Source organism: Anguilla anguilla, chromosome 12 (genome assembly GCF_013347855.1).
Source record: "Anguilla anguilla isolate fAngAng1 chromosome 12, fAngAng1.pri, whole genome shotgun sequence".
In the NCBI taxonomy this organism is placed as follows: domain Eukaryota; kingdom Metazoa; phylum Chordata; class Actinopteri; order Anguilliformes; family Anguillidae; genus Anguilla; species Anguilla anguilla.
Window position 1 is genome coordinate 19490378 of NC_049212.1, and position 121896 is coordinate 19612273.

General features: G+C 41.2%; 10 protein-coding genes and 1 pseudogene across 11 annotated transcripts; 9 read left to right on the forward strand and 2 right to left on the reverse strand.

Moving 5' to 3' along the window:
- The first annotated feature begins 1821 nt into the window (after positions 1–1821).
- On the forward strand, positions 1822–6585 carry LOC118209449 (extracellular calcium-sensing receptor-like). Its single transcript, XM_035384763.1, has 6 exons — positions 1822–2048; positions 2750–3044; positions 3506–4303; positions 4781–5002; positions 5097–5220; positions 5504–6585. The coding sequence occupies exons 1-6, from the start codon at positions 1822–1824 to the stop codon at positions 6424–6426; spliced, it is 2589 nt and encodes an 862-aa protein (XP_035240654.1). The 3' UTR covers positions 6427–6585.
- A 5030-nt stretch (positions 6586–11615) lies between these two features.
- Positions 11616–16994, forward strand: LOC118209450 (extracellular calcium-sensing receptor-like). Its single transcript, XM_035384764.1, has 6 exons — positions 11616–12442; positions 13149–13443; positions 13900–14697; positions 15167–15388; positions 15484–15607; positions 15891–16994. Exons 1-6 carry the CDS (start codon positions 12216–12218, stop codon positions 16811–16813), a joined length of 2589 nt encoding a protein of 862 aa, XP_035240655.1. The 5' UTR covers positions 11616–12215; the 3' UTR covers positions 16814–16994.
- Positions 16995–21718: 4724 nt separating this feature from the next.
- Positions 21719–27199, forward strand: LOC118209475 (annotated as a pseudogene).
- Positions 27200–30739: 3540 nt separating this feature from the next.
- LOC118209467 (extracellular calcium-sensing receptor-like) lies at positions 30740–38060 on the forward strand. The gene is made up of 6 exons (XM_035384787.1): positions 30740–30955; positions 31642–31936; positions 34973–35770; positions 36241–36462; positions 36554–36677; positions 36961–38060. The coding sequence occupies exons 1-6, from the start codon at positions 30765–30767 to the stop codon at positions 37872–37874; spliced, it is 2544 nt and encodes an 847-aa protein (XP_035240678.1). The 5' UTR covers positions 30740–30764; the 3' UTR covers positions 37875–38060.
- A 3979-nt stretch (positions 38061–42039) lies between these two features.
- LOC118209462 (extracellular calcium-sensing receptor-like) lies at positions 42040–49717 on the forward strand. Its single transcript, XM_035384781.1, has 6 exons — positions 42040–42257; positions 42939–43233; positions 46691–47488; positions 47934–48155; positions 48250–48373; positions 48651–49717. Exons 1-6 carry the CDS (start codon positions 42067–42069, stop codon positions 49562–49564), a joined length of 2544 nt encoding a protein of 847 aa, XP_035240672.1. The 5' UTR covers positions 42040–42066; the 3' UTR covers positions 49565–49717.
- A 3248-nt stretch (positions 49718–52965) lies between these two features.
- LOC118209456 (extracellular calcium-sensing receptor-like) lies at positions 52966–57939 on the forward strand. The gene is made up of 6 exons (XM_035384773.1): positions 52966–53208; positions 53746–54040; positions 54905–55702; positions 56192–56413; positions 56508–56631; positions 56824–57939. Exons 1-6 carry the CDS (start codon positions 52982–52984, stop codon positions 57735–57737), a joined length of 2580 nt encoding a protein of 859 aa, XP_035240664.1. The 5' UTR covers positions 52966–52981; the 3' UTR covers positions 57738–57939.
- A 3208-nt stretch (positions 57940–61147) lies between these two features.
- On the forward strand, positions 61148–66156 carry LOC118209481 (extracellular calcium-sensing receptor-like). The gene is made up of 6 exons (XM_035384799.1): positions 61148–61363; positions 61905–62199; positions 63054–63851; positions 64323–64544; positions 64637–64760; positions 64983–66156. The coding sequence occupies exons 2-6, from the start codon at positions 61939–61941 to the stop codon at positions 65894–65896; spliced, it is 2319 nt and encodes a 772-aa protein (XP_035240690.1). The 5' UTR covers positions 61148–61363; positions 61905–61938; the 3' UTR covers positions 65897–66156.
- A 3165-nt stretch (positions 66157–69321) lies between these two features.
- LOC118209489 (extracellular calcium-sensing receptor-like) lies at positions 69322–81363 on the forward strand. Its single transcript, XM_035384805.1, has 6 exons — positions 69322–69538; positions 70250–70544; positions 74643–75440; positions 77892–78113; positions 78206–78329; positions 80085–81363. The coding sequence occupies exons 2-6, from the start codon at positions 70284–70286 to the stop codon at positions 80996–80998; spliced, it is 2319 nt and encodes a 772-aa protein (XP_035240696.1). The 5' UTR covers positions 69322–69538; positions 70250–70283; the 3' UTR covers positions 80999–81363.
- Positions 81364–85001: 3638 nt separating this feature from the next.
- LOC118209490 (extracellular calcium-sensing receptor) lies at positions 85002–92507 on the reverse strand. Its single transcript, XM_035384807.1, has 6 exons — positions 92259–92507; positions 91558–91852; positions 89198–90025; positions 88490–88717; positions 87305–87428; positions 85002–86173 (listed from the first exon to the last, which is right to left on the reverse strand). Exons 1-6 carry the CDS (start codon positions 92489–92491, stop codon positions 85254–85256), a joined length of 2628 nt encoding a protein of 875 aa, XP_035240698.1. The 5' UTR covers positions 92492–92507; the 3' UTR covers positions 85002–85253.
- Positions 92508–93529: 1022 nt separating this feature from the next.
- On the forward strand, positions 93530–112852 carry LOC118209538 (extracellular calcium-sensing receptor-like). Its single transcript, XM_035384911.1, has 10 exons — positions 93530–93744; positions 94188–94479; positions 95524–96327; positions 96753–96980; positions 99176–99299; positions 99629–99822; positions 107995–108798; positions 109203–109430; positions 111298–111421; positions 111756–112852. Exons 1-10 carry the CDS (start codon positions 93533–93535, stop codon positions 112664–112666), a joined length of 3921 nt encoding a protein of 1306 aa, XP_035240802.1. The 5' UTR covers positions 93530–93532; the 3' UTR covers positions 112667–112852.
- Positions 112853–115420: 2568 nt separating this feature from the next.
- LOC118209532 (extracellular calcium-sensing receptor-like) lies at positions 115421–121587 on the reverse strand. Of its 2 annotated transcripts, XM_035384895.1 has the most exons (6): positions 121326–121587; positions 120690–120957; positions 119249–120073; positions 118754–118963; positions 118137–118260; positions 115421–117318 (listed from the first exon to the last, which is right to left on the reverse strand). In XM_035384895.1, the coding sequence occupies exons 1-6, from the start codon at positions 121559–121561 to the stop codon at positions 116420–116422; spliced, it is 2562 nt and encodes an 853-aa protein (XP_035240786.1). In that variant the 5' UTR covers positions 121562–121587; the 3' UTR covers positions 115421–116419. The 2 variants fall into 2 exon arrangements, with proteins under 2 accessions (XP_035240786.1, XP_035240787.1); XM_035384896.1 differs by lacking the exons at positions 120690–120957; positions 121326–121587 and adding an exon at positions 120642–120659 and having other exon boundaries at positions 115423–117318.
- Positions 121588–121896: the final 309 nt, after the last annotated feature.

The following is a 121896-nucleotide window of genomic DNA, read 5'->3' on the forward strand; positions in this document are numbered from 1 at the left end:
ACGTTATCAAGAGGTTGATTGACGTGACTTCATTCTTGGGTTGTCAGGACCTGGAATTTAGGGGGCATGAGTACCACATTACCACACCATTCAGGGTTTCCGCCAGTGTATTGCAAGGGGCCTAAATTGACCCCCCGCCGGGCCTAAGCATCGGGGATTACTATTTTATTTTATTTTTAACGTATTTTTAAGATGTTTTTTAAACTACAGTTACAGTGGTGCGGCTTGGTTGGAAAGCTCACCAGCGACATCTGTTGGTTAAAACGTGAACGCACTATAGGAAAACAGCAGGTCTGTTCTTTACCCTCATTGTGCATAGCGTGATGTTCAACACTTGATGCTTCCAACTATCACAAGCTAACGGTACCTAAATTTGTTGTGACAGCTGCCGTCCAAAACAAACACCTGAGAGAGGCCGCCTGCGTGCGTGCCTCCTCCAAGGCGTTACGTCATCGTTTTGCAATGCGCAGCTGTCGTGTAAACATGCTGGCTTCGATAAGCGGAATCGATAAGCTCGGAGCCATACGTATCCAATGAATAGGACAACTTGGAACCGGTTCGCGATTCCCATCCCTATTTAAATGTGCCCAGCATTCCAAGGCTTGTAAGATTCAATAGCCAATCAGGATTTGAATGCAAGTTTTCTGTGGAGTGCAAAAACTTTGGTATTATTTATTTTAATTTCTTTTGTTGTTGTTGAAATGTGCCCAGCATTCTGAGGCTGTAAGAATCAGTAGCCAATCAGGACTTTTTTCAAGTTTTTTGTGGAGTGCAAAAACTTTGATATTATTTATTTTAATTTAATTTCTTTTGTTGTTGTTGAAAACACAGCATTCCAAGTCTGTACATTGTTGTCAGATTCTTTGTAAGACTATGCAATGCTGTAAATAGTTGTTGATTTTTTTAAATGTGTGTTGAATAAATGACTTATTTATAACAACATTCACATTACGTAGTTATATTTTCAAATCTCCTGTCAGCTTTTAGCACTGACTTAATGTAGGGCCCTATGGAATCTGTGTTATAGCTTTTTAAATTCTCAATTCCGCGATTCTGTCTGTGATTCTGTTATCAAAGAAACTATAGGGCCCTAGCTTAATGCTGCCATCAGTCTGTCGCAGGCCAGTGCCGGGCCCCCATCAAAAAAGACACTTGGCCGCTGGCCCCTGTCAAAAGATACTTGCCACCGGGCCTAACAAATTTTCTGGGGGAAACCCTGCCATTACTATCCTGAGAATGCAGTTTGGAGTGGCAGTTATATATGAGTGATTGTTTCTCATGAAAAACATGGCTGCGTTAGGTAAATTAATTTCTCATAATGATGAACTTTTTTATCCTGACGTTAATCATTTTGAAATGCAATATTTTGACAATATTGGGATAAATGTTTTTCCAAATTTTTCATTTAATCTTGTGAGCTGAAATGATGATTTATGTCATATTTGGCACATTAAGTTAAGTCAAGTTATGTAATGTGGTCATTTTGAGCCAGGAGAGAGGTGACACAGATAGTACTTATTGCTGCATCAATCTCATGGAACTTACTGGTTCTTGTATCAGTGAATTTACAGCATACTGCTCAGTTAAGTGTTACTACTGTGTGTGGTTTTCTGTGCCTGTGTGGTGAGAAGAGCATTCTTATGAGGATCAGAGACTAAATCTAAAAAACTGAATCATGAGAGTTGGTCATTTTGAAAATAATACATAACTACTTCTCTACATGTTTTCCCCAGGAAGGGAATGCCTCTCCCTCTCCACAAGCTAAAGGGGATGTGCTCCAGGAGGGTATTTAAACAGAGCACCACATCTTGTCCTGAAAGCATGGAGGTACTCTGGACTACGCTGGTTCTGGCACTGGTGACTGGATCTCTTGCCGTGGCAAATGGAAGGTCTGGTTTGGGGTGCACACTGCAGGGGACCCCCAGTCCTGCGTCTTTATCCCAGCCTGGGGACTTCGTGATCGGAGGTGTTTTTACCTTTCACTACTATGTGATCACCACTGAGAACAACTACACCAGCCGACCCAAAGCGCTGCAGTGTACAGGGAGGTCAGTGAAGAAAGAAAAAGCATTCTAAAATGTGGAAGCCACTGTGGACATATGCTTCAGATACCTACATAAATATAAACCAAATATATCATAACATGCACTACTCAGATGAACTGCAGGATGTAAATATATTTTGTTATACAAATATTATGATCTCCACAGGTTTTGTAATGGATTGTTTTAGATTTACTCTTCACCTTAAAAGCTTCTTAAGTTTGTTTTGTTTAATTCTGTTTATTTTATGTTTGTTGTCATTGTAGATTTCTTATTTCACAAATTATTTACAAGATGATTATTTTCATTATTTCACAAATTATTTACCATCTGTTTCACCTTCAAGGTAGGCCATTGCACATGCTTAGAAGTATTCTCTTATAATTATGTATATATATATATATATATATATATATATATATATATATATATATAGCAATTTCCAAAATATTTCAGTTCTGTAAGTATGAAAGTCAAATAAATATAAAATACACAATCTAGAACCATTCATTATAATTCCACAAGCACCTTCCGCCGTAATCTGGAGTGCCAAGGCAATGCTCCATTATTTCTTATTATCTACATATAGAATATGTCTAATTAAATTAAGATATAAGGTATATTTTTACATTCTTGTCTTTGGACAACTTATTGCATGTTCTGTTATGTTCATGTCATTGTGTGTGTCATATTGTTGTTCAAAACAGATTAAATTTCCGGGAATTGCGCTTTGCTAGAACCATGGTTTTTGCCATCAAGGAAATCAACAACAGTTCAGAGCTCCTGCCAGGTGTAACTCTGGGCTACCAGATCCATGACTCCTGTGCCTCTGTGTCAGTGGCTGTGAAGGTGGCATTCCAGTTAGCCAATGGCATTGAGCCAGTTTTCTTTCCCAACCAGTCCTGCTCAAAGTCTGCCACTGTGCGTGCTGTAGTGGGTGACTCTGACTCCACTCCTTCCATCGCCATGTCCAGAATTCTTGGACCCTTTGGCATGCCCCAGGTGAGCTCCTCCTACCCAGCCCTCCATTGCATTTTTCCAATACATTACCTGATATTATTACGATATAATAATCTTTGCATTCAAAATTGTATTTGGAATAAATATATAGATGAGCCATTAATACATAGGCTGTTGTGGTCATATTACATCTTTAAGTATCCGATTTACACAAAATATTTTGGAATAAGAAGACTGCTGCTTTTGTGGCAACTTGGCCTTACTACTGTTTTTGTGAATAGACATCTTTACCATCATTTCCAAATATAGCCACAATATTTCTTGCTACAAGATTCCACCTATGGGAAACAGTGAATTTGCTGAATGGCTACAGGAATATAGCACAGTGCTACTGTATTAGTTCTGAATAAACAAATAAGTAGTTTGGTTGGTAGATAGATGTATTGATTCACTGATATTCTTGGTTAGATTGAAGTTACATCTTTCCTTTCATGGAGCAATAGGTGAGCCATTTTGCCACCTGTTCCTGTCTTAGTGACAAGCTGCAGTACCCAACCTTCTCCAGGACCATCCCCAGTGACTATTTCCAGGCAGCAGCCCTGGCTAGACTAGTCAAGCATTTTGGCTGGACTTGGATTGGGGCGGTGAGGAGCGACTCAGACTATGGGAACAGTGGGATGGCCGCCTTCCTGCAGGCTGCACAGGCAGAGGGCATCTGCGTGGAGTACTCAGAGGCATTCTTCAGGACCAGCCCCCGTGCAAAAGTGCGACACGTGGCAGAGGTCATCAGCAGGTCCACAGCCCACGTCATTGTGGCATTCGTTGCTACAGGCGACATGCTGGTCTTGCTGTCGGAGCTGGAAGGCAGGCTGATGGCCCCGCTACAGTGGATTGGGAGTGAGACCTGGGTCACTAACCGCATAATGTTGCAGTTCCGTCTGTTTAGCGGTGCCATCGGCTTTGGCATCCCCCGCTCAGTCATTCCAGGGCTGCGAGACTTCCTGTTGGACCTGGGGCCAGCACAGGTTTCCCACTCACCACTCCTCACAGAGTTCTGGGAGACCGCTTTCGGCTGCAGCCTGGGGGGAAGTCAGACCTCAGCGGCCCAGAAAACATGCGATGGAAACCAGAATCTGCAAGATCTGCAGAACCCCTACACAGACACATCCCAGCTGCGCATCTCCAACATGGTATACAAGGCTGTGTATGCAATAGCCCATGCCATACACAGCATCATCTGCACAGACAAGACTGACGATCCAACCCATTGCAACACAAGTATAAGTGTTGAGCCACAACAGGTAAATGGTCCATTGCACAAACTTTCAACTATAATGGATATGGGTATCAACACTATAATTATTGTTATTTTGACGCTGCTGCCGTTATCCAGTGTGAATTAGTGATTATTCAATACTACAATGCAGATTACAAATTATAACTCAGCAAGCACAATTTAACCTACGTTACACAAGCTACGACCTAAAAGGTCACTACAAAATATAGCATTCAGTCACTTAAATCCCTTTCAATCAGCAGAACAGGTTATTTTCATGGTGAATTTACTGATGTGAAATATGAAAAACCAACAAAAATCTGTAAAAGGAACATACCACTGCTGGGGGGGGGGGGGGGGGGGGGGGGGGGGGGGGGGGGGGCGTGGCTGTGATGATGTGGTTATTGGGGAAAACTGGGTAAATGATTAACTAGGAGGCTGGGTGGAAATAGCTCTGGTCACTAGCTGGTGTACTATCAGCCCTCTGGCTCCCTCCCATCAGGTTATGGAGCACCTGAGAAAAGTGAACTTCTCCAGGAACGGGTACAAAGTCTCCTTTGATTCCAATGGGGATCCGATGGCCATTTATGAGTTGGTGAACTGGCAGGTGATGGGGGATGGACACATTGAGTTTGTGACTGTGGGCCACTATGATGCATCTGCTCCAGATGGACAGGTGTTGATCATGAACAAGAACATTACCTGGGCAGGTGGCCAGCCACAGGTAATTTCAAATTCTAATGTGATTTCATCAGACAGTTATGCTGGCTTGTCAGAGTTGGCTCCATTATATTGCTGCAATATTTGTTTGTTTGAAGGTGCCTGTGTCAGTGTGCAGTGAGAGCTGTCCCCCAGGCACTCGGAAGGCTGTGGAGAGAGGAAGGCCTGTCTGCTGCTATGACTGTGTGCCCTGTGCTGAGGGTGAAATCAGCAATGTTACAGGTACAGAGAAGCTGAAATAAATAGCTGTATGTACCACATTAAATATATTGCATTTAGCATAAGGAAATTCTGAATATGTATATTTCCTGATTGTACTGTGGTGGCTCTCACATGTTTTGGGACACACCAGCAACTTTATAAGCGTAGGCCAATTTTGATGGGTTTAATTTCAGTGTAATGATCTGAAGCATAATTCTAGTCACATGTTTCAATCCCTCAGCTCTGAGGACCTGTTCTGCATGCCCTGACCTCCTCTTACTGAGGTTTTCTCTCTTTTGTGCAGATTCCCTGGAGTGTATCACCTGCCCAGTCGACTACTGGACAAATGATGAGAAGGATGAATGTGTACCCAAAACTGTTGAGTTCTTGTCCTTCCATGAGGTTCTGGGGATCATTCTGACAGGCTGTTCTGTAACTGGGGCCTGCATGGCCATCATGGTGGCTGCCGTGTTTTACAGACACAGGGACACTCCCATTGTGAAAGCCAACAATTCAGAGCTGAGCTTCCTGTTGGTCTTTTCGCTGAAACTGTGTTTCCTTTGCTCTCTTACCTTCATCGGCCGGCCCTCTGAGTGGTCCTGTATGCTACGCCACACTGCATTCGGGATCACCTTTGTCCTCTGCATCTCTTGTGTTCTGGGAAAAACAATAGTGGTGTTAATGGCTTTCAGGGCTACACTTCCAGGCAGTAATGTCATGAAGTGGTTTGGGCCCACCCAGCAGAGACTGAGTGTTCTTGCTTTCACTCTCATACAGGTTCTTATTTGTGTGCTTTGGTTAACAATATCCCCTCCTTTCCCCAATGAGAACATGAAGCACTACAAAGAAAAGATCATTCTAGAATGTGATGTAGGATCAGCAGTGGGGTTCTGGGCTGTACTGGGTTATATTGGGCTCCTCTCTGTATTGTGCTTTGTTTTAGCTTTTCTGGCTCGTAAGCTGCCTGACAACTTTAATGAAGCTAAATTTATCACATTCAGCATGCTCATATTCTGTGCAGTCTGGATCACCTTTATACCAGCTTATGTCAGCTCACCTGGAAAGTTCACTGTAGCTGTGGAGATCTTTGCAATTTTAGCTTCCAGCTTTGGTCTTATCGTTTGCATTTTTGTCCCTAAATGTTTCATAATATTGTTTCGGCCCGAGAACAATACCAAAAAGCACATGATGGGGAAAATGCCGTCAGCATCTTTCGGAAGCACATGAAGAAATGTTAGTAATGTTGTCAGTAATGTTGATTGTATTTAAAAAGTGCATTATGTTATATTTTTTCTGCTCGGTATTTCTTTAAGTGAAAAAGTTAATATCTCTAAATTTCTCTGAGAACCATATTTTTCATCTGTAATATAATTTATAATGAGCCACAGACCATAGCATGGTATTTATATCATCAATAAAGGATTGATGAATCAGGTTGTTTGTTTTTTCTGGCGTTTGTGTTTTTGTGCAATTGTTCAGTCCTTACTGAAAATGCACCAAGCAAAGCAGCAAGATTGGTACTTGACTCACCTTGGCTTCGTCTTGGCCGCATCATCAACCCTGTCGTACATTATTTACCAATAAGGGGACAGCCCATTGTGGTTTATACCTAAACCGCACAATATGTTCTGCATAGTAGGCTATAATAAATGTTTGTTTCAGGGATTATAATTTAATTCACAAATTCAGTTGACTACGTGATTCAAAGGTCCCATGGAACTGCACACTGTGGGATCAGAGGCAATCAAAATAGATTTGGTTTAATATAAGTGTGTAACGAAACCCCAAGATAACAGGTTTCTATCATTTTTTGGCAAGCCGTGATTCGGAGATATACAACTCCATTCCAAACCAGCAAGGGGATATCGCATGACCCAGCGTATTAAGTATGTTTCATTATTATATGTTTATTTTAAACACATGAATGTGTTATGGATAAATATTCTAGGGTTAATTCTCTATTTCTGGACGTACAAGTTTTTTAAACAACTGCTGTATATTTCGCAGATTTGGTTGACCTCATAGAAGATTTGACGAACAGCACCGTAAATTTGATTCATTATGGTGATTTAAATTTTAATTGATGTAACAGAGAGCAGCATTTATGACACTGAGCTGCAGGCCTTGGAATTCGATCAGGACATTCTGCTTCAGTCTCTAACCGTCCGGCCCAGCCAATACCCAACGCCACCATCAGAGGTTGTACCGCCCCGAGAGGTCACAACTGAGTCTGCCCAGACCATATCCCCTACAACCATCATGACCAGTTCTACAACATCAAGCAACCAGGCTGAGGTTAAATATAAATGTTTTTAAATACTCAGAAGTTTTTTCATTGTGAGGTGGACATTTTAGAAAAAATATTTAATTGAAATGGTTCCGAAAAGCCTACGTAGTACATATTCTGAATCATAGAGAAACAAAAGACCAGCTACTGACCGCAGCATATACCTGTCAACTCTCATCAGTTACAGCTTATTGATGAGGTTAATCAAGGGTCTACTAACAAATTATACAAGACATTACTAGGTAAAACATGCATGAAAGTCAAAGTTATAAGACTATATCAGTGGTCTCCAACCCTGGTTCTGGAGAGCTACAGGGTCTGCTGGTTTTTGTTTTCACCTTAAAATCAGCACCCAATTGAGACCCAAGACACCGGGTGAGCTGAGTTAACTGTGTAATCAACTGCTCTAGTTGATTCATGAAGTAAAGAGTCACTATGAAAACCAGCAGACCCTGTAGCTCTCCAGGACCAGGGTTGGAGACCACTGCACTGCATCATACTAACACATAAGTTGTCAGTCTTTCATCCCTCACAGATTTGGTACAGCACTATGTACAGAGCAAACTGTGAGGAATAAGAGAGGATTCTCTCTAAGCAACCGCACAGTTTCTAAGAAATTCTGAGTCGTTTACAACAAAAGGGCCCTGCTCCTTCACATCATTACCATATGGCTTCTAAATCTGGGGATGAAGGTTTAGACAACTGCCTTCTAAATCCATGCAATCCACTGCCTTCATGCATCATCTCAGGACCATCAAACAGTGGTAAAAGTGTCTTTGTCAAAAAGTTGCTGGGAAATGCATCACGTTTTTGTCCTCTGTCTGGTTTTGTTCATGCTAGCAAACAATGTATGATGAATTGCTTTGTAAAATAAAGAGATAAAACAGTTTGCAAAAAGTCTCCCTGAAACTTTGACCGATGAAGAGTTGTTACCTGTACACAAATCCAATTTTTTCATCATTGATGACCTGATGGAAACAACCAGTGAGAACACAGAGTTGGAAAAGACTTTTACCAAGTATACACACCACAGAAACCTAAGTATAATATATATAGTATAGAGATTTTTCTGTTCAGAAATCCCAGAGATAAAATATAAATTAATGTTTAGCTTGGCAAATGTATCCTAGACATTCTAAGTTTCTTCCTGAAAGTTTTGAAGATGCAACCAAAAAACGGCTACCTATTAATTGAGTCAAACATCAGAGGAATATTGTCACAACTGGTCTGTGCCCTCCAGAGAGGGCGATGGTTCATCTGCTAAAGAGAAAGTGATGCCGATGGGTATTCAATGTCACTGGCCGCTTTTAGAAGCTCTAGTTGAAGGTAATGCACAGCAACGGCCTTTTTACAACCGCCTTCAAAACTCACGAACACAATTTGTGAACTCACTCTCAATGTTTTACGCAGTAATATATCCCTAACTGATACTTAGCTGAAAAAAAATAAGGACACAATGGGTGGGAATTGAACTACTTGTTAACAAAAAAAAATTAAAAAGACTCCTTTTAGGGTGGATTTCTCCTCCCACTGGTGAGTGTTGTGATACCCTTTCTAACAAGCTTGAGAGCACCACGCATTGGTTAAACCATGGAGCATGCTCAAAAGATGTTTTTGGTCCCTCAAAGCCAGCTGGATGAATTAAGGAGTCTTACTTTTTGCATTGTGTAGAAACCAGCACAAACATCAGCAGGGTATGGAGCACTGGATTTGTTGCTGTTAAGTATACATCTTGTTGAAGGCCAAGCATCCTAGGTAGTTTTCTTGCAGCCATAACTGACGTGTGGCTCAGCTATCATGAAAATTTAGATTTTTTATGTCACTGTATGAAAGTATTGCTTCCATCATGGGATCTGCATCGTTGTTCATTTTATGCATTAGACTAGTAAAACTCTCGCTTATTTTATGATGGCGTCCAATTTTTTATTATCGTACGTTAAAAAACATGCTGTCTTCATGTGTTATTGAACCCCCAAGTGTGTGGATACTGTATCTTTGCAATGCAACTTCCCATCGCCCATGCAATTCAAGGGGCCTGGCTAACTTTGTTGCATAGCATGATATTTTATTTTGGGAATATATCTAGAGAGGCGTTACTCCGGAGAGTAACATAAAAAACTGTATCATACATACTTACCAAATACGTTTGTAGGTTCATGTAAGAATTTTGCCTCTTTTTATGACCAAATAGGTCTAGCTGTCAACCACATGGCTTGCTGGTATCCAACTGTTGAACCTTTCAGGCCATCCAGCCCATTTCACTAAAACCAGCTTTTTAGCCTTCAGCTTTTTCTTCGCCACTATCTTTTCAACTTTAAACGTATTGTCTTTTCCCACTATAACCTTCTGTAATTCCCCTTCAACCTATATGCAGGAGGAATTCTGTGGACCTGTTCAGCAGCTCTGAAATATTCATCTGAATATGTTTGTTCATAGCCTTTTGCAAACCTTCTACGAGCTTTGGAAACTCCTGATGGAGTCGCACTCCTCAAACTTAAACTGTATCTTTTTAGGCCTTTTTAGAAACATACATATTTTAAACATTTTAAAAGCATAGCATCACTTACTTTGACAGGCTTCATTTTAATTGTACTATTGTAGCTGCTATTGTATGAGCAGGCCAAATTGTGTACAGCGTTTATGTACCGCCGAGTGTTATACTCAGTGAAGTAACACCACATTCTCATTTTCAAGGTTCTATTAAACCTTTCCATGACAGAAGCTTTCACATCATTACCAGTAGCAACATGTGTTATGTTGCATTGCTTCATCAGCTTTTGGAACCCCTTGTTGAAAATTTCTTTACCCTTGTTAGTTTGCAGTTTTTTGGGTACATGTCCTGGTGAGAGAATGTCTTCAAAGGCTCAAGTCACATTCACCCCACTCTTTTTCTCAAGAAGACAAACCCAAGCAAATTTAGAAAACATATCTACATGGGTCTTTATATCTATATTCAAATAAATTTCAGGTAAACTTGACGTGTGAATCTATAGCTGTCATGAAAAATCTATTTCTTTTGAAATGCACACAAAAGAGTAAGTGGTTTGAGTAAGTGGTACGCATCTTCCCAGGATAACCTGGGAAATATCACACACAACATATCTTTCCTTAATGATTCATTATCACAATTACTTTTTGTCTTGTGAAGCTCAGAAAAGTGCCTTAGTTCAAATACATGCCTGGTATCGTGCAAAACACCAACACGCTCAGAATTTTAAAATGAACTTCAATGAGGCAAAGCTTTTGCCTGCTTCACTAGACAATGCTCATCAATGAATGACTTTATAAGACATAATTGGATAGTTATGGATTAGGACATTTTTTAGCCCACCCAAGAAGCAGTGCTTTACTAGTCATCATGCTGCTCTTTTGAGAATTCTCATCCTGATGACTGAAATAATGTCTAACCATTCAGAAAAGGAAATCAACAGTCCAGCAAGATATATTCATTTTCACCACCAATTGTTCTTGTTGGGACGTACAGGCAACAGTACTAATATTACTCTTTTAGTGATCATATGGTTTTATTGAATTTTATGGTTGTGGCGTTGTTGGTGGTAATTTGTACATATAGCAAATTGTAATTTTTAATTTTTTTAGTAGTGTTTTCCAGTAAACCAAGACCTCTGTTAGCCAGCTAATAGCTAATGTTCACTATTTGCAAAAAAAAAAAAAAAAAATTAAATAGCTAATGTTAGTTATCCCACTTTTTGTTAATTTGTAAGAAAATGGAATCTGTAAACATCCTGCATCGGATTCTGCGGGGTTCTTTTCAATCCCAAAGCTATGAAAAAAGGTTGCGAGTTAAAGAGAGGAGAGTAAAGCCTCTGATCAATTGGGCTTGAGTGGGCTCACTAAGTTGGGGTTTTAAAAACTCATGGTATGACATGGTGGAGTGGCTATCAGGGAGCTTGCTAATGAATTGCATGTACTGCTAGCTATGCTTGTTTTTTTAAGTGCGCTCCTGCAGGAGATGGATGTTCAAAGTTTGCAAGAGATGTCTTTGATGATTCGTGTAATTTCAACAGGCCTGTTACAATTTGTGCAAAATCGAAGGAGCATGTCAGTGCAACCATACAATTGAGTCTTTTGGGAAATGTGAGTTTAACATTTAATTGATGAAGGTGTGCATATACAATTAGCAAAGCATAACAAAACAGCACAGAGAAACCATGACATTATCAAGAGGTTGATTGACGTGACTTGGAGTGGTCTGACAATTATATATGAGCGATTGTTTCTCATGAAAAACATTGCTGCTTTAGGTACATTAATTTATCATGATGAAATTTTTTATACTGACGTTAATTGTTTTGAAATGCAATATTTTGACCATATTGGGATAAATGTTTTTCAGAATTTTCATTTCGACTTGTGGGCTGAAATGAGGATTTATGTCATTTTAAGCCCGGAGGTGACACTGATAGTAATTATTGCTGCATCAATTTCAGGGAGCTTACTGGTTCATGTATCAGTGAATTTACAGCACACTGCTCAGTTAAGTGTTACTACTGTGTGTCGTTTTCCGTGCCTGTGTGGTGAGAAGAGGATTCTTATGAGGATCAGAGACTAAATTAAAAACTGAATCATAACAGTTGGTCATTTTGTGAATAATACATAACTACTCCTCTACCAGGAAGGGAATGCCTCTGCCTCTCCACAAGCTCAAGGGGCTGTGCTCCAGGAGGGTATTTAAACATGAGAGAACACCACATCCTGTCTTGAAAGCATGGAGGCGATGTGGACCACGCTGGTACTGGCACTGGTGGCTGGAGCTCTTGCCATGGCAAAGGGAAGGTCTGGTTTGGGATGTACACTGCAGGGGACCCCCAGGCCTGTTTCTTTTTCCCAGCCTGGGGACTTTGTGATCGGAGGCGTTTTTACCATCCACTACTATGTGACCAGCACTGAGAACAACTACACCAGCCGACCCAAAGCGCCGCAGTGTACAGGGAGGTCAGTGAAGAGAGGAAGATCATTTTACAATGTGGCCACTGTGGATGCATGTTGTAGATCTAGATCTATGAGATACATACATGAATATAAACCAAATATGTCATAAAATGCATTACTGAGATAAACTGCAGGATGTAAATATATTGTAATATATTTTGTTATACATATATTAGAATCTCCACAGGTTTTGTACTGGATATTAGAAGATTTACTCTTCACCTTAAAAGCTTTTTAAGTTTGTTTGGTTTTGTTTTATTTAGTTTATTTTATGTTTGCTGTCATTGTGGTTTTATTTCACACATTATTTACAAGATTATTATTTTCATTATTTCACATATTATTTGCCATCTGTTTAACCTTCAAGATAAGCCATTACACATGCTTAAAACTATCAAGTAATCCCTTATAATTAAAATATATAAATATTTAGCAATTTCAGAAATATTTCAGTTCTGTAAGTCTGAAAATCAAGTAAATATAAAATATACATTTAGAACCATTCATTATAACTCCAAGAGCACCTTCTGCCATAATCTGTTGATCTTTCTGGTGTCCCGAGGCAATGCTCAACTCTTTTATGTAAATATAGAATATGTCTAATTAAATTAAAATAAAAGGTATATTTTTACATTCTTGTCTTAACTTTTGTATGTTCTGTTATGATCATGTCATTGTATGTGACTCTTCATTTTGTTGTTCAAAACAGTTTAGATTTCCGGGAACTGCGCTTTGCTAGAACCATGATTTTTGCCATCAAGGAGATCAACAACAGTTCCGAGCTCCTGCCAGGTGTAATTCTGGGATACCAGATCCATGACTCCTGTGCCTCTGTGCCAGTAGCCGTGAAGGTTGCATTCCAGCTGGCCAATGGCATCGAGCCAGTCTTTTTTCCCAACCAGTCCTGCTCAAAGTCTGCCACTGTGCATGCTGTTGTGGGCGACTCTGATTCCAGTCCTTCCATCGCCATGTCCAGAATTATTGGACCCTTTGGCATCCCCCAGGTGAGTTCCTCCTGCCCAGCCCTCCATTATATTTTTCCGATAAATTACCTGATATTATTACAATATAATAATCTTTGCAGTCATATATGTATTTGAAATAAATATATAGATGGGCCATTAATGTATATGTCATTGTGTTCATATTACATCTTTAAATATCCAATAGACACAAAATATTTTGTAATAATAAGTCTGCTGCTTTTGTGGCAACTTGGCCTTACTACGGTTTCTGTGAATAGACATTGTTACCATCATTTCCAAATGTAGCCACAATATTTCTTGCTACAAGATTCCACCTATGGGAAACAGTGAATTTGCTGAATTCCTACAGGGATAAGTGCAAAATTCAATGTATTAGTTCAGAATGGACAAATAAGTAGTTGGTAGACAGATATGTTGATTCACTGATATTCTTGGTTAGAATGAAGTTGCATCTTTCCTTTCATGGAGCTACAGGTGAGCCATTTAGCCACCTGTTCCTGTCTTAGTGACAAGCTGCAGTACCCAACCTTCTCCAGGACCATCCCCAGTGACTATTTCCAAGCAGCTGCTCTGGCTAGACTAGTCAAGCATTTCGGCTGGACTTGGATTGGGGCGGTGAGGAGCGACTCAGACTATGGGAACAACGGGATGGCCGCCTTCCTGCAGGCAGCACAGGCAGAGGGCATCTGCGTGGAGTACTCAGAGGCATTCTTCAGGACCAGCCCCCGTGCAAAAGTGCGACGCGTGGCAGAGGTCATCAGCAGGTCCACAGCCCGTGTTGTTGTGGCATTCGTAGCCACAGGCGACATGCTGGTCTTGCTGTCGGAGCTGGAAGGCATGCTGATGGCCCCGCTACAGTGGATTGGGAGCGAGGCTTGGGTCACTAACCGCATAATGTTGCAGTTCCGTCTGTTTGCCGGTGCCATCGGCTTTGGCATCCCCCGCTCAGTCATTCCAGGGCTGCGAGACTTCCTGTTGGACCTGGGGCCGGCACAGGTTTCCCAATCACCACTCCTCACAGAGTTCTGGGAGAGCGCTTTCGGCTGCAGCCTGGGGGGAAGTCAGACTGCAGCGGATCGGAAAACATGTGATGGAAACCAGAATCTGCGAGATCTGCTGAATCCCTACACAGACACATCCCAGCTGCGTGTTTCCAACATGGTATACAAGGCTGTGTATGCAATAGCTCATGCCATACACAGCATCATCTGCACAGATGAATCTGACGGTCCACCCCACTGTAACACAAGTACCGGAGTTGAGCCACAACAGGTAAACGGTCCATTGCACAAACTTTCAACAATAATGGATAAGTGTATGAACACTGCTATTATTATTATTATGAGGCTGATGCCATTATCCAGTGTGAATTAGAGAGTATTCAATACTACAATGCAGATTACAAATTATAACTCTGCAAGCACAGTTTAATCTACATTACACAAGCTACGACCTAAAAGGTCACTACAAAATATAGCATTCAGTCACTTAAATCCTTTTCAAACAGCAGAACAGTTATTTTCATGGTGAATTTACTGATACGGAATGTGAAAGACTGACTAATTTTTATGCCGGCCACAGAAATCTAGGAAAGGAACATACCACTGCTGGGGAGGTTGGGGGGGTCTGTGAGGATGTGGTTATTGGGGAAAAATGACTGAATGATTAACATGGATGATGAGTGAAAATTGCTGTGGTCACTAGCAGGTGCACTATCAGCCCTCTGGCTCCCTCCCATCAGGTTATGGAGCACCTGAGAAAAGTGAACTTCTCCAGGAATGGGTACAAAGTCTCCTTTGATGCCAATGGGGATCCGGTGGCCATTTATGAGTTGGTGAACTGGCAGGTGATGAGGGATGGACACATGGAGTTTGTGACTGTGGGCCACTATGATGCATCTGCCCCAGATGGACAGGTGTTGATCATGAACAAGAACATTACCTGGGCAGGTGGCCAGCCACAGGTAATTTCAAATTCTAAAGTGATATCATTAGACAGTTATGCTGGTGTGTCAGAGTTGGCTTCATGTCTATTGCTGTGATATTTGTTTGTTTGAAGGTGCCTTTGTCAGTGTGCAGTGGGAGCTGTCCCCCAGGCACTCGGAAGGCAGTGCAGAGAGGAAGGCCTGTCTGCTGCTATGACTGTGTGCCCTGTGCTGAGGGTGAAATCAGCAATGTCACAGGTACAGAGAAGCAGGAATAAATAGCTGTATGTAGCACAATAAATATATTGCATTTAGCATAAGTAAATTTGGAATAGATATATTTTCTGAATGTACTTTGGAGGCTCTCACATGTTGGGGGACACTCCAGTAACTTTATGAGCTTAGGCCAATGTTGATGGGTTTTATATCAGTGTAAAGAGCTAAAGCATAATACTAGTCACATGTTTCAATCCCACAACTCTGAGGACTTGTTTTCCATGCCCTGACCTCTTCTTACTGAGGTTTTCTCTCTTTTGTGCAGATTCCCTGGAGTGTATCACCTGCCCAGTTGACTACTGGACAAATGCTGAGAAGGATGCATGTGTACCCAAACCTGTTGAGTTCTTGTCCTTCCATGAGGTTCTGGGGATCATTCTGACAGGCTGTTCTGTAACTGGGGCCTGCATGGCCATCACAGTGGCTGCCGTGTTTTACAGACACAGGGACACTCCCATTGTGAAAGCCAACAACTCAGAGCTGAGCTTCCTGTTGGTCTTTTCGCTGAAACTGTGTTTCCTTTGCTCTCTTACCTTCATCGGCCAGCCCTCTGAGTGGTCCTGTATGCTGCGCCACACTGCATTTGGGATCACCTTTGTCCTCTGCATCTCTTGTGTTCTGGGAAAAACAATAGTGGTGTTAATGGCTTTCAGGGCTACACTCCCAGGCAGTAATGTGATGAAGTGGTTTGGGCCTCTGCAGCAGAGACTGAGTGTTCTTGCTTTCACTCTCATACAGGTCCTTATTTGTGTGCTTTGGTTAACAATATCCCCTCCTTTCCCCAACAAGAACATGAAGCACTACAAAGAAAAGATCATTCTAGAATGTGATGTAGGATCAGCAGTGGGGTTCTGGGCTGTGCTGGGTTATATTGGTCTCCTCTCTATATTGTGCTTTGCTTTAGCTTTTCTGGCTCGTAAGCTGCCTGACAACTTCAATGAAGCCAAATTCATCACATTCAGCATGCTCATATTCTGTACAGTCTGGATCACCTTTATACCAGCCTATGTCAGTTCACCTGGAAAGTTCACTGTAGCCGTGGAGATCTTTGCGATATTAGCTTCCAGCTTTGGTCTGATCGTTTGCATTTTTGTCCCCAAATGCTTCATAATATTGTTTCGGCCTGAGAAAAATACCAAAAAGCACATGATGGGGAAAACGATGTCAACATCTTTTGGAAGCACATGATGAAATGTCAGTAATTTTTTAAGTAATATTGATTGTATTTAAGAAGTTTGTTGTGTTATTTTTTTCTGCTGTATATTCTTTTGAGGGAAAAAAGTGCTTATGTCTAAGAACAATTGTCTGAGGACCATTTTTTATCCGTATCTTATCAGGGATTTCATATCAGCAATAAAAGATTGATGAATCAGGGTGTTTGTGTTTCTGTGCAATTTTCAGTCCTTACTGACAATGCACCAAGTAAAGTAGCAAGATTGCAACTTGATTTACAAGCCAAAATGCCTGGGCAGGCAGAGTCAGTCTTACTCCTTTGGTAGCTACACAGGGGTGCTAGAGGTATTTCTGAAACTCATTGTAGCTGCCATTCTAACAATATTTGTTTTTCAGGGCTGGGAGGGCATAGCTGTTTTCAGTATTTTTGTCTGGTGATCATTTGATTGAAAACCTTGTGTTAATATGACCTTAGAAGGGACACAGATAGGCACCTGATGCCTGAAGGCAGTTACAATGATGCCCGAAGGCACCTGATACCCAAAGGCACCCACTATCTACCAAATCACGCTCCTGCGTCCCATGTGGATCATGACCCAGGCACCCTATCTCAGTGCCACTTAGTCAGTCAGTGGTTCAATCACTACACTGTCCCTTTCCACACTCTTCCTTTATTAAAGAAATAGGAGTCACTCCACTATTTGGTTCAAGGACAACCAACACCTAAATGAGGGTGGTAAGTAAAATAATACTCACCCTCAAGTTGATTATCATTGATCCAACCAGGAGATGTTTCCTATCCCATCCTCGTCGCCATGTCTGTTGGGAATCTTCTCCCGTGTGGAACCAAGTCAGGAAAGGTGCAGTAACACGCTGAGGACCACTTTCCAATTGAAAATGTTTTATTTCAATGTGCAAAGGGAGACTCGCCATGGTGCCACGACAAGCGTTCCGTACAAATCTCAACGAGACAGCCACAAGTGAGGGCCATTTGTCTCTAACAATAGGAAGCAGTTACAGAGTGTGAGTGTGGGAAATCATAGAGTGTGAGTGTGGGAATGTGTATTCAGTTGAAGTTAAAGCCGCGTTTCCACCCAAAGGACCCAGAACTTTTAGTCCCAGGAACTACTTTTTAAGGAACTAAAAGGTTCCTTCAGCCCATTGTTGTCTGCGTTTCCACTGTGGTCTAAAGACCCGTGAAGATTAGGCAAATTAGTCTACTGATGTATGAAAAAGCGACTTCATCGTCGGTCCATCTGTCATATGATTTCTTCCGTAACCCCATACTACCACCAAAGTAGCCTACATTATTTTCTAATAACCGGGACAGCCCGGAGGGGTTTATTCCACTTATACAACAGGTTACCAACAATGACTATATATGGTTACTTTAGTATTTATTGATTTTTATCGACTTAATCACCTGAAATTGAAATATTCTTCCACGGCCGTTTGGGCATATTTTACCGTTGTCAAGCAAAACTCTTGTTGGTAGTTCGACTTGGACCGTTGTTATGCAACAAATACGATATAACAGGCTAATAGTCAGATTGAAACTGTTTTATATTTCCTCTCAAACACATTCATTATGTTTTTATGCAAACATTCACTTTCATGTCTTGACATCCAAGGCGACAGAATGCATTCACATTCCACAAATAACTGGTAACAACAGCAGAAAACATGCACACGTCGTAAACAACTTGCTGTTGAATTGATTACTTCGACTCTCATCGTCAATTCCATAGAGGCTAATCGCAAAATGACAAGTATATATAGAATGAAAACTCGGATTTGCGTGAAAATTTAAATTAATATTGCATTGGTACAGCCACCATTTGCTTTCCTTCAAAGTTACTGCTAGCGGAGCAGCGAAGTGTGCCCTCCAGATGCGAACCATGCACCATAAATTAGTCCATAGTCTTCCTGGTCTTTTTGTGGAATTGAAGAATCGCAGAGTGAAATTATGGCAGAAAAAGCAAAAGGGACGATTACTAGAATTAACCTATTATTTTACCCTGACAAAAAGCGCAAAAGGTGATTTCCAGTTTGCTTTTACTGTATCACCAACTAGAACTACCGCATACCTCACATAACTGTATCAAACATTTTGAGTCAATTATAACAAAGAAAATCCAGAAGAAAATATTCAGCAACTGAATTAAACCGTTTGAATGTTTTGGTACGTAATATGCTGTCCCAGCACGAATGCTTAACATTTTATAAAACGAGTACTAAAGCAAGAAAAGAACAGAAGAGCACACATGTTGTAATCCAGAATCTTAATTTCTCATCTGTTCCAAGACGTTGGCAGGCTATAACAAAAAGTAGGCTACTGTGTCGTATATCATACAAGTTTGAATTCAAGTTATTATTATGAAAATAAATCGGTTTGCGGCTGCATATTTTTTAAAATGGCGGTTGAAATAAAACACTGCGAGTAGTTGACCAATCAGAAATATTCAGCGCTTGCACCCCACCCCGAAAGTTCTGGTACTTTTGGAATATTGTGGATACAATTTTAACAAAAATTTTCACAATAATAACACAAAAGCTTGTTGAATTACGTGAAGGAGGAAAACTGCAAATACAAAATGTATACATTCGGTACATTTCCTGGAATTAATAAACTTCTGCAAATAATAAATAAAAATATCGGCACATATAATTACGTTCATCACTGAAAAAATAACAATTCCAAAAATGTATGTGTGTGTGGCTCTATTATTAAAGGGGTACCATGGTGATTTTCACACTTTCTCGGTTTTATGTGCTATTTGCACAAGAGGCATTGAAGAAACACAATGAGTAAAGTATTAAATATGTCCGTTCTGTATTTTTGGAGAAATATGTGTTTTAAATTTATCGTCCTATTTTCAACCGGTTGAGAAAGTTGTCAACTTGGTGCGTCACGAATACAGTAACCACTCCCCTTTCCACGCCCCGTAAACCCATGGATAACTTGAGACCCATAGTTTGCGCCGCTGGCTTACAGGCAAGACAATGCAAATATTTGACTAACGTTAGGTTCACTTAAAGAGTGTTCACTTAGAGTGCCTTTTAAGGACTATTAGATTATTTATGGTTATATTAATTTAGCTAGCTAGCTAACATTAGCTAGCTAGGTAGTTTGCTTTCATAAGGCAATGTTATCGATAACGTTAGCTAGCTAGTTTGCTTTTATGAGGACGTTATAGTTGTGCTTTTATCTTAACTTGGCTAGCGAGATAGCAAAAATTATAATTTGATATAAGTCAACGTCCTTACCTTAGCTATCTATCAATACTTGATATACTACTAAGCTAGCTAGCTTTTGAAAATTCAGTCTTCCAAAAAGAGCGCGTATCATGGGGGTAGCTATGGTAACGGGGCATGGTCTGTCAATTATAGCTAACTGACAGTTCTCATTACCACGCCCAGACGGTTCGGGTGAACTTTTATAGTGGGAAATTTAGGCTTAGAAAAATACGTTTTAAAGTACGTTGAAATGACTGAATAATAAAAAAATTATGCACATTTGTTTTGTTGTTGCCTAAAGACAACTGGGAAGTGTCACGTTCAACCACTATGTTACTCCTTTAAGGAAAAAAATGAATGTGCAAAAATAAATTTGACTAGAATGACTGGTATGACTGAAATATGTCCAATTTTCCCATACTGTCTTTTGTTCAGTATTTTAATATTTATTTGTGGTAGACAGCCATGATATACACAGAATTAACAAGTCCAGTCCATGTGATTGCAGTATATACTGTGGCAGGCTCACGGGTATGGGGTTTCCACGTCACCAATTCAATAACTAAACACGCCCACGAAACACAACTAGAGTGCAATTGGGGAATATTAGGGAAATTTACACACGGAGGGAAAGGGGGACGTTCAGCAACCAATTCACAGTCCACAATCCGTTCTCGTTGTCCTTTCTCCGTATTCCAGGGGTAATCCAAAAAACCAGGTCCTCAGCCGAAACAGTCCGGTACACAGCGGGGTTAGTCAGACAGTCCAGGTCACAACAGGTAATCACACAGATTTTTCTTAGCTTTCTCTCAGTCTCCGCAACACGTGTTTCCCTCTCGGTACTTTGCGCTGTTTGTGCAACCCGCTTCCCCTTTTATCCCCATGCACTTAATGGCTTAATGAAGCCCAGGCTTGCCTCGTTGGGGCAGAAAGTCCATATAAGGCTCGGGAGTGGAGCCAGCGGGCTGCAACATATCTGCCCTCAATTAACACTCCCCTCACCTCTCCCTGCCGTCTGCCACAATACGTACGTGGCCGCCACCCGTGTCCCATGTTCCCACACCAGGTGTGCATTTCCATCCAGAGAATGCACAGTTTGGACTGAGCAATCGTTACTCAGGAAAAACATGACTGCTTTAAATAAATTCATTTCTTATATGTAGGCAATTCTTTATCTTCTAAATTTACCATCATTTTCAAATGCAATATTTTGACCACATCAGAATAAATGTTTTTCAGAATTTTCAGTTCATTTTGTACGTATTGTAAATATGATTTATGTAATATTTGCCACATTATATATGGGGTTAAATTATGTAATGTGGCAATTCTGAACCAGCAGAGAGTTGCCAGTGATAATAATTATTGCTGCATCAAATTCAGGGAGCTAATTGGTTCAGGTGTCATTGAGTTTACAGCACACTCCTCAGTTCAGTTTTACAATTGTTTGTGGTTGAGTATGCCTGTGTGGTAAGAAGAGGAATCTTATGAGGATTGGAGACAAAAAATAAATAAATAAATGGAATCATGACAGTTGGTAATTTTATAAATAATACATAGCTACTCCTCTACCTACTTTCCCCAAGAAGGGAATGCCTCTCCCTCTCCATGAGATCAGGGGGCTGTGCTTCATGAGGGTATTTAAACATGAGAGAGCACGACATCCTGACCTGAAAGCATGGAGGCGATGTGGAGCACACTGGTTCTGGCTCTGATGGCTGGAGAGCTCACCCTGGCAAAGGGAAGTTCAGGGTTGGGGTGCACACTGCAGGGGACCCCCAGGCCTTCTTCATTCTCCGAACCTGGGGACTTTGTGATCGGAGGAGTTTTTCCCATCCACTACTATGTGATCATCACTGCGAACAACTACACCAGCCGACCCAAAGCGCCGCACTGTACAGGGAGGTCAGTGAACAGAGGAAGAGCATTCTGAAATGTGGAGGCCTGTGGATATATGTGTTATATCTAGGAGATACACAATAAATATAAACAAAATCTGTCATAAAATGCATTATTTAGATGAACAGCAGGATCTAAATATATTGTAATATATATTGTTCTACATATATGATCTCCAAAGGTTTTGTAATGAATTGTATGAAGATTTACACTTCACTTTAAAAGCTTGTTAAGTTTGTGTTCTGTTTATTTTATGCATGTTTCCATCACTGTTTTATTATTTCACATATTATTTACAAGATTAGTATTTAGATTATTTCACACATTATTTACCATCTGTTTCAACTTAAAGGTAACCCGGTGGACATGCTTAGAGCAGTCAAGTATTCTCTTATAATTAAATTTATATATTTATTTAGCAATTTCAGAAATATTTATGTTCTGTTATTTTAAAAGTCACATAAAAATAAAATATATAGACAATCTGGAACCATTCATTATAACTCCAAGACCACCTTCTGCCATAATCTGTTGATCTTTCTGACATAGCAAGGCAATGCTCCACTCTTTTTTATTATCTAAATATAGAATATGTCTAATAAAATTAAAATAAAAGGTATACTTTTACTTTATTCTTGTCTTTGGACAATTTACTGCATGTTCTGTTATGTTCACGTCATATTGTTGTTCAAAACAGTTTAAATTTCCGGGAAGTGCGCTTTGCTAGAACCATGGTTTTTGCCATCAAGGAAATCAACAACAGCTCAGAGCTCCTGCCAGGTGTAACTCTGGGCTACCAGATCCATGACTCCTGTGGCTCCTTGCCAGTAGCCGTGAAGGTGGCATTCCAGCTGACCAATGGCATAGAGCCAGTCTTCTTTCCCAACCAGACCTGCTCAAAGTCTGCCACTGTGCATGCTGTAGTGGGCGAGTCTAACTCCTCTCCTACCATGGCCATGTCCAGAATTCTTGGACCTTTCGGCATCCCCCAGGTGAGCTCCTCCTGCCCAGGCCTTGTGTGCATGTTCCAATAAATTGTCATTATATAACCCTTGCACTCATAAATGTATTTGAAATAAAATCAGAGAGATTAGCTATTAATATAGAATATACAATAAGTAAATATTTTAGTAATAAGCCTGCTACTTTCATGGTAATTTGGTTTTATTACTGTTCTCTGTAAATGGACATCTCATCGTTTCCTCGTTTTCCAAATTAGCCACATTATATCTTGCATTCAAGATTCCTCCTAGAATACTTTCTGAATGGCTGCATGTATTTGTGCACAGTGCTAGTATATTAGTACTGAATAGATAAATAAATACAGTGCCGTTCGTAAGCGTTTGCACAGGGACACAATTTTTGTTGTCTTGGCTATCAACTCCAGTACAATCGATTTGAAATGAAACAATGAATATAAGTTTAAAGAGCAGAATGTCAGCTTTAATTTGTGGGTCTTTACATTCACATCAAGTTATCTGAGTACAAAAGTAAAGCCATTTCTGTTCACATTTCTTGCATTTTAGGGGACCAAAAGTATTTAGACAAATTAACATACTAATTAAGGTCAACATATTTAGTCCTTGGCTACAAATCGTTGACAGTGAAACACTGTGTCTTCCCTGATGATGTAAAATTAGTACTGACAGTCCGCACTTTAGCTGCAGTTAAAAACTTTAACTCAGAGTTTCATTTCAAATCCTATTTGCGGTACTACAGAGCTAAAAAAAATATCACTATCCAAATATTTATGAACTAAACTGTAGATAGACATGTAGAGAGATATTTTGATGTACTAATATTCATGGCTATAATAATGTTACATTTACTATTAAGATGTGCATCTTTCCTTTCATGGAGCTATAGGTGAGCCATTTTTCCAGCTGTTCCTGTCTTAGTGACAAGCTGCAGTACCCCACCTTCTCCAGGACCATACCCAGTGACTATTTCCAGGCAGCTGCTCTGGCTAGACTAGTCAAGCATTTTGGCTGGACTTGGATTGGGGCGGTGAGGAGCGACTCAGACTATGGGAACAGTGGGATGGCCGCCTTCCTGCAGGCAGCACAGGCAGAGGGCATCTGCGTGGAGTACTCAGAGGCGCTCTACAGGACCAACCCCCGTACAAAAGTGCGACGTGTGGCAGAGGTCATCAGCAGGTCCACGGCCCGCGTCGTTGTGGCGTTCGTAGCCACAGGCGACATGCTGGTCTTGCTGTCGGAGCTGGAAGGCATGCTGATGGCCCCGCTACAGTGGATTGGGAGTGAGGCCTGGGTCACTAACCACATATTGTTGCAGTTCCGTCTGTTTGCCGGTGCCATCGGCTTTGGCATCCCTCGCTCAGTCATTCCAGGGCTGCGGGACTTCCTGTTGGACCTGGGGCCGGCACAGGTTTCCCACTCACCGCTGCTCACAGAGTTCTGGGAGAGTGCTTTCGGCTGCAGCCTGGGGGGAAGTCAGACTGCAGTGGGCCAGAAAACATGTGATGGAAACCAGAATCTGCGAGATCTGCAGAACCCCTACACAGACACATCCCAACTGCGCATCTCCAACATGGTGTACAAGGCTGTGTATGCAATAGCCCATGCCATACACAGCGTCATCTGCACAGACGAACCTAACTCTCCACCCCACTGCAACACAAGTATCCGAGTTGAGCCACAACAGGTAAACGGTCCATTGCACAAACTTTCAACTATAATGGATATGGGTATCAACACGATGATTATTGTTATTATGAGTCTGATGCCCTTATCCTGTGTGATTTAGAGAGTATTCAGTACTATAATGCAGATTACAAATGAATCCTTGCAACGAAGAACTGTATATATCCATTTTTTATCAATGCCGTTTACATGCCCACTTCACTGTTTTGAAGATTGATCAGCATACCGTTAACTAGCTAGCTAATGTTAACTAAATTAGGGTAAGCTAAAGCTCCGGGTTGATAATAGCTTGGTGTCTCATGCCTGCTATTAGCGAACGCTAAAATTTTTTTACATTATCGATAACGTTAATGTCAGCTGTTATTGACTGTCTTGAACTTAGCTACTTATGTTGTCAATACGTTAGCTCACAGATCTGTTTCATTCTTTAGTTGACATGGGGAAAGTATGTGCCGGTTCATGCAATAAAGATTGCAGCAAAATCACGGAGGAGAGGACACTGCAGCTCTTCACCGAGTTTTATGCGGTTTTCCATGGAGATGTACTGTTCTTCCACATTACAGAAATTAAAACATTAATAAAAATGTTTTAAAAATGAAATCAAAAGAAATAATCAATATAATAACAAACATTAGGCAATACCTAAATATGTTTCAACTGTGGAACTCTGGGTGTTTAAACATAAACGCCAAAAAATAAATGTTTGATTTTCCAAAAATAAAACAGTTAGCATTTATATGGTTCTTCGTTACAAGGGTACAAATACTAACTCAGCAAGCACAGTTTAACCTACATTACACAAGCTACAACCTAAAAGGCCACTACAAAAAATAGCATTCAGTCACTTAAATCCTTTTCAAACAGCAGAACAGTTATTTTCATGATGAATTTACTGAGGTGGAATGTGAAAGACTGACTAATTTTTACGCCGGCCACAAAAATCTAGGAAAGGAACATACCACTGCTGGGGACGTGGAGGGGGGGGGGGGGGGGGGGGGGGGGCGTGAGGATGTGGTTATTGGGGAAAAATGACTAAATGATTAACATGGATGATGAGTGGAAATTGCTCTGGTCACTAGCAGGTGTACTATCAGCCCTCTGACTCCCTCCCATCAGGTCATGGAGCACCTGAGAAAAGTGAACTTCTCCAGGAATGGGTACAAAGTCTCCTTTGATGCCAATGGGGATCCGGTGGCCACTTATGAGCTGGTGAACTGGCAGGTGATGAGGGATGGGCACATGGAGTTTGTGACTGTGGGCCACTATGATGCATCTGCCCCAGAAGGACAGGTGTTGATCATGAACAGGAACATTACCTGGGCAGGTGGCCAGCCCCAGGTAATTTCACATTCAAATGTGATTTCATTAGACAGTTATGCTGGCTTGTCAGAGTTGGCTCATGTCTATTGCTGTGATATTTGTTTGTTTGAAGGTGCCTGTGTCAGTGTGCAGTGAAAGCTGTCCCCCAGGCACTCGGAAGGCAGTGCAGAGAGGAAGGCCTGTCTGCTGCTACGACTGTGTGCCCTGTGCTGAGGGAGAAATCAGCAATGTCACAGGTACAGAGAAGCAAGAATAATTAGCTGAATATTAGCTGAATGTAGCACAATAAATATATTGCATTTAGAATACTGTAAGTAAATTTAGGATATGTATATTTTTTGAATGTACTTTGGAGGCTCTCACATGTTGGGTGACACACCTGCAACTTTATGAGCTTAGGCCAATGTTGATGGGTTTTATATCAGTGTAAAGATCTGAAGCATAATACTAGTCACATGTTTCAATCCCACAGCTCTGAGGACTTGTTTTTCATGCCCTGACCTCTTCTTACTGAGGTTTTCTTTCTTTTGTGCAGATTCCCTGGACTGTATCACCTGCCCAGCTGACTACTGGACGAATGCAGAGAAGGATGAATGTGTACCCAAACCTGTTGAGTTCTTGTCCTTCCACGAGGTTCTGGGGATCATCCTGACTGGCTGTTCTGTGACTGGGGCCTGCATGGCCATCACAGTGGCTGCCGTGTTTTACCGACACAGGGACACTCCCATTGTGAAAGCCAACAACTCAGAGCTCAGCTTCCTGCTGGTCTTTTCATTGAAACTGTGTTTCCTTTGTTCTCTTACTTTCATCGGCCGGCCCTCTGAGTGGTCCTGCATGCTACGCCACACTGCGTTTGGGATCACCTTTGTCCTCTGCATCTCTTGTGTTCTGGGAAAAACAGTAGTAGTGTTAATGGCCTTCAGGGCTACACTTCCAGGTAGTAATGTGATGAAGTGGTTTGGGCCTCTGCAGCAGAGACTGAGTGTTCTTGCTTTCACTCTCATACAGGTCCTTATTTGTGTGCTTTGGTTAACAATATCCCCTCCTTTCCCCAACAAGAACATGAAGCACTACAAAGAAAAGATCATTCTAGAATGTGATGTAGGATCAGCAGTGGGGTTCTGGGCTGTACTGGGTTATATTGGCCTCCTCTCTATATTGTGCTTTGCTTTAGCTTTTTTGGCTCGTAAGCTGCCTGACAACTTCAATGAAGCTAGATTCATCACATTCAGCATGCTAATATTCTGTGCAGTCTGGATAACCTTTATACCAGCTTATGTCAGCTCACCAGGAAAGTTCACTGTAGCTGTGGAGATCTTTGCAATTTTAGCTTCCAGCTTTGGTTTGTTTGTTTGCATTTTTGTGCCTAAATGCTTCATAATATTGTTTCGGCCTGAGAAAAATACTAAAAAGCACATGATGGGGAAAATGCCATCAAAATCTTTCTGAAGCACAGAAGCAAATCTCAGTAATGTTGATTAATGATTGTATTTGACATTTCTTTTTGATTTCTTATGTATATTTCTTTAAGTGAAAATTGCATATATCTAAATATCTTGGAGGACCAAATATTTTTCATCTCTAATTTTAATTTAGCTGGAGCCACAGACCCTCAGGGATTTTATACCAGCAATAAAGATTGATTAATCAGGGTGCTTCTGTTTTCTGGTGTTTGTGTATAATACACAATTGTCCAGTCCTCATTGAAAATGCACCAAGCAAAGTAGCAAGATTGGAACTTGACTTATATGTAAAACAGAAAAATGCAACCACATAAAGCAGGGGTATCCAATTTTATCCAAAAAGGGTTGATGTGTGTGCATGTTTTTGCTTTTTTGATTTTTGCAGCAAGACACTTTATTCTTATTAAATTCTTGATTTAAGATGATGATTAGTTAATTATTTTATTAGACTTTTTTGCCAAGTGTTATATAACTGCTCTAATTTTTATTGTGGGCATTTCTCACTGCTTCTAACAAAACACATCATGCGTTTTTACAACACTTAAAAATACTGCAGCATGTCCACAGTAGTAAGTAATCGAGTTGAATTTATCATGTGACTGTCCTTGTAAACATCACTATTAATCATCATCTATAAAATATTAATTAATTAGTGGCAATTACTTTATAAACTTAGGTGCTCCAAATGGGATAATTGTTTCAGAAGGGGCTTAATAAAAAGGACATTGCAACCTCTAGCTGACAGAGAACTGAAGTACCATGTGAGAATACAAAAGAAGACAAATTATTGGCCCTATTTATGAACAAATTTCAGCAGTCTAAGTCACTTAAAAGCTCCTAACAAACATGCTCCGCCAAGCACTCCTCTTTCAAAGACACTGAGAGCTTTTCTACAAGACATGGCAGCCAAAATACCATATCAGTCAAGTTTCTCTGTCCAGCATTTTTGTACACAACCATGAGCAAGCTGTAATGATTATTAATTAACTCACTTAATTGTGGAACAACACCCATGTGGAAGCACCTTCTTTCAAAAAAAACGTTGTAGCCCTCATTACTTAAGTGTTTCCTTTAGTAAGCTGGCAGTTTGGGGAGAGTGGGGAACTAGCTAATGGTTTTTGTATTTGGCTCAATTGTGAAAATATTTCTAGAAATAGATTCAGCATTTTTAATACAAACAGCCTACATCCCTTGGCTATGATTACCCACAACAATTACATTTCTGGGACATACCATTCGCTAGCAATCTGACTGAAAGTACCAGGAGTGAAATGTTACATTTAACCCTGTGGGTGGGGTAAAAACACACACGGCGGGAGTACACCTAACAGTCTTAATATCTTTAAAAGTTAACACAAAGTTAGATAATTCAGTACAATTAAATGTTATATGACACAAACAGCCTGCCTATATTGGTAAATCTATCACAACACTGTACAATATTCTCTGGTTCCTGACTGATGTTTTCTCTTTTCAGCTGTTACATTTCACCACGTAGCCTGAAGTTAAAGTTGACTTAAATATATATATGAACCTCAGGTCTGAGGTGAACAAATACAATCAATTGGTTAATGAACAGCAGGCTGTTAATATTATTTTTTTAAATTTCCAACATATCAACAACCTCTGTGGGGGACCCCTGTTAGTGGTGCTCTTTCAGTATGTCATTTCCTGCAAATACAGATGACTGTTGATTGTTTGAGCTATTTATTTTGCATTGTATAGCTATGCATTTGTATGTATCGTCTTTATATTTTGTCATTGTAGGCTATTTTGTGCATTGTACAGTATGCAGATGCTTAAGAAATGTCATCATGAAGTCTATTAAAAACACTCTTAGGCCTAAATATATTCTGTCATGGTTCTGTCATTTCTCTGGCATAATTTATTTTACAATATTTTATCCGGCAGCAAATGAAAAGTTAAGTCTCAGCTATAAATAAATATATTTTCATGTCCACAAATGTTTTCTATAATTAGGTCACAAATGATTAAAATAAAGTTGTGCAAAAATATTCATGTCTAATCTAAAGACGATGTTCAACTACCTTAAAACAATTAACAAAGGTTACACACATGGGCAGTCACACAAGAAAAGAATGAAAGCAGATACCAAATCCCAGCTTTTGTCCCAGAGTAATCCAAGGATGTGCAAAGGCAAAAATTCAAAAACCAAAGGACAGCAGGATATTTCAAAAGACCAGACCTAAATGCTCTTGCCCACACACTTTGGCATTGCTCTATTAACTTAATTTTTTTTAAAAATTAATAATAAAAAACTTGATTACTTTTACATGCTGAGAAGATTGAAAGAAAAGGAATACTGAGGATACAGTTTTAACAAAAATTTTCACAATTATAACACATTATAATTGTTGAATTACATGAAGGAGGTAAACTGCAAATACAAAATGTATACATTTAGTGCATTTACTGGAATTAATAAAATTCTGCAAATATTAAATTAAAAAAATCAGCACACTTAACTATGTTCATCACTAAAATAACAATTCCAGAAATTTGTGTGGTTTTATTATTAAGGAAAAAATTAAATGTGCAAAAATAAATTTGACTGGACTGACTAGTATAACTGGAATAGATGTCCAATTTTCACGTACTATCTTTTGTTGAGTATTTTAAAATGTATTTGTGGTAGACAACCAGTCCAGTCCATGTGATTGCAGGATATACGTACGTGGCTCCCACCCGTGTCCCATATTCCCACACCAGGTGTGGATGTTCATCTAGAGGATGCACAGTTTGGACTAGTCTGGCATTTATGAGCAATCGTTACTCAGGAAAACTTGGCTGCTTTAAATTAATTAATTACTTATACGTATGCAATTTTTTAATCTTCTGACTTTAATCAATTTAAAATGCAATATCGTGACCATATCAGAATAAATGTTTTTCAGAATTTTAATTTCATTTTATGGGCAGTCAATATGATTTATGTAATATTTGGAACAAAATATTTTATGTAATTATGTAATGTGGCAATTTTGAACCAGCAGAGAGGTGCCAGTGATAGTAATTATTGTTGCATCTAATTCAGGGAGCTTATTGATTCAGGTGTCAGTGAGTTTAAAGCACACTTCTCAGATCAGTTTTACAATTGCATGTGGTTGAGCATGCCTGTGTGGTGAGAAGAGGATACTTATAAGGATTGGAGACCAAAAACATGAAAAATGGAATCATGACAGTTCGTACTTTTGTAAATAATACATAGCCACTCCTCTACATGTTTTTCCCCCAGAAGGGAATGCCTCTTCCTCTCCATGAGATCAGGGGGCTGTGCTCCAGGAGGGTATTTAAACATGTGAGAGCATCACATCCTGTTATTAAAGCATGGAGGTGATGTGGAGTACAGTGGTTCTGGCACTGATGGCTGGAGTTCTCACCCTGGCAAAGGGAGGGTCAGGGTTGGGGTGCACAATGCAGGGCACCCCCAGGCCTGCTTCATTCTCCCAACCTGGGGACTTTGTGATCGGAGGCGTTTTTCAAATCCACTACTATGTGATCACCACTGAGAACAACTACACCAGCCGACCCAAAGCGCCGCAGTGTACGGGGAGGTCAGTAAAGAGAGGAAGAGCATTCTGAAATGTGGAGGCCTGTGGATATGTTTTAGATTTAGGAGATACATACATAAATATAAACAAAATCTATCATAAAATACATTACTTAGATGAACTGCAGGATGTAAATATATTGTAATATATATTGTTCAACATATATGATCTCCAAACTTTTCGTAATGGATTGTAGTGAAGATTTACTCTTCACTTTAAAAGCTTGTTAGGTTTGTGTTGTTTTGTTTATTTTATGTATGTTGCCATCATTGTTTTATTATTTCACATATTATTTACAAGATTATTATTTAGATTATTTCACACATTATTTACCATCTGTTTTAACTTAAAGGTAAGCTGGTGCACATGCTTAGAGCAGTCAAGTATTCTCTTATAATTAAAAATATATATTTCTTTAACAATTTCAGAAATATTTATGTTCTGTAATTCTAGATGTCAAATAAATATAAAATATATAGACAATCTGGAACCATTCATTATAACTCCTAGAGCATCTTCTGCCATAATCTGTTGATATTTCTGGCGTACCAAGGCAATGCTCCACTCTTTTTTAGTATAGAATAGGTCTAATTAAATTAAAATTAAAGGTATATTTTTACATTCTTGTTTTTGGACAACAACAAATTACATGTTCTGTTATTTTCACATCATATTGTTGTTCAAAACAGTTTAGATTTCCGGGAAGTACGCTTTGCTAGAACCATGGTTTTTGCCATCATGGAAATCAACAACAGCTCAGAGCTCCTGCCAGGTGTAACTCTGGGCTACGAGATCCATGACTCCTGTGGCTCCGTGCCAGTAGCCGTGAAGGTGGCATTCCAGCTGACCAATGGCATAGAGCCAGTCTTCTTTCCCAACCAGACCTGCTCAAAGTCTGCCACTGTGCATGCTGTTGTGGGCGAGTCTAACTCCTCTCCTACCATCGCCATGTCCAGAATTCTCGCACCCTTCAGCATCCCCCAGGTGAGCTCCTCCTGCCCAGTCCTCGTGGGCATGTTCTAATAAATTATCATTATATAGCCCTTGCACTCATAAATGTATTTGAAATAAATCCAAGAGATTAGCTGTTAATATAGAATATACAATAAGTAAACATTTTTTTGTAATAAGCCTGCTACTTTCATGGTAATTTGATTACTGTTTCTGTAAATGGAGATCTTATCGTTTCCCAAATTAGCCACATTATATCTTGCATACAAGATACCTCCTGGAAAACTTTCTGAATGGCTACAGGTATTTTTGCACAGTGCTAGTATACTAGTGCTGAATAGATAAATAAATACAGTGCCATCCGTAAGTGTTTGGACAAGGACACAATTTTTGTTGTCTTGGCTATCAACTCCAGCACAATCGATTTGAAATGAAACAATGGAATGAGATTAATGTGCAGAATGTCAGCTTTAATTTGAGGGTCTTTACATTCATATAGAGTTATCCGTGTAGGAAGTACTGCCCTTTTTGTGCACATTTCATGCATTTTAAGGAACCAAAAGTATCTGGACAAATTAACATCATATTAACCCCTTAGCGCACATGCCAATCATGCAAATCTGGCCAACTCTTGCCCATTTAAGGGGTACCCTATTTAACCTCTTAAGGCACAAGCCAAATTTTGCCAATCCTTGCCCATTTAGGGGGTACCCTATTTAAAGCTTTATAACTCCAGACGTGAACACCACAGAGACTTGAAAAATGGCTTAAATGAAGCAAGACATTTGTACCATTTACAATACTAATTGTATTTCAGAAATAAAGTGCCACAAATGCAATTGTCTAGGCAAAAAATCTAAATTAATTTGTTCTTTTTTAGGTTGTAATGAAATACTGAGAGATTGTATATATACAGCAGGTTAAACTACACATGTCCTAGATCAAAAACTTCTTGACCACAAGTTCATAAAATCTAAGGGTGGATATGTAGAACTACTAAAGATCTATCAAGCAAAAACTAAGCAGTGTACCAAGCGTCTCCAAATCTATCCAAAATGTATAAATTATGCATTGCTGTAAATCACAATATATTCACGTATTTGGTAAATGGAATGCATTTATATAGTGCTTTTATCCAAAGCGCTTTACAATTGATGCCTCTCATTCGCCAGAGTAATTAGGGGTTAGGTGTCTTGCTCAAGGACATTTCAACATGCCAAGGGCAGGAGATTGAACCGGCAACCCTCCGACTGCCAGACAATTGGTCTTACCTCCTGAGCTATGTCGCCACCTCCTGTTCTGTCTTACTCAAGAAAACAATGTCAGCTACGTCTATCAGCAAACATATGGCTTAGCTATGCTCAGAAGTCCTCAATAATAATAATATTTTCCAAGAAATTACAGAAATCATTGATAAAGTTTCATCAGGTGCAGTGTCTTTTATTGTTACCACAGAGTGAATGCGTAAGTGAATGCGATTATGAGAAAACTTGCAGTTACGTTGAGCTATAAAACGTTATTCAAAAAGAAAACATGGACATGTTATACATCATTAGGTGTGTGCCTTGCCCTCTTTATGGCAGACTGAAGAAGGTATCTTACCGAAACGTTTCTTTCTTTCTTTTCTCACCCTGCACCTTTTTGGTGGCACATTTGTTTTGTACAGCACTATGGACCATTAAATATTTGAGAAGATTTTTGCATCCTTAAACCTCAGTGTGGACATTCCTTTGTTTAATATCAGTGTGCGTGCATTTTCTATATCTCATCTTATATGCATTTAGCTTACGCACCTGAGTTTTTCTGGATTGTTCGACAAGAGCGCAAACTATTTTCTATTTTTTGATACATCGTTAGAAACCATATTTTGTCACCTATTGGGTTGATTAATTGTCGATCAAGCCAGACTGTACTAAAAAAGGCGACAACATCGTAAACAACATGTGTGGTATTAAGCACAGCTATATTGGAAGGTGCCCAGGCATCACAAATGCGTGAATATTTCACAAATGGATTATCCAAGACAATATGTGACCACTCTATAAATATACAACCTTACCATTAAACCAATGGTAAGCTGTCTAGATTACATGCATTTAGCAGATATCCAGAGCGACGACACAACTTTTACAAAGCATTTTAAACTGTATCCATTTATACAGCTGGATATATACTGAAGAAATGCAGGTTAACTACCTTGCTCAAGGGTACAACGGCAGCGTCTTACCCAGGAATCGAACCTATGACCTTTTGTTTACAAGCCCAGTTCCTTACCCACTGTGCCACATTGCCATCTATTTATTCAAAATTTAGTCCCAGCTATTGACTGGAGAATGGCATGGCACAATAATTTGTTAAACTGTCTCGTTTATTTTGTTATTCAATGAGCAGTGTTTTGACTGCTGTATTGGCATATCTTAGGGCTATTGTTGGGTTTATCTTTTTTCTATGACGGAATACAATTTTTGAGTAGTGAAAGAATATTTCTGTGAATGCCCAAATAGACAATATTGTCCATTATGTCATGGGTGGGGGGTGTAGTTGCAGATGAGACTGCAGGGAGAAGGTGCTTGTTAAATGAATGGTCAGCGCGACAATGGTAGCGCTGCCAAACTCCATATTCACCATACTTGCCGTGTATAGTCTACTAATGAAACTAGAACAGAGTTTCTGTTTTCAGCTCATACTTTGGTTGCAGGAGCAATTAATTTCTGAGTTGAGCAATCTAGGAACACCGGCATGCCGACCACTAGGGGGATTATGCTAAGAGGTTAATTAAAGACAAGACATTTGATCCTTGGTTACAAATCTTTTTCAGTGAAAAACTGTATCTTCCCTGATGATGCAAAATTAAACCTGACAGTCTGCACTTTAACCGCAGTTAAAAAACATTAACTCAGTGTTTCATTTCAAATACAATTTGCGGTCGTAGAGAGCTGAAAAAAAACATCACTGTCCAAATACTTATAAACTGCCCTGTAGATAGTCACGTAGAATAATAATATTCATGGCTATAATAATGTTACATTCACTATTAAGATGTACATCTTTTCATTCATGGAGCTGTAGGTGAGTCATTTGGCCACCTGTGCCTGTCTTAGTGACAAGCTGCAGCACCCCACCTTCTCCAGGACCATCCCCAGTGACTACTACCAGGCAGAAGCCCTGGCTAGACTAGTCAAGCATTTTGGCTGGACTTGGATCGGGGCGGTGCGGAGTGACTCAGACTATGGGAACAACGGGATGGCCGCCTTCCTGCAGGCTGCACAGGCAGAGGGCATCTGCGTGGAGTACTCAGAAGCGTTCGACATGACCAGCCCTCGCGCAAAAGTGCGACACATAGCAGAAGTCATCAGCAGGTCCACAGCCCGCGTCGTTGTGGCGTTTATTGCTGTAGGCGACATGCTAGTCTTGCTGTCGGAGCTGGAAGGCATGCTGATGGCTCCACTACAGTGGATTGGGAGTGAGGCCTGGGTCACTAATCGCATAATGTTGCAGTTCCGTCTGTTTGCCGGTGCCATCGGTTTTGGCATCCCCCGCTCAGTCATTCCAGGGCTGCGAGACTTCCTGTTGGACCTGGGGCCGGCACAGGTTTCCCACTCACCACTCCTTACAGAGTTCTGGGAGAGCGCTTTCGGCTGCAGCCTGGGGGGAAGTCAGACCTCAGCGGGCCAGAAAACATGCGATGGAAACCAAAATCTGCAAGATCTGCAGAACCCCTACACAGACACATCCCAGCTGCGCATCTCTAACATGGTATACAAGGCTGTGTATGCAATAGCCCATGCCATACACAGCATCATCTGCACAGACAAACCTAACGCTCCATCACACTGCTACACAAGTATCCGAGTTGAGCCACAACAGGTAAACAGTCCATTGCACAAACTTTCAACTATAATGGATATGGGTACCAACACTATAATTATTGTTAGTATGAGTTTGATGCCCTTATCCAGTGTGATATAGAGAATTTTCAATACTACAATGCAGATTACAAATAATAACTCGGCAAGCACAGTTTAACCAACACTACACAAGCTACGATCTAAAAGGCCACTACAAAAAACAGCATTCAGTCACTTAAATCCCTTTCAATCAGCAGAACAGTTATTTTCATGATGAATTTACTGATGTGGAATGTGAAAGACCGACTAATTTTTATGCCGGCCACAAAAATCTGGGAAAGGAACATACCACTGCTGGGGGGGGGGGGGGGGGGGCGTGAGGATGTGTTTATTCAGGAAAAATAAGTGAATGGTTAACATGGAGGCTGACTGGATATTGCTCTGGTAACTAGCAGGTGTACTATCAGCCCTCTGACTCCCTCCCAACAGGTCATGGGGCACCTGAGGACAGTGAACTTCTCCAGGAATGGGTACAAAGTCTCCTTTGATGCCAATGGGGATCCGGTGGCCATTTATGAGCTGGTGAACTGGCAGATGATGAGGGATGGGCACATGGAGTTTGTGACTGTGGGCCACTATGATACATCTGCCCCAGATGGACAGGTGTTGATCATGAACAAGAACATTACCTGGGCAGGTGGCCAGCCACAGGTAATTTCAAATTCTAAAGTGATATCATTAGACAGTTATGGCTTGTCAGAGTTGGCTCATGTCTATTGCTGTGATATTTGTTTGTTTGAAGGTGCCTGTGTCAGTGTGCAGTGAGAGTTGTCCCCCAGGCACTCGGAAGGCTGTGCAGAGAGGAAGGCCTGTCTGCTGCTACGACTGTGTGCCCTGTGCTGAGGGTGAAATCAGCAATGTCACAGGTACAGAGAAGCATGAATAAATAGCTGTATGTAGCACAATAAACATATTTCATTTAGCATAAGTAAATTTGGAATATGTATATTTTCTGAATGTACTTTGGAGGCTCTCACATGTTGGGGGACACTCCAGTAACTTTATGAGCTTAGACCAATGTTGATGGGTTTTATATCAGTGTAAAGATCTGAAGCATAATACTAGTCACATGTTTCAATCCCACAACTCTGAGGACCTGTTTTTCATGCCCTGACCTCTTCTTACTGAGGTTTTCTCTCTTTTGTGCAGATTCCCTGGAGTGTATCACCTGCCCAGTGGACTACTGGACAAATATTGAGAAGGATGAATGTGTACCCAAACCTGTTGAATTCTTGTCCTTCCACGAGGTTCTGGGGATCATTCTGGCGGCTTGTTCGGTGACTGGGGCTTGCATGGCCATCACAGTGGCTGCTGTGTTTTACAGACACAGGGACACTCCCATTGTGAAAGCCAATAACTCAGAGCTGAGTTTTCTGTTGGTTTTTTCATTGAAACTGTGTTTCCTTTGCTCTCTTACCTTCATCGGTCGGCCCTCTGAGTGGTCCTGTATGCTGCGCCACACTGCATTTGGGATTACCTTTGTCCTCTGCATCTCATGTGTTCTGGGAAAAACAATAGTGGTGTTAATGGCCTTCAGGGCTACACTTCCAGGCAGTAATGTCATGAAGTGGTTTGGGCCTCTGCAGCAGAGACTGAGTGTTCTTGCTTTCACTCTCATACAGGTCCTTATTTGTGTGCTTTGGTTAACAATATCCCCTCCTTTCCCTAGTAAGAACATGATTCACTACAAAGAAAAGATCATTCTAGAATGCGATGTCGGATCAACAGTGGGGTTCTGGGCTGTGCTGGGTTATATTGGACTCCTCTCTATATTGTGTTTTTTTTTAGCTTTTCTGGCTCGTAAGCTGCCTGACAACTTCAATGAAGCCAAATTCATCACATTCAGCATGCTCATATTCTGTGCAGTTTGGATCACCTTTATACCAGCTTATGTCAGCTCACCAGGAAAGTTCACTGTAGCTGTGGAGATCTTTGCAATTTTAGCTTCTAGCTTTGGTCTGACTGTTTGCATTTTTGTCCCTAAATGCTTCATAATATTGTTTCGGCCTGAGCAAAATACCAAAAAGCACATGATGGGGAAAATGCCATCAAAATCTTTCTGAAGCTCATGAAGAAATGTCAGTAACGTTGTCAGTAACGTCCATTGTATTTTAAAAGTTCATTAGGTCATACTTCTTCTGCTGTATATTCTTTTGAGTGAAAAAGTGCATATCTCTAAAATTTTTTGAGGACCATTTTTTATCTGTATCTCATCAGAGATTTCATATCAGCAATAAAGGATTGATGAATCAGGGTGTTTGCATTTTCTGGTGTTTGTGTTTCTGTGCAATTGTTCAGTCTTTACTGAAATGCACCAAGCAAATTAGCAAGATTTGATCTTGACTTGCAAGTTTGTTTGTTTTTTTTTGCAGGTCAAAGATGAGAGCAGAGCAATCTACTGGCACCATGCCTAAAAGCTGCTGCGTCGTATTATGCACGTCAAACAATAAAAAAACCCCAGTTTACAATTTTCTTTACTTCCCCAATGAGCGAAGGACAGTAAAAGAATAGATCTGTGGCTGCAGGCCCCGGCCATTAGATCTAACGCATCTAAGTTAAATAAGCAGGCTGACAAATGTTAGCTAACTAGCTGGTTAAGAGCGAATGGTCCCCATAGCTGGCTAATTTACAGTAAACTGGGTTAGACTATATTATGCATTCAGTGAATTAACGTTATCATTCATTTGTTTGTTTTGTTACACGAATCAGTTAATTTCACTGATCGTCAAAGAAGTCGCACGGAATTGATGTAGTCTAACATAGGTAACTATTAGTCAGGCAATCCAAATGTGAGCCAATCCAAGCTAACTACTGTGATTTTCTACCGTTCATGAATTTGTTAGCTTGCTGTCTAGCTTGCAAAATCAGATCCATTCTTGTTATTTAGAAGTAGGAACAAATCTAGCTCGCTAACTAGAAATATATGAACGTACAGAAATGGAAGTGAATGAGTGTACCGTACGTCTGTGGCAAACACTTCATCACAGGTTAGTTAATGATGTTAAAGTCAGCAGTTATAATGTTACAAGTCAAAGTAGTGAATGTTGATGTTGCATTGAAAGGGCAGTACATATTGAAAAGCCAAGGAAATCCCAATTTAATGTTAGCCTGTAACAAAAGGGTTAAGTTAGCTAACAGCTAGCTCGCTGTTTCTTTAATTTTTTTCTATATAACGACGCCGATCGTTGATCGGCAATGACATAACATAATTATTTGCCTGACTGGCCATAGGATTTGGGCTCCTAATAGCTAAAAAGCAATACGGTATTCCTATTTTATGCTATTAAATTGGCAAAGACCTTGGAATTTGCATTTACCGCCAGTCAAACTAGAGGGGCCGCTTTCACCCAAAAAAGGGGCGGGGGCATGACGCAAGGGCAAAGTACCCAGATGGGCTGCTCTCATCTATTGTATCATGTGTGTCATGCGTGGGCGGTGTAGTTACAGGTGAGACTGCAGGGAGGCGGTGCTTGGTAAATGCGCGACCAGCGTGACAATGGTGGCGCTGCGAAACTCAGTATTCGGCATAGTTGTTCTGAATTGTCTACTAATGAAGCTAGAACACCGAGTTCCTGTTTTCAACTCAGAATTTGGTTGCAGGAGCAATGGAATATCTTAGTTGAACAATCTAGGCCAGCCGTGCCGACCACTAAGGGGTGGGCACTAAGTGGTTAATAAGTAATTATTAGTATAGGGCAAGGGCGTGCACAAGGCCGGGCTAAAGTTGCCCGAGCAACAGCTCATTTGCCCTCTTTGGCTGAGCTGCCCCTCTGGGAAAAAAAAAAAAAATTATTATTGTTTTGTTTTGCTGTTGTGGCTGTGTCACGCCAATTTTTATCCGGGCTGCACAATGGTCCGGGCGACGCAATGACATTCTACAGATGTTATATCCATTGTGACGTAGTTAACGTTTCGTTACAGCGTCTGTTTCTGTTGCGATAAAGATTCTAAGACAACTCAGCAATTTCTCTGGTTTAACGGGTTATTTTCCAGCCTGAAATGCAATCGTATTAGTAAACGGATACATATGTGATCTCGCTTTCAAGTAGTAAGCTACCTCCCTGGTTTTGAAGTAAATGTTTTTACCAATAAATAATAATAATAATAATAATAATAAATGCAATTTTATCCACGGAAATAGCTATACAAAAAAGGCTAAATAAATGATGTGGTCGCGATCGCCATCATAGACGTCAGAAGGAAATGTCACTGACTAAAATTTTTTTTTTAAGTTGTCTCTCTCTCTTTTCCAGTGGAATAAACACCCCGAAGTGAAGCACAACATTACCTACTGATCGTAGATATGATCACTGTGAGGTTGCGTTCCATTGAGGATTTCATCTGCATACTCCCGTATTACTGAAAATGCTGTAGAGGTGGCTAGCTGTAAGTATATGCCGGCGTATGAGTGCTGTATGGTAGCATAGCACTGGCTAGCGCTAGCTAATTGTTAAATAGTCTAGCCTACTTAGCTACACCACTCTATCAATACATATTATATGTATTGAGATAGTGGTGTAGATTTTGGGGGGTACTCAGGGGATACATCCCCCTCAATTAACACATGCATTTGTCCCCCCCAATAAAAACAAGTGTTTGATGCTCAAAATTTCCTGGGGGAGGACCCCCAGACCCCTTACTTAATATGTCCATCCCAAAGTTCAATCGAAACCTACGCCATTGTGTATACACATACACGTATGTTAATATAAACACGATTGCATGCTTCAGCCCCGGAAGCCCACCTAGCAACACAAGTTAGGTTGCCCTTTTTCAGGTTACAGCAACAGCCCCTCAAAATGTCTGTGCACGTCCCTGGTATAGGGGGTAGTGGTGAATGTGAACCGTTTTGACATGAAAATCAATATACCTGGCATGAAGAATCCATTATCTTGTGCCTGTTGTACCAGTAAACGATAACTACTGGACTGAATCGCAATGCAGATTTTGGTGCTTAATTTCGGAGGCCTCTGTGCTAACGTTATACACTCGGTCTGTCATCTCATTAGCAAGGTAGGTAACATTAAACTTTGTGAAAATTGCCAAAAGTGGAACTGTCTAACGTATGGGTTTATTTTATTTGGATTTCAGAAATATAAATGAGTTTCCCACAAAGATTTTACAGATGCAAAAGCAATCCTTTAAATGTTTTATTTTTAGTTAGCCAGCAAGCCAGCGGTTTCCTTTAGTTTGAGGGAGGATTTGAACCTGGTTCTGTCACTTGACCAAAAAGTTCCATAGGCAATTGTGCTACCCGGTGAGCTAGGGCTATGAGGGAAGTAGACGGTGGCTTTGTGAAGTTTTGTTCTTTTAAACCATAGACATGCATATTTAACTAAACAGGAAATTTTACAGAAGTTGTTTGGAATAAATGTCCAATTTTCCCACACTGCCTTTTGTTCCATATTTTAACAGAATTAACCACTCCAATCCATGTAATTGCAGGATATACAAACTTGGCTCCAACTCATGTACCACATTGCCGTACCTGTTGTGCATGTCTATCCATGCACAGTTTTGAAGGGTTTGCAAATATATGTGAGCAATTGTTTCTCATGAAAAACAAGGCTTCTTTCCGTAAATAACTGCCGCCGTGGGCTATGCCTGGCAAATTGTGGTCACTCACTCACTCACTCACGGATGACCTTTGAGGGACGTTTTCTGGGACACATACGCAGGTGGTGCCAGCTAAAATGTGTCTGCAGAAGTGAGTTGCGCCGTGGGTCTGGACGGTTACGTGCTTGTTTATCCTGACATCAGTCATTTTGAAATGTAATATTTGGACCATATTGGAATAAATGTTTTTTTCATTTTCAGAATTTTCATTTATGGGCAGTAAATATGATTTATGTAATATTTGGCACAATATATTTTATGTAATTATGTAATGTGGCAATTTTGAACCAGCAGAGAGTTGCCAGTGATTGTTGTTGCATCTAATTGTGTCAGTGAGTTTAAAGCACACTTCTCAGTTCAGTTTTACAATTGCATGTGGTTGAGCATGCCTGTGTGGTGAGAAGATAATTCTTATAAGGATTGGAGACAAAAAAACATGAAAAATTGAATCATGACAGTTTGTAATTTTGTAACTAATACATAGCCACACCTCTGCATGTTTTTCCCCAAGAAGGGAATGCCTCTTCCTCTCCATGAGCTCACAGGGCTGTGCTCCAGGAGGGTATTTAAACATGTGAGAGCACCACATCCTGTTATGAAAGCATGGAGGTGATAAGGACCACACTGGTACTGGCACTGATGGCTGGAGATCTGACCCTGGCAAAGGGAGTGTCAGGGTTGGGATGCACACTGCAGGGGACCGCCAGGCCTGCTTCATTCTCCCAGCCTGGGGACTTTGTGATCGGAGGCGTTTTTCAAATCCACTACTATGTGATCACCACTGAGAACAACTATACCAGCCGACCAAAAGCGCCGCACTGTACAGGGAGGTCAGTGAAGAGAGGAAGAGCATTCTGAAATGTGGAGGCCTGTGGATATATGTTTTATATCTCTGAGATACATACATAAATATAAACAAAATCTATCATAAAATACATTACTTAGATGAACTGCAGGATGTAAATATACTGTAATATATATTGTTCTACATATATGATCTCCAAAGTTTTCGTAATGGATTGTAGTGAAGATTTATTCTTCACTTTGAAAGCTTGTTAAGTTTATGTTGTTTTGTTTATTTTATGTATGTTGCCATCATTGTTTTATTATTTCACATATTATTTACAAGATTATTATTTAGATTATTTCAAACATTATTTACCGTCTGTTTCAACTTAAAGGTAAGCTGGTGCACATGCTTAGAGCAGTCAAGTATTCTCTTATAATTAAAAATATATATTTCTTTAACAATTTCAGAAATATTTATGTTCTGTAATTCTAGATGTCAAATAAATATAAAATATATAGACAATCTGGAACCATTCATTATAACTAGAGCATCTTCTGCCATAATCTGGTGTACCAAGGCAATGCTCCACTCTTTTTTAATATCTAAATATAGAATAGGTCTAATTAAATTAAAATAAAAGGTATATTTTTACATTCTTGTTTTTGGACAACAACAAATTGCATGTTCTGTTATTTTCACATCATATTGTTGTTCAAAACAGTTTAGATTTCCGGGAAGTGCGCTTTGCTAGAACCATGGTTTTTGCCATCATGGAAATCAACAACAGCTCAGAGCTCCTGCCAGGTGTAACTCTGGGCTACGAGATCCATGACTCCTGTGGCTCTGTGCCAGTAGCCGTGAAGGTGGCATTCCAGCTGACCAATGGCATAGAGCCAGTCTTCTTTCCCAACCAGTCCTGCTCAAAGTCTGCCACTGTGCATGCTGTTGTGGGTGAGTCTAACTCCTCTCCTACCATCGCCATGTCCAGAATTCTCGCACCCTTCAGCATCCCCCAGGTGAGCTCCTCCTGCCCAGTCCTCGTGTGCATGTTCCAATAAATTATCATTATATAACCCTTTCACTCATAAATGTTTTTGAAATAAATCCAACAGATTAGCTATTAATATAGAATATACAATAAGTAAATATATTTTAGTAACAAACATGCTGATTTCATGGTAATTTAGTCTTATTACTGTTTCTGTAAATGGAGATCTCATTGTTTCCCAAATTAGCTACAATATATATTGCATTCATTCAAGATTCTTCCTTCTGGAATACTTTCTGAATGGCTACAGGTATATTTGCACAGAGCTAGTGTATTAGTACTGAATAGATAAATAAATACAGTGCCGTTCGTAAGTGTTTGCACAGGGACACAATTTTCGTTGTCTTGGCTATCAACTCCAGCACAATCGATTTGAAATGAAACAACAAATATGAGTTTAAAGTGAAGAATGTCTGCTTTAATTTGAGGGTCTTTACATTCATATCGAGTTATCCGTTATCCGGAACCAAAAGTATCTGGGCAAATTAACAACATATTAACCGCTTAGCGCACATGCCAAATCTTGCCAATTCTTGCCCATTTAAGGGGTACCCTATTTAAAGTTTTATAACTCCAGATGTGAACACACTGAGACTTGAAAAATGGCTTAAATGAAGCAAGACATTTGTACCATTTACAATACTAACTTAGATTATTTCAGAAATAAAGTGCCACAAATGCAATTGTCTAAGCAAAAAATCTAAATTAATTTGTTCTTTTTTAGTTTGTAATGAAATACTGAGAGATTGCATATATACAGCAGGTTAAACTACGCATGTCCTAGATCAAAAACTTCTTGACCACAAGTTCATAAAATCTAAGGGTGGATATGTAGAACTACTAAAGATATATCAAGCAAAAACTAAGCAATGTACCAAGCGTCTCCAAATCTATCCAAAATGTATAAATTATGCATTGCTGTAAATCACAATATATTCACGTATTTGGTAAATGGACTGCATTCATATAGCGCTTTTATCCAAAGCGCTTTACAATTGATGCCTCGCATTCACTAGAGTAATTAGGGGTCAGGTGTCTTGCTCAGGGACACTTCAACATGCCCAGGGCGGGGGATCGAACCAGCAACCCTCCGACTGCCAGACAAGCGCTTTTACCTCCTGAGCTACGTCGCCCTGTATTTCACTAGAAGTCAACTGTTTTGACCCAAGACACTTGCTGTTGCATCATTTTCAAGTGGGAATTACAAGCTTTCCGTCAGTGGTTTAACATATCCAGAAACATATCCAAAATCTCTCCAAACATGAATAAAATGTTTTTGTCCATTATAAAGCATCTAAATGAGCCCCTTATGAAGGTTTAAGATGAAACATTGATATCAGATTTAAAAAAATGCAAAAACATTGTCACACAATGCGGTACAGTACCTAAATGTGTAATGATGTACTCTTGTATGTTTTCTTGTATGGGGATGGGACAACATGAAAACTATTTTCAACCGTCCACCACGTTTTGGCAGTGTTCCAACTCTCACGTCATCACTGTTGCATGCATCACAAAAATGACTAAACTACCAATGAATGCTTACATAACAGTGTGAAATATCCTCATTATAAAATACCACTAACCTATTTAAAGACACTCAATTACAAAAATAACATATATAACCTAAATATTTTGAGCAGTAATATATGCATAGCAATGATGAAATGTTATCTCTGTTAAGTAGATGGAGACAGTGACAGTAAATCAGTCCAGTCGTTCTCTCCTGTTCTGTCTTACTCAAGAAAACAATGTCAGCTACGTCTATCAGCAAACATATGGCTTAGCTATGCTCAGACGTCCTCAATAATAATAATATTTTCCAAGAAATTACGAATATCATTGATAAAGTTTCATCGGGTGCAGTGTCTTTTACTGTTACCACAGAGTGAATGCGTAAGTGAATGTGATTATGAGAAAACTTGCAGTTAGGTTGAGCTATAAAACGTTATTCAAAAAGAAAACATGGACATGTTATACATCATTAGGTGTGTGCCTTGCCCTCTTTATGGCAGACTGAAGAAGGTATCTTACCGAAACGTTTCTTTCTTTCTTTTCTCACCCTGCACCTTTTTGGTGGCACATTTGTTTTGTACAGCACTATGGACCATTAAATATTTGAGAAGATTTTTGCATCTTTAAACCTCAGTGTGGACATTCCTTTGTTTAATATCAGTGTGCGTGCATTTTCTATATCTCATCTTATATGCATTTAGCTTACGCACCTGAGTTTTTCTGGATTGTTCGACAAGAGCGCAAACTATTTTCTATTTTTTGATACATCGTTAGAAACCATATTTTGTCACCTATTGGGTTGATTAATTGTCGATCAAGCCAGACTGTACTAAAAAAGGCGACAACATCGTAAACAACATGTGTGGTATTAAGCACAGCTATATTGGAAGGTGCCCAGGCATCACAAATGCGTGAATATTTCACAAATTGATTATCCAAGACAATATGTGACCACTCTATAAATATACAACCTTACCATAAAACCAATGGTAAGCTGTCTAGATTACATTAAATGCATTTAGCAGATATCCAGAGCGACGACACAACTTTTACAAAGCATTTTAAACTGTATCCATTTATACAACTGGATATATACTGAAGAAATGCAGGTTAACTACCTTGCTCAAGGGTACAACAGCAGCGTCTTACCTAGGAATCAAACCTATGACCTTTTGTTTACAAGCCCAGTTCCTTACCCACTGTGCCACATTGCCATCTATTTATTCAAAATTTAGTCCCAGCTATTGACTGGAGAATGGCATGGCACAATAATTTGTTAAATTGTCTCGTTTATTTTGTTATTCAATGAGCAGCGTTTTGACTGCTGTATTGGCATATCTTAGGCATATTGTTGGGTTTATCTTTTTTCTATGACGGAATACAATTTTTGAGTGGTGAAAGAATATTTCTGTGAATGCCCAAATAGACAATATTGTCCATTATGTCATGGGTGGGGGGTGTAGTTACAGATGAGACTGCAGGGAGAAGGTGCTTGTTAAATGAATGGTCAGCGCGACAATAGTAGCGCTGCCAAACTCCATATTCACCATAGTTGCCGTGTATAGTCTACTAATGAAACTAGAACAGAGTTTCTGTTTTCAGCTCATACTTTGGTTGCAGGAGCAATTCATTTCTGAGTTGAGCAATCTAGGAACGCCGGCATGCCGACCACTAGGGGGATTATGCTAAGAGGTTAATTAAAGACAAGATATTTAGTCCTTGGTTACAAATCTTTTTTCTCAGTGTTTCATTTCAAATCCAATTTGCGGTAGTAGAGAGCTGAAAAAAAACATCACTGTCCAAATACAACTGCACTGTAGATAGTCACGTAGAATAATAATAATATTCATGGCTATAATAATGTTACATTCACAATTAAGATGTGCATCTTTCCATTCATGGAGCTGTAGGTGAGCCATTTTGCCACCTGTGCCTGTCTTAGTGACAAGCTGCAGCACCCCACCTTCACCAGGACCATCCCAAGTGACTATTACCAGGCAGAAGCCCTGGCTAGACTAGTCAAGCATTTTGGCTGGACTTGGATCGGGGCGGTGAGGAGTGACTCAGACTATGGGAACAACGGGATGGCCGCCTTCCTGCAGGCCGCACAGGCAGAGGGCATCTGCGTGGAGTACTCAGAGGCACTCTATAGGACCAGCCCTCGCGCAAAAGTGCGACACGTGGCAGAGGTCATCAGCAGGTCCACAGCCCGCGTCGTTGTGGCATTCATTGCCGTAGGCGACATGCTAGTCTTGCTGTCGGAGCTGGAAGGCATGCTGATGGCCCCGCTACAGTGGATTGGGAGTGAGGCCTGGGTCACTAACCGCATAATGTTGCAGTTCCGTCTGTTTGCCGGTGCCATCGGCTTTGGCATCCCCCGCTCAGTCATTCCAGGGCTGCGAGACTTCCTGTTGGACCTGGGACCGGCACAGGTTTCCCAATCACCACTCCTCACAGAGTTCTGGGAGAGCGCTTTCGGCTGCAGCCTGGGGGGAAGTCAGACTGCAGCGGGCCAGAAAACATGCAATGGAAACCAAAATCTGCAAGATCTGCAGAACCCCTACACAGACACTTCGCAGCTGCGCATCTCCAACATGGTGTACAAGGCTGTGTATGCAATAGCCCATGCCATACACAGGGTCATCTGCACAGACAAACCTAACGCTCCACCCCACTGCAACACAAGTTTCCGAGTTGAGCCACAACAGGTAAACGGTCCATTGCACAAACTTTCAACTATAATGGATATGGGTGTCAACACTATAATTATTGTTAGTATGAGTTTGATGCCCTTATCCAGTGTGATATAGAACATTTTCAATATTACAATGCAGATTACAAATAAAAACTCCACTCTCCAAAAAAGGCCACTACAAAAAACAGCATTCAGTCACTTAAATCCCTTTCAATCAGCAGAACAGTTATTTTCATGGTGAATTTACTGATCTGGAATGTGAAAAACCGACTAATTTTTATGCCGGCCACAAAAATCTGGGAGAGGAACATACCAATGCTGGCGGGGGGGCGAGTGGGGGGGTCTGTGAGGATGTGACTATTCGGGAAAAATGGGCGAATGGTTAACATGGAGGCTGAGTGGAAATTGCTCTGGTCACTAGCAGGTGTACTATCAGCCCTCTGACTCCCTCCCATCAGGTCATGGAGCACCTGAGGAAAGTGAACTTCTCCAGGAACGGGTACAAAGTCTCCTTTGATGCTAATGGGGATCCGGTGGCTACTTATGAGTTGGTGAACTGGCAGGTGATGAGGGATGGACACATGGAGTTTGTGACTGTGGGCCACTATGATGCATCTGCCCCACATGGACAGGTGTTGATCATGAACAGGAACATTACCTGGGCAGGTGGCCAGCCACAGGTAATTTTAAATTCTAAAGTGATATTATTAGACAGTTATGCTGGCTTGTCAGAGTTGGCTCGTGTCTACTGCTGTGATATTTGTTTGTTTGAAGGTGCCTGTGTCAGTGTGCAGTGAGAGTTGTCCCCCAGGCACTCGGAAGGCTGTGCAGAGAGGAAAGCCTGTCTGCTGCTACGACTGTGTGCCCTGTGCTGAGGGTGAAATCAGCAATGTCACAGGTACAGAGAAGCAAGAATAAATAGCTGTATGTAGCACAATAAATATATTGCATTTAGCATAAGTAAATTTGGAATATGTATATTTTCTGAATGTACTTTGGAGGCTCTAACATGTTGGGGGACACTCCTGTAACTTTATGAGCTCAGGCCAATGTTGATGGGTTTTATATCAGTGTAAAGATCTGAAGCATAATACTAGTCACATGTTTCAATCCCACAACTCTGAGGACCTGTTTTTCATGCCCTGACCTCGAGAGGTTTTCTCTCTTTTGTGCAGATTCCCTGGAGTGTATCACCTGCCCAGTGGACTACTGGACAAATGCTGAGAAGGATGAATGTGTACCCAAACCTGTTGAGTTCTTGTCCTTCCATGAGGTTCTAGGGATCATCCTGGCAGCTTGTTCTGTGACTGGGGCCTGCATGGCCATCACAGTGGCTGCTGTGTTTTACAGACACAGGGACACTCCCATTGTGAAAGCCAACAACTCAGAACTCAGCTTCCTGCTGGTCTTTTCATTGAAACTGTGTTTCCTTTGCTCTCTTACCTTCATCGGCCGGCCCTCTGAGTGGTCCTGTATGCTGCGCCACACTGCATTTGGGATCACCTTTGTTCTCTGCATCTCTTGTGTTCTGGGAAAAACAATAGTGGTGTTAATGGCCTTTAGGGCTACCCTTCCAGGCAGTAATGTGATGAAGTGGTTTGGGCCTCTGCAGCAGAGACTGAGTGTTCTTGCTTTCACTCTCATACAGGTTCTTATTTGTGTGCTTTGGTTAACAATATCCCCTCCATTCCCCAACAAGAACATGAAGCACTACAAAGAAAAGATCATTCTAGAATGTGATGTAGGATCAGCAGTGGGGTTCTGGGCTGTACTGGGTTATATTGGGCTCCTCTCTCTACTGTGCTTTGTTTTAGCTTTTCTGGCCCGAAAGCTACCTGACAACTTCAACGAAGCCAAATTCATCACATTCAGCATGCTAATATTCTGTGCAGTCTGGATCACTTTTATACCAGCTTATGTCAGCTCACCAGGAAAGTTCACTGTAGCTGTGGAGATCTTTGCAATTTTGGCTTCCAGCTTTGGTTTGTTTGTTTGCATTTTTGTGCCTAAATGCTTCATAATATTGTTTCGGCCTGAGCAAAATACCAAAAAGCACATGATGGGGAAAATGCCATCAAAATCTTTTTGAAGCACATGAAGAAATGTCAGTAATGTTGTCAGTAACGTTCATTGTATTTAAAAAGTTCATTAGGTCATACTTCTTCTGCTGTGTATTCTTTTGAGTGAAAAGGTGCATACCTCTAAATTTCTTTGAGGACCACTTTTTATCTGTACCTTTCTGAAGCACAGAAGCAAATCTCAGTAATGCTGATGAATGATTGTATTTTAAATTTTCTTTTCATTTCGTATGTATATTTCTTTAAGTGAACAGTGCATATACCTAAATATTTTGGAGGACCAATTTGTTTTTATCTCTAATTTTAACTTAGCTGGAGCCACAGACCTTCAGGGATTTTAACCAGCAATAATTATTGATTAATCAGGGTGTTTCTGTTTCCTGGCATTTGTGTATAATATGCAATTGTTCAGACCTCACTGAAAATGCACCAAGCAAAGTAGCAAGATTGGAACTTGAGTTACAAGTTTCAAGGAGAACAAAGCCTCTGCCTGCAGAGTGCTGTTGCTGGAAAGCAGGCACTCAGTCTTACTCCTTTGGGAGCTGCGGAGGGGAGCTAGAGGTATTCATGAAACTCATTGCAGCTGCCATTCTAACAATAGGTTTGTTTTTCAGGGCTGGGAGGGCATAGCTGTTTTCAGCTAATTCTTTTGGAGGGTAGAGTATTTGTTGTCTGGTGATCATTTGATTGACAACCTCGTGTTAATATCACCTTAGATGGGACTCCCACAGATATCCAGCAGACAGATCCCTGGTAACAAAAAAATACAACATGATCAGACATGATTGTTTGTCCACCAGCCAGTCTCCGTCTAACAGAAGGGGTGTACAGGGATTAATTTCTGAGCATAAAATGAACACCTGCCATATATTGAATTTTGAAGTACGTGAAACTGAGAAAAATCAAGAAATGTTATACTGTCACCTCCACAACCAACAGAGGTTCATTGAGGTTCATGAGACTGATAGAGCAGTTCACACACATCAATCTCTCCACTTCTGACACTTATCAGAATCAGAGTATTAGCCACTTATGTCAGCATGAAACACTCTTTAAAACAACTGCCCAATTATGTGATAATCTGGAAAGTAAGTGTGTACAAGCGAACAATTTTTTCTTTTTTGGAGGGGGCCGGTGTTGTGGTATGTGTTCAACAGCCATAACATTTTTTTCTTCATAAAATTGCCCACTCATGACCAAGATTGATATTTGCTTTTAGTTGATTTGCTCATCCATTTTGCCTTGAATCTTGAACCAATGGAAGGACATCTTGGTTGAGCAGTATGCGTGCTGACCATGGTTGTCCGTATTTGATGTGGTCTTTTACACAGACTTCAAAGCCAACATCATCTTAGCCACTGTTCCTCATGAATAGAGCCACCAGTTTGTTTTCACCATGTGACCTGTCGAGATTTAAACTTATGTTATCCTCCAAGGGTCCCCATAGGCACTGCAACGGCTCATTAAAGTGACTACTTGTAAAAGTGAGTTTCCAATTGAGTAATTTATAACAACAATTAGTTGATCTAATATAAGGAGATTCAGGAAGGAAAGTGAACATGGATGGAAGTTTAAATTCTACAAAAGCATGTCTTTGAGCCAGTGTTCCATCCTCCTGGCCCTGTATAGCCGCAGGGACTGCTGGCGTTTGTTGATACTCAAAACCTCAGGAGCATAGCAATTGATAAGTTAAAACAGATGATTCCAGGTCAGCATGTTTAATATAAACAGCCTACATCCTTTGGCTATGATTACACAGAACAATGACATTTCTGGGACATACCATTTACTAGCAGTCTGACTGAAAGTACCAGGAGTGAAATGTTACATTTAACCCTGCGGGTGGGGTAAAAACTAATATGGCGGGGGTACACCTAACAGTCTTAATATCTTTAAAAGTTAACACAAAGTTAGGTAATTCAGTACAATTAAATGTTATATGACACAAACAGCCTACCTATATTGGTAAATCGATCACAAGACTGCACAACATTCTCTGGTTCCTGACTAATGTTGTCTCTTTTCAGCTGTATGTCAGATTTTACCACGTAGCCTGAAGTTAAAGTTGACTTAAATATATATATATATGAACATCAGGTCTGAGGTGAACAAATACAATCAATTATTTAATGAATATTCTACTGACAGAAGGCTGTTAATATTATTTTTTAAATTTACAACAAATCAAAAACCTCTGTGGGGACCCCTGAGGCCAAAATTCAAAAACCAAAGGACAGCAGGATATTCCAAAATACCAGATGAAATGTAGAATGCCAGGCCTAAATGCTCTTGCTCACACACTTTGGCATTGCTCTATTAACTTCATTTTAAAAACCTGATTACTTTTACATACTGAGAAGTGTGAAGGGAAAGGAATATTGTGGATACAATTTTAACAAAAATGTTCACCATAAAAACACATCAATAAGCTTGTTGAATTACATGAAGGAGGTAAACTGCAAATACAAAATGTATACATTTAGTACATTTCCTGGAATTAATAAACTTCAGCAAATATTAAAGAAAAAATATTATTTTTTATTTATTATTTACTATGTTCATCACTTAAGAAATAACGATTCCAGAAATGTGTGTGTGTGTGGCTTTATTATTAAGGAAAAAATTGAATGTGCAAAAATTAATTTGACTGGAATGACTGATATGACAGGAATAGATGTCCAATTTTTTTTTGTTCAGTATTTTCATATTTATTTGTGGTAGACAGCTGTAATATACACAGAATGAACCAGTCCAGTCCATGTGATTGCAGGATATACATACGTGGCTCCCACCCGTGTCCCATGTTCCCACACCAGGTGTGCATTTCCATCCAGAGAATGCACAGTTTGGACTGAGCAGTCGTTACTCAGAAAAAATATGGCTGCTTTAAATAAATTCATTTCTTATATGTATGCAATTTTTTTAAATCTTTGGACAATAACCATTTTAAAATGCAATATTTTGACCATATCAGAATAAATGTTTTTCAGAATTTTCTGTTCATTTTGTGGGCTGTAAATATGATTTATGTAATATTTGGTACATTATATTTGGGGTTAAATTATGTAATGTGGCTATTTTGAACCAGCAGACAGTTGCCAGTGATAGTAATTATTGCTGCATCAAATTCAGGGAGCTTATTTGTTCAGGTGTCAGTGAGTTTACAGCACACTCCTCAGTTCAGTTTTACAATTGTGTGTGGTTGAGTATGCCTGTGTGGTGAGAAGAGGATTCTTCTGAGGATTGGAGACAAAAAAATAAATCTAAAATGGAATCATGACAATTGGTAATTTTGTAAATAATACACAGCCACTCCTCTACATATTTTTCCCCAAGAAGGGAATGCCTCTTCCTCTCCATGAGCTCAGGGGGCTGTGCTTCATGAGGGTATTTAAACATGAGAGAGCACGACATCCTGACCTGAAAGCATGGAGGCGATGTGGAGCACACTGGTCCTGGCACTAATGGCTGGAGAACTCACCCTGGCAAAGGGAGGGTCAGGGTTGGGGTGCACACTGCAGGGGACCCCCAGGCCTGCTTCATTCTCCGAACCTGGGGACTTTGTGATTGGAGGAGTTTTTCCCATCCACTACTATGTGATCACCACTGAGAACAACTACACCAGCCGACCAAAAGCACCGCACTGTACAGGGAGGTCAGTGAAGAGAGGAAGAGCATTCTGAAATGTGGAGGCCTGTGGATATATGTTTTAGATCTAAGAGATACATAAATAAATATAAACAAAATCTGTCATAAAATGCATTACTTAGATGAACTGCAGGATGCAGTTGTTTTTCAAAGATTATTATTTAGTTTATTACACATTATTTATCACCTGTTTCAACTTAAAGGTAAGCCGGTGTACATGCTTCGAGCAGTCAAGTATTCTCTTATAATTACAAAAATATATTTCTTTAGCAATTTCATAAATATTTACGTTCTGTAATTTTAGAAGACACATAAATATAAAATATATAGACAATGTGGAACCATTTATTATAAATCCAAGAGCTCATTCTGCCATAATCTGTTGATCTTTCTGGTGTCTCGAGGCAATGCCCCACTATTTTTGATTATCTAAATGTAGAATATGTCAAATTAAATTAAAATAAAAGGTATACTTTTACATTCTTGTCTTTGGACACTTATTGCATGTTCTGTTATGTTCACATCATGTTGTTCTTCAAAACAGTTTAAATTTCCGGGAACTGCGCTTTGCTAGAACCATGGTTTTTGCCATCAAGGAAATCAACAACAGCTCAGAGCTCCTGCCAGGTGTAACTCTGGGCTACCAGATCCATGACTCTTGTGGCTCCGTGCCAGTGGTAGCGAAGGTGGCATTCCAGCTGGCCAATGGCATTGAGCCAGTCTTCTTTCCCAACCAGTCCTGCTCAAAGTCTGCCACTGCGCATGCTGTTGTGGGCGACTCTATCTCCACTTCTTCCATCGCCATCTCCAGAATTCTAGGACCTTTCGGCATCCCCCAGGTGAGCTCCTCCTGCCCAGTCCTTGTGTGCATGTTCCAATAAATTATCATTATGTAACTCTTGCACTCATAAATGTATCTGAAATAAATCAGAGAGATTAGCTATTAATATAGAATATACATTGAGTGAATATTTTTTCGTAATAAGCCTGCTACTTTCATGGTAATTTGATTACTGTTTCTGTAAATGGAGATCTTATCATTTCCCAAATTAGCCACATTATATCTTGCATACAAGATACCTCCATTTACTCGAAAACTTTCTGAATGGCTACAGGTATTCGTGCACAGTGATATTATATTAGTACTGAATAGATAAATAAATACAGTGCCATCCGTAAGTGTTTGGACAGGGACACAATTTTAGTTGTCTTGGCTATCAACTCCAGCACAATCGATTTGAAATGAAACAATGGAATGAGTTTAATGTGCAGAATGTCAACTTTAATTTGAGGGTCTTTACATTTGCATTGAGTTATCTGTGTGGGAAGTACAGCCCTTTTTGTGCACATTTCTTGCATTTTAGGGAACCAAAAGTATTTGGACAAATTAACATCATATTAATTAAGGACAACATATTTAGTCCTTGGATACAAATCTTTTGCAGTGTATTTTCCCTGATGATGCTAAATTAAACCTGACAGTCCACACTTTAACCACAATGAAATCTTTTAACAAAGTGTTTCATTTCAAATCCAATTTGCAGTAATACCGAGCTGAAAAGAAATTATATCACTGTCCAAATACTTACAGACTGCACTATAGATAGGAATGTAAAGAGATATTTTGATTTACTAATATTCATGGCTAGAATAATGTTACATTCACTATTAAAAAGTGCATCTTTCCTTTCATGGAGCTATAGGTGAGCCATTCTGCCACCTGTGCCTGTCTTAGTGACAAGCTGCAGTACCCCACATTCTCCAGGACCATACCAAGTGACTACTACCAGGTAGCTGCCCTGGCTAAGCTCGTCAAGCATTTTGGCTGGACTTGGATCGGGGCGGTGAGGAGCGACTCAGACTATGGGAACAACGGGATGGCCGCCTTCCTGCAGGCCGCACAGGCAGAGGGCATCTGCGTGGAGTACTCAGAGGCATTCCATAGGACCAACCCCCGTGCAAAAATGCGACACGTGGCAGAGGTCATCAGCAGGTCCACAGCCCGCGTCGTTGTGGCGTTCGTTGCCACAGGCGAAATGCTGGTATTGCTGTCAGAGCTGGAAGGCAGGCTGATGGCCCCACTACAGTGGATTGGGAGTGAGGACTGGGTCACTGACCGCAAGATGTTGCAGTTCCATCTGTTTGCCGGTGCCATCGGCTTTGGCATCCCCCGCTCAGTCATTCCAGGGCTGCGAGACTTCCTGTTGGACCTGGGGCCGGCACAGGTTTCCCACTCACCACTCCTCACAGAGTTCTGGGAGAGCGCTTTCGGCTGCAGCCTGGGGGTAAGTCAGACTGCAGCGGGTCAGAAAACATGCGATGGAAACCAGAATCTGGGAGATCTGAAGAACCCCTACACAGATACATCCCAGCTGCGCATCTCCAACATGGTGTACAAGGCTGTGTATGCAATAGCTCATGCCATACAAAGCATCATCTGCACAGACAAACCTAACGCTCCACCCCACTGCAACGCAAGTTTCCGAGTTGAGCCACAACAGGTAAATGGTCCAATGCACAAACTTTAAACTATAATGAATAAGGGTATCAACACGGTTGTTAATAATAATAATAATAATAATAATATTATTTGGCTGATGCCCTAATCCTGTGTGATTTAGAGAGCATGCAGTGTTACAGTGCAAATTACAAGTAATAACTCAGCAAGCATAAGATAAGATACAAGTATAAGTATAAGATACACACACAACCTACTATCGAAAAGGTCACATGAAAATATAGCATTCAGTCACTTAAATGCCTTTCAGCAGAACAGGTTATTTTCATGGTGAACATACTGATGTGGAATGTGAAAGATCTCCTTATTTTTATGCTGGGCACAAAAATCTGGGACAGGCATATACCACTGCCAAGACTGTGAGGATGTGGTTATTGGGGAATACTGAATGGATGGCTAACATGGAGGCTGAGTGGAAATTGCACTGGTCACTAGCAGGTGTACTATCAGCCCTCTGGCTCCCTCTCATCAGGTCATGGAGCACCTGAGAAAAGTGAACTTCTCCAGGAACGGGTACAAAGTCTCCTTTGATGCCAATGGGGATCCGGTGGCCATTTATGAGCTGGTGAACTGGCAGGTGATGAGGGATGGGCACATGGAGTTTGTGACTGTGGGCCACTATGATGCATCTGCCACAGATGGACAGGTTTTCATCATTAAGAAGAATATCACCTGGGCAGGTGGCCAGCCACAGGTAATTTCACAGTCAAATGTTATTTTATTAAACATATTTGGTGGCATGTCAGAGACAGCTCCATGTCTGTTATGTGATATTTGTTTGTTTGAAGGTGCCTGTTTCAGTGTGCGGTGAGAGCTGTCCCCCAGGCACTCGGAAGGCTGTGCAGAGAGGAAGGCCTGTCTGCTGCTACGACTGTGTGCCCTGTGCTGAGGGTGAAATCAGCAATGTCACAGGTACAGAGAAGCAAGAATATATAGCTGTATGTAGCACAATAAACATATTGCATTTAGCGTAAGTAAATTTGGAATATGTATATTTTCTGAATGTACTTTGGAGGCTCTCACATGTTGGGGGACACTCCTGAAAAAACTCCTGTTTTTCATGCCCTGACCTCTTCTTACTGAGGTTTTCTCTCTTTTGTGCAGATTCCCTGGAGTGTATCACCTGCCAAGTGGACTACTGGACAAATACTGAGAAGGATGAATGTGTACCCAAACCTGTTGAGTTCTTGTCCTTCCATGAGGTTCTGGGGATCATCCTGGCGGCTTGTTCGGTGACTGGGGCTTGCATGGCCATTACAGTGGCTGCTGTGTTTTACAGACACAGGGACACACCCATTGTGAAAGCCAATAACTCAGAGCTGATTTTCCTGTTGGTTTTTTCATTGAAACTGTGTTTCCTTTGCTCTCTTACCTTCATCGGCCGGCCATCTGATTGGTCCTGTATGCTGCGCCACACTGCGTTTGGGATCACCTTTGTCCTCTGCATCTCATGTGTTCTCGGAAAAACAATAGTGGTGTTAATGGCCTTCAGGGCTACACTTCCAGGCAGTAATGTCATGAAGTGGTTTGGGCCTCTGCAGCAGAGACTGAGTGTTCTTGCTTTCACTCTCATACAGGTCCTTATTTGTGTGCTTTGGTTAACAATATCTCCTCCTTTCCCTAGTAAGAACATGATTCACTACAAAGAAAAGATCATTCTAGAATGCGATGTCGGATCAACAGTGGGGTTCTGGGCTGTGCTGGGTTATATTGGGCTCCTCTCTATATTGTGCTTTGTTTTAGCTTTTCTGGGTCGTAAGCTGCCTGACAACTTCAATGAAGCCAAATTCATCACATTCAGCATGCTCATATTCTGTGCAGTCTGGATCACCTTTATACCAGCTTATGTCAGCTCACCAGGAAAGTTCACTGTAGCTGTGGAGATCTTTGCAATTTTAGCTTCCAGCTTTGGTTTGTTTGTTTGCATTTTTGTGCCTAAATGCTTCGTAATATTGTTTCGGCCTGAGCAAAATACCAAAAAGCACATGATGGGGAAAATGTCATCAAAATCTTTCTGAAGCACAGAAGCAAATCTCAGTAATGTTGACGAATGATTCTATTTTAAATTTTCTTTTCATTTCGTATGTATATTTCTTTAAGTGAACAGTGCATTTACCTAAATATCTCGGAGGACCAATTTGTTTTCATCTCTAATTTTAACATAGCTGGAGCCACAGACCTTCAGGGATTTTAACCAGCAATAAAGATTGATTAATCAGGGGTTTCTGTTTCTGGCATTTGTGTATAATATGCAATTGTTTAGACCTCACTGAAAATGCACCAAGCAAAGTAGCAAGATTGGGACTTGACTTACAAGTCTGAAGGTGAACAAAGCCTCTGTCTGCAGAGTGCTGTTGCTGGAGAGCAGGCAGTCAGTCTTACTCCTTTGGGAGCTGCAGTGGGGAGCTGGAGGTATTCATGAAACTTGTTGCAGCTGCCATTCTAACAATAGGTTTGTTTTTCAGGGCTGGGAGGGCATAGCTGTTTTCAGCTAATTATTTTGGAGGGCAGAGTATTTTTTATCTGTTGATCATTTGATTGAAAACCTTGTGTTAATATGACTTTAGAAGGGACTCCCACAGATATCCAGCAGACAGCTCCCTGGTAACCAAAAAAATACAACAGTGATCAGACATGCTTGTTTGTCCACCAGCCATTCTCCATCGAACACAAGGGGTAAACACGGATTAATTTGTGAGCATAACATGAACACCTGCCATATATTGACTTTTGAGGTACGTGAAACTGATGTTATACTGTCACCTCCACAACCAACATTGAGGTTTATTGAGGTTCATGAGACTGATAGAGCAGTCCACACACATCAATTTCTCCACTTCTGACACTTATTAGAATCACAGTATTAGCCACTTATGTCAGCATGAAACACTCTTCAAAACAACTGCCCAATTATGTGATAATCTGGAAAGTAAGTGCGTACAAGCTAAGGATTTAGCAAACAATTTTTTTTTTTTGGAGGTAGCCGGTGTTGTGGTATGTGTTCAACAGCCATAACATATTTTTCTTCATGAAATTGCCCACTCATGACCAAGATTGATATTTGCTTTCAGTTGATTTGCTCATCCATTTTGCCTTGAATCTTGAACCAATGGAAGGACATCTTGGTTGAGCAGTATGTGTGCTGACCATGGTTACCCGTAGTTGATGTGGTCTTTTACACAGACTTCAAAGCCAACATCATCTTAGCCACTGTTCCTCATGAATAGAGCCACCAGTTTGTTTCCACCATGTGACCTGTCGAGATTTAAACATATGTTATCCTCCAAGGGTCCCCATAGGCACTGCAACGGCTCATTAAAGTGACTACTTGTACAAGTGAGTTTCCAATTGAGACATTTATAACAACAATTAGTTGATATAATATAGGGAGATAAAGGAAGGAAAGTGAACATGGATGGAAGTTCAAATTGGACAAAAGCATGTCTTTAAACCAGTGTTCCATGCTCCTAGTCTTGTACAGCCACGGGGACTGCTGGCGTTTGTTGTTACTCAAAACCTCAGGAGCACAACAATTGATAAGTTAAAACAGCTGATTCCAGGTCACCTGGTTTCTTAGGTCTGAATGCTGACCTTAAGGAAAAATCAAAAACCAGCAGACTCTGTGGCTCTCTGGAATCAGGAAAGAGTATCACTGCAGTAAAAAAGAAAAATGCGACCACATAAAGCAGGGGTATCCAATTTTATCCAAAAAGTGTTGATATGTGTGCAGGTTCTTGCTTTAGCTCAGCACAAAGACACTTGATTCTTATTAAATTGTTGATTTCAGATGATGATTAGTTAATTATTTTATTTGACTTTTTTTGTGCAAGTTAAGTGTCATCTAACTGCTCTGATTTTTATCCTGAGAATTTCCCACTGCTTCTAACAAAACATATGTAGCGGACCTCAGATTTACAACATATAACGGGTAACGTTTGCTGCCGCCACCTTTGTTTATCCGGTAAGGTCCGGAGGTGGTTGAAAACAATGACTGAAGAAAAACGTATGGCAAAGAATATATTTTATTTAGGCTATTATTAAAAAGAGCTTGTCATGGTATTGGTGGATTGGTATCTCCCCACTACGTCTGGGCACGCACACAAGTGAGATTTAGTACATTTCCTGGAATTAATAAACTTCTGCAAATAATAAATAAAAATATCGGCACATATAACTATGTTCATCACTTAAAAAATAACGATTCCAGAAATGTGTGCGCGTGTGTGGCTTTATTATTAAGGAAAAAATTGAATGTGCAAAAATTAATTTGACTGGAATGACTGATATGACAGGAATAGATGTCCAATTTTCTTTTGTTCAGTATTTTCATATTTATTTGTGGTAGACAGCTGTAATATACACAGAATGAACCAGTCCAGTCCATGTGATTGCAGGATATACATACGTGGCTCCCACCCGTGTCCCATGTTCCCACACCGGGTGTGCATTTCCATCCAGAGAATGCACAGTTTGGACTGAACAATCATTACTCAGGAAAACATGGCTGCTTTAAATAAATTCATTTCTTATATGTATGCAATTTTTTATCTTTTGACAATAACCATTTTAAAATTCTATATTTTGACCATATCAGAATAAATGTTTTTCAGAATTTTCTGTTCATTTTGTGGGCTGTAAATATGATTTATGTAATATTTGGTACATTATATTTAGGGTTAAATTATGTAATGTGGCAATTTTGAACCAGCAGACAGTTGCCAGTGATAGTAATTATTGCTGCACCAAATTCAGGGAGCTTATTGGTTCAGGTGTCAGTGAGTTTACAGCACACTCCTCAGTTCAGTTTTACAATTATGTGTGGTTGAGTATGCCTGTGTGGTGAGAAGAGGATTCTTATGAGGATTAGAGACTGTGGCAAACACGCCTGCCACAGGCCACCGAAGTGGCTTTCCTTGGGGTCCTCCAGCACAGAGACACAGGGAGATGATGTTCCAACAGTCCAGATTTATTCACGAGGGCTTGGCAAGATGGTACAGCCAAAGGAGCAGATCTTAAACACTGTCATGACAGAGAAGCTCCCCTGTGTGGGTGGGGATGGCAGATTTAACCTGTGCGCACTGATTACCTCACTACGCACAGGTGCAGCCACCCCTGTTCCTGGGCCCAATTAGCCTGGCCAATTATCTAATTAATAACCAATTATCTAACTAGCCAGGTCTAATTAGCTTGACCCAGGGCAGGTGTGGCTGCTTAAACCAGCCATCCCCACACCACAGAGACAAAAAAATAAATATAAAATGGGATCATGACAATTGGTAATTTTGTAAACAATACATAGCTACTCCTCTACATGTTTTCCCCAAGAAGGGAATGCCTCTCCCTCTCCATGAACTCAGGGGGCTGTGCTTCAGAAGGGTATTTAAACATGAGAGAGCACCACATCCTGTTATGAAAGCATGGAGGTGATGTGGAGTACACTGGTTCTGGCACTGGTGGCTGGAGATCTGACCCTGGAAAAAGGAAGTTCTGGGTCGGAGTGCACACTGCAGGGGACCCCCAGGCCAGCGTCTTTGTCCCAGCCTGGGGACTTCGTGATCGGAGGCGTGTTTCCCATCCACTACTATGTGATCACCACTGCGAACAACTATACCAGCCGACCAAAAGCGCCGCACTGTACAGGGAGGTCAGTGAAGAGAGGAAGAGCATTCTGAAATGTGGAGGCCTGTGGATATATGTTTTAGATCTAGAAGATATATAATAAATATTAACAAAACAAAATCTGTCATAAAATGCATTACTCAGATGAACTGCAAGATGCATTTGTTTATAAAAGATTATTATTTAGTTTATTACACATTATTTATCACATGTTTCAACTTAAAGGTAAGCCGGTGCACATGCTTAGAGCAGTCAAGTATTCTCTTATAATAACAAAAATATATTTCTTTAGCAATTTCATAAATATTTAAGTTCTGTAATTTTAGAAGACACATAAATATAAAATATATAGACAATCTGGAACCATTCATTATAAATCCAAGAGCACCTTCTGCCATAATCTGTTGATCTTTCTGGTGTCTCGAGGCAATGCTCCACTCTTTTTGATTATCTAAATATAGAATATGTCTAATTAAATTAAAATAAAAGGTATACTTTTACATTCTTGTCTTTGGACAATTATTGCATGTTCTGTTATGTTCACATCATGTTGTTGTTCAAAACAGTTTAAATTTCCGGGAACTACGCTTTGCTAGAACCATGGTTTTTGCCATCAAGGAAATCAACAACAGCTCAGAGCTCCTGCCAGGTGTAACTCTGGGCTACCAAATCCATGACTCTTGTGGCTCCGTGCCAGTGGCTGTGAAGGTGGTGTTCCAGCTGGCTAATGGCATAGAGCCAGTCTTCTTTCCAAACCAGTCCTGCTCAAAGTCAGCCACTGTGCATGCTGTTGTGGGCGACTCTAGCTCCACTTCTTCCATCGCCATCTCCAGAATTCTCGGACCTTTTGGCATCCCCCAGGTGAGCTCCTCCTGCCCAGTCCCCCATTGCATGTTCCAATAAATTATCATTATCTAAACCTTGCACTCATAAAAGTATTTGAAATAAATCAGAGAGATTAGCTATTAATATAGAAAATACAGTAAGTAAATATTTTTTGCGTAATAAGCCTGCTACTTTCATGGTAATTTGATTACTGTTTCTGTAAATGGAAATCTTATCGTTTCCCAAATTAGCCACATTATATCTTGCATTCAAGATTCCTCCAGGAAAACTATTTGAATGGCTACAGGCATTTTTGCACAGTGATAGTATATTAGTACTGAATAGATAAATAAATACAGTGCCGTCTGTAAGTGTTTGCACAGGGACACAGTTTTTGTTGTCTTGGCTATCAACTCCAGCACAATCGATTTGAAATGAAACAATTGAATGAGTTTAATGTGCAGAATGTCAGCCTTAATTTGAGGGTCTTTACATTCATATCGAGTTATCCGTGTAGGAAGTACAGCCCTTTTGTGCACATTTCTTGCATTTTAGGGAACCAAAAGTATTTGGACAAATTAACATCATATTAATGACAACATATTTAGTCCTTGGTTACAAATCTTTTGCAGTGTATTTTCCCTGATGATGCAAAATTAAACCTGACAGAACACACTTTAACCACAGTTAAAAATTTTAACGAAGTGTTTCATTTCAAATCCAATTTGCAGTAATACCAAGCTGAAAAGAAATTATATCACTGTCCAAATACTTATAGACTGCACTGTAGATAGGCATGTCAAGAGATATTTTGATTTACTAATATTCATGGCTAGAATAATGTTACATTCACTATTAAAATGTGCACCTTTCCTTTCATGGAGCTATAGGTGAGCCATTTTGCCACCTGTGCCTGTCTTAGTGACAAGCTGCAGTACCCCACATTCTCCAGGACCATCCCCAGTGACTACTACCAGGTAGCTGCCCTGGCTAAGCTCGTCAAGCATTTTGGCTGGACTTGGATCGGGGCGGTGAGGAGCGACTCAGACTATGGGAACAATGGGATGGCTGCCTTCCTGCAGGCCGCACAGGCAGAGGGCATCTGCGTGGAGTACTCAGAGGCATTCTATAGGACCAACCCCCGTGCAAAAGTGCGACGCGTGGCAGAGGTCATCAGCAGGTCCACAGCCCGCGTTGTTGTGGCGTTCGTTGCCACAGGCGAAATGCTGGTATTGCTGTCAGAGCTGGAAGGCAGGCTGATGGCCCCACTACAGTGGATTGGGAGTGAGGACTGGGTCACAGATCGCAAGATGTTGCAGTTCCGTCTGTTTGCCGGTGCCATCGGCTTTGGCATCCCCCGCTCAGTCATTCCAGGGCTGCGAGACTTCCTGTTGGACCTGGGGCCGGCACAGGTTTCCCACTCACCACTTCTCACAGAGTTCTGGGAGAGCGCTTTCGGCTGCAGCCTGGGGGTAAGTCAGACTGCAGCGGGTCAGAAAACATGCGATGGAAACCAGAATCTGGGAGATCTGAAGAACCCCTACACAGATACATCCCAGCTGCGCATATCCAACATGGTATACAAGGCTGTGTATGCAATAGCCCATGCTATACACAGCATCATCTGCACAGACAAACCTAACGCTCCACCCCACTGCAACGCAAGTTTCCGAGTTGAGCCACAACAGGTAAAGGGTTCACTGCACAAACTTTCATCAAATATAATGAATAAGGGTATCAACACTGTTGTTATTATTATTATTATTATTCGGCTGATGCCCTAATCCTGTGTGATTTAGAGAGCATGCAGTGTTACAGTGCAAATTACAAATAATAACTCAGCAAGCATAAGAGAAGATTAAGTATAAGATACAACACACAACCTACTTTCGAAAAGGTCACATCAAAATATAGCATTCAGTCACTTAAATGCCTTTCTGCAGAACATGTTTTCATGGTGAACATACTGATATGGAATGTGAAAGACCTCCTCATTTTTATGCTGGCCACAAAAAACTGGGAAAGGCATATACCACTGCCAAGACTGTGAGGATGTGGTTATTAGGGAATACTGAATGGATGGTTAACATGGAGGCTGAGTGGAAATTGTGCTGATCACTAGCAGGTGTACTATCACCCCTCTGGATTCCTCCCATCAGGTCATGGAGCACCTGAGAAAAGTTAACTTCTCCAGGAATGGGTACAAAGTCTCATTTGATGCCAATGGGGATCCGGTGGCCATTTATGAGCTGGTGAACTGGCAGGTGATGAGGGATGGGCACATGGAGTTTGTGACTGTGGGCCACTATGATGCATCTGCTCCAGATGGACAGGTTTTTATCATTAAGAAGAACATTACCTGGGCAGGTGGCCAGCCACAGGTAATTTCACAGTCAAATGTTATTTTATTAGACAGATGGTGGCATGTCAGAGTCAGCTCCATGTCTATTCTGTGATATTTGTTTGTTTGAAGGTGCCTGTGTCAGTGTGCAGTGAGAGCTGTCCCCCAGGCACTCGGAAGGCTGTGCAGAGAGGAAGGCCTGTCTGCTGCTATGACTGTGTGCCTTGTGCCGAGGGAGAAATCAGCAATGCCACAGGTACAGAGAAGCCAGAAAAATTACCTATATGTAGCACAATAAATATGCTGCATTTAGCATAAGTAAATGCTGAATATGTATATTTTTATCAATGCACTTCACAGGCTTTCTCATGTTGAAAACTAGAGTCACATTTTTCAATCCCACAGCCCTCAGACCTGTTTTTCATGCCCTGACCTCTTCTGCACACTCCTGAACATTGAGCTTTTCTCTTTCGTACAGATTCTCTGGACTGTATACCCTGTCCAGCCGACTACTGGTCGAATGCTGAGAAGGATGAATGTGTACCCAAACCTGTTGAGTTCTTGTCCTTTCATGAGATTCTGGGGATCATCCTTGCAGCTTGTTCGGTAACTGGGGCCTGCTTAGCCATCATGGTGGCTGCCGTGTTCTACAGACACAGGGACACTCCCATTGTGAAAGCCAACAACTCTGAGCTGAGTTTTCTGTTGGTTTTTTCATTGAAACTGTGTTTCCTTTGCTCTCTTACCTTCATCGGCCGGCCCTCTGATTGGTCCTGTATGCTGCGCCACACTGCGTTTGGGATCACCTTTGTTCTCTGCATCTCCTGTGTTCTGGGAAAAACAATAGTGGTGTTAATGGCCTTTAGGGCTACGCTTCCAGGCAGTAATGTGATGAAATGGTTTGGGCCTCTACAGCAGAGACTGAGTGTTCTTGCTTTCACTCTCATACAGGTTCTTATTTGTGTGCTTTGGTTAACAATATCCCCTCCATTCCCCAATGAGAACATGAAGCACTATAAAGAAAAGATCATTTTAGAATGTGATGTTGGGTCTGCAGTGGGATTCTGGGCTGTGTTGGGTTATATTGGGCTCCTCTCTATATTGTGCTTTGTTTTAGCGTTTCTGGCTCGTAAGCTGCCTGACAACTTCAATGAAGCCAAATTCATCACATTCAGCATGCTCATATTCTGTGCAGTCTGGATCACCTTTATACCAGCTTATGTCAGCTCACCTGGAAAGTTCACTGTAGCTGTGGAGATCTTTGCAATTTTAGCTTCCAGCTTTGGTCTGACTGTTTGCATTTTTGTCCCTAAATGCTTCATAATATTGTTTCGGCCTGAGCAAAATACCAAAAAGCAAATGATGGGGAAAATGTCGTCAAAATCTTTCTGAAGCACATGAAGAAATGTCAGTAATGTTGTCAGTAACGTTCATTGTATTTAAAAACTTCATTACGTCATATTTGTTCTGCTGTATATTCTTTTAAGTGAAAAAGTGCTCTAAATTTCTCTAAATCTCTAAATTTCTTTGAGGACCATTTTTTATCTGTATCTCATCAGAGATTTCATATCAGCATTAAAGGATTGATGAGTCAGGGTGTTTTCTGGTGTTTGTGGTTCTGTGCAATTGTTCAGTCTTTACTGAAAATGCACCAAGCAAATTAGCAAGATTGGATCTTGACTTGCAAGTTTGTTTGTTTTTTTTTGCAGGTCAAAGATGAGAGCAGTCAAAAATCTACTGGCACCATGCCTAAAAGCTGCTGCGTCGTATTATGCACGTCAAACCATAAAAAAAACCCCAGTTTACAATTTTCTTTACTTCCCCAAAGAGCGAAGGACAGTAAAAGAAGAGATCTGTGGCTGCAGGCCATCCGCACAGAGGATGAAAATGGTAAACTGCGGGCCCCGGCCATTAGATCTAACGCATCAAAGTTAAATAAGCTGGCTAACAAATGTTAGCTAACTAGCTGGTTAAGAGCGAATGATCCCCATAGCTGGCTAATTTACAGTAAACTGGGTTAGACTATATTATGCATTCAGTGAATTAACATTATCATTCAGTTGTTTATTTTGTTATACGAATCGGTTAATTTCACTAATTGTCAAAAAAGTCGCACGGAATTGATGTAGTCTAACATAGCTAACTATTATCAGTGTTGGGGAAGCTATTTTGAAAGCATAGCTTTGCAAGCTACCAATTACTTCACACTGGAAGAAGTTGAACTACAGCAAAGCTACCCTAGGGAGAAATCTAGTTTGCTTAACTAAAACTACTTAGAAAAAGTTCAAACTACTTCGTAAAAAAAATGATCAAATTGACAATGTACCAATGTACGTGTGATACGAAATTATAACAAAATATAATACAAAAAAGTCACATGCCAGCAAAAAATGCCACTCAATTGAGTTTATTGCAAAAAGTTCCCACTTAGTCACAGGTCATACATAAACCAAAAAAATAAAATACCCCATAATTCATGGGAAAGTGCAAGGAATGTCAGCTTTGGTTTTGTATACAATGTCCATCCGTCAGACACCTGCCTTCCAGAGTCTAGGTGGGGGTATTGCACCAAGCAGGATTACTCAGTTAGCCAGGTAACTTCTAATATAGAACAGCATGACATTTATAATGGTCCATAGAATTACCCTCTATATCACCAGATCAACTTTAAATAAAATTGTATGCTGTTACAATATTAACCTTAGGTGGCAAAAGGCGACATAGCTCAGGTAAGACCGATTGTCTGGTAGTCGGAGGGTTGCCGGTTCAAACCCCGCCCTGGGCATGTCGAAGTGTCCTTGAGCAAGACACCTAACCCCTAACTGCTCTGGCGAATGAGAGGCATCAATTGTAAAGCGCTTTGGATAAAAGCGCTATATAAATGCAGTCCAAGAACAGCAAGCCAACCTCAGCCTAGCCAGACCTTCATTTCAATGATTCTGGCTAAGCTATTCATAGTATTGGATTGATTGCAGACACATTGGTTGGCAAACACAGGTGATTGTAATCAAATAGTAGGTGATTATCATGAAAGACCAGTCCCATGCATTGCGCCATATTGTATGGGCGGCAAGACACATCATGAGAATAGTATGACTACGTCAGCTAAGGTTAGCTAATGTTTGCTTTATGTCAGCAAACCTGACATTAGCTGGTTAGCGACATGTTCGTTTTTGATAGAACATAATTGTTGTCAGACAAATTAATGCTACAGACTTTATTTAATTAGACTAACGTTAATGTTCACTGAATTAAATCACTTGCCTGTATGTAACATTACAATCTGGCTAACTTATCTAAACTTTGCTAAATTGGCTAGCAAAGTCAATGTTAATACACTCAGCTTTATATGTGTTCTTAGATTTGTGTTTGACGTCTTTGCAGTAGAGAGTGTATTCACTCTCAGCTTGCATAGCTCACAAGTAAAAACATAGGTTTTGTCGGTTTTGACTTAAAGAAAATCAATATACCTGGCATGAAGAATCCATTATCTTGTGCCTGTTGTACCAGTAAACATTATCGCAATGCAGATTTTGGTGCTTAATTTTGGAGGCCTCTGTACTATCGTTATACACTCGGTCTGTCATATCATTAGCAAGGTAGGTAACACTAAACTTTGTGAAAATACCAAAAACTGTCTAACGTATGGGTTTATTTTATTTGGATTTCAGAAACATAAATGAGTTTCCCACAAAGATTTTACAGATACAAAAGCAATCCTTTAAATGTTTTATTTTTAGTTAGCCAGCAAGCCAGAGGTTTCCTTCAGTTTGAGGGAGGATTTGAACCTGGTTCTGTCACTTGACCAAAACGTTCCATAGGCAAATGTGCTACCCAGTGAGCTAGGGCTATGAGGGAAGTAGATGGTGGCTTTGTGAAGTTTTGTTCTTTTAAACCATAGACATGCATATTTAACTAGACAGGAAATTTTACAGAATAGTTTGACTGGAATAAATGTCCAATTTTCCCACACTGCCTTTTGTTCCATATTTTAACAGAATTAACCACTCCAATCCAAGTAATTGGAGGATATACAAACCTGGCTCCCACTCATGTACCACATTACTGTACCTGTTGTGCGTGTCTATCCATGCACAGTTGTGACGGGTCTGCAAATATATGTGAGCAATTGTTTCTCATGAAAAACATTTCTCAGGAACTTCCGCCGTGGCCTATGCATGGCAAATTGTGGTCACTCACTCATTCACGGATGACCTCTGAGGGACGTTTTGTGGGACGCATGCGCAGGTGGTGCCAGCTAAAATGTGTCTGCGGAAGTGAGTTGCGCCATGGGTCTGGATGTTTACATGCTTGTTTATCGTGACATCAATAATTTTGAAATGCAATATTTTGACCATATTGGAATAATTTTTTTTTCATATTTCATATTTCTTGTGGGCTGTAAATATGGTGTATGTAATATTTTGCACATTATATTTGGGGTCAAAGTATGTAATGTGGTCATTTTGAACCCGGAGAGAGTTGATACTGATAATTATCACTGCATCAATTTCATGAAGCTTATAGGTTCATGTGTCAGTGATTTAACTGCACACTCCTCAGTTCAGTTTTACAATTGTGTGTGGTTGAGTATGCCTGTGTGGTGAGCTGAGGATTCCTATGAGGATCAGAGACAAATTTTTTAAAAATGGAATCATAATAATCAGTCGTTTGTAAATAATACATAGCCACTCCTCTGCATGTGTTTCCCCAAGAAGGGAATGCCTCTTCCTCTCCATGAGCTCAGGGGGCTGTGCTTCAGGAGGGTATTTAAACATGAGCGAGTGCCACATCCTGTCCTGAACGCATGGAGGTGATGTGGACCACACTGGTACTTGCACTGGTGGCTGGAGATTTCACCCTGGCAAAGGGAGGGTCAGGGTCGGGGTGCACACTGCAGGGGACCCCCAGTCCTGAGTCTTTATCCCAGCCTGGCGACTTTGTAATCGGAGGCGTTTTTTCCATCCACTACTATGTGACCAGCACTGAGCACAACTATACCAGCCCACCCAAAGCTCCGCACTGTACAGGGAGGTAAGTGAAGAGGGGAAGAGCATTCTGAAATGTTGAGGCCTGTGTATATATGTTTTAGATCTTGGATATGCATACATGAATACAAATAAAATATGTCATTAAATGCATTATTACATGAACTGCAGAAAGTAAATATGTTGTGATATATTTTGTTAAACATATATTATGATCTCCAAAGGTTTTGTAATGAATTGTAATGAAGTTTTTTTTTTTAAATCTTAAAAGCTGTTTATTTTGTTGTATGCATGTTCTCATTGTTTTATTATTTTGCACATTATTTACAAGATTTACATTTTATTTTGTATTGGTTGTTACGGTTTTAGTATTTACCATCTGTGTGGCCTTCAAGGTAAGCCATTAGAGCACATCCTTAGAGCAGTAAAGTATTCACTAATAGTTTGAAATATATATATATATTTGGCAATTTCAGAAATATTTAAGTTCTATAATTCCAGGAGTCAAACAAATATTGAATACATAGACAATCTGGGATATTTATGCCCACAATATCAAAGAGCACCTTCTACCTAATCTGTGGATCTTTCTGGTGTACTGAGGCAATGCTCCACTCTATTTTTTATAATCTAAATATAAAACATGTCTAATTAAATGAAAAGTATATTTATACATTCTTGTCTTTAGTCAACTTATTGCATGTTCTGTTATGTTCATGTCATTGTATGTGACTCTTCATATTGTTGTTCAAAACAGTTTAGATTTCCGGGAACTGCGTTTTGCTAGAACCATGGCTTTTGCCATCAAGGAAATCAACAACAGCTCAGAACTCCTACCAGGTGTAACTCTGGGATACCAGATCCATGACTCTTGTGCCTCTGTGCCAGTGGCCGTGAAGGTGGCATTCCAGCTGGCCAATGGCATTGAGCCAGTCTTCTTTCCAAACCAGTCCTGCTCAAAGTCTGCCACTGTGCATGCTGTAGTGGGTGAGTCTAGCTCCACTCCTTCCATCGCCATGTCCAGAATTCTCGGACCCTTCGGCATCCCCCAGGTGAGCTTCTCCTGCCTAGTCCTTTCGTGCATGTTCCAATGAATTATCATTATATCATTATATTATATTGCATTCGTAAATGTATTTGTAAAAATCCGAGGGATGAGTCATTAATATAGAATATGCTCCAGATAAATATTTTTGGGTAATGAGCCTGCTGATTTCATTGTAAATTGGTCTTACTATTGTTTCTGTAAATAGAGATCTTTACTATCATGTCCAAAATCAGCCAAAATATATCTTGCACCCAATATTCTCGTGACTTCTGAACTTTCTAAATGGCTACAGGTATTTGTGCATGATACTAGTGTATAGACAAATAGTTACAAGGCAGTCTATATGTGTTTGGACAGTTGCATAATTTCCTTTTGTTTTGGCTATGTACTTCAGTACATTGGATTTGAAATGAAGCAAGGAATATTGTGAAGTGTAGACTGTCGGCTTGACCTCGAGTGATCTGTGCCAGAAGTGTAGCTGTTTTTGTAAACATTTCCCACATTTTAGGGGCCCAAAAGTACATTGAGTAATTGGCATAATCTTAAATAAAGTCAAATCCTTTGCAGTGGAAGACTGTATCTTCCTTGGTGATGTTTTGTCATGTTCTGCATCGTCTTCTGTTGCTGCTGGTTTAAGTGGCTTTTCTCCTTTACTTGCGCCTTCAGAAAGTCAAAAGGAAGTTCATTTGAATTCAGGTTGTCTCATGTTTCTTGTGCATTGACTTGGCTGATTAAGAATATTCCACTTTTTGATGCTGAAAAACTCCTTGGTTGGTTTAGCTGTATGTTTGGGGTCATTGTACCGTTACAAGCTGAAGTGCCATCCAATGGGGTATTTTGTTGGATCAGAGCAGATAAGATGTTTGTACACTTCCGTATTCATCCTGCTGCTGCCTCCACCAGTCACATCATCAGTAAAGACAAGAGAAGTTTCCCATGGCAGCCACCATACATACATACATATATAAGACATAATATTACCTCAAACTTGTTTCACCAATGAGGTGGTATGCTTTGGATCATGAGCAGTTCCTTTCTTTCTCATCCCCAGAAAGTGCACTTTCACTTTCTTTTACCATCATCTTTCTCAATAGGATGAAATATAGCTTAAACTGTCTTTGCTAATGATGTTTAACGTTTTCGTGAATGGCACGTTTCTGAAGCATTTCGACTGCAAGGAAGTGACTTCTCCCTGGACCATGTGTATTTTCAGCAGCTACTGCTTGTGGTGACAAAACAGTGTAAATATAGCGAAAGGTCGCCGTGGTTTTCAAAAGCAGCCCTCGCTTTAATGTCGGTAGATTTTACACATTTGAGAGTCACAAGTCTCCCCTGCATAACAAAAAAATAAGAAAATGATAGCTACATTTGGAAATAAGGGAGTTATTGGACAGAGATTAAAAGGAGTGATTTTTGACACAATTTGGGGTTCTCGGCTTGAAAAGGTTAACAATGTACCGTTGATTTTGACACACCCAATATTTTGGTTATGTCTCTGATCAGTTTATTCGTATTGTTTCAACCTCATGATGACCTGTTTTACTGGCATTAACACTAATTTAGTTCTCAATTTTGAGAGACAGCAGGGACAGAATAGAAATGCAAATGTCACACTGACAATCAACAGCTTAACAGCCAAATTATCAATTACTTTTGGTCCCCTAAAATGTAACTACACTATATGACCAAAAGTGTCTGGGCTCCATGGTTTGGGCTAGGCCTTTTAGTTCCAGTGAAGGCCAATGTGTTAATTCTTCAGCATACAAAGACATTCTTCAGGGTTCTGTGCTTTCCCAACAGTTTGAGGAAGGACACACAGCGAGGTCGATATAGAAATGGTTTTGTCAAGAACAGAGGGGAAGAACTTGACTGGCCTGCACAGAGCCCTGACCTCAGCCCCATCCAACACCTTTGGGAACAATTGGAAAGCCAACTGCGAGCCAGACCTACAGTTAAGGCCAAAAGTTTACATACACCTAGGCTAAAGACATTCAAACTCAGTTTTTCACAACTCCGCACATTTCATGTTACCATACATTTCTTTTGGCAAGTTAATTAGGGCATCTACTTTGTTCACATCAGAGGTAATTTTAAAACAATCGATTAGAGACAGATTTATATCAGAATTCCAGTGGGTCAAAAATTTGCATACACCAAATTTACTGTCTCTTTAAACAGTCTGGAAGATTCCCGAAATTAATATAATGAGTTTTTAGAAGCTTCTGATTGGCTAATTGTCATAATTAGGAGTTAATTGGGAGTTAAGTGGCACCTGTGGCTGTATTTAAGGGCCTACCTTTAGAGCCACTGCCTTTTTGCCCTTGATACCATAGGAAAATCCAAGCAACTCAGCCAAGACCTCAGAAAAGAAATTGTGGACCTCCACAAGTCTGGTTCCTCCTTAGGAGCAATTTACAAACACCTGAATGTATCACAAGCATCTGTACAAATAGCTGTATGCAAATATAGAAATCTTGGGACCACACAGACACTGTGAGGGAGGAGGCACAAAATAACTCCCAGGGCTGAACAAACTTTTGTCCGAAAGGTTACACTGAACCCCAAGACAAGAACAAAGGAACTGGTGAAGGAGTTGGAGGCATCAGGTACCAAAGTATCTACATCCACCAATAAGAGAATCCTACCCCGCCGTGGCCTGAAAGGCTGGTCGCGCAAGGAAGAAGCCCCTACTGCAAGACTGGCATAAAAGGCCAGAATGAAGTTTGCAGGTGATCATCAGGATGAAGACCTAGCCTTTTGGAGGAGTGTTCTCTGGTCAGATGAAACAAAAATTGAAGGGTTTGGTCATAATCAGCGCTACGTATGGAGGAAAAAGGGTGAGGCTTTTAATCCAAAGAACACCGTCCCAACTGTGAAGCATGGGTGTGGCAGCATCATGTTGTGGTGGTGTTTTGCCGGAAAAGGAACTGGTGCACTTCAGAAAATAGATGGCATCATGAGGAAGGAAGATTATCTAGAAATACTGAGGCAACACATCAAGACATCAGCTAGAAAGTTAAAACCTGGTCCCATAAAAGCCCTGACCTGAATCCCATAGAACATTTGTGGACTGAACTGAAAAGGCGTGCCCGAGCAAGGAGGCCCACAAACCTGACTGAGTTACACCAGTTCTGTCAGGAGTAATGTGGGGAAAATTCCTGCAAAGTACTGTGAGAAGCTTGTGGCAGGCTACCCCAAGCGTTTGATTCAAGTTAAGCAATTAGAAGGCAATGCCACCAAATACTAACAAAGTGTATGTGAATTTTTGACTCATTGACTCATTGAAAATCTGATACAGTACACAAAAGCTGAAATAAGTCTCTTAGCTATTATTTTGGAAATGACCTCTTATGGAAATAAAGTAGATGCTCTAATTGATTTAACGCAGTAAATGTATGGTAACATGAAATGTGTGGAGTTGTGAAAAATTGAGTTTGAATGTCTTTAGCCTAGGTGTGTGTAAAGTTTTGGCCTCAGCTGTAAGTGCCCAATGCTAATGCTAATACTAATGCTCCTCAGGCTGAATGGAAGCAAATCCCTGCCGTAATGCTTCAACATGTAGTATAATGTCTTCCGAGAAGAGGGCAGGTTGTTATAGTAGCAAAGGGTGGACTAACTGCATATTAATGCCCATAATTTTTGATGAGATGTTGAATGTCAGGTGTTCACATACCTTTGTCCATGTAGTGCATGTGCAAAAAGGGCTGTAATTCCTACACCAAATATGAATATAAATATCCTCAAATGAAATCTGACAGTCTGCGCTTTAACATTATACTCTTTCATTTCATATAAAATTTGCTGGAGTTCAGAGCCGAAAAAAATTGAATACAGCTTCTGTGTTAAACTCCACCCACTTCCGGTTTATGCCATCCCTACTTGGCATGCTGGTTTTTATTCCAATACCAATACAAATAATTTTGTCGGATGTACAAATACAGATACAAATACAAATAGTGGCATTTCCCTCCGTCCCTCGTAGGTAGGTGTGTAGACAGATATATTAATTTACCTATATTCATGTTGAGAATATATTCAAGTTACATTCAAATAGGATACATTCACCGTTAACAAGTGCATCTTTCCTTTCATGGAGCTGTAGGTGAGCCACTATGCCACCTGTGCCTGTCTTAGTGACAAGCTGCAGTACCCCACCTTTTCCAGGACCATCCCAAGTGACTATTTCCAGGCAGCTGCCCTGGCTAGACTAGTGAAGCATTTTGGCTGGACCTGGATTGGAGCGGTGCGGAGTGACTCTGATTACGGGAACAACGGGATGGCCGCCTTCCTGCAGGCAGCACAGGCAGAAGGCATCTGCGTGGAGTACTCAGAGGCATTCCACAGGACCAATCCCCGCGCAAAAGTGCAGCGCGTGGCAGAGGTCATCAGCAGGTCCACGGCCCGCGTCGTTGTGGCATTCGCTTCCTCGGGCGACATGCTGGTCTTGCTGCCAGAGCTGGAAGGCAGGCTGATGGCCCCGCTACAGTGGATTGGGAGTGAGGCCTGGGTCACTGACCGCGAGATGTCGCAGTTCCGTCTGTGTGCTGGTGCCATCGGCTTTGGCATCCGCCGCTCGATCATTCCAGGGCTGCGAGACTTCCTGTTGGACCTGGGGCCGGCACAGGTTTCCCACTCACCACTCCTCACAGAGTTCTGGGAGAGCGCTTTCGGCTGCAGCCTGGGGGGAAGTCAGACTGCAGCGGGTCGGAAAACATGCGATGGAAACCAGAATCTGCGAGATCTGCAGAACCCCTACACAGACACATCGCAGCTGCGCATCTCCAACATGGTGTACAAGGCTGTGTATGCAATAGCCTATGCCATACACAGCATCATCTGCACAGACGAATCTAAAGCTCCACCCCACTGCAACAGAAGTATCCGAGTTGAACCACAGCAGGTAAACAAATGGACCATTGCACAATCTTTCAACTATAATCGATAAGGGTATTAATAATAATAATAATAATAATAATAATAATAATAATAATAATAATAATACCCTAACAACAACAACAAACAATTATTATCATTATTTTTATTTTTTGGCCGATCCACAATTCCAGGGTAACTTGCAGAGCGTCAGATGTGACGGCTGTTTATATTCCAGTGACAATATATTCAAGTGTTGCTCAACTGAAATCTCAGAATTTTCATGAATGACATTGACTGTGGTTGTTTTCGTTAGCAAAAAGTGTAAACACACTCCAGCTAGATTATAGCAACAGCTGACCCTCGGAGGACAAAGCTGCTTTAATACATGACATATGTTTGTTGCTCTGCAAAAGGAGAAAGCAAATAAGCAGGGCATATTTCAGGGATGTAACCTAAACACAAGGTGGCATTCGTGAGAGGAGTACGATTCTCTATTTATAGAAACGCTCGAGGTTCAAATACATAGAGTATTTCACTTGCTACACTAGAATGCCACCAAGCTTATTTGAATAGGATGCTAAATAGGATACTTTTAATAATATAGGAGAGACAAGTTTCTGTTAACGCAAATAACTTTAAAGCATTTGCAGGCGTAGCCTACATACATGGTTGCTGTCTAGTTTGCTAGCTAGCCACAAACGTGTCATTGTTACTCTTCACAATACAGACTAGTAGCTAACATTTGGCAAGGCTACTGCCAACAGGCGGTAGCCTTGCCAAAACGTGGTAACCTGGACGTTTTTGTAGCTGCCTTGCTTATTGCTGTAGGGGAGATGAAAACGACTGCTGTGCTTTTAGACCTCTCTTTTCAGTTCATCGATTCTTTTTGATCTTAATGCGCTGTTGAGTGGATACGAGTCTGAATTTAGCATGGGTGGTAGCATGATGATGCTCCATACAAGGCTATCGCCTGTTGGCATATGAGGCATATAGTCTTCTCATTCACTGACATGAAAAGAAATTCATGCTTCCATTCCGAGTGGAAATAATACGTTTTTGATTTCTTTTTGGCTGGACCCTCAGCCATATCAATGTTGTTATGTTAGTTAAGGTTGGCACTGCTCGCAACTCCTGCTGTACAAACTGTTAACGTTATTACTTCCTTGACCCTCGTTACGTGATTTTTTAAAACCCACACCCGCAATTGCATGCAGCCATTCATAGACCTCAGCGTATCAAATAACCAATTAGAGATTGTAAGATAACATATGACCTATGCGGGATTCAAATCAACGAGCCAGAGCTAGGTCTAAAAAGCTGGTTAAAACAACCAATCAACCAGAGCATGATTTTTTTTTTAATTAATTCATTTTTTTAGAAAATGCGAAAATGCTAGGGATCGACAGTGAAGGCTTTGAAGATCGACCAGTCGATCGCGATCGACCTGTTGGTTACCCCTGCATTAGACAAACAACACGTTCATTCAGGCTAACTAACATTACTTTGCAAAGCAGTAATCGGAAGCAATCTGTAACTCTTTCTTAAGAGAGTCCCTGTCAAATAAAGTTATAGCGCTTTACTTGTCTTTCTCGTCTTTATTGGGCATTCAGTAACACTCACAGCTCGAAATCTCTCATGTCTCTCTCAGTCTGCTTTGTGTACCTTACGTGGTGACGTGTCACCAATATCACATATATGAGACAAGCTCTTCTACAGCTGGTACAGAAATTGCTACAGCTCTTAACTTTCTTGACACTTTTAGACAGTGCAGTACATGGGTAGGCTACCTAATGGGCACTAAAAATGCTTTTCTAGAATAGTCTATCAGTGTCCGTTGTAAACGTTAGCTAATGTGCTAGCTAGCCCCAAGTTGACAGATTGAGCCAAAGGACCCGCTGTCTGAGGCAAACATTACCATAACATTGGAGGGTCAAAGTTCAATGCATTTTTTCCCAGTGACATCCTCAGCCACCGTTGTAGCGACCACAGGGTGGCAGTTGCCAGGAGTATAAACCAAATGACACAGTCACTGGAGTATAAACTGACCTTTACGGTGTAAAGTAAATCAGCAAGCATAGTTTGACCTACAACACACAACCTACTACCTAAAAGGCCACAAAAAATGTATTATTAAACCACTTCTTAAATTCCTTTCAGTTGGCAGAATAGGCTATTTCCAGGGTGAATACAATCAGGTGGAGTGTAGATCACCTGATAATTTTCATCCTAGCTAAAACAAAACTTTCTCAAAATGTTGCTGCCTTGTTATAACGTTGAAAACACATTGTAAGAACATTCTTTGTTAGCTGGGAAGTTGGCCGTAAGAACCTGGGAAAGGCACATACCAATGCTGAGCCTGCAAATGATGAGGTGGAGTGAAAAAACTGAGTGGATGGTTACATGAAGGTTGAGTGGAAGTTGAGCTGGTTACTTTCTGGTATAGCCTACTATCAGCCCTCTGATTCCCTTCCATCAGGTCATGGAGCACCTGAGAAAAGTGGACTTCTCCAGGAACGGGTACAAAGTCTCCTTTGATTCCAATGGGGACCCGGTGGCCACTTATGAGTTGGTGAACTGGCAGGTGATGGGGGATGGGCACATGGAGTTTGTTACTGTGGGCCACTATGATGCATCTGCTCCAGATGGACAGGTGTTCATCATGAACAAGAACATTACCTGGGCAGGTGATCAGCCACAGGTAATTTCACATTCAAATGTGATGTCATTGGGCAGATATGGTGGCTTGTCACATTTGTTTCCAATGTATATTGCTGTGATATTTGTTTGAAGGTGCCTGTGTCAGTGTGCAGTGAGAGCTGTCCCCCAGGCACTCGGAAGGCTGTGCAGAGAGGAAAACCTGTCTGCTGCTTTGACTGTGTACCCTGTGCTGAGGGAGAAATCAGCAATGCTACAGGTACAGAGAAGCAGGAATAATTATCTCTATGTAGCACATTAAATACATTGCATTTAACATAAGTAATTTCGGAATATGTGTATTTTTATCAATGTACTTTACAGGCTCTCACATGTTGGAGGACACATCTGCAACTTAATGTGCTACGGCCAGTCAGTGTTAATGAGTTTAATATCAGTGGCGTGGTTAGGCCTGAGCTTTCAGGGCTTAAGTCCCAAATGTTTTGAGGCTAACACCGAATATTTTGTACCACTCAAGGTCTGATATACATTGGAGCACAATCACTGCTCGCACATATCAGTACTCCTTTCAGCTACCCTGTGCGTGTGTTAATAGCTTTGTGTAAGTGATATGACAGGCACGTTTTCACTAATCATCAACGTTAATAGCTCAGTTATTTACAATTATCATTAATACTATTGATAAAGAAGTTGTTGGGTTTCTTTAGTTTGCAATATAAATATGGATATACAGGGTTTTTTTTCCAGAAACCCACACTAAAGGGAAGGGAAGATTTACTTCAGAGTGAGCGCAGCCAGCTTTTTCAGGTTTGTGCGGACCCAGGGAGGGATGGCAGCCCAGGGTTGATACTGTGGTATTCAATTAGTGTTTTCAATAATGAATTGCCAAGTCAATAATCCATGATGGGGCATTACCAATGAGTGTAAAGGAAAGGCAATATGTTAAATAGTACCAGTTGTTTTAGATAGAATGTTTCAAATCAGAGCCAGAGAGCAAGCTAGCAAGTTAACTTCAGTCCATGCACTGTCCATACACAAATCTAATGTTAATGTTATTTATGGAACAATTAGCATGATTAATGAATTGATAAATTAATTAGTGTGAAAAACATCATCTTCAGTTTTTCACGTTATTGAAACAAGACATATAGCTGAATAGACAGATGTGGTGGGTAGCCTATGGATATTGTTTACTTACTGGATGATGTTTAACTTTGAGCCTGCTAAGTTATCTAACTTAACGTTAGCCAGCTGTTAGTTTTGAGACTCTTTGTTGCTCCAGAGCAGTTTAATAGCTGTTGCAGCAAAGGGTGTGTATACTTATGTAATCAAAACATTTTAGTTTTTTAATTTTTTATTAATTCATTAAATTTATGCTATATAATTAAGTTTTCTTTCACTTTTAAGGTGTGGAATCGGTTTTGCAGATGAGTGACATCCTAATTTAATTTGTCATGATATTTGGCTGTAAGGCACCAAAGGTGAAGCTTTTGAAAACGGTAGGCATTTTATGTGATTGAGGGTAAGATAACTGAGGGTATGTTGGTATGCAGTGTGGCTCATTAAACAGTCAATTTTTCCAGATGTTGGTCATGGTACTATAGACCATTTGGTTGTACTCTGCAAATGTCTCCCATCATAGGCATCTCCTGCTGATACAAGTTTTGGCAATGTCTCTTGTGGCAGGTTGTAATACTGTATTACCATTTTAGGGAACCTTTTTTCGGCTCAGGTCTTGACTGCTCACAAAGATTATTATTTTATGTTTATTATTATTCAATATACAAAAATCTTATTTGATGTAAGTTTTCATTGTTCATACCAAAGTCAGCCAGACTGATGCTATACTGGTTGAAATTCAACATTTTTCCTCCCAGTGTCCTCAAATCCTAACAACATCCCTGGTAAAGCAGAAAACTAGAGTCCATGCTTCAATCCCACAACCCTGAAGACCTTTTTAATGCCCAACCTCTTCTGCACGCTCCTGAATAATGAGATTTTCTCTTTTGTGCAGATTCCCTGGACTGTATCACCTGTGCAGCCGACTACTGGTCGAATGCTGAGAAGGATGAATGTGTACCCAAACCTGTTGAGTTCTTGTCCTTCCACGAGGTTCTTGGGATCATCCTGGCAGCCTGTTCGGTGACTGGGGCCTGCATGGCCATCACAGTGGCTGCTGTGTTTTACAGACACAGAGACACGCCCGTTGTAAAAGCCAACAACTCCGAGCTGAGTTTCCTGCTGCTGTTTTCATTGAAACTGTGTTTCCTTTGCTCTCTTACCTTCATCGGTCAGCCCTCTGATTGGTCCTGTATGCTGCGCCACACTGCATTTGGCATCACCTTTGTCCTCTGCATCTCCTGTGTTCTGGGAAAAACAATAGTGGTGTTAATGGCATTCAGGGCTACACTTCCAGGCAGTAATGTGATGAAGTGGTTTGGGCCTCCCCAGCAGAGACTGAGTGTTTTACTTTTTACTCTGGTGCAAGCTGTGATCTGTACCCTGTGGTTGATTCTGTCACCTCCTTTTCCACTCAGAAACATGAAACATTCCAAGGAGAGAATCATTCTCGAATGTGACTTGGGGTCAGAAAGTGCTTTCTGGGCTGTTTTGGGTTATATTGGACTCCTCTCTATATTGTGCTTTGTTTTAGCTTTTCTGGCTCGTAAGCTGCCTGACAACTTCAATGAAGCCAAATTCATCACATTCAGCATGCTCATATTCTGTGCAGTCTGGATCACATTTATACCAGCTTATGTTAGCTCACCTGGAAAGTTCACTGTAGCTGTTGAGATCTTTGCCATTTTAGCATCTAGCTTTGGTCTGATCACTTGCATTTTTGTCCCTAAATGTTTCATAATATTGTTTCGGCCTGAGCAAAATACCAGAAAGCACATGATGGGAAAAATGCCATCAAAATCCCTCTGAAGAACAGAAAAAAATTTCAGTAATATTGATTTATGAGTTGATTTAAAGTATTTATTTTGTGTTCTTCTGCTACTGTATATTTTGGTGAGTGAAAATCTACATATAGTGTTGTGAAACAGAATTTGCCACCTTCCTGATTTCCTCTATTATTGCATGTTTGTTGCACTGAATAGTTTTAGATCATTAGACAAAATGTAGTATTTGATAAAGATAAACTGAGTCAAGACAAATCAAATTTTTAAATTTTCATTTAATTTATTGAATTAAAAATGTTATCAAACACCTATATCATGCATAGTTACTCAAAAAAACCAATTAACCAAGTGGAACATGGCCAGGCTTGATTGCAGCCAGCCCTGTTGAATCTAAACCGAGGACGGAGTGTGGCACAGTGGGTAAGGAACTGCGCTTGTAACCGAAAGGTCGCGGGTTCGATTCCCGGGTAAGGACACTGCCGTTGTACCCTTGAGCAAGGTACTTAACCTGCATTGCTTCAGTATATATCCAGCTGTATAAATGGATACAATGTAAAGTGCTATGTAAAAAGTTGTGTAAGTTGCTCTGGATAAGAGCGTCTGCTAAATGCCTGTAATGTAAACCTAACTCATACTGAATCTTACCATCAGAGTGAAGTAGTCACCACAAAGATTCTACCGCACCATGCCATGATAAAATTTCAGAAGAGATAAAAAAGTTGTTGAAATATACAATACATTTCCAAAAGCCCACTACTAACAGGTGCATAAAATCAAGCATACAGCCATGCTATCTCCATCAACAATCATTGGCAGTAGAATGAGCTCAGTGACCTACTGAAGAGCTCAGTGACTTTCAATGTGGGACTGTCAAAGGATGCCACCTTTCCAACAAGTCAGTTCATCAAAAATCATCTTTCCTCAGTTGTTACAGAGTTCCATACCACCTCTGGAAACAACGTCAAGAACTGTTCGTCAAGAGCTTAATGAAATGGGTTTCCATGGCCGAGCAGCCATACACAGGCCTAACCTTGCCTAACTATGCACAATGTCAAGAATCGGCTAGAATGGTGTAAAGCATTGGACTCTTGAGAAGTGAAAAAGTGTTCTTTGCAGTTATGAGTCACGCTTCACTACCTGGCAGTCTGGCAGAGGAATCTAGGTTTGCTGGAATGCATAGTGCCAACTTCACTGGCCCGAATAGTGCCAAATATAAAGTTTAGTGGAAGAAAAATAATGGTCTGGGGCTGTTTTTTGCTTTTTTGGGTTAGTCTCCTGTGAAGGTAAATCTTACTGTTACAGCAAACAAAGACATTCTAGACAATTGTGTGCTTCCATTTGTGTGACAAACATTTGCAGAAGGGCCCTTTTCTGTTTCAGCATGACAATGCCCCTGTGCACAAAAAGATGTCCACAAAGAAATGGTTTGCTGAGTTTGATGTGACCGAACTTGACTGGCCTGAACAGAGTCCTTACCGCTATCCCATCAAACACCTTTGGGATGAATTGGAATGCTGGCTGCGAGCCCGGCCTTATGCCCCACATCAGTGTCCAACCTCACTAATGTTTTTGTGGCTGAATGGAAGGGAATCCCCATAGCCATGTTCCAAAATCTACTGGAAAGCCTTCTTAGAGCTTTCCCAGCAAAGGGAGGTCCAACTCCATATTAATGCCCATGGTTTTGGAATGAGATTTTCAACAAGAATATATGGGTGTGATGTCCAGGTGTCCACCTACTTTTGGAAATGTTGTGTATCACTTTGGAAAGGGTTTACAAAGCAATTTGAAAGGCTCTGGGACTCCACCAAACCAAAGTGAGTCCCATTATCTCTAAATGGAGAACACTTGAATCTTCCCGGGAGTGGCCAGCCTGCCAAAATTTCTACGAGGGTGCAGAAACAACTCCTCCAGGAAGTCACAAAACATCCCAGAAGTACATCCAAAAAGCTGTAAACCTCTCTAGCCTCAGCTAAGGTCAGTGTTCATTACTCCACAATGAGAAAGAGACTGGGTAAAATGGGATTTGTGGAAGAGTAGTAAAGTGGAAACCACTGCTAAGCAAAATAGACATCAATGCTCCTCACACATTTGCAAAAGAGCGCCTGGATGATCTTTTGGGATAATGTTCTATGGACAGATAAGTCAAAAGTGGAACTTTCCCATTATGTCTGCTGTAAAGAAAATACAGCATTTCACAGTAAGAACATCATACCAACAGCCAAACATGGTGGTGGAAGCATAATGGTGTGGGGATGCTATGCTGCTTCAGGACCTGTACGAATTTTCATTATTGAAGAAACCATGAATTCTGCTCTGTACCAGAAAATTCCCAACTGAAATGTACGGTCATCTATCTGTGAGCTGAAGCTGAAGCATAATTGGGTTATGCAGCAATAACATGAAACACAAAAAGGTCTACCCCTGAATGGCTGAAAAGAAGCAACATTAAAGTTTTGGATTGGCTGAGTCAAAGTCCCAATAGAGAGTCTGTGGTAGGATTCAAAATGAATATATTTCACTAAGGGCTGAATGTTTACTTTTAATAGTCTAGAAATCAAACTGTCTGCTGTTTCACCCAGTCCAATGTATCTGTTGTTATGTAAGCAAGAGGAGACAGATTCCAGTTGTTGTATAAATAAAGTACATCAGGGGATCCGAGGACATGTCAAGTTGGAGGAGGCTCACATGGTTAGTCTTGGTATGGACTCCCTGATCCTAGCTCGTGATTGGTCATAAATGGAATCTTTGCATATGGTTATTAAATGAATTGCATCGGCTGGAACAACAGTTTTTTGTCTCTGAAACCTATATAAACTCATGTATTGGAGTTTATATTTTTGAAGACTGAACTTGTACCTCTTCCCGACTGGTCGTTTTATTTAATTATAAAATGGAGCTCCCGTCTTTGTCGTTTGTTATCTTTATCTTCAACACCATCATTTTTGTTAAGAAATTCCCAGACTACCAATTTGTCAGAATTAAAGCAGTTCTTGAAAGAAGACTGTGCTTAAATTTCTCCTCAGCAAATTGAAGGAAGCATTGCAGTTATTGCTCCTAAATGTGGTTCAGCCAGTTATTACATTTATGGGGGCAATTACTTTTTCACATGTTGATATAGGTGCTTGATAACTTTCTAATTAAATAAATGAAACAATAATTGAAAAACTGTGTTTTGTGTTTGCCATTCACTGTGACAAATACGCAATAATAGAGGAAATCAGGAAACAAGCAACTACTTTTTCATGGATCTGTATATAATTATAGCTGAAGAGCAGGTTTTTACCGCTCATGAATTTATCTGGAGCCACAGATCGTCACATACCGCCAATAAAAGATTGATGAATCAGGTTGTTTGTGTTTTCTGGCTTTTGCATATTGTGTACATTTGTGTTCACTCCTCACTCAAAATGCATCAAGAAAAATGACAATTTCAGCAGCATTGTCTATAGTATGTATAGAGAAAATCCTTTATTTATAAGGAATAAGTAAGAAATAAAGAATCTTTACATATTATCATCAATTTATTTTTTAATATACACCGATCAGCCACAACATTAAAACCACCTGCATTTTTCTGATTTAATATATTATTTTCTCTGTTTGTAATCAAACAATTCACACATTGTCAAAGCGCAGCTTTTATTAAAGGGTATTCTTATACATTTTGGCTTCACTGTGTAGTAATTACAGCACTTTTTATACGTAGTCCCACATTTCAGTGTTTAAGACAAATTAACATAATGTCAAATAAAAAAAGTCATGTTTTGTATTTGGGTGCATATCCTTTGCATGCCATACCTTATGGTCAGATTGTGCAAGCGATACAAAAACTCGCATTTGAATGGATCTCTATGGGAATTGGGGGGTAGGACTATATTCAGCTGTAAATTATGCTGATATGCAGTATAGAACACATTTGTTGGCTAAATGGCTTTAAGTCATCTAGGGTACAAGGTATCAAATGAGCCTCAAACCACCGTGCTGCTGCCAGATATGCAGTAGATACTACAAGCATTGTTTATGAAAATTTTTTCCATTGAATTCAACAGGAAAATGAATCAGGAGAAACAATGCTTGTAGTATACACATAATCAATCATTTTAGGCAGGAATGATAGAGTCCACATAGAGCACTTTGGCCAATTTTACCAGGATACCAGGGCTAACATCTGCACTTCTTACATTAGTGCCAAGGTCTCATTAATTACCATAGTTAGTTGTCACTGGTGAATGTGAATAACTAGAAATAGGAACTGACAAGTCTGTTTGCAAAAATTATGTTTATCTCCAATTAGTAGATTGTGTCGGTTTGTTCACCAGGCTCTTTTTAGTATTCCTCTCAGGTCTCAATAAGATGATGTAGCACTTGGGAAGGAACATGCAGAGCAGGAGTCCAAAACTGGAGGCCAGTATGGCAAAGATCTCCACAGCAACTGCATACTTCCCCGGGGAGGTGTGGTAGGCCGGGATGAAGGAGATCCAGACAGCGAAGAAGATGAGCATGCTGAAGGTGATGAGCTTGGCCTCGTTGAAAGTGTCTGGCAGCTTCCTGCCTAGGAATGCGAGGATAAAGCAGATGCAGGACAGCAGGCCGATGTAGCCCAACACCAGGTAAAAGCCCAGGGTGGACCCCACTTTGCACTCCAAGATGATCTTCCCGGCTTCATAGGAGGTATTTTTGAAAGGGTAAGGTGGTGTCCACACCAGCCAGACAGCACACAAAATAACCTGGACTGCAGTGCAGGTGAGGATGACCGCCCTTTGCAGTGGTGGTCCGAACAGCTTCACCGTACTGGACCCAGGAAGAGTTGACCGGAATGCCACCAGAACCACGATGGTCTTGACTAGGATGCAGGAAATGCAGAGGACAAAACTTACCCCAAATGCCACCTGCCGCAACCAACAGGACCATTCCGAGGGCCGGCCCACAAACACCAATGCGCAGAGGAAGCACAGCATGAGTGACTGCAGAAGGAGGAAGCTCAACTCTGAGTTGTTGGCCTTGACGATGGCTGTTGCCCGGAAATGATAGAAAATTACAGAGATAACCAGAGTCATGGAAACACCCAGGAGAGACAAGGCCACCAGGATAATGCCCATGGAGTCCTGGAAGGACAGGAATTCTTCCACTGACGCCACACAAGCCACCCTCTCTCTGTTTGACCAGTAATACTGTGGACACTTTGTACACTCAGTGGAACCTGCAGAAGGCACAGATAATAAACTAAATACATACATTTCCCTGTTGAAGGAATTATTCCTGTATAAAGGGCAATCACATAACCATATAGTAATTATGATGGATGTGAAACTAAAATATGAATTCTAACAGAACTCATTCTTTTCTTTAATTTTTTAAAGTTTAAATATTGGTGCCGCACATGGGGCTGTCCCATTTCCATCATAATTCGGAATGACCAATCACTATTAGCAACCACAGCCACATTCTTTGGTCCCTACAGATCAATCGGGAGTGAATACCTCCACAGTTCTCCTCAGAAACAAATGGAGTCACCAGCCTACTTCATTTGACACCTCAGAGTCAGAGGAAGACTTATCATATGCTGCTTTGGTATGCAGTCCTCTGGTGCCCGATTGACCACCAGGGGACGCCAGAGAGCAATGAAATGTGGACCCCAAACTGACTGAACCCAATCCCTGGGCAACACAATTGCCAATTGCACATCGCCCACTGGACCTACCTGCCACAGTCGGGCTGGCACGGCCCAGATTCAGTCTGGGACCACAATGTGGTGCCTTAACTGAATGAGCTACCTGGCAGATCCCAGAGGAAATGCATTCTGTGCATGTTTTATTAGGATGCAGGCAGTAGAACATCTCAATCAGCAGAGATTATCTTGAGGAAAACAGGGAAACTGGTGTGTACTGATTCTCTGGAGTTTCCTGGTTTGTCTGACAACAATCCAACATGGACTGAAACACATCCTGTGTGTTTCTTAAAGGCATACTGTGCAGGATTTTCTAACCGGTGTTCAAGAAGATGCCTTAATAAGGTTATTTTATAATATTTTATAATTTAAAAAAAATTAACAATCCTGCATATAGTATGCCTTTAATAAAATAAACTGTATAGGAGCCTGATTTGTATGGACAGTTTTTTTAACGAAGGATTTAAATCCTATACAGATTTGATGCTGCAGTTATTTTTTAAATTCAGAATAACATATTGTCAATATTTTCATTTTCTCACTGAAAGCCTAAACACTAACGGAATAAATATGGGAAATAAAATGCAACTCTTGCAGATGGAACAGTTATGAGTTGACGGGTTCTTGAAATACTGATTAAAATGTCATTAGGATTTGGCTCACCTGTCCTGTTGCTGACTTCACCGTCTGCACAGGGGAGACAGTCAAAGCAGCAGATGGACTCTCCTGTGCGTGTGGCCTGCCGAGTGCCTGGTGGGCAGCTCTCTGTGCACACAGAGACTGGAGCCTGCAAAGCAAAGGGAGGGCAGTTACACCACCCTGCCCTTAAAATGACTGCACCTGCTACCTCATGCTCCGAAACTCCTTAGCTCTCCACTCCTGTCCCTGAGAAAGTCGTACTGCATTTACCTCTGTCTCAATGAAGCCATATAGTCTCCTTGCTATACAACATATCACTGGAGTCCCAAATGCATATTGTTCTCTATATATGAATGTGGGCCTAGCAGCAGAGCAATTTAAAATACAGACATATTTGTACCACATACAGATCAATCTGATGTCTTCTCATTTACAAGAAAACTATATATCCATTTTGACTCCCTGGCACGAGATTATGAATTTATCATGCAAACCCTACAATGTACCAGTGGTTTTAGAATACAAAGTACCTTTGTGGTTGATTATTGATAAGCATTATGCAAAACAATTGTATCAGTAACTCATCAATTGCCAGTCATTTCAAAACATTTTCAATAAATATTATGCCGCTAAACTGCTTCCTCTGTGCTCCCATGTCTGAATTTTTTTATTTTTAAAACAGACACAGGACCACAAAAAAAAAGCAAGACACAATTAAAACAGGATTTTTCAAATGTTATCAGGACCTTTGATCTTTGGGCAGACCAGCTGTGTCCAAACAAAGACCTATAATTATCCCGAAATCGAGGCCCAATTAACAGCATTCCAATTTTTCGTCTAGAGGATAGTCAGCCCCATAGAGCAACAGTGGGCATCATTAGGCCAGAACCTCACTTCCTGTTGGACTGGTCTGTTGCAGACGGCACATTTCGGCATGTGCTCACTGCATCTGCATTTAAAAAATCTGAGAGTGTCTTAGACATTTGGAGGCTTATATCTCATACACAAAAAATGTTCTCCATTTGTTCCATCAGATGACATTATTTATTGTTTTTGCATGTCTGCCATTGGCCTTGCACTAGAAATATATCCACTATTCAATGTGTAAAAATTACACAGGGCATAACACATCAGCTTCAGGTTTCCACAGATCAGCATTGGAGGTTATGCCCAGCTGTCCACAGTGCCCTGAGTGACACGTGGACTCACCTGAGTCTGCCCACCAGTCCACACAATCAGCTTCTCATCCAAGTTCAGCTGTAACCCCTCTGGGGCAGAGGCGTCAAAGCTGCCAACTTTCTCAAACTTCATTCCTCCTTTACCATCCAGCTGCCAGTTGATGATGTCATAGAGAGGCACTGGTTCCCCATTTGAGTCAAAATGCACCTTTTCTCCCAGCTGGTTTGTAAAGTTCACTTTCTTCAAATAGAGTAGAAGCTGTGAAGAGGGTTTCAGACTATTAAAGTTGGAATTAATTTATAGGGAACATGCAGCTATATACATTTGATGGGTGTTCTCTAAATTAAATGAAGTAGTTTTAGGAAGAAAGTTGACCAGCTTTACACAAATTTGAAAACCATATGGAACCAGACAATGCATTGGTCTCTGGAACCTGCTGTGTATTACTGTACTACTGCATACTTTACAGCATTATGCAATTTGCAATAATTAAACAACTCATAAGTGAAAGATTTAAAAATACTGTAAAATCCACAGTGGTTCGACACATGCAAGCACACCAAAATTCACATGTACATGCATACATACACACATCCTCACACCTTTGCCCACATACATTTACAAATACTGCAAAGAAAAACTCACTTATATGCTCTACACATGCACGCATAAACAGGCACATGCATTTAGTCACACAGCCACACTCACACAGTTTGCAATGTTGCAGAAGAGCTGTACCTCTCTGTGTTTAAACTGGAGACCGCTGATGCAGGCCCTGATTCCTGAAGCTTGTGCCATATGGTCACACTGCAGCAGCTTATGCAGGGCATGAGCAATGGCGTACACAGCCTTGTACACATTGTAGGAGACCCTTAACTGTGAGACATCAGTGTAGATGCTTTTTCTGGTGCTCAGGTCTTCAGCCCCAGTGCAGGCTGGGAGTACTGTGTCAGTGTGAGTTTCATTTTCACGGAAACTGAGCCTGCAGGCAAACAGCTCCTCCCAGAAAATGTTGGAAAAGATGGACTCTGGTCTGGGGGAGGGACGCGTCTGTAACAGGAAGTCCCTCAGCCCTGGTATGCTGCCTCTACGAAAGGCAAAGCCCAGAGCTCCAGTGAGAATGGGGTGGAATTGTGGGGCAGACAGAAGGGTAGCAGTCACCCACGCCTCACTGGCTACCCACTGCCTCCCTGTCAGGTTCCTGCGGCCAACCTCAACCAAGAGCTCATACAGCTGGCCTTCAGTGGAGAAGGCTATGACTACCCGAGCACTGGAGGCCTCCACTGTATCAGCAATCTGGTTGATTTTCTTCTGGGAAGGTGTCTTTGGGAGGATGCTGTAGAATGCAAGACAGCCCCCGTGTTCACGCAGCTGCTCTGAGAAAGCCTGTATCCCGTACCGGCTGTAGTCATCCTCTGTGCCCACGGCACCGACCCAGCGCCACCCAAAGTGACTGACCAAGCGGACCAGCCCACGCACCTGGAAAAGGTCGCTGGGCACCGTCCGCAGGAAAGAGGGGAATGTCTCTTTGTTGTTCAGACATGCACAGGTGGCAAAGTAACTCACCTGGGACACATAGAAACATCATTATCATACAAGTCTTTGATACCAGCTTACAGTTTACAATTTAGTCATTTACCAGATGCTTTAGTCAATGTGTCTTACATAAGTGCATTTCAAAGTAAACAGCATAAGAGCTAGAGATGGACCTTCCAGGGTTGGACCTCTACATTTTGTCTATAAACCGCCTTGTACACCAACAAGAAAAGTGCTGAAAAAAAATTAAATAATAATGAACAAATTAAACAAGCTTATCTTACCCAAAATGAAACAAATTTATTCAAGAAGGCAAATGCACATTTGCTTCATAAAAACTTCAATAGAATATACCAGTAGAATTTGTACATCCATGTAATATTATGTCCTGAATTATTTTTCCTGACAATATCACACATTACCAGGTAACCCAGGTCTGCATTCTGCTTCAGCACAATTGATTGTTCTGGAATATTTTGTCAGAGGCTTGAATTTTTTTGGTATAAGGAAGGGTTTAATCCATAATAGCCTGTTCGGTCACAGGAGTTTATTGGCTATCTAATGCCAATTTAATAGCTCCAAAGCATAACAAGGTAAACCGGATAAGTTTGAATACAGAAGATCTATCTGTCATTCTGGAGAGGATAATTTAAATAGAATCTCGACAGACATGCTTGGCAGGTCAGGAAAGACAATACCATAAAGGAAATTAACTTCTGTGATGGAAGCAAATTTAATATCTTTCACAATAAGAATTTTTAACAAGCTGTCCCCAGTCAGTGAGACATCATTAAGTAACTCTATATAAAATAGAATGTATTACATGATTGGAAATTTTATATCTATTATGCATTGTTGCTGTCTGTTTTTTTACTTTCAGAGGACTGAATGTCAACTTACAGGGACACACACCAATGGAGCATATAACCGAATAGATAATGGTGTTCCTCTGTTAGCCAAGGGTAAGATGGCTTGAGCGAAAGGAGGGTGAACACTCCCTTACTGCCTGTTGCACCTCCCCAACATTTAAACACTGACATGTATTACTGCAGAATGTTACCTTCATTTTGTGAGTAAGGCTAGTCATGAAGAACAGTCATGAAGCTCAGCTTCGGTGGTGATACTCTATCAACATTATGACACACTGGATTTGAAGCTCAGGGGCAAACTTTACAATCTTTTTGTTTCTGTTTAGTCCTTCATATTCAGCTGACATCAGTTTCAGTGCCAATGGATAGTGTGAATTTTGGGAAGGGATCACGCTTATGTTTGTTGGTAATATGAATGTTCAATGCTGAAATTGCACATACACTGAAGACAATAGGGGGCACAGTTGCTTAATTTATTGCATGAGGATGAGTGAAATGAATGAATAGAAAACAAAATCTCTCCTTATTAGACAGTAGCATTGTATCACTCACTTTCAGTGTCTTCACCACTAATACATGCTGTTCATAGAGATTACAGCCATTTATATATATGAAATATCATCGGTCTGATATACTTAGAGCTTTAAACCACATGCATCCTCTCTTTACTGTCTGTCTTCTACTAAAGCTCACCATTGGGATTCTGAAAGGCCCCACGGTGTGGGCGACCGCACGGGTGGGGGAAGAGGATGCCAGGCCGATGATGGCCGACACGGGAGCGCCGCCGGAGCACCAAAGATCTGTGCTCACTTGGCGTGAGGAGTCATTGAGGAGTGAAAGTGCCGCCCGAAGGCCGGTGTGTATGTGGTCGCAGCTGTCCAGGATTCTGTAACCCAGCTGAACTCCTGGCAGCAGGCTGTTGTCTCTGTTGATTTCCTTGATGGCAAACACCATGGTCTGGACCCAGCGGAATGCCCGGTAGTCAAACCTGGGAGAGAGAAGGGGACAACAACAACAACAGCACTGAACAGAGATGAATAAAAAGCCAAAGGTTGAGTTTGAGGGGATGTGTCGGTAGACAGGGGTGCAATCTATCTACACTTGATGACTTGGAGATACGTGCAGAATCAGTGGAAAGATGTGCTCCCTGGGTTCTCTTTGTTTGTAGTGATGTAGTATTGTGAAGAACTCCCACACCACACCGATGGACAAACTGCACCAGTTCCAGCAACGCAAGGGCAGATGTGACTGTCATAGGCTCCCTCAGCACACTGTTTCTGCTATAAGCCCATAACTCAGTGGAGCTCAAAAAAAGTCTCTGAAGAAAAATGATCTGGTCTTCAGCGGAAAGTCTCTTATTTTAAATAAAGGAAGGAAAACGTGATCACACTCACCCGTGGCACTGGCCATGACGCGGTTTGGACACATATGAGAGGTTGGGTTCTGGAGCAGTGAAGTGCAGAGGGAACAGTCCTCCAATAAGAATGTCCCCACTCACCTCCAGCACGGGGAGGTCAAAGTCACCCAGTCGCTGGCACGCTGGCTGTGTTCCCAAGCCTTCAACAGATACAACCAAAAGGACAAGTGGAAACTGAAGACCTATCACCACAGTGCTGACGGATGACATCCTAGAGGCTTCAGACTGGTGCAAATCGCACTGACTGCAGCACCTTACAAACCACATTGCACCCATCCTATAAATCACATCACACACCCTCTTTGTTAATTTATCATGTGACTGACAGTAAACGCCCATGAGACACACATACACACAGAGATGGCAAAAGGACCTTGCAGTTAAGTCATAGGGCACTGTGATTGGCTGATTAGCCATGCCATAACCACCAGATGGTAGCAGATAGCCTCTCTGATCAGCCACGGAGAATGTAGATTCTCCACAGTGGACTTATAAAACATTGGTCCAAACATCAAAATATGAAAATTAAATATTTATCAAATTTTTAAAAAGTCAAACATTAATATAAACAAACGATAAGAAAACACATTTCATTTGATAACTGAAAAGAAAATTATATGCTGTATCCAATATACACAGAAAGAGTGAGAAAGATATGCAAAAAAGAGTTAGAGAGAAAGGGAGAAATGGAGAGAGAGAGCAGGGACTGTCACCTGCTGCATGTGACTGCCATCTACAGGCTGCTCAATGTATTGTAAATGACATCTCAGGAATTCACCTGCAGTTGAAGCCCTATCCTCTCTACAGCACCAACAGGAGGTGAACACTGTTCCACCGTCAGCAGTGTTGCTGAAACCCAGTGGGACTATCATTGTACATGACATCAGCAGGAAACTCTATACAGCTACTGGCACAGTCTAGCACTTTAATATAGATAGTTTTGGTAATTGTTGACCCATGAAAAATAACAAAGTGAAATAAGTGAAAATAGCCTCTCCATAAGAGCATATCCCTTTCCAAACAGATAAGACAACTACTTAAAAGACAGATCAATTAAAGATTAATGCAGTTTTACCAGAGCAAGCCAGTGGAGAACCACTCCATTGGTGCCCATCAATATTCTTCAGAAGGGTTAAAGACGGGCATAACGTGACTGAAGGAACCGGTCTCTAGAGGGGCCAGGGCTGTGCACTCTATAAAACTGTGTGACGTGGATGCCAAGCAGTGAAATCGGGGATGTCTGTGGCAGGGATGAGGCCCGTGCTCTCTTTGTGTCTGAACCTGGCCCTGGCCTGGGCCTCTGCTTCTCCTCAAACAGTCTGCCGACTGCGGGAGCGTTTCCGTCTGAATGGGATGTACCGCAAGGGTGACGTGGTTCTTGGGGGGCTGTTTGAGATGCACTTCCAGACAGTGTTTCCTGAGCTGTCTTTCACATCCAAGCCAGAACAGCCATGGTGTGAGAGGTGAGTTGCTCTACTTCCAAACTTCAAGAGACAACCAGTCAGACATGGGTGCACACACACACACACACATATATATATATATATATATAGACACAAATACACAAACACCTTTACACCAATACACATTGAAAGACAAACAGACATATAATACACAGCAAGGCATTTTTGAACAAAAGTTACTGAATATCATGCACTGGTGTTTTCACATGAAATACTGTTTTATGTGATAACAGATACTTATACATTAAATACATATTCATTTCTGCTTCTATGTGAAACATGTGCATGCACACACTTGTAATTTCACATTTTAATCAATGAATGAAATAATTAGGTCTTAGATAATATATGTCATAATTTTGGGATTAAACAAACATGAAAATAAAGTAATAGACTTGACATTAAATTATTTCATTGCCCAGTTTTCATTTCTCCTCTGTCAGGCTTGATTATGCAGCATTCCAGGCAGTGCAGACCATGGTCTTTGCAATTGAAGAAATCAACAAAAACCCAGACCTGCTGCCCAACACCACCCTGGGATTCCATCTCTATGACAACTGCGTGACACTTGGTGTTGCATTCCGTGCAGCCACAGCGCTGGTCAGCGGTACAGAGGAGTCCTTCTCTGACTTGGGATGCACAGGTTCTCCCCCCGTTCTTGGCATGGTGGGTGATTCAAGCTCCACCAACTCCATCGCCATCTCCAGTGTGCTGGGCCTGTTTCGTGTTCCCATGGTACTGTATGACAGAGGACCAATCCTGGTCCACAGCCTACATGAGTTTTTAGCTCCCTGAATCGCAGAGGAGGGGGATATTGAAACTAACCATGATGGCACTTCGTCGTTAAATTTAGGAATTCAAAAATGAACTGGAGTAAGCCTGTCCAGACACTGTAATATTCATAAGATAAATACGTGAGTTTGTAAAACTACATCAGAAATGAATGGGATTCACCCCTAGAAATAAATTTTGTTTTAAAGCCTATTTCATTATGCCATCAAGGGTCAGATAACAAGACCTGCTGTATTTCTGTGGCTTGAGATCACATCCCTGTTTATTTATTGATGAACTTTTCATCCTTATGTTATTTAGAGCAACACCAGTGCCTTTTTAAAATGTATGTTTCAGCAGAGCTGCCACCATAATGCTTGACTCTGAAAAATGTGCATGTTTTCAAGTTATGATGCTTTAGTTTATTTTACCATTATGTGTAAATTTAATCTGTTTTATCTCTGTGGAAAAAAGATTATCCAAGAGACAATAACATTATAAATTTAAAAATAAATGAACAAATTTACATTTACAAATGAACAAAAGTACAACATTTGTTTTATTAAGGTAGTTGAGGACTAATGAAGGCAGTCATAATTTTTACTTTAAAGTGTGTGGTTAAAAGCAAACCTGCCTGCCCTGGAGCACTGACCTGCCTGTGACCTTCATGTCTCTGGTCACTGTGTGAGGGATACATTCTTTACAGCTTGGCTCTGCTTTATATAAAAGCTTACTATGGTAAAGGTGTAGGCTGTAAAATGCAGGTGTTTGAGGAGAGCAGGGTCAGCCACAGTACAGTGGAGCAGTTATGGAGTTCAGTGCCTTCCTCAAAGGCACTTTGGCAGTGTTGGATGGTACCAAAGCTGTTCCACCAGCTACTCTCCAGTTGCTAGTCCACAACCCTCCTGGCCATGCCAGTGAACGAATCAAAACCCTTCTGGATTTCAGTTGGCCTCTAAGCCACGTGCTGCCCCTGTTAGTGGCTTCATGTCATTCTTCTTTCCCCAGGTGAGCTACTGTGCCACATGTTCCTGCCTGAGTGACAGACTGAAGTATCCCTCCTTCTTCAGAACCATCCCCAGTGATGCCTTCCAGGTCAGAGCCATGGTGCAGATCCTAGAGCGGTACGGCTGGAAGTGGGTGGGATTCCTCTTCAGCAATAGCGATTATGGGGTTCACGCGGCCCAGGCCTTCCACCAGGAGGTCAGCCGCTTTGGCTGTGTGGCCTTCTCCGAAATGCTGCCCAGCGACAACGACCAAGCTGAGGTGCAACGGATTGTGGGCATCATTCGCCGCTCCACAGTGAAGGTGGTGGCAGTGTTTTCCACGGAGGCAAACCTGCTTTCCCTCGCTGAGGAAATCAGCATGCAGAACCTGACGGGGCGACAGTGGATTGCCAGTGAGGCCTGGGCCACCTCGACTATAATACTCACACCTGAGAAGCTTCCCTTCCTGGGCGGGGCCCTGGGCATCGCCATTCGTAGGGGAGATATCCCGGGGCTCCAGGACTTCCTGCTTAGTCTCCGTCCTGACTTTGAGCCTGGCAACAACATGGTGAACATGTTTTGGGAGGAGATGTTCAGCTGTAGCTTCAAAGCAGACTCCCCCGGCAGGGTGTGCACGGGACAGGAGAGTCTGGAGGGCACAGAGTCAGCGTACAGTGACGTGTCAGCACTCAGGCACTCTTACAATGCTTACAAAGCAGTGTACGCCCTGGCACATGCCCTGCATGATCTGCTGCAGTGCACACCTGGGACAGGGCCCTTCCCAGGACACTCCTGTGCTGAGCTGCACACTCTGCAACCCTGGCAGGTCAGAAACATTCTTAGACATTCTGAGAATGATAAATGATGCGGGCTTGAGAAGAGGTTGCATAGAGCGAAATATCTCAATAAATAAGAACAAACTTAAGTGTGACCGTTTTTTTTTTTTAATTCGAAACAATAACTTCATTCACATGGCAAGTGATAAATAAGCCCCCTTTCCTTTTCTACAACAGCAGTATTTCATAGTGGTAATATAGGAATTCCTGAAACCTACAGTATGTTACTTTAGGTCATTTTTAATATGATGTACAGCACCGCACATTTTATAATGATTGTTTTCCCTCCTATTATGTCCCCAACCCCCTTTCAGCATGTGGCAGCATTTGGCTCACAGCTCTTTCTTCTTACATATTTAGGAACAAATGGCTTCTCTCTCTCTTATGAATGCTCCTCTATTTGCCCCATGTATAGCTGCTGCACTACATGCAAAGTGTTAAATTTACCACCAGCTTTGGTGACCAAGTGTCCTTTGATGAAAATGGTGATGCCCTGGCCATCTATGATGTGATGAACTGGCAGAGGACAGCAGACGGGACCGTCAGAGCCGTGACAGTTGGGGTGTTTGACGAATCCGCCCCTCCTGGACAGAAGCTTCAGATGGAGGAAGGAAAGATCTTCTGGAATTTTGAGTCACATGAAGTGAGCAACTCTCCCTCTTTACTCTTTACTGTAAAACGGTGCTCTTCTCTCTGCATAGCTTTCATTCAGCTGGACTGAGCCAGTTCAGTGACTCCCTGGTGCTTAGTGCGTAAACTGCAACAGTTCTGTTTAGGCAGCACACATGCATACTTTCAAGGCTCTATTTTAATGGTCCTTAGCGCAGGGTCTAAAACGCAAAGCACAAAGTGCATTTAGGGTGTGGGCAGGCTAACTTTTGCTAGTTTCACAGCGGATAGTTCAAGTGCAAAGTAAGCACAATGTCCAAAAGGGCTGGACAAAACAGCTGGACTTAATGGTTTAATAAATTAATAGGTGTGTCTCAGGCTTAACGTGTGATAAACCAATCAGTGTCATTTTCCATTCCCTTTAAAGCTAACTGTCTTTGTTCCTAACTGAGTCAGCAAGACTTTGAAAAGACAAATACATCGTTGTATTTCTATTTGAAAATGTAGTTAAATACATATTTGAAGTATTTTCAAATACATTTACACATTAAATAATTTGTATTTGATTTATTTTAATTATTTTCATGGAAAACCAAATACTTTTCCAAATAGTATTAATAAAATGGATTCCCTTAAAGAAATACTTTCCTGGGAAACCAAATACTTTTTCGAACAGCATTTAGAGCCTTTTAAAAAATACATTATGAATACAAATACAATTTTTAAATATTTTGAAATATTTCTGTGATAGACAACAGAAATGACTGAGCCAGCAACAATGTAGGCTTCATACTGAAGGGGGTATCCCAGAGTTCTTAGTGCAATCTTTGTGAGTGTCCCTCAATGCGATGTCAGCAAGTTATAATACTTAAGGAACTCCAGGGGAACAACTAGGGGCTAGGGGTTGAATTTGGATTATGGGCAAGGGTAGCTTACGCTGGCAATTTTAAACAACCCATGCACTTCCTCTAACAGACAGTAGCCTATACATGTCATTGCCTGAGGCGAACTCAGACTTACCAGTTAATTTGTACCCATGCAATAAAAGTTAGTGGCTGTTTACTGTATTTCCTTTTTTTTTTGTTGTCAGAGTGTTCAACAGCCATATGTATAGTTCCATCTTTTACATTTTGTAAGGTTAGACACTGATAAAATAGAATTCAGCTATGCATATTCACTACCAATTAACAATGGAAATCGGTACAACTGTGGTACTGAACTGGGGTCGTCAGCAGTCACTTGATGCATTCTCATCAAAATACTGTCCTCTAATTTAAAAAAATGCTTAACTTTCAGAGCTGATAGGTTCTTGCATATCCAGTACTTTTCAAGTCTTTCAACACCTTGGTACATTTGTACATGTTGCACTTATGTTGTGAAAGTACTTTCAAATAATTTCATTAAATCAAACACTTTGTATTTGAAAATTCAGTATTTTAAATGTTTGTTTTTTTTTTTTTAAAGACATATTTGAAGGTAATTGCAAATACATGCAAATGCTCCTTCAATGTATTTAAATACTTAGTATTTGTAAATGCTAAATTTCAAATAATTTCCAAACATTAATTCCTAAAATTAATTATGTACTTTAAATATGTATTTGTCCTAGGTCTGACTTTGATGGTCTAATTCGTATTAATATTACGACTGACCATCCATTACAACATGTTTTATTTTCATTGTGTATTCTTATATGTACATGTAATAATAATCTTTCACAACATAATCTTGATATGCTATGCATGTTTGTGCATGCCACTGTGTGTAACAGACAGGAGGGTGTATTGGTGTTGCAAACCACCTATGTAGACACATAACTAAGCTAATATTGTGCCCTTAAAATAGAAATGAAACTGCAAGATGACTTAAGACCAGGTTTTCGTTTGTCATAACGCAAATGGTTTCAGCTGCATCAAAATAGCAAGCCAACAATTACCATGACCACATCTCATTGTAACACCACGCAGCCCACATGGACGCAAGGTCATTTGCTATTTTAACAGTGTAGGTGCTTGAGGGGAAAATAATAACCACGTCTTTCTGAACCTTGCAGATACACTTACATTTGGGTGACCACTGTGTTGTCCTGAGTGCAAGATAGAGCCCTCAGTCACATACAGAATTTTGTCCTGTGTAAAGACTACCCAATAGTAGTGCATGTGCTGATCAACAGAACTGTGTCATAAATATAGAGAATGTCACTATTCTTATGATGAGAACTTCCACCAGCACCCGCACTCCATCTGTAGTGAGCCCTGCCCCCCAGGCACCAGGAGGGCAATAAGGAAGGGCGAGCCAGTCTGCTGCTTTGACTGCCTTCCCTGTGCAGATGGGGAGATCAGCAACCAGACAGGTCAGTGCACCCACAAGGCAGAGAACAAAACATTTCTCTGAGAAGAAAATTCTCAGTTACAATAAAGATGCCATGTCCTGGTGATTTTTTCAGCCACCAGGGCTTCAGGAACTCATACAGTCTGATCTAATCTAAGTTTATATCTCATAGACTGGGCTGCCTGCAGGATGTTGTTTCTTTTATATGTCAGAGCCTCACAATTGAAAACTAATTCTCATCTGAGGCTTCTCACAAACCCTAGACACAAGCATCAATACCCCCTGCTCCCCCCCTCCCCTCTGCTTTTTTTGGTTACAGGTATGTTATTAGTTTCCACTCTTCTCTCACAGATTCCAGCGAGTGCTACAGGTGTCCAGTGGACTTTTGGTCAAACCAACTTCGAGATCGATGTGTACCCAAGGAAATCGAGTTCCTCTCCTTCCAGGAACCCCTGGGGATCTCCCTGACAACTATCTCAGTGTTGGGGGCGTGTATCTGCGGAGTTACCCTGTCCGTGTTTGCTCGTCACAGTAACACACCGGTGGTGAAGGCCAACAATTCTGAGCTGAGCTTCCTGCTGTTACTGTCACTCACACTGTGCTTCCTGTGCTCCCTGCTGTTCATTGGCCAGCCTCAACGGTGGACCTGCCAGCTGAGGCATGCTGCATTCGGGATCAGTTTTGCCCTCAGCATCTCCTGCATCCTGGTCAAGACCATCGTGGTGGTGATGGCCTTCAAGGCCGCGCGACCAGGCGGGAACACGATGAAGTGGTTTGGTGTACAGCAGCAGAGGGGCACTGTGCTGGCCTTCACCATCATCCAGGCAGTGATTTGTGTAGCATGGCTGACCGCTGCTTCACCGGTGCCCTACAAAAACACCCGCTTACAGAACTCTAAGATCATCTATGAGTGTGCGGTTGGGTCAATAGCCGGGTTCAGTGCTCTGCTGGGCTACATTGGCCTGCTGGCGGCCATCAGCTTGCTGCTGGCCTTCCTGGCAAGAAATCTGCCTGACAACTTCAATGAAGCCAAGTTCATCACCTTCAGCATGCTCATCTTCTGTGCCGTCTGGATCGCCTTTGTCCCCGCCTATGTCAGTTCTCCAGGAAAGTACTCAGATGCAGTGGAGATATTTGCCATCCTGGCCTCCAGCTTCGGGCTCCTGGGAGCAATATTTGCCCCAAAATGCTACATTATCCTGCTGCATCCAGAGAAAAACACAAAGAAGGCCCTGATGGGACGAGATGCCCCAAAGCAGTGAATGTTTTTTTCATACTTTTTAAAAATTTAATTACCGTTATAAATCAATGAACTTATCGGTTTTAAATATATATTGAAATATGACCTGAACTTAAATGATGTAAATCCAATTACATGCATCAACAAAAAAGCAATAAAGATTGATTTTTTATTGAGTATTCCTTAATTCCAGTGATTGAAATGTAATCAGCGTAATATAGTGGCCAGGATCCTGAGATTGGTCAACTCTAACATTCAGTGCACCTGCAACCAGTGCCACCATTGTTGCATAAGTCATCCATTTAAAAAACACCCCCTTCCCACAGTCTCATCTGAAGTTACACTCTCCAAGCATGACACGCTAGATAATAGAGTCTATCTGGGAGTAAATAAATATAGTCTTTACCACCAAAAATTCATATTCTGTCATAGCAAGATAAACTCAACAACAGCCCTGAAGTATACAGCTGGTCATTTTGGCCGGCCCTTTGAAAAAATGACTTTATTTTAAAAAATGTTCCTTTTTCCGTGAGTCAAGTGGATTTACTTGTGATACACTAAATACGAGCAATTTATTATAATGAAATCTGTTATCTGACATGAAATAATTTAACAGCTGTTAACTTTTTGGGAGATATGCGTTTGTGGTGTTATAATGTAGGCAGGGTATGAATTTCCGTTGAACGTGGGGAGCGCAGTCCCCCTTGTTATGCAACACGGGAAATTCTGTACAACAAAATGCATTAATTACACAAGAGGGAACATTCTTAATACACCAGATTTGACCTGAACTGGAACATTGCCAAAACATGGTGGATGGTTGAATGTTATTTTAATGTCGTCCCATCCCCATACAAGAAAACATTACATACAGTAGAGTACAGAAAAACATACAGTGTGAGAGTTAATGATTACACATTTAGATACTGTACCACATTGTGCGATAATGTTTTTGCATTGTTTTTTTTTTGTTTTTTTAATCTGATATCAATATTTAATCTTAAACCTTCGTAAGGGGAACATTTATATGCCTTATAATGAACAAAAAGCATTTTATTCATTTTTGGAGAGATTTTGCATATGTTTCTAGACCCCTAGATATTTTAGGCCACTGTACTGACTGAAAACATTTGTGAAAACAGTTGATTTGTAGTGAAATGCATGATTATGTTGTGATTTGCAGCAATGCATAATTTAGACATTTTGGATAGATTTGGGGACACTGGGTACACTGTTTACTTTTTGCTTCATAGATCTTTAGTAGTTCTACATATTCATCCTTCAAGGAGTTTTTTATCCAGGACATGTATAGTTTAACCTGTTTTATATATGGAATTCTCAGTATTTCATTGCAAACTAGAAAATTGCATTTCTGGAATTTTATTGCTGCCGAAATTATGAATATAAACTGATCTAAGTTAGTATTGAAAATGGCACGAATGTCCTGCTTCATTTAAGCCATTTTATAAGTGTCTGTGATGCTCACAACTTGAGTTATAAAGCTTTAAATAGGGTATCCCCTAAATGGGCAAGGATTGGCCAGATTTGACATGTGCACAAAGGGGTTAATCAGTATTTCAAGAACCTGTCAACTCACAATCGTTCCATTTGCAAGAGTTGCATTTTATTGCCCATATTTATTCCCTGTTAGTGTTTAAGCTTTCAGCGGGAAAATTCAAATATCAACAATGTGGTCAGTGGTCAGTATGTAAAAAATAACTGTAGCATCAAATCTGTATAAGATTTAAATTGTTTGTTATAAACTCTCCATACAAATCATGCTCATATACTGTTTATTTTATTAATGGAATACTATGCAGGATTTTTAACTTGAAAATATAATAAAATAGCCTAATGCTAAGGCATATCTATGATGTATTGGCAATCTCTGTCTTTACGCGCTTTCACCAAATTTGTGCACCTTTACTTGTATTTATTATTCTAAAATGTGTACTTTTTTGGGGGGTGGCACTCTTTTCTGTGGTGGGAGTGGTGGGGGTGGCAGCAGAGCCAGCAGTTCTGGGATCAGATATCAATGGAGTGTTTGTTGCTATAGTTAGCTATGCGCTAATGGCCCAGTTACAGCTTGGCTGGGGTTGAGTTTTGTTCCCCTTAATGGACTAGTATGTAAAACTGTGAAAGTATTCAACTAAGCAGCTAAAAAAAACTAAATCTAGCCATTAACATATGGTAGAGCAATAAGTCATAGATTATTTTATTGTTAATGGAGAATGCCCCCATGCGTGCCTTTGTTGTTGTCAAATCATAACATTATCTGCATTTTAATGATTCACATTTTAAAGTTTAAATAATTTCTTCCTTAGGGTCATCTCTGTAAAAATGAAATGATTAATAAAGATTGAGGCAATTAGCCTTAATTTACATTGTTATTTACAATAATTCCCTGTTTTTTTTAAATTAAATATCTTGGACAATAATAGGAGGGTAGAAAAAAAGCTCCAACAGTATCTTAAAAGAACTGAACTGTTTTGATAGGTAATATGGTTTAGGTAACCATGTGATTGTTTTCCTGGATTTCTTGAGCCTTAGTAAAAACCTTACTGCAACTAAACTTGTGTGAAACTGACTGTCATGAGAAGTCCTCGGATTTGGGGACCACTGAGGCCCCCGTCGGGGTCCAGATCCGTTTATATCCATACATACATTCAACTAAAATCGGGATGGTGAATGAAAGTCAGCCTAGCAAGAAAACCATTTCTTCACCAAAGAAGACCTCGTTTTCCAACTTTAAATTTCTAAAATGTTAGATCAAAAGGTTCCATTTAGAGATGATCTATAAGGGAGATATTCCAACTGCATGAACATCTTGTGTCAACATTCATTTTACAACAGCACTTGAACTTGATTAACATTTAACAACTTTGAACAATATTTTTATAATAGACATAATGATACATATCACAGTGGGGATATAGTTTTTACAAATGAATGCAAGAAATGATGTAGCCTAGTAGTACAGTACACAGAAAGTGTGTAGCTAGCGTTAATTGTTTTATATTGACAGAACATTGTAACCCACTTAGTTGCATTGATATTGATGTAGCAAAAGTTACCTCAGAGAACAGGCAACTGCATCAGCCTTAGCCAGCTGCTAATTATTCATACCAAAGTGCAAACACAGTATCACACCCTCACATAATCGACATGGCGTTAGGCTTCACAGTCGGATACAGACAGCTTTGCTAATTTGATGCTGGAAATAATGTGTTAAACCATGGAAACCACATTCACATCGATAGCTAGCAAATAGGTAATTTACTCCTACAGTGTTGCCTCCTCAAAATACGTTCTGGACCGATGGCAGCTTGAGATGCTGGACTCAAGGGTTCCAGAGACTACCAGCAAAGATACGTCCAAAATGTCCTTTGTTGCACATTGAAAAGTCATTCCGGCTCCTCAGGGGACGTAAGTTTTTATGACGTCTTCTGAACGCCCGTGTTGACGTCCACATGACCTCTGTACAAGGTTAAAAATTAGTTCAAAATGTGATAATTGTGGACGTCTTTTCAACTTCTTATAAAAGTCTCTCTCTCGATTGTTCCCGTTAGGGGTTGCCACAGCGGATCAGCCGATCCGCATATTTGTTTTGGCATATGCTTTACACTGGATGACCTTCCTGACGCAACCCTCCAATTTATCCGGGCTTGGGAATGCATTGGCTTGCACATCCCCAGTGGCTGGGTTGGAGCATTGGCCGGGAAACAAACCCAGGCTTCCAGCGTGGCAGGCAAGAGCTCTACCACTGAGCCACCAATGCTCGCCGCCTTATAACGTAGAATTAATACATCCATGTAATATTCTGTGCTTGCACACTGGCTGTGTTTCCAAGTCTGCAACAGATACAATCAAAAAGACAAGTGGAAACTGAAGACCTATCGCCATAGTGCTGACGAATGACATCCCAGAGGCTTCAGACTGGCAAAAATCACACTGACTGCAATACCTTACAAACTACATTGCACCCATCCTATAAATCACACACACCCTCTTCGTGAATTTATCATGTGACTGAAAGTAACGCCCATGGGACACACATACAGAGAAAAATGGCAAAAGGACCTTGCAATTAAGTCACAGGGGGCACTGCGATTGGCTGGTTAGCCACGCCATAACCAGCAGATGGTAGCAGATAACCTCTGATCAGTCACAGACAATATAGATTCTCCACGGTGGACTTATAAAACATTGGTCTAAACATCAAAATATAGACAATAAATATTCGTCAAATTTCTCAGAAAAATTCCTTTTTTAAAAAGTCAAACATTAATATAAACCAAAAAACAGTTCATTTGATATATAAAAAGATTATATTCAATATTCAAGATATTGAATACAAATTTCTCAGAAGAATTCCTTTTTAAAAAGTCAAACATTAATATAAACAAAAAAAACAGTTCATTTGATGTATAAAAAGATTATAGTCAATATTATAGATATATAGAAAGAGTAAGAAAGAAACGCAAAAGAGAGTTATAGAGAGAGAGAGGGAATGGAGAAAGAGAGAGAGAGCAGGGACTGTCACCTGCTGCATGTGACTGCCATCTACAGGCCGCTCAGTGTATTGTAAATTACATCTCGGGGATGGACCTGCAGTTGAAGCCCTATCCTCTCTCTACAGCACCAACAGGAGGTGAGGACGCCACTGTTCCACTGTCAGCAGTGCTGCTGAAACCCGGTGGGACTATCATTATACATGACATCAGCAGGAAGCTCTATACAGCTACTGGCACAGTCTGGCACTTTAATATGCATAGTTTTGGTAGTAGTTGACCCATGAAAAATAACAAAGTGTTAAAAGTGAAATAAGAGAAAATAGCCTCTCCATAAGAGCAGCTCCCTTTTAAAAACACACAAGATAAAAAAACACAGATCAATTAAAGATTAATGCAGTTCTACCAGAGCAAGCCAGTGGAGAGCCACTCCAGTGGTGCCCAGCAGTATTCTTCAGAAGGGTGAAAGACAGGCACAACGTGACTGAAGGAACCGGTCTCTAGAGGGGCCAGGGCTGTGCACTCTATAAAAGTGTGTGACGTGGATGCCAAGCAGTGAATTCGGGGATGTCTGTGGCAGGGATGAGGCCCATGCTCTCTTTGTGTCTGAACCTGGCCCTGGCCTGGGCCTCTGCTTCTCCTCAGACAGTCTGTCGACTCCGGGAGCGTTTCCATCTGAACGGGATGTACCACAAGGGGGACGTGGTTCTTGGGGGGCTGTTTGAGGTGCACTTCCTGACAGTGTTCCCTGAGCTGTCTTTCACGTCCAAGCCAGACCAACCAAGGTGTGAGAGGTGAGTTGCTCTGCTTCAACTACGAGACAAGCAGTCATACATGGGTGCAAACACACACACACACACACACACACATATATATATATATATATATATATATATATATATATATATATATATATATATATACACTCACCGGCCACTTTATTAGGTACACCGGTTCAACTGCAAACTGCACCCGTTAACGCACATATCTAATCAGCCAACCCTGTGGCAGCAACTCAATGCATTTAGGCATGTAGACATGGTCGAGACGATCTGCTGAAGTTCAAACCAAGCATCAGAATGGGGAAGAAAGGTGATTTAAGTGACTTTGAACGTTGCATGGTTGTTGGTGCCAGACAGACTAGTTTTAGTATTTCAGAAACTGCTGATCTACTGGGATTTTCACGCACAACCATCTTTAGGGTTTACAGAGAATGGTCCGAACAAGAGAAAATAACCAGTGAGCAGCAGTTCTCTGGGCGAAAATGCCTTGTTGATGGCAGAGGTCAGAGGAGAATGGCCAGACTGGTTTGAGCTGATAGAAAGGCATCAGTAACTCAAATAACCACTCGTTACAACCGAGGTATGCAGAAGAGCATCTGTAAACGCATAACATGTCGAACCTTGAAGCAGATGGGCTACAGCAGCAAAGGACCACCCGGTACTATATATATATATATATATATATATATATATATATATATATATATATATATATATATACATGCATACACAAATACACAAACACCTTTACACTAATACACATTGACAGACAAACTGTAGCTGAATATCAACAGTAAGGCATTTTGAGTCACAGAATATCATGCACAGGTATTTTCCCATAAAATACTGTTTTATGTGATCACATATTTCATAATTATGCATGCAATACATATTGGTTTCTTTCTGAAACATGTGCATGCACACTACGTTTGTAATTTCACATTTTAATCCCAGATTGAAATAATTACGTTTTAGATAATTACGCATAATTTCATGATTAATTTCATCATCTCTCCTCTGACAGGCTTGATTTTCCAGGGGTCCAGGCAGTGCAGACCATGGTCTTTGCGATTGAAGAAATCAACAAAAACCCAGACCTGCTGCCCAACACCACGCTGGGATTCCATCTCTATGACAACTGCGTGACGCTTGGTGTTGCATTCCGTGCAGCCACAGCGCTGGTCAGCGGTACAGAGGAGTCCTTCTCTGACTTGGGATGCACAGGTCCACCCCCGGTTCTGGGCATGGTGGGTGATGCAAGCTCCACCCACTCCATCGCCATCTCCAGTGTGCTGGGCCTGTTTCGTGTTCCCATGGTACTGTATGACAGAGGAACAATCCTGGTCCACAGCCTACCTGCGCTTTTAGCTCCCTGAATCACCATGATGGCACTTTGTCAATTCAGGAATTCATTTCATTCATGCATTTAGGAATTCAAAAATGAACTGGAGTATGCCTGTCTAGACACTGTAATATCGGTAAGATAAATACGTGAATTTGTAAAACTACATCAGCTTGAATTGAATGGGATTCTCCCCTAGAAATAAATTACAGAACTCAGATCAACAGAGCAAAAGTTGCTTTTGTTTTAAAGCCTATTTCATCATGCCATCAAGGGTCAGATAACAAGACCTGCTGTATTTCTGTGGCTTGAGATCACATCCCTGTTTATTTATGTATGCACTTTTCATTCTTATTTTATTTAGAACAACACCAGTGCCTTTTTTAAATGTATGTTTCAGCAAAGCAGCCACCATAATGCTTGTCTTCAAGTTCTGTTGATCAGTGGAGCAGTAATGGGGTTCAGTGCCTTGCTCAAAGGCACTTTTGCTGTGTTGGAGGGCACCAAAGCTGTACCACCAGTGACCTTCCAGTTGCTAGTCCACAACCATCCTGGCCATGCCAGTGATCGAACTACAACCCTTCCGGATTTCAGTTGGCCTCGAAGCCACGTGCCGCCCCTGTTAGTAGCTCCCTGTTTTTCACGAGGGCACTTTGGCGGTGTTGGTCGTCACCAAAGTTGTACGACCCCCCTCTCTCCGGGTGCTAGTCCACAACTGGAATACACCTTCCGGCCTATGCCAGTGATGGAACCACCACCCTTCATAATTTCATTTGGCCTCTTTTACCTCTAAGCCACCTGCCGCCCCTGTTAGTGCCTCCATGTCTTTTTTTGTCCCCCAGGTGAGTTACTTTGCCACATGTTCCTGCCTGAGTGACAGACAGCAGTATCCCTCCTTCTTCAGAACCATCCCCAGTGATGCCTTCCAGGTCAGAGCCATGGTGCAGATCCTGCAGAGGTACGGCTGGAAGTGGGTGGGACTCCTCTTTAGCGATGATGATTATGGGGTGCATGCAGCCCAATCCTTCCACCAGGAGGTCAGCCGCTTTGGCTGTGTGGCCTTCTCCGAAATGTTGCCCAGCAACAACGACCAAGCTGAGGTGCAACGGATTGTGGGCATCATTCGCCGTTCCACAGCGAAGGTGGTGGCAGTGTTTTCCACGGAGGCAAACCTGCTTTCTCTCGCTGAGGAAATCAGCATGCAGAACCTGACGGGGCGACAGTGGATTGCCAGTGAGGCCTGGGCCACCTCGACCATCTTACTCATACCTGAGATGTTGCCCTTCCTGGGCGGGGCCCTGGGCATCGCCATTCGTAGGGGAGATATCCCGGGGCTCCAGGACTTCCTGCTCAGTCTTCGCCCTGACTTTGACCCTGGAAACAACATGGTGAACATGTTTTGGGAGGAGATGTTCAGTTGTAGGTTCAAAGCAGACTCTCCCGGCAGGGTGTGCACGGGTCAGGAGAGTCTGGAGGGCACAGAGTCAGCGTACAGTGACGTGTCTGCGCTCCGGCAGTCTTACAATGTCTACAAAGCGGTGTACGCCCTGGCACATGCCCTGCATGATCTGCTGCTGTGCACGCCTGGGACAGGGCCCTTCCCAGGACACTCCTGTGCTGAGCTGCACACTCTGCAACCCTGGCAGGTCAGAAACATTCTTAGACATTCTGAGAATGATAAATGATCCGGGCTTGAGAAGAGGTTGCGAAATATCTCAATTAATAAGAACAAACTAAAGTGTGTGTATTCTAAAGAATAACTTCATTCACTTGGCATCTGGTAAATAAGCCCCCTATCCTTTTCTACAACCGCAGTACTTCATAGTGGTAATATAGGAATTCCTGAAACCTACAGTATGTTACTTTAGGTCATTTTTAATATGATGTACAGCACCCCACATTTTATAATGATTGTTTTCCCTCCTATTATGTCCCCAACCCCCTTCCAGCATGTGGCAGCATTTGGCTCACAGCTCTTTCTTCTTACATATTTAGGAACAAATGGCTTCTCTCTCTCTTATGAATGCTCCTCTGTTTGCCCCATGTATAGCTGCTGCACTACATGCAAAGGGTTAACTTTACCACCAGCTTTGGTGACCAAGTGTCCTTTGACAAAAATGGTGATGCCCTGGCCATCTATGATGTGATGAACTGGCAGAGGACAGCAGACGGGACCGTCAGAGCCGTGACAGTTGGGGTGTTTGACGAATCCGCCCCTCCTGGACAGAAGCTCCTGCTGGAGGAAGAAAACATCTTCTGGAATTTTGAGTCACATGAAGTGAGCAACTCTCCCTCTTTACTTAGTAAAACTGTGCTCTTCTCTCTGCATAGCTTTCATTCAGCTGGACTGAGCCAGTTCAGTGACTCCCTGGTGCTTAGTGTGTAAACTGCAACAGTTCTGTTTAGGCAGCACACGTGCATACTTTCAGGGCTCTATTTTAACCTCTTGAACCCTAAGGGGTTTATTTTTTTTATCTTTATTTTTATTTTTTTTACAGTTTTTTTACATGGTAATTAATGGTCTTAGCACATGTTCGAAAACGCAAAACACAAAGGGTGCATTTAAGGTGTGGGCAGGTTAACTTTTGCTAGTTTCGCAGCGTATAGTTCAAGCGCAAAGTGAGCACAATGTTAGAAAGGGCTGGACGAAACAGTTGGACTTAATGGTTTAATAAATTAATAGGTGTGTCTCAGGATTAATGTGTGATAAACCAATAAGTGTCATTTTCTATTCCCTTTAAAGCTAACTGTGTTTGTTCCTAACTGAGTTAACAAGACTTTGAAAAGACGAATTTATCTCTGAGGAAACAACCCTGCTCATGTGCTAGTCCATAAAAAATGTGTAATGTGATGCAAATTTGTTTTCGTTTCTGATTTTTTTCTTAGACTTTTAGTTCTCTTTAGAATCGTTTTATTCACTTTTGCAGTAACTGGTGAAATCAGCAGGGTTTTAATTGCCATACTGTAAATTTAATTAAGTATGGAAATCTGGTCACGGTTATTTAAAATATGTGAAGAATGAAGAATAGTGTTAAAATGGTGAAATTTGTGTCATGTTGAGATGGAAAAAGCATCGCATGCACAGTGAATCCCCGGGACCATATTTAAAAAACATAGCAATGCATTAAGGTGACTTAAAATGTACAAATAAATGCAATATTTCATTCATCCATGATGTTTGGCAATATTAGGCAACACACAATATGCCTCAAAGAATATTCAGGCAATCTGAGGCCTGCATTATAATGTTCCACTTGACTTATGCCAACATCCAAAAGACATTTTTAGTACTCCAAACCCCTCTCTATTAGGTTATGGTGCTTTTATTTGTGAGTTTTTCATTGTATGAAAATGTATGCACATTACTATAATTGTCTAATTCGGATCAATATTACAACTGACCATCCATTATGACATGATGATTTAATGTTTGTGCATGCCTCTGTGTGTAACAGACAGGATGGTATATGGGTGTTGCGAACCACCTATGTAGGCATATTACTATGTTAATATCGCACCCTTAAAAAAGTAATGAAACTGCAACATGACTTAAGACCACGTTTTAGTTGGTCATAACGCAAACGGTTTCCACTGCATCAAAATATCAATCAATCAATTAAATTTTATTTATATTGCGTATTTCACAGCCATTGTCACAATACGCTTCACAGACAACCCTGGGCTAAACCCCCACAGGAGCAAGCTTAAAGCAACAGTGGCAAGGAAAAATCCCCTGTGGCAGACGGGAAGAAACCTCAGAAGGAAACAGGCTCAAGGGGGAAACCCATCCTCCTCTGGTCAGCTCAGGGTGTAGATTGGTGACCAACATGGTCAGTCAGTCAGCATGCCAAAAGTTACCATGACGACACCTCATTTTAACACCACACAGCCCACATGGACGCAAGGTCATTTGCTATTTTAACAGTGTAGGTGCTTGAGGGGAAAAAAATAACTACATCTTTCTGAACCTTGCAGATACACTTACATTTGCATTACCACTGTGTTGTCCTGAGTGCAAGACAGAGCGCATACAGTGTTTTGTCTTGGGTAAAGACCACCCAATAGAGTAGTATATGTGCTGATCAACAGAACTGTGTCATAAATGAAAAGAATGTCACTATTCTTATGATGAAAACTTCCACCAGCCCCCACGCTCCATCTGCAGTGAGCCCTGCCCCCCAGGCACCAGGACAGCAATACGGAAGAGTGAGCCAGTCTGCTGCTTTGACTGCCTTCCCTGTGCAGATGGGGAGATCAGCAACCAGACAGGTCAGTGCACCCACAGGGCAGAGAACAAAACATTTCTCTGAGAAGAAAATTCTCAGTTACAATAGAGATGCCATGCCCTGGTGATTTTTTCAGCCACCAGGGCTTCAGGACCTCATACAGTCTGATCTAATCTAAGTTTATATCACATAGACTGGGCTGCCTGCAGGATGTTGTTTTTTTTTTTTATATGTCAGAGCCTCACAACTGAAAACTAATTCTCATCTAAGGCCTCTCTCAAACCCTATACACATACACTAATAGCCCCCTGCTCCCCCCTCCCCTCTGCCATTTTTGGGTTACAGGTATGTTATTAGTTTCCACTCCTCTCTCACAGATTCCAGTGAGTGCTACAGGTGTCCAGTGGACTTTTGGTCAAACCAACTTCGAGACCGCTGTGTACCCAAGGAAATTGAGTTTCTCTCCTTCCAGGAACCCCTGGGGATCTCCCTGACAACCATCTCAGTGTTGGGGGCGTGCATCTGCGCAGTTACCGTATCCATATTTGCCCGCCACAGGAACACACCAGTAGTGAAGGCAAACAATTCTGAGCTGAGCTTCCTGCTGCTGCTGTCACTCACATTGTGCTTCCTGTGCTCCCTGCTGTTCATTGGCCAGCCCCAACGGTGGACCTGCCAGCTGAGGCATGCTGCATTTGGGATCAGTTTTGCCCTCAGCATCTCCTGCATCCTGGTCAAGACCATCGTGGTGGTGATGGCCTTCAAGGCTGCGCGACCAGGCGGGAATACGATGAAGTGGTTTGGTGTACAGCAGCAGAGGGGCACTGTGCTGGCCTTCACCATCATCCAGGCAGTGATTTGCGTGGCATGGCTGACCGCTGCTTCACCGGTGCCCTACAAAAACACCCGCTTACAGAACTCTAAGATCATCTATGAGTGTGCGGTTGGGTCAATAGCCGGGTTCAGTGCTCTGCTGGGCTACATTGGCCTGCTGGCAGCCAGCAGTTTCTTGCTGGCCTTCCTGGCAAGAAATCTGCCTGACAACTTCAACGAGGCCAAGTTCATTACCTTCAGCATGCTCATCTTCTGTGCTGTCTGGATCTCCTTTGTCCCCGCCTATGTCAGCTCTCCAGGAAAGTACTCAGATGCAGTGGAGATATTCGCCATCTTGGCCTCCAGCTTCGGGCTCCTGGGAGCGATATTTGCCCCAAAATGCTACATTATCCTGCTGCATCCAGAGAAAAACACCAAGAAGGCCCTGATGGGACGAGATGCTCCAAAGCAGTGAATGTTTTTTTAATACTTATTTAAAATGTCATTACCGTTATAAATCTATGAACCTATCTGTTTTAAATATGTATTGATATATGACTTGTACTGAAATTATGTAAATCCAATGACATGCACCAACATAAAAGCAATAAAGATCATTGATTTTTATTGAGTATTCATTAATTAGAGTGATTTAAATCTATTCAGCATAATATTGTTATGAACCGGTCTCGGACTGGACCCAAATGCAGGACTCAGAGACAGCAGTAGATGGAATACAAAAAGGGGTTTGAGTACAGACAGAGGGCGGTAGGAACCAGGGCAGACTTGGGACAGGAACCGTGAGGGTAGGTGCAGAGGTCCGGGATCCGGCTTGGCGTGGCGCTGAACAGGCTGTGGCAGGAACCCAGGCAGGATTGGAGCAGGGCTGTGAGGTTTTGTGGGGAGATCCGGAATCCGGCTTGGCGCTGAACGGAATACCTCCGGTGTCGGTGGCGGAGCTGGGCTGGAGACTGGGAGGCCGGCGAAGGACGGGCTGGATCGGGAGGTTGGAGCTGGGGAGGTAACTGGGGAGAACAGGGGAACACGGACAAGACGCAACGCAGACAACACGTAGGCATGACAGACAGGGGAACACTGAACAAGGTACATGAACAAACAATCTGTAGCCAAGGAAACAGTGCGAGGTGAGGAAACCGAGGAAGGTGCAGAGAAAACGGGGTATAGAAATTAGTGCTAGGCTAGGGTTTAAACGCGATAGCAAGGTGTGCCGCTGGGCAACAATTCAACAATCTGGCAAAGACAGAAACAAAAAGTGTGGCTTTATAGTCTGGTGCTGATTGGAATTAATCAGGGAGGGTGTGAGGAATGCGACCTGAATGAGTGTGAAAATTGCTGAGGGCTGGAAGTGATTAGGGAGTGCATGGGGAAAGATCACGCCCACCCTGTGGGGAAAAGCAAAGACATGGTGAGGAACAAAGCACACGGAACAGAAATAACCGGAACACAAGGGAAACCATATGACAACCGAAACACGGGGGCATGACAAATATGGTGAGAAAAACATTCTAACTTCTTCACTCAAGCCCCCCAGTGGTCAGGAGACCTGCATCCTGAGATTGGTCAACTGAAACATTCAGTGCTCTTGCAACCAAACTATGAGTCAAAATAACAAACCCGGTGTTCTAGTTTTATTAGTAGTCGAGACAACTATGGCAAATATGAAGTTTCTAAGAGCTATTATTGTTGCATATGTCATCCATTTAAGAAGCACCCCTTCCCACAGTCAATCTGCAACTACACCCTCCAAGCATGACACGCAAGACAACAGAGTCTATCTGGGCGTTCATAAAAATATTCTTTACCACCAAAAATTCATATTCTGTCATCGCAAGAAAAACTCAACAATAGCCCTAAGGTATATAGTGGTGAAAAATGCTGATTGAATTGCAAAATAAGAGGATTTTTTGTGGAATTATACCACGTCATTCTACAATCAATATCTGCAACTAAATGTGGAATTAATATACAATCTTACTATTGGTTTTTCACATAAAGATTCCCTTTAAAGATTCAGTGGTTATGTATTGTTTAGAACAATCTATTTCAGAAATAACATTCAAATAGATAGTGGGGTTAGGTTTCTAACGGCCATGCACAAAACACAACTCACAATTTGAACCAGTGTAACTGTGCAGTTTGTTGTGGTTTGATTGAAACTCTTTCATCCAGCAGAGGACAGTATAAGCTTTCCAGTAGTGTATCGCATAGTGTTAGGCAGGCGCCGGTCAGCTGGTCATTTTGTCTGGCACTTGAAAAAAATGAAAGGTTCCTTTTCCGTGCACTGGTCAAAATGACCGGTTGACAAGTCAAATGACTCAAATGCATTTACTTATGATACAATAAATATTAGATATTTATTGTATTGAAATACATTATTTGACACAAAATAACTGAATAACTGCTGCTAACTTTTGTTTTTGGGAGATATGTGTGTGTGGTCTTATACTGAAGGCCGGGTTTGAATTGTTGTTGAATGCGGGGAGCATTTTTGATATTATTATATACACATTGGTCATGTGTATATAACAGACTTTGTTAAAAATTCCCAGATGTTCATGTAGTTGGAATTTCTCCCTTATAAATAATCTTTAAATGGAACCTGTTGATTTTACATTTTAGCTGTTTGAAGTTGGAAAAATTAGGTATTTTTTGGTGTAGAAATTGTTTTCGTGATAGGTTGACTTTCATTCACCATCCAGATCTTATTTGAATGTGATCTCTAAATCTGATATAGCGGGTGGTGCCATTTTTTTTTACTGCTACATTAGAGTGTGATTCCAAACACTTCATGTATACCAGTACAGCACGTGACAACTTTTACTTCATTTGTTTGATGGCTGAAGTGTAGGCTGAAGCATCTTATAAGGTTAAAGAACTGCATGGGTTTATGCTTAAAAAATATCTAGCCTCTTAAGAATCTCTCTCTCTCTTTATATATATATAAATAATATTTATTTCATATTTCCCAAGCTCTGATATTTTTTTACATACTAGTCAATAGTTTATTTGTAGTAATTGAGTATCACAGTGACTTACCTGAAGACCTGAAAAGTCACTGTGAAATAAAACTGCATGCATTTATTTTCAAAACTAAGTTATTTGCATTATATTTTTCAACTTTATTTCCTTTAACTCCAAATACATAAATATATACCTCAAATTAAGGGAAAGTATTTCCAGGAAAGTCACCTTTTACCTGTAAATATGATTCAACTGCTAGTGCATTAATTTCCACTGGTGGGGGATGGGGGATGTCCACCACTGAGGTGTGGCTCCAGACCCCCTCCTTCTCATGACAGACAGTTTCAAATTTCTGCCTAACAGCCTGGTGTATCGCAGATCAATTATTTTTCATGTTGTTATATTCACATTGGTCATAACTGACAACTGTTAGCCTTTGCTAAAAATGCCCAGAACTTTTGTATTAGGGGCTAAATAGGAGGCCTACCTGTTTGTGCACACATGCCCTTCTTTACATGCACAAACAAAGACACAGGCACACTCTCATGCACACTTTATTTTGCATTTGAATGCATGTTTCTGCACATCACACAATCTGAGTTGCAGTAAGGTTTTTATTAAGGCTCAAGAAATCCAGGAAAACAATAGAATGGTTACCTAATCATATAGCCAATTAAAAATGTTCTTTTAAGATACTGTAGGAGCTTTTTTCTACTCTGCTTTTATTTTCTAAGATATTTAATTGAAAACAGGGAATTGTTGTATATTATTAATTATTAAGAACATAATGTACTTCTTAAAACATGATAAACAATCAAGGCTAATTGCCTCAATATTTCTTAATCATTTCATTTTTACAGAGATGACCCTAAAGGAGGAATAATTGAATTAACTCAAAAATATGGATTCTGAAAATGCAGATAATTTCATGATTTGACAACAACAAAGTCACGCATGGGGGCATGTTTTATTAAATATAAAAGAATCTAGGACTTTTTGTTCTACTCTACATTGACAGCTAAATTAAATTTTTTAGCTGCTTAGTTAATGCCCTCACAGTTTCACAAAATAGTTCATTAAGGGGCCAAAACACAGCCCCAGCTAATATTTGTGAAACTCAGAACATTGTCAGTTTCATTTCTTGTGAACACCGGGTGTTTAGATGACATTCCTAGGGTGATTTTCCATTGGTTACAGTCAGATGGTCTTTATTGTGGTGGTGGTGTGGTTGTTCCTATTTTAGTGCTTATGTTTTCCCCATTAGGAACTTCTTGGTGTTGTTCTCTGGTCTCAGTAGAATGATATAACACTTTGGGGCAAAAATGCAGAGCAGGAGCCCGAAACTGGAGGCCAGGATGGCGAATATCTCCACAGCAACTGTGTATTTCCCTGGGGAGCTGACATAGGCGGGGACGAAGGCGATCCAGACAGCGCAGAAGATGAGCATGCTGAAGGTGATGAACTTGGCCTCATTGAAGTTGTCTGGGAGCTTCCTGGCTAAAAAGGCCAGCAGGAAGCAGATGGCTGCCAGCAGGCCAATATAGCCCAGGACGCAGGCAAACCCCAGTGTTGACCCAACTGCACACTCTAGAATGAGCTTTGACCCCTGGAATCCTGTATTGCGATGTGGGTAAGGGGGACTGAGGGAGAGCCATAAGATACAGATGAACACCTGGATGCCAGTGAAGAGGACCACACTGCCCCGCTGCTGAACCAGTCCAAACCACTTAATCATGTTGGCACCAGGTCTGGCAGACCGAAATGCAACCAGAACCACAATGGTTTTGACCAGGATGCAGGAGAGGCAGAGCACGAAGCTGATCCCAAAGACCAGGTGCTGGGCCAGGCAGGACCACTCTGAGGGCCGGCCCACGAACACCAGCGCACACAGGAAGCAGAGTGTGAGGGACAGCAGCAACAGGAAGCTCAGCTCTGAGTTATTGGCCTTTACAAGAGGGGTGTGTCTGTGGTACAGAAAGACCACACCCACTGCCACTGTTATGCCACTACCTGACAAAGCTATCGTTGTCAGGGTGATGCCCATTGTGTCCTCAAATGACAGAAATTCCACCTCACGAGGAATACATTCATTCCTGTGATTGTTTGACCAGAACTCTGCAGGACATTGCTTGCATTCCACTGAACCTGAGGAAAAGATGTCAAAAATACATGTTCATTTTTCTTTCATCATCATACAGTTCCACCAGAAATGAAACACTTTCACAGGAGTTCAATAACAAAGACAGACCCCAAGCCATATACATGTACTGTGTGCTGCAGGTAAACAGAGGACATTTTTTGGCCAGTACAGTTTTTTCTTGTCAGATTATCATGCAGCCCTTTGTCTTTTTCAGTACACCCTGACAAACTCTAAAGGGTGTTAATATTGAAATATTGCTTCAAAATATTATAGTAAAAAAAGTCATTTAAAAAATTTAGGAAGATGCATGTTTATCTGATTCTACACAATAAAGATATTTCCACCCATTATGTAATTTGCTGATTCTGGGTCAGGGTCACAGGGGGCTGGAGCCTACCGCCGCATGCACTCGGTGAGAGGCAGGAATACACCCTTGACATGTCGCCAATCCATTGCAGGGCACACATACCCTGCAATCACACACTCATACCATTGGGAAATGTATATTTTCTAATTAGTCTAACCTGCATGTCTTTGGACTTTGGCAGGAAGCCAGAGGAAATCCACACAGACATGGGGAGAATATGCAAAGGAGTCAAACCTAGGACCTTCCTGCTGTGAGGCGACAATGCACCACTGTACCGCCCTGAAGCAATTTTAATAATGTAAAAATATTTCAACAAAATATTTGTGTTAAATTCATGAAGAACTAATTCTAACTAATTCTAAATAAAAAATAAATTAATTTTATTTTTCAGTCTAAAATGACGTAAAAATAAAATAAGACAAATAAATAAACACATAGAAAGAGGTTTATTATTACCTGTCTGGTTGCTGATGGTCCCGTCTGCACAGGGCAGGCAGTCGAAGCAGCAGATGGGCTCACCCTTCCTCACTGCCTTGCGTGTTCCTGGGGGGCATTCTTTAGAACACACAGAGAGTGGGACCTGTGCACCTCCCAAAACCCAAAATGGCACAGAGGAACAAGTCATGTGGAAGTGAATGTGCATACAGGCAACACTGTTGTGCATCTTTCTTTTTGGCTGAGGAGGTGATGTAGGCTAAGAGGCCAATCTAGCATGCCTGAGCATGTGCCGCTGTTATTGTGCTGCATCACTAGATTTTTGCAGACAATTTCTGTTCAGATAATTTAATCAGGTGCCCCTCTGTTGTGTAGTTTAACTTTAATTAATAAATAAGTCCATAAAAAGTGCAACACTGAGACTCATGCCCATTTTTTTTTCCAAGAATATTTATAATCAAAAATTTATTTTCTAAGCAAATACCAAAGGCATTTTACAATCCAGTCAATTTTATGCAATCTAACACACCTTCTATAACCATACTAGAGAGTAGGATATTGTACTGAAGCAACTGAGCCAATATATGTATGTCAGGGATAACAATAGCAGCGTTCATACATTTGGCAGTCCCCCTTACCGTCTTGGCAGAACCGACCCACACAATGGCTGAGTCATTCAAGTGGAGCTCAGACCCTTTCATTTTCCCAATGGTGACATACTTCAGTGAGCCATCAGGGCTGTCCTGCCAGCTCACAATGTCGTACACCGCTTGAATGTCCCCACCCTCAATGTGGATCTCATCTCCCAGTTGGGTGGTGAAATGCACCCGGTTAAGGTGACGTATCAGCTGGAGAAAAAGAACAATGTCCGGTTATATTCTTGATGGAGATTCAGGGCAGAGTTTTGAGGTTTCTTGAGCATTGTCAGCAAATGGAGTATGAGGAATTTAATTAATTATGCCAAACAGTTGGTCTTCTCCCTGGAGAAAACAGTTTCAGACATTCAATGCTTTATATCATATAACTGCACTGACAGTAGAAGTGTCGCCACCTTGTGACCTCACTCCACTACGTCTTCTAAATTCTATGATTCTTTGAAAATTTCTAATTCTGCAAAACTGAATTTAATGTACCTGTCTCGGTTGGAGATCCTCGGTGGTGGCACAGTGTGGGCTCCCGTAGGTGCTGTTCTTTCCAGTGCATGACAGCTGGCTATGGAGTGCATGGGCCACAGCATATACAGCCAGGTAGATGTTATAGCTTGTTCTCAGCTGGGAGGTGTCTGTGAAGGTACTCTGCGCTGACTGCAGTGTCTCTGTACCTACACAAGGGGGCAGCAACTGTGAGGCAGAAGAATTCTGCCAAACTGGGCTGCACCCAAACAAGAGCCCCCACAGCTCCAACATCAGAGTGCTCCCAGGCTCCTGGGAAGGATGGAGGCTGCGCAGGTGTTCCTCCAGCCCTGGGATGGGAGCGCTGCGTATGGCCACGCCTAGAACTCCCCGGGCAATGCTGGAGAGGGCAGTGTTCTGCAGGAGCCTGTCACTGGTGCTCCATGCCTCACTGGCCAGGAACTGCCTGCCTGTTACGTTACGCCTGACCAGCTCCAGGAACAGCGTCTCCACATCTGTGTACCAGGCAAACACCAGGATCACTCGGGCAGAGGAGCGCTCCACCACTGATGCCGCCCGAGCCACATCGTGCTCCAAGCGCTTCCGTGACAGCGTTGCGATGAAGGCCAAGCACACCCCGGCTCCCTTCACCTCCTCAGAGAAAGTTTGGATTGCCAAAAGCCCATAATCATTGTTGGAGACAATGGCTCCCACCCAGGTCCAGCCAAAGCGCTTGGCTAACTGTGCCATGGTCCGGGCCTGGTAAAAATCACTGGGGATCGTCCGGAAGAAGTTAGGAAACTCATGCCTGTTACTGAGACAAGCGCAGCTGGCTCTATAACTGACCTGAAGTACACAAAATTAAAAAAATATAACCACAGTTAACAATAAATATGTAGTGTAAAAACAAATGATACCTTCAAAATGTAGTCACATGACTATTCCAGTATGTGTTAGATACTGGGTGGTTCCATATACTAAATATTGAGTGTGCTTTTTGTGTATCTAAATAGAAACATTTATTGTTTCAAATACTTTTACAATCTACCTCACATGATACACTCTATTTTCTGCATTTAACTTTATTGGACATTGCAGTAAAAGCTCGATCAGCTGTATTCTTTACATTTCAAGCCTTTTATACATCATTTTAAATGAAATTTTACACATGTAACAATGCATAATATGTACCATATGTACCATATAAAAATCATACTCAGATGCTCTCAGTTTCTTACCTGCTGCTATTGGCTCCATACATCCAGTGAAATGCAAGATATGCATATCACACAATATATGCATGTAAAATGTTCATAAATTACCATTTTAAAGGGAATATTAGATCCTAATTAAACTACAGGTACCTGATTTTCTATCATATGGTACCACCTTTAAGCACACAATCTCAGTGTACCTCAGTATTTAACACCATAACCCACTGGTGTAACAGCTTGTGACTGACCAGAGGAATGCCCAGTGGTCCCAGAGTTCTGGATAGGATGATACACTGTGTGGAAGGAGCATCTCCAATGAGGGCGAGGACCTTGCTGCAAGTGTGGTTCCGCCCACTGACCAGTGCCAGAGCCCCCTGCAGGGACCAGGGGTGCTCCCCACAGCTGTCCATGATCCTGTACCCCAGTTTGACCCCCGGGAGCAGGAAGGGATTCTGGTTGATCTCCTCCACCGCAAACATCATGGCATGAGCCCAGCTCATTGGCTCTTCCTGGAGTCTGACAAGGTGAAAACCATACGCCTGGATTAGAATCACCGTTTACAGTTTTAATCTTTCAGTAACATATTCAGATATAAGGATGAAAATTACAGTAAATTCCTTACAAACATATATAATCTGTAGTGTAGAGTACAGTATACAGTGTAGATGGTATTATCTGTGAGCTAAGTTAAGTATTCAATCTACTCAGTCCTCAGTGAACAATGCAGAACAATGCACAAAGCCATCCTTCATTATGAAATTTTTAAAAAGAGAAACATTCATATTACGAAACCAATTCAGAAAACAAAAAAATGGTCTTGGAATTAAACAAAAAAATTACTGTGAATATACACTTCTTATTCCATACAGAAATCAAGAACTGACCTCTGGCACTGTGGTAGTTTCGGGGGTTTGGTGAATGTCATGTCCAGAGAGACAGGCTGGATGTAAAGGGGGAAGAGTCCTCCCAAAATGACATCTCCATCCTGAGAGAGGCTGGGGTCTTCCAGGCTGTTGGAGTATATCCACTGCTGGCAGTGTGTCGGCAGGCTCCCATCCGTCGCCCAGCTCTGGAGAGGCAGGACCAGCACTAACCACTGTGGGAAGCCGAGTGGGGACATAGCGGAGCTGGGCTGACCAGCCTCTCTCTGAGCCCTGGCTTCTATGTCCCTGACATGCAGCTGAAGTGAATATTTGTAATGGCCACTGTGTCCCGAGCGACTGTGTAGAATTCTGGATTGAACAGTAAACAGGGACCATGGGAGAGAGGTAATCTGCCCTTCCCATGAGCCTCTGCGTGCATGAGGTAATTTATGGATGTTTAGTCATGAGTGTGCAGGTCGCTGCACAGGGTGGTCAGTGAAGTTGGGGATGGTGAGGATGGGCAGCTGGGTGTAAAAGCAGGCAGCGAAGCTGAATTTCAGAATTTTTTTAAACATTGCTTTTGTCTTCTATT

Coding starts and splice junctions, on each gene's coding strand:
- LOC118209449 (XM_035384763.1), top strand. CDS start 1,822: ATGGAGGTACTCTGGACTACGCTGGTTCTGGCACTGGTGACTGGATCT. Junction 2,049..2,749: donor GCGCTGCAGTGTACAGGGAG/GTCAGTGAAGAA, acceptor TGTTCAAAACAG/ATTAAATTTCCGGGAATTGC. Junction 3,045..3,505: donor GACCCTTTGGCATGCCCCAG/GTGAGCTCCTCC, acceptor ATGGAGCAATAG/GTGAGCCATTTTGCCACCTG.
- LOC118209450 (XM_035384764.1), top strand. CDS start 12,216: ATGGAGGCGATGTGGACCACGCTGGTACTGGCACTGGTGGCTGGAGCT. Junction 13,444..13,899: donor GACCCTTTGGCATCCCCCAG/GTGAGTTCCTCC, acceptor ATGGAGCTACAG/GTGAGCCATTTAGCCACCTG. Junction 15,608..15,890: donor TGAAATCAGCAATGTCACAG/GTACAGAGAAGC, acceptor TCTTTTGTGCAG/ATTCCCTGGAGTGTATCACC.
- LOC118209467 (XM_035384787.1), top strand. CDS start 30,765: ATGGCTGGAGTTCTCACCCTGGCAAAGGGAGGGTCAGGGTTGGGGTGC. Junction 35,771..36,240: donor TCCGAGTTGAGCCACAACAG/GTAAACAGTCCA, acceptor CCCTCCCAACAG/GTCATGGGGCACCTGAGGAC. Junction 36,463..36,553: donor GGGCAGGTGGCCAGCCACAG/GTAATTTCAAAT, acceptor GTTTGTTTGAAG/GTGCCTGTGTCAGTGTGCAG.
- LOC118209462 (XM_035384781.1), top strand. CDS start 42,067: ATGGCTGGAGATCTGACCCTGGCAAAGGGAGTGTCAGGGTTGGGATGC. Junction 48,156..48,249: donor GGGCAGGTGGCCAGCCACAG/GTAATTTTAAAT, acceptor GTTTGTTTGAAG/GTGCCTGTGTCAGTGTGCAG. Junction 48,374..48,650: donor TGAAATCAGCAATGTCACAG/GTACAGAGAAGC, acceptor TCTTTTGTGCAG/ATTCCCTGGAGTGTATCACC.
- LOC118209456 (XM_035384773.1), top strand. CDS start 52,982: ATGGAGGCGATGTGGAGCACACTGGTCCTGGCACTAATGGCTGGAGAA. Junction 55,703..56,191: donor TCCGAGTTGAGCCACAACAG/GTAAATGGTCCA, acceptor CCCTCTCATCAG/GTCATGGAGCACCTGAGAAA. Junction 56,414..56,507: donor GGGCAGGTGGCCAGCCACAG/GTAATTTCACAG, acceptor GTTTGTTTGAAG/GTGCCTGTTTCAGTGTGCGG.
- LOC118209481 (XM_035384799.1), top strand. CDS start 61,939: ATGGTTTTTGCCATCAAGGAAATCAACAACAGCTCAGAGCTCCTGCCA. Junction 62,200..63,053: donor GACCTTTTGGCATCCCCCAG/GTGAGCTCCTCC, acceptor ATGGAGCTATAG/GTGAGCCATTTTGCCACCTG. Junction 64,545..64,636: donor GGGCAGGTGGCCAGCCACAG/GTAATTTCACAG, acceptor GTTTGTTTGAAG/GTGCCTGTGTCAGTGTGCAG.
- LOC118209489 (XM_035384805.1), top strand. CDS start 70,284: ATGGCTTTTGCCATCAAGGAAATCAACAACAGCTCAGAACTCCTACCA. Junction 75,441..77,891: donor TCCGAGTTGAACCACAGCAG/GTAAACAAATGG, acceptor CCCTTCCATCAG/GTCATGGAGCACCTGAGAAA. Junction 78,114..78,205: donor GGGCAGGTGATCAGCCACAG/GTAATTTCACAT, acceptor ATTTGTTTGAAG/GTGCCTGTGTCAGTGTGCAG.
- LOC118209490 (XM_035384807.1), bottom strand. CDS start 92,491: ATGTCATCCGTCAGCACTGTGGTGATAGGTCTTCAGTTTCCACTTGTC. Junction 91,853..92,258: donor CGTCATGGCCAGTGCCACGG/GTGAGTGTGATC, acceptor TCTCTCTCCCAG/GTTTGACTACCGGGCATTCC. Junction 88,718..89,197: donor TCCAGTTTAAACACAGAGAG/GTACAGCTCTTC, acceptor CCCTCTTCACAG/CTTCTACTCTATTTGAAGAA.
- LOC118209538 (XM_035384911.1), top strand. CDS start 93,533: ATGAGGCCCGTGCTCTCTTTGTGTCTGAACCTGGCCCTGGCCTGGGCC. Junction 94,480..95,523: donor GCCTGTTTCGTGTTCCCATG/GTACTGTATGAC, acceptor TTCTTTCCCCAG/GTGAGCTACTGTGCCACATG. Junction 99,300..99,628: donor GGAGATCAGCAACCAGACAG/GTCAGTGCACCC, acceptor CTTCTCTCACAG/ATTCCAGCGAGTGCTACAGG.
- LOC118209532 (XM_035384895.1), bottom strand. CDS start 121,561: ATGTCCCCACTCGGCTTCCCACAGTGGTTAGTGCTGGTCCTGCCTCTC. Junction 118,964..119,248: donor AGGATCTCCAACCGAGACAG/GTACATTAAATT, acceptor CTTTTTCTCCAG/CTGATACGTCACCTTAACCG. Junction 118,261..118,753: donor GGGTCGGTTCTGCCAAGACG/GTAAGGGGGACT, acceptor GGAGGTGCACAG/GTCCCACTCTCTGTGTGTTC.